The sequence below is a fragment of the Trichomycterus rosablanca genome, chromosome 18 (assembly GCF_030014385.1).
Source record: "Trichomycterus rosablanca isolate fTriRos1 chromosome 18, fTriRos1.hap1, whole genome shotgun sequence".
Classification (NCBI taxonomy): Eukaryota; Metazoa; Chordata; class Actinopteri; order Siluriformes; family Trichomycteridae; genus Trichomycterus; species Trichomycterus rosablanca.
In genome coordinates this window covers 2,419,305-2,563,483 of record NC_086005.1, presented here as the reverse complement: position 1 = coordinate 2,563,483, position 144,179 = coordinate 2,419,305, and the positions used below count along the sequence as shown (strand labels likewise).

The 144,179-nt window shown below is 43.6% G+C and overlaps 6 protein-coding genes across 14 annotated transcripts in view; all 6 read right to left on the bottom strand.

The window, feature by feature from the left end:
* Window positions 1-4,987, bottom strand: part of rnf208 (ring finger protein 208) — a 17,187-nt gene extending 12,200 nt beyond the window's left edge. Inside the window, exon 1 of one of the 2 annotated variants that reach the window (XM_063014110.1) lies at window positions 4,516-4,987. The gene's annotated coding sequence lies outside the window, so the exon portion shown is untranslated. The remainder of the gene's footprint in view (window positions 1-4,515) is intronic. The other variant, XM_063014111.1, reaches the window with a different exon arrangement.
* A 5,422-nt stretch (window positions 4,988-10,409) lies between these two features.
* On the bottom strand, window positions 10,410-27,780 carry slc5a1 (solute carrier family 5 member 1). Its single transcript, XM_063014814.1, has 13 exons — window positions 27,683-27,780; window positions 26,324-26,383; window positions 23,715-23,819; window positions 22,115-22,220; window positions 19,101-19,181; window positions 18,127-18,338; window positions 16,802-16,937; window positions 16,135-16,242; window positions 14,671-14,821; window positions 13,771-13,939; window positions 12,417-12,632; window positions 11,073-11,178; window positions 10,410-10,884 (listed from the first exon to the last, which is right to left on the bottom strand). The coding sequence occupies exons 2-13, from the start codon at window positions 26,372-26,374 to the stop codon at window positions 10,670-10,672; spliced, it is 1,656 nt and encodes a 551-aa protein (XP_062870884.1). The 5' UTR covers window positions 26,375-26,383; window positions 27,683-27,780; the 3' UTR covers window positions 10,410-10,669.
* A 14,406-nt stretch (window positions 27,781-42,186) lies between these two features.
* Window positions 42,187-47,943, bottom strand: ywhah (tyrosine 3-monooxygenase/tryptophan 5-monooxygenase activation protein, eta polypeptide). Its single transcript, XM_063013981.1, has 2 exons — window positions 47,714-47,943; window positions 42,187-43,279 (listed from the first exon to the last, which is right to left on the bottom strand). The coding sequence occupies exons 1-2, from the start codon at window positions 47,798-47,800 to the stop codon at window positions 42,623-42,625; spliced, it is 744 nt and encodes a 247-aa protein (XP_062870051.1). The 5' UTR covers window positions 47,801-47,943; the 3' UTR covers window positions 42,187-42,622.
* Window positions 47,944-52,654: 4,711 nt separating this feature from the next.
* On the bottom strand, window positions 52,655-86,397 carry depdc5 (DEP domain containing 5, GATOR1 subcomplex subunit). 7 transcript variants are annotated; one of them, XM_063013974.1, is made up of 43 exons: window positions 86,255-86,397; window positions 85,200-85,323; window positions 84,734-84,821; window positions 83,674-83,720; window positions 83,118-83,203; window positions 82,933-83,016; window positions 81,791-81,840; window positions 81,632-81,701; window positions 81,478-81,556; window positions 80,270-80,331; window positions 79,759-79,828; window positions 79,604-79,676; window positions 78,693-78,796; window positions 78,528-78,602; window positions 78,295-78,429; window positions 76,933-76,994; window positions 75,989-76,059; window positions 75,835-75,904; window positions 75,283-75,319; window positions 75,067-75,187; window positions 72,409-72,635; window positions 71,837-72,037; window positions 71,558-71,693; window positions 71,235-71,326; window positions 68,039-68,092; window positions 65,800-65,983; window positions 65,327-65,487; window positions 65,026-65,146; window positions 64,044-64,211; window positions 63,554-63,779; window positions 63,228-63,361; window positions 62,376-62,493; window positions 61,098-61,160; window positions 60,264-60,391; window positions 59,284-59,352; window positions 59,005-59,137; window positions 58,159-58,264; window positions 57,825-58,064; window positions 56,649-56,818; window positions 55,648-55,819; window positions 54,842-54,902; window positions 54,666-54,748; window positions 52,655-53,316 (listed from the first exon to the last, which is right to left on the bottom strand). In XM_063013974.1, the coding sequence occupies exons 2-43, from the start codon at window positions 85,264-85,266 to the stop codon at window positions 53,018-53,020; spliced, it is 4,797 nt and encodes a 1,598-aa protein (XP_062870044.1). In that variant the 5' UTR covers window positions 85,267-85,323; window positions 86,255-86,397; the 3' UTR covers window positions 52,655-53,017. The 7 variants fall into 7 exon arrangements, 6 of the variants coding, with proteins under 6 accessions (XP_062870044.1, XP_062870046.1, XP_062870047.1 ...); XM_063013976.1 differs by having other exon boundaries at window positions 65,800-65,956; XM_063013977.1 differs by lacking the exon at window positions 61,098-61,160.
* A 1,679-nt stretch (window positions 86,398-88,076) lies between these two features.
* rab36 (RAB36, member RAS oncogene family) lies at window positions 88,077-96,341 on the bottom strand. 2 transcript variants are annotated; one of them, XM_063014149.1, is made up of 11 exons: window positions 96,254-96,341; window positions 95,159-95,305; window positions 94,918-95,009; window positions 93,614-93,688; window positions 93,383-93,484; window positions 93,204-93,268; window positions 93,063-93,114; window positions 91,858-91,939; window positions 91,669-91,759; window positions 91,196-91,312; window positions 88,077-88,940 (listed from the first exon to the last, which is right to left on the bottom strand). In XM_063014149.1, exons 2-11 carry the CDS (start codon window positions 95,264-95,266, stop codon window positions 88,888-88,890), a joined length of 837 nt encoding a protein of 278 aa, XP_062870219.1. In that variant the 5' UTR covers window positions 95,267-95,305; window positions 96,254-96,341; the 3' UTR covers window positions 88,077-88,887. The 2 variants fall into 2 exon arrangements, with proteins under 2 accessions (XP_062870219.1, XP_062870220.1); XM_063014150.1 differs by having other exon boundaries at window positions 95,213-95,305.
* Window positions 96,342-101,112: 4,771 nt separating this feature from the next.
* Window positions 101,113-143,356, bottom strand: gnaz (guanine nucleotide binding protein (G protein), alpha z polypeptide). Its single transcript, XM_063014804.1, has 3 exons — window positions 143,184-143,356; window positions 114,491-115,734; window positions 101,113-101,460 (listed from the first exon to the last, which is right to left on the bottom strand). Exons 2-3 carry the CDS (start codon window positions 115,211-115,213, stop codon window positions 101,116-101,118), a joined length of 1,068 nt encoding a protein of 355 aa, XP_062870874.1. The 5' UTR covers window positions 115,214-115,734; window positions 143,184-143,356; the 3' UTR covers window positions 101,113-101,115.
* Between the last annotated feature and the right edge of the window lie 823 nt (window positions 143,357-144,179).

Genomic DNA, 144,179 nt, shown 5'->3' with positions numbered 1-144,179 from the left:
CCAGGATGGAGCAATGGTAAGAGACAATGAATGAATGAAGGTACATATCAGACAGGTGTACCTAATAAAATGCTCGGTCTGTGTATACACGTTTTACTCGCACTTCTCTCGCGCTCTTTATATCAAACCACGTTACGCTAATAACCCACCACACTGATTACCCCGCGCGTCCAGGCGCTCATTACGCTAGCAAAGCAACCCATTAGCCCTGACGCTAATTACTGTGCGGAGAACAATAAAGCAGCCGAGATGCTGCGCTGGTCTGTACGTTCATCAGCGCGTGAGGTGTGGAGGCCGTTCAGTCACCGTGTGTGTGTGTGTGTGTGTGTGTTGCATGCAGGGAGGGGGGATGCGCCAGCAGCAGTGCAGGTTATGCAATCAGAGCAGCACTAAGCTAAGATGCATGAACGTCTGTCCAGAACATCGTATCGAATACCAAAAGTATCTGGACGCCTGACCGTGAGCTTGCTGGACGCCTCATTTCAAAAATAAATGCTGTTAAAATAAAGAAAACAAGAGCCGCTCTTCTGAGAGGGCTTCTCACAAAATTTTGGAGCATGTCTGTGGGAATTTGTGCCCGTTCAAGAGAGCATTTGAAAGGCTGGAGCTCAGTTGATGTTCCGGTTCGTTCCAGAGCTGCTCAGTAGAGCAGAGGTCAGGAAGTTTCTTTATGTCTTTATAGAGCTTGTTTTGTGCACAGAGGTACAGTAGAACAGGTCCTTCCCTAAGCTGTTGCTACAAAGTTAGAAGCATAAAGTTTCCTTTATATAACTGATTTATTACACCTATTAGCGACTGTTGTAACTGTAACACATGAATTCAATTATATGAAGGGGCGTCCCAATACTTTTGTTCATGTCATGTATGAACACTGAAGCTCCGTCTGCTCGTTTGGAGTCTAATTCCACACCTAAATCTCTCCCATGATGCATTGCAAAAACATCTGTTGTTGAAAGCAGTGGTCCCCAACCACCGATCTGTGTGTCATTTATTATTGGGCTGCACAGGAAGAATAAATAATTAGAGTTACGTAAGTTACAGAGTAACTGGACTTTAGGAACACACTTTGGGTGTTATTGTCTCCTATCACCACTAGGTGGGAGCATCTCGCTGCAGTGAACATCCCACTGATTTCCATCATTGGTGAGCAGTATCGTTATGCACTTTGTGTTTTCTATTATGCTCGCCGGTAAGTGAAATTATATCTTATTTGAAACCGGTCTGTGGTGCAAAAAAGGTTGGGGACGCTGGACTAAAGTGCTGCATGAAGTGAGAGGAAACAAATTTTCATTTAGAACGCTAGTCCACTAATACTGAGATCTAAGGATCAAGGGTTCGATTGCTACCCGGTCGGGCGTCTGCATGGACGTGATTGATTGTCTAACGTCTGAGAGTGAGGGCTGAAACAGCCCGGCCATTAGGAGGTGAACTCGTCAGTGCGCTCTCAGTGCTGGTCCCAAGCCCGGATATTATAAGGAGGGTCTTGTCAGGAAGGGCATCCAGAGTAAAAACTGTGCCAAGTCTGGTATTCGAACCCAAATCCACTGTAGCGACGCCTAAATATGAGCAGTCGGAATGAAAAACTTACAGATATGAACGAAATGTATTTAGATTAAATAAGAAAATGATTCAGTTCGTTTATGATATAAGTAAAATTCTAAATGTGACATCCAGTGATGAGATCTTAAGCTCTAGAGTTCGAATCTCAGCTCTGCTATCAGCCAGACGGGCGCCTATTCAAACACACGACTGGCTGTGTCTGTAGGAGGAGGGACGACGGCTAAAACAGGGTTCCTTGACTCTGGTGCAAGTGCGGCCTCTAATGACTGGATGGCAGTGTGGCTCTCCACATGAGATACTGCGCTCTGTGTGACCCCGCCCCTGACAGGTGAAAAGAAGCGGCATGTGTTCACACATCATCGTCACCTGTGGGTGTTTGGTTGCCACGATTTAACTGACGCCAAGCAAAAAAAGGCTCGTATCTACAGAACAAATAGAACAAAACAATCTGATAATGAATCAGACGCGTTCCTGCTAAAAATGAAATCCTGGAGGTAAATCGCTCGTCTGTAAATCTCATCCCTGTGTAGTCCATCACTGACTGTACAGTCAACATGACAGTGAGTCACGCTTCAGATCTGATTTCAGGTTGGAGCTGCTGACTGGTGGATCGGTGGCTCTCCACATGAGATACTGTGCTCTGGGAGACCTCGCCCCTGACAGGTGAAAAGAAGCGATCGTGTGTAGGGATGAGCTCTGATTGGTCAGGACTGAACTGGGTGCCAAAGAAGAGGAATAGAAATTTGGCTGCAGACAAACATCAAATACATCCAGATAAAAATGTTCTTGTGTAAAATGCACCTGTTTTTATCATAAAAGACGAAACTATCGGTACAAACGATTTCACACGATGAGTAGCAGGTCATGGTGAAGAAGTTTTTAAAAAAATATCACAAATAAAGTTATTTCACCACATCCAAATAACAAAAGAGTCACATCGACACCTCAAACATCCGTGCAGGGACAATTCTTTCAATAATCCGCAAGTGGAAAGCTCACAGCACCACACGTCGTCCCCGGACAGGTGCAGCACCTGAGTGCTTCAAGATTAATGCTTAAAATGTGAAAAAAGCCAGCAGTGACCTAAAAACAGTTTCAGGATGACTGGAAAGCAGCAGGAACAACAGTTACACACTCAAAAAAAAAAAAGCAACACAGGTCACTTCATCTCTCGTGAAACTATTTTGCTAACACCTAAACCCAGAGATGATAAAACTGCTCAGATGAAACCAAAGTAAAACTCTCTGATACTAATTCAGCTAGAAGACAGAATTACTGTGAAGTATAGCGGTGGGAGCATCACGATATGGAGCCGCTTCTCTCACAGCATTTGTTCTCTTATTTTTTTGCTTGGTGTCAGTTCAATCGTGGCAACCAAACACCCACAGACGACGATGACGCTGCCGGTGTGAACGCAGGGCGATGAGTGATCAGCGATTCAGGCGACTAGAGGTGAAAAATTGCTGGTCAGGGTCACTGTGGGTCAGGTGATAAGCAGGAAACACCCTGGACAGGTCGCCAGTCCATCACAGGGCACACACACACACTTTGGGTCATTGTTAGGAGCTTCATTTGGCCTGACTGTATGTTGCTGTCACCTCACAGCAAGAAGGTCCTGGGTTTGATTCCCAGGTGGAGTGGTCTGGGTCCTTTCTGTGTGGAGTTTGCATGTTCTCCCCGCATCTGTGTTGGTTTCCTTCCTCACGTGTAGTCAGAACAACTGGAGCTACTGAAATTGCAGTAAGTGTGTGTGTTGTTGAGTCTGTGTGTGTTTGTTTATTGTGTGTGTGTTTGTTGTGTGTGTGTTTGTTGAGCGTGTGTGTGTTTGTTGTTAAGAGTGTGTGTTTGTTGTTGTGTGTGTGTATTTGTTGTGTCTATGTGTGTGTATTTGTTGTGAGTATGTGTGTGTTTGTTGTGTATGTGTGTGTGTTTGTTGTTAAGAGTGTGTGTGTGTGCTTGTTGTTGTGTATGTATTTGTTGTGTCTATGTGTGTGTGTTTATTGTGTCTATGTGTGTGTGTGTGTTTATTGTGTCTATGTGTGTGTGTGTATTTGTTGTGTCTATGTGTGTGTGTATTTGTTGTGTCTATGTGTGTGTGTGTGTATTTGTTGTGAGTATGTGTGTGTTTGTTGTGTATGTGTGTGTGTTTGTTGTGTCTATGTGTGTGTGTGCATTTGTTGTGTCTATGTGTGTGTGTATTTGTTGTGTATGTGTGTGTGTTTATTGTGTCTATGTGTGTGTGTGTATTTGTTGTGTCTATGTGTGTGTGTATTTGTTGTGTCTATGTGTGTGTGTGTGTATTTGTTGTGAGTATGTATGTGTTTGTTGTGTATGTGTGTGTGTTTGTTGTTAAGAGTGTGTGTGTTTGTTGTGTCTATGTTTGTGTGTTTATTGTGTCTATGTGTGTGTGTTTATTGTGTCTATGTGTGTGTGTGTGTGTGTGTTTGTTGTGTCTGTGTGTGTGTGTGTTTGTTGTGTCTGTGTGTGTGTATTTGCTGTGAGTATGTGTGTGTGTGTGTGTGTGTGTGTGTGTTTGTTGTGTGTGTGCCCTGTGATGGACTGGCGACCTGTCCGAGGTGTTTCCCACGTTTTAACTAGGGAATCTGACCCACTGAGACCCTGATCAGGATAAATCTGTGATAAAACAGACAATGAATGAATGAATGAATGTTGCTACATGAACACACACACACACACACACACACACACATGCAGCCTCACAGCTTTACAGTTATCATCCACGTCGAGTACACAACAAACCTATCGGAACATGAACACACACACACACCTTATTCTGTCCGTCAGGTCTGCGGAACACTTACGCACATAGAATTACAGTGCACATGAAGGTAGCATAACAGCCACAGTTTCCTAAAATAAAAGGTTAACAGAATGAAACACACACACACACACACACACACACACACACACACACACACACACTCACGTACACACCTGTGTGTGTGTGCCCAGTTGCTGTGGCATCCACTTTGGCACCGATGATGCTGATGACACAGACGATGATGATGTTAACGACGATGCAGATGATGGGAACGATGATGACGCCGCCAGCCTCCCATCCACCCCAGATCAAGATAAGATCGTACCTAAAGCACGCTGGTCCAGGTACCCGGGCGCTGATGGAGGGATGCTGCGGAGGACGGACGGATCCCCGCCGAGGGTTCGGGAGGGGAGGTGGAGGGATGATGGAGGAGACTGCGTCACAGCCTGACACATGGACTGATGATGGAGGAGGTTCTCCTGCTCTCCTCCGTCCTGAATCTTCTCCTGCTTCAAGATCGTCCGCTGACCATCCGCTTAGCCATTCCTCCGACGGTCAGCTCTCTCACTCGCTCTCTCACTCGCTCTCTCACTCGCTCTCTCTCTCTCTTCTTCGTCCGCTCTCTCTTAACGCTGCAGTCTTATGGCTGGCATCCACTCCCGATCGCGCTCTCTCTTTTTTCACCCTCCTTCGATGCCCACCCTTCCTTTTTCTGCTCGGCTCAGCTCTCTCGCCCCTTCCTCCCTTTTAGTCTGACTCAGCCTCTCTCGCTCTCTCTCTTTCACTCTCTCTTGCTCTCTCACCCACCCCTGTGCTCTCTCTCTCACTCTCTCTCTCTCTCTTTTGCTCTTTTTTCTACCTCTCTCTCTCTTTCTCTCGCACCTTCTCTCTTGCTCTCTCACTCTCTCTCACACACTCTCTCTCTCTCTCTTTGCAGTCTCTGCTGCAGTGCCTTTGCAGACCGAATCACGTTTTTCTCATGGCTACCGAGGAACGTCAGCCAATCACGGCTCAGCGTCTCCACCCCTTCTCATTGACAGGCACACACACACACACACAGGCTTTACATTGCTGCCATTCATTCTGAAATGCTGAAGTAGCTGCACACACACACACACACACACACACACACACACAGGTACAGTATCCCATACATCAACTGCATTTACATTTTCAGCATTTAGCAGACGCTTATATCCAAAGCAACTCACAGTACTGTGACAGTATAAGCAATTGAGGGTTAAGGGCCTTGCTCAAGGGCCCAGCAGTGGCAATCTGACAGTGGTGGGGCTTGAACCAATGACCTTTTGATTACTAGTCTAGTACCTTAACCACTAGGTTAAGCATGTCCAGGTCAAGCCTTACAGTGTAATGTTCTTCATTTATTTATCCACTTCTACTAGCCGCTTCATCTTGGTCAGGGTCACAATAGGTCCAGTACCAAGAACGGCGCAGCCATGCCAAGCTCTGCCAGTCCTGTAATCTGACACCTACACACACACACACACCTACACAGATGTTACATAGACACCTATACACACACACGTTATATAGACACCTACACACACACACACAGATGTTATATAGACACCTACACACACACACACACACACACACACACACACACACACACAGAGATGTTATATAGACACCTACACACACACACACACACACACAGATGTTATATAGACACCTATACACACACGTTATATAGACACCTACACACACACACAGATGTTATATAGACACCTATACACACACACACACACACACACACACACACACAGATGTTATATAGACACCTATACACACACGTTATATAGACACCTACAGACACACACACACAGATGTTATATAGACACCTACAGACACACACACACACAGATGTTATATAGACACCTACACACACACACACACACACAGATGTTATATAGACACCTATACACACACGTTATATAGACACCTACACACACACACACAGATGTTATATAGACACCTACACACACACAGATGTTATAGACACCTACACACACACACACACACACACAGATGTTATATAGACACCTACACACACACACACACACACAGATGTTATATAGACACCTATAAACACACGTTATATAGACACCTACACACACACACACACACAGATGTTATATAGACACCTACACACACACACACACAGATGTTATATAGACACCTACACACACACACACAGACAGATGTTATATAGACACCTACACACACACACACACACACACACAGATGTTATATAGACACCTATACACACACGTTATATAGACACCTACACACACACACAGATGTTATATAGACACCTACACACACACACAGATGTTATATAGACACCTACACACACACACAGATGTTATATAGACACCTACACACACACACAGATGTTATATAGACACCTATACACACACACACGTTATATAGACACCTACACACACACACACACACAGATGTTATATAAACACCTACACACACACACACACACAGATGTTATATAGACACCTATACACACACACACACACACACACACGTTATATAGACACCTACACACACACACACAGATATGTTATATAGACACCTACACACACACACACACACAGATGTTATATAGACACCTATACACACACACACACAGATGTTATATAGACACCTATACACACACACACGTTACATAGACACCTACACACACACAAATGTTATATAGACACCTATACACACACACACGTTATATAGACACCTACACACACACACAGATATGTTATATAGACACCTACACACACACACACACACAGATGTTATATAGATACCTATACACACACACACGTTATATAGACACCTACACACACACACACGTTATATAGACACCTACACACACACACACACAGATATGTTATATAGACACCTACACACACACAGATGTTATATAGATACCTATACACACACACACGTTATATAGACACCTACACACACGTTATATAGACACCTACACACACACACAGATATGTTATATAGACACCTACACACACAGATGTTATATAGATACCTATACACACACACACGTTATATAGACACCTACACACACACGTTATATAGACACCTACACACACACACACACACACACAGATGTTATATAGACACCTATACACACACACACACACACACACGTTATATAGACACCTACACACACACACACAGATATGTTATATAGACACCTACACACACACACACACAGATGTTATATAGATACCTATACACACACGCACGTTATATAGACACCTACACACACACACGTTATATAGACACCTACACACACACACACACACACGTTATATAGACACCTACACACACACACAGATGTTATATAGACACCTATACACACACACATGTTATATAGACACCTATACACACACACACACACAGATGTTATATAGACACCTATACACACACACACGTTACATAGACACCTACACACACACAAATGTTATATAGACACCTATACACACACACACGTTATATAGACACCTACACACACACACAGATATGTTATATAGACACCTACACACACACACACACACACACACAGATGTTATATAGATACCTATACACACACACACGTTATATAGACACCTACACACACACACACGTTATATAGACACCTACACACACACACACACACAGATATGTTATATAGACACCTACACACACACAAATGTTATATAGACACCTATACACACACACAGGTGTTATATAGACACCTATACACACACACACGTTATATAGACACCTACACACACAGATGTTATATAGACACCCATACACACACACGTTATATAGACACCTACACACACACACACACACAGATGTTATATAGACACCTACACACACACACAGATGTTATATAGACACCTATACACACACACATGTTATATAGACACCTATACACACACACACACACAGATGTTATATAGACACCTATACACACACACACATGTTACATAGACACCTACACACACACAAATGTTATATAGACACCTATACACACACACACAGATGTTATATAGACACCTATACACACACACGTTATATAGACACCTACACACACACACACACACAGATGTTATATAGATACCTATACACACACACATGTTATATAGACACCTACACACACACACAGATGTTATATAGACACCTATACACACACACACGTTACATAGACACCTACACACACACACGTTATATAGACACCTACACACACACAGATGTTATATAAACAACTACACACACACACACACACACGTTTTACAGACACAGAGGTTATATAGACACTCACACATAACCACACACATACCCCCCCTCCACACACACACATAAATTCACACAGAGGTTATATAGACAAACATACACCCACACACACACACTCAATCACTCACTCACACACTCACACACCCCTACACACACAGAGGTTATATAGACACCCATAGGCAGAGTGGTAGAAAGAGTGTAAATTACACAGTGACACCTGGGGGTCAACTTTATATATTAGCTAATTACTAATGTTTTTACTCACACACACACACACACACACACACACACACACACACACACACAGTTCTGTCATCAATGAGCCATTAAACACATTCACAGTAATGTATACACACACCAATATATACACGCATAGAGGTTATACAGACACCTACACATAGACATACACATACCCCCCCCCCCCCCCCCCCACACACACACACACACACAGCACACACTGTAAAACCTACTGAAGAGCGGCAGAGTATGAATGGCCGTCTGTTTGTGTCTGAGGGTGTGTGTGTCTGTGTTTCTCTTCATTCATTCGCATTAATACAAATAAAAATCATTAATTTATCATTTAATCACACAAAAAAAACGTGTGTTGTGTAGAACATAAAGTCCAAAAGAGATACACTAAACTAGCAAAAGTATTGGGACGCCCCTTTTAATGATTATTGATTTATTTATTAGGATTATAACGTCATGTTTTACACGTTAGTTACATTCATGACAGGAACGGTAGTTACTGCTTAAGATCAAGTTTAATATCAAACACAGTCATGAACAATTTAGTGTCTCCAGTTCACCTCACTTGCACGTTGTCGGACTGTGGGAGGAAACCGGAGCTCCCGGAGTAAACCCACAAAGACACGGGGAGAACATGCAAACTCCACACAGAAAAGACCTGGACTGCCCCACCTGGGGATCGAACCCAGGATCTTCTTGCTGTGAGGCAACAGTAATATATAGTTTATATAGTATATACAGTATACTGATCAGCCATAACATTAAAACCACTGCAGTGACACTAACATGGTGGTGGTGTGTTAGTGTGTGTTGTGCTGGTATGAGTGGATCAGACACAGCAGCGCTGCTGGAGTTTTTAAATACCGTGTCCACTCACTGTCCACTCTATTAGACACTCCTACCTAGTCGGTCCACCTTGTAGATGTAAAGTCAGAGACGATCGTTCATCTATTGCTGCTGTTTGAGTCGCTCATCTTCTAGACCTTCATCAGTGGTCACAGGACGCTGCCCACGGGGCGCTGTTGGCTGGATGTATTTGGTTGGTGGACGATTCTCAGTCCAGCAGTGACAGTGAGGTGTTTAAAAACTCCAGCAGCGCTGCTGTGTCTGATCCACTCATACCAGCACAACACACACTAACACACCACCACCATGTCAGTGTCACTGCAGTGCTGAGAATGATCCACCACCTAAATAATACCTGGTCTGTGGGGGTCCTGTGGGGGTCCTGACCATTGAAGAACAGGGTGAAAGGGGGCTCACAAAGCATGCAGAGAAACAGATGGACTACAGTCAGTAATTGTAGAACTACAAAGTGCTTCTATATGGTAAGTGGAGCTGATAAAATGGATAGTGAGTGTAGAAACAAGGTATACAGTGCATGTGTAATTTGGAAACATTAAGGATACTTTAAAAATGTTTATTTTACTTTTATTTTATTTAATTACTGATAATTTAAGTTATTAAAAGTTATAAAACGTGCTAAATTAAATACATTCTGCTTAAACCATGCAGCTCAGACTGGAAATACACAATAATTTATTTAAATAATATTATTTTCATTATTTACTTGGTTTAAACTTGCAGTTCTTGCTCGGTTATTAAAAACAATTCAAGTGCTGGATGGGGAAAAAAAATATTCACGTCCTTTATACTTCCGACAGTGTAAAAATAATCCCTCATCCGTATCCACCGTAAAGAGTTCCGATACGTCCCTGCGTCCACCTGAGAGACGGCGCGGCGTCCTCATCCGAAGAAGCCGTGGAAGAAGACGCAGACGCACAGGAGGACGATGGCGTTGGCGTTCACCACGTTTCTCCAGAGCGGCCTCTCCGTCGTGTCGGTCAGCTGTTTCTGCAGCTCGGCCTGCTCCTCCTTGGTAAGCTGTGGAGCTTTTTTCTGCTCGAACCCACAGAACCAGTTGTAGGCTTTTTTCCAGCAGCTGGGATCCGACTCGGGTTCTGGAATTACAGATACGTTGTAAATAATGATCCACACAGTGGGGAACAAAACCAGAACCAGAACCAGAACTGCTGATTTAATAATGTTCAAGTGTGCAAGGTTCAACACACACACACACACACACACACACACAGTGTTACATAATACCTGCCCATGTATTATCAATAAATTCTCCTGACTGTCTCACCATCTACATCCAGAGTGTCGTCGTTCTGCTCCTCGGTCCATTCATCAGCGTCCAGGTCAACCCTTTCCTCCTTACTGTTCCTCAAACTCCAGCACAGCCTGTACAACTGCACACACACACACACACACATAAACATGTTACACACACACTCACACACCCTCGGCTTGCTCTATGGGGGTTTTTTGTCTGTTGGTCCTGGATTCTGTAAAGTTGCTTCGAGACGAAGTCCCTTGTAAAAAGCGCTATACAAATAAATTTGACTTGACTTGACACACACACACACTCCAGTGTTGTTTAGGCTGCATGCTTTGGGTCATTGTTGAACTGTGTTGAACAGTGAACAGTTGCCCTATTCTGTGTTTGTTTCTGTAATTGGCTGCATTTATTCGTCCCTGAATTCCCTGCTGCTGAGAAGCACCCCTATAGAATGATGCTGCCACCACCATGTTTCACAGTGAACGTTTTCGACCATACGGTACATATTGTTGTTATTTATATCTTTTCTACCTATAAATCCTTTCATTTATGTCCATTTATGTCTCCTCAGACATAGGAGACAGATTTTTTTTTCAAAAAAAGCTCTTCACTCCTTTATTACGAGTGATTAAGTGTAAATTGGTGGTAAAAAAAAAGGCAATTCTAACCATTCAACATGATAAAGTGTGCAAGATGCAGAGGGGTGTGAATAATTTCTGAATTCACTCCGTGGGTCTGTGTGAAAACCTACTGGGCTGCCTTGCTGCCTAATGCCTACCTGATCAGCTGCCTCAGTAGAGAGGATTCTAATAAGACATGGAGCTCATGAGGCAGATTATTTAGACGCTCTACTGAGACGGCAATTATGTCATCGCAGTTTTAGCTTACTAAGCTAACACAGTTAGCCTCAGGCCGTTCAAACCCGCTAGCACGCCGGCTAACGTCTCCCTCCGTGTACCGAAAATGCTCAAACTGTCCCTGACGCCCCAATTTACAAATAAACGACACTCGTATAATTACACCTTTATACAGATTAAACATCAATGAAAATGTATTTACATTTAAAAAGAACTCTGTTGGTTGCTCCACGTTATATTTGTCTGCCATGTTTGTAGTTTTTTGTAAGAAAGGTCGTGCCGCACTGAATGCTGGGATTGCCCTCAGCGCTGAAGAGGCGTCGGACGCTCCCTCGTCATTCAGTCAGACCATCACTCAGAATTAATGCGCCTCCGTAGGAGCATTTTAAGGGATCTAAGAATTTAGACACGCCCTCTTCTCGGCAGTGTATGATGATGTAAAATGCGTCTATATAAAGAGATCAGTAGGTTATTTTTTTTCAGACAGACCCCGTGGTGGTAAGAATCTTACGTGCTTGTCGTCGATGGGTTTGGTGGCGAGCGAGATGACCAGCACCAGCACACAGGAGATGGCGAACAGGATGAGGCCGAAGTAGAGGTAGTGCACGCCGCAGATGATGGTCGGGCAGTCGCTGGGATTGGCGCAGCTTCCCGTCCCGTATCCGAACTCGGCCAGCATCCTGGCCAGTCCGATCGCCAGTCCGATCAACATGCCGTAAAACGCGCCCTGAGAGAGGAGGAGAACAAAGATCCACTGTTTATTAAAGCTATACACATTATATTATACATACAAATATGATTCATTTTACAAGACTGCGGAAGGGCCTGGGTTCGATTCCCTGGCTGGGCGATCAGGGTTCTTTCTGTGTGGAGTTTGCATGTTCTCCTTGTGTCTGGGTTTCCTCCCACAGTCCAAAGATATGCAGTCAGGTTAGATTACATTTACATTTTTGGCATATATCAGACTTACAGTACTGTGACTGATACAATCTAAGCAATTGAGGGTTAAGGGCCTTGCTCAAGGGCCCAACAGTGGCAACCTGGCAGTGGTGGGATTTAAACAAGCAACCTTTTGGTTACTAGTCCGGTACCTTAACCACTAAGCTACAACTGCGGTGTTATTGGAGGTGGCTCAGTGGCCAGGTGGTCCGAGTCCTTTCTGTGTGGAGTTGGCATGTTCTCCCTGTGTGCTCCAGTTTTCTTCCCACAGTCAAGTTAGAGTACATTTACATTGTTTGGCATTTAGCAGACTTACAGTACTGTGACAGTATACTGTCTAAGCAATTGAGGGTTAAGGGCCTTGCTCAAGGGCCCAACAGTGACAACCTGGCAGTGGTGGGACTTGAGCCAGCAACCTTATGATTACTAGTCCAGTAACTTGTTATTGGAGGTGGCTCAGTGGGTAGCGCCGTCTCCTTACAGCAAGAAGATCATGGGTTCGATTCCCTGGCCAGGCGGTCCGGGTCCTTTCTGTGTGGAGTTTGCATGTTCTCCCTGTGTCTGGGTTTCCTCCGGGTGCTCCGGTTTCCTCCCACATTCCCATCAAGTCCAAAGACATTTACGTTTTTGTCATTTAGCAGACACTGTTATCCAAAGCAACTAACAGTATGGTGACAGTATACTGTACATTGTCTAAGCTATTAAGGGTTAAGGGCCTTGCTCAAGGGCCCAACAGTGGCAACCTGGCAGTGGTGGGACTTAAACCAGCGACCTTTGGATTGCTAGTCCTTTAACTTCTGGGCTACAACTGCCAACTGCTTATTTAGAGCTACTAGTAGTTTCTGTAATCTTGTATAAAGCAATAATTAGAAGGGGTGTACCACTACTTTTCCCCCGTATATCTGTAGGATACTTTTGGAACTGACCGGTTCGTTGACCCTCTTGCAGAAGATGGCGAGGGTGAAGACGGCAGCGATGGGCGGAGCGAGGTAGCTCGTTATGGACTGGATGTAGTCGAAGAGCTGGCCGCTCTGAGCCGTCTGGATGATGGGAATCCACGCGATGCTGATACCGATCAGGACCAGAATGAAGAGCCTGCAGCACACACACACACACACACACACACACACACACACACACACAGCATATATACAGTTAACAACACAGGCACACAGACACGTACCACCACTTTATTTTGGTCAGGGTTGCAGTGCATCCATTTCCCCACAGACACAGCTAATCATGACTGGCCGATAGCACCTCTGCAGATTCGAACCCTGGATCCTAGTGGGCTTCTAGCGAGCACCAAACTGTCATTCATTATTCTGGTCAAGGTCAAGGTGGGTCTGCCACAACACACACACTTTCTAGTAGCTCCACTTAACCTGAGTGCATGCACCTGAAGGAAATCCATGCAGACACAGGGAGAACATGCTAACTCCACACAGAAAGGACTCAGGGAATCGAACCCAGGACCAACATGCTGCCCACTGCACCGTCGTGCCACCCTACACTTATATAATAAACACAGTTTAGCAGACGCTCGTATTCAAAACGACTTGTAAAATGACAGTATAAGAAATTGAGTGTTGAATTGGTGACACCTGGTGGTGGTGGGGCTTAAACCAACAACCTCCTGACCACTAGTCCAGTACTTTAACCAGTGAGCTGCCACAGTCCCACTCAAACGGTTACTTTTACATTTACATCTGCACAGATGCTTTCATTAATATCCTCTTACATCTGTGACTTAATACAACACGATACAAGTAAATGAAGGTTAAGGGCCATCCTCAGGGGCCCAATAGTGGTGTGGGTTTCAGTACCTGCCAGCGATCATGAGCTCTTTCTCTGAAGCTCTGTGCCGGACCTTGGCGTAGATGTCCATGGTGAAGAGCGTGCTGGAGCTGTTGAAGATAGAGGTGAGCGAACTCATCAGGGACGCCAACATGACCGACAGCATCAGACCTCTGAGACCTACACACACACACACACACACACACACACACACACAGTCAAACACACACACACACACACACACACACACACACAGTCAAACACACACACACACAAACACACACACACACACACACACACAGTCAAACACACACACACACACACACACAGTCAAACACACACACACACACACACACACACACAAGCACACATACACACACATACACACACAGTCAAACACACACACACACACACACAAGCACACATACACACACACACACAAACACACACACACACACACACACACACACATATACACACACACAGTCAAACACACACACACACACACACACACACAGTCAAACACACACACACAAATTAACATACGAATCTGACATTGTCTATCTGTCTGTCTATCTATTGATCTATCTTTCTGTCTGTCTGTCTGTCTGTCTGACTGTCTGCCTGTCTACCTCTCAATCTATCTATCTGTCTTCTCTGTCTGTCCGTCCGTCTATCTATCTATCTGTCTAGTTATCTGTCCAACTGTCTGTCTGTCTGTCTGTCTGTCTAGCTAGCTAGCTGTCTGTCTATCCATCTATCTGTCTGTATATCTGTCTGTCTGTCTATTTATTTAATATATTTGTGTGTCTGTCTATCTATCTATCTATCTATCTATCTATCTGTCTGTCTATCTATCTATCTATCTATCTATCTATCTATCTATCTGTCTGTCTGTCTGCCTGTCTGTCTGTCTGTCTGTCTGTCTGTCTGTCTGTCTGTCTGTCTGTCTGTCTATCTATCTATCTATCTATCTATCTATCTATCCTTCTGTCTTACTATTTATCTGTCTGTCTGTCTGTCCATCTGTCTGTCTGTCTATCTGTCTATTTATCTGTCTGTCTATTTATCTATCTGTCTGCCTGTCTTTCTATATATTTATCTATCTATATGTCTGTCTGTCTATTTATTTATCTGTCTGTTTGTCTGTCTATCTATCTATCTATCTATCTATCTATCTATCTATCTATCTATCTATCTATCTATCTATCTATCTATCTTTCTGTCTTTCAATTTATCTTATCTGTCTTTCTATCCGTCTATCTGTCTGTCTGTCTATGTGTATGTCTGTCTGTCTATCTATATATTTATCTGTCTGTCAGTCTGTCTATTTATTATTAGTTGCATTAAAACCTCGTCCTGTAATGCAGATGAACATTAATAACGATGATTTAATGAAATCTCACACCTCTCAGTGTGTGAGTGAGTGTGTGTGTGTGTGTGTGTGTGTGTGTGTGTGTGTGTGTGTGTGTGTGTGATGTACACATTCTCACCATCAGGCATGAGATCTACCACCAGTTTGGGGTAGGCGATGTTTGTGCAGCCCACTTCAGTATCGCAGTACTCCTTACACAGCTCCGGTACCACACACGCCACCTCGTCTGTGAGGAAATAAAAATAATCACACGTGTGAACCAGAGACACAGGAAACACGGAGACGTCCATCACGAACGGTCATGAACGGTCAGTTCCAAAATTATGAGTAACTTGGGTAAGTATGGCTGAAAAAATTTCCTGCTGATTAATTAGCTTCATTTCACAAAGAAAATATGAAATAAACTACACATAATGTCAAATAAAATGTAAGAGTTATTAAAAAGAAACCCCCAGTCCCAAGTGCTAAATAGAAAGGGAATGTGGGAAGTATAAATATAGCCAAACAGTGGCCCAGCTCACCCCTCACTAAAACTGGAGAGAAAGGTCATGAACTTGACTCTTCCCTGCATTTAATGACTCAATCTAATAGGACAGAGCACCAGCTACTCCACCATTCAACTGACAGGCAAGAGAGATACAAAGAGATACAAAATTGTCCACGACTGTGTTTGATATTAAACTTGAACTGATGAATCTTGGGTAATGAGTAACTACCGTTCCTGTCATTAATGTAACCAAAGTGTAAAACATGACGTTAAAATCCTAATAAATAAATAAACTAACCTGGGTAGAGAACCCTGCTGATCATGCCCGGGAACACCATGAGGAACATGGGCAGAAGCTTCAGGTAACCACACAGAATACAACCGGCCTTAACGTGAGACATGTTCTTAGCCGAGAGACAGCGCTGGACAATCACCTGCAAACCACAAACACAGAAACGTAAACAATACATCAATATATACACTGATCAGCCATAACATTAAAACCACCTCCTTGTTTCCACACTCACTGTCCATTCTATCAGCTCCACCTACCATATAGAAGCACTTTGTAGTTCTACAATTACTGACTGTAGTCCATCTGTTTCTCTGCATGCTTTGTTACCCCCTTCAATGGTCAGGACCCCCACAGAGCAGGTATTATTTAGGTGGTGGATGATTCTCAGCACTGCAGTGACACTGACATGGTGGTGGTGTGTTAGTGTGTGTTGTGCTGGTATGAGTGGATCAGACACAGCAGCGCTGCTGGAGTTTTTAAACACCTCACTGTCACTGCTGGACTGAGTGACCAACCAAAAATACCCAGCCAACAGCGCCCCATGGGTGGACCAACTGTGACCACTGATGAAGATCAAACAGCAGCAATAGATGAGCCCAACTACAAGGTGGACCAACTAGGTAGGAGTGTCTAATAGAGTGGACAGTGAGTGGACACGGTGTTTAAAAACTCCAGCAGCGCTGCTGTGTCTGATCCACTCATACCAGCACAACACACACTAACACACCACCACCATGTCAGTGTCACTGCAGTGCTGAGAATGATCCACCACCTAAATAATACCTGCTCTGTGGTGGTCCTGTGGGGGTCCTGACCATTGAAGAACAGGGTGAAAGAGGGCTAACACAGCATGAAGAGAAACAGATGGACTACAGTCAGTAATTGTAGAACTACAATGGACAGTGAGTTTTAATGTTATGCCTGATCGGTGTATATGGTCAAAAGTATTTGGAGCTTGTCGGACGTCACATTTCCAAAACAAATGTTATTAAAAAAGAGTGATCTTTCAGCTAGAATAACTGCCGCTCCTCTGAGAAGACTGTGGGAATTTGTGCTCATTCAGTCAACAGAGCATTCAAAAGAGCAGTCAGGAAAGCCTGGCTTGATGTTCCAGTTCATTCCAGAGCTGTTGAGCATCCAGAGCATCAAAATGTGCGATGTGTAATCTGACTACCAATCAGAGAGGACGAAGGCTAACATGTGCTTCCTTCCAGACCCCAGTTTTTTCTGCAGGTTATAGATCACTGGAAGTGCTAACTGCCCTCTCATATGGTGTGTGTGTGTGTGTGTGTGTGTGTGTGTGTGTGTGTGTGTGTGTGTTAGAGTACCTGATCTGTACACCAGTACCAGGCCGCCTGGATGGTGAGGCCAAAGATGAGTCCGGGCCACGGCATGTCTCCACTGATAGGATCTCTGAAGATGTGGAAGGAGTCGGGGCGAGGGGTGTAACACTCCGAACTGATGTTCACCCCTGTGTTAGACGGGATGGCGTTCATATAAAGTTCCTGCAGGTTATCGTAACCTCCCACCTTATCAAACGCTGCAGAGAGAGACACACACAGAGAGAGAGAGAGAGAGAGAGAGAGAGAGAGAGAGAGAGAGAGAGAGAGAGAGAGAGAGAGAGACAGAAAGGTGAGGTTATTAGTTTATAACCTGTAAAACACACATGTGATAGATGTGATTGTTATAATTATTATAGATAGACACAGACAGACAGCCAGCCAGACAGACAGACAGCCAGCTAGATAGACAGACAGACAGATTATTTAATTATGGGGTAATAAGACTGGATGATGGGTGATGAATGGATGGATGGATGATGGATGGATGATGAATGGATGGATGGATGGATGATGGGTGATGAATGGATGGATGGATGATGGATGGACGATGAATGGATGGATGATGGATGGATGATGGATGGATGATGGGTGATGGATGGATGGATGGATGATGGGTGATGGATGGATGGATGATGGATGGATGATGGATGGATGATGAATGGATGGATGATGGATGGATGATGGATGAATGGATGGATGGATGATGGATGGATGGATGATGGATGGATGATGGATGGATGGATGATGGATGGATGATGGCTGGATGATGAATGGATGGATGATGGATGGATGATGGATGATGGATGAATGGATGGATGGATGATGGATGGATGGATGGATGATGGATGGATGGATGATGAATGGATGATAAATGGATGGATGATGAATGGATGGATGTATGGATGAGCAGAACAGAAGAGAATGGGAGATAGAAGGTGAGATGTGAAGTGTTTTCTCACCAAATCCCATCAGTATAAATGATCCCACGACCATGATGATGGTCTGCAGAGTGTCTGTGTAAATAACTGCAGCGAGACCCCCTGCACCAAAACACACATTCATACAACATACATCAGACTTACATCTCTAAATTATATCACTTTATTCTCTCTCTGTTATCTCTACATCCTCTCACTGTTATCTCTACATCCTCTCACTGTTATCTCTACATCCTCTCACTGTTATCTCTACATCCTCTATCTCTACATCCTCTCACTGTTATCTCTACATCCTCTCACTGTTATCTCTACATCCTCTCACTGTTATCTCTACATCCTCTCACTGTTATCTCTACATCCTCTCACTGTTATCTCTACATCCTCTATCTCTACATCCTCTCACTGTTATCTCTACATCCTCTCACTGTTATCTCTACATCCTCTCACTGTTATCTCTACATCCTCTCACTGTTATCTCTACATCCTCTATCTCTACATCCTCTCACTGTTATCTCTACATCCTCTCACTGTTATCTCTACATCCTCTCACTGTTATCTCTACATCCTCTATCTCTACATCCTCTCACTGTTATCTCTACATCCTCTCACTGTTATCTCTACATCCTCTCACTGTTATCTCTACATCCTCTCACTGTTATCTCTACATCCTCTCACTGTTATCTCTACATCCTCTATCTCTACATCCTCTCACTGTTATCTCTACATCCTCTATCTCTACATCCTCTCACTGTTATCTCTACATCCTCTCACTGTTATCTCTACATCCTCTCACTGTTATCTCTACATCCTCTATCTCTACATCCTCTCACTGTTATCTCTACATCCTCTCACTGTTATCTCTACATCCTCTCACTGTTATCTCTACATCCTCTCACTGTTATCTCTACATCCTCTCACTGTTATCTCTACATCCTCTATCTCTACATCCTCTCACTGTTATCTCTACATCCTCTATCTCTACATCCTCTCACTGTTATCTCTACATCCTCTCACTGTTATCTCTACATCCTCTCACTGTTATCTCTACATCCTCTCACTGTTATCTCTACATCCTCTATCTCTACATCCTCTCACTGTTATCTCTACATCCTCTCACTGTTATCTCTACATCCTCTCACTGTTATCTCTACATCCTCTCACTGTTATCTCTACATCCTCTCACTGTTATCTCTACATCCTCTATCTCTACATCCTCTCACTGTTATCTCTACATCCTCTCACTGTTATCTCTACATCCTCTCACTGTTATCTCTACATCCTCTATCTCTACATCCTCTCACTGTTATCTCTACATCCTCTCACTGTTATCTCTACATCCTCTCACTGTTATCTCTACATCCTCTATCTCTACATCCTCTCACTGTTATCTCTACATCCTCTCACTGTTATCTCTACATCCTCTCACTGTTATCTCTACATCCTCTATCTCTACATCCTCTCACTGTTATCTCTACATCCTCTCACTGTTATCTCTACATCCTCTCACTGTTATCTCTACATCCTCTCACTGTTATCTCTACATCCTCTCACTGTTATCTCTACATCCTCTCACTGTTATCTCTACATCCTCTCACTGTTATCTCTACATCCTCTATCTCTACATCCTCTCACTGTTATCTCTACATCCTCTCACTGTTATCTCTACATCCTCTCACTGTTATCTCTACATCCTCTATCTCTACATCCTCTCACTGTTATCTCTACATCCTCTCACTGTTATCTCTACATCCTCTCACTGTTATCTCTACATCCTCTATCTCTACATCCTCTCACTGTTATCTCTACATCCTCTCACTGTTATCTCTACATCCTCTCACTGTTATCTCTACATCCTCTCACTGTTATCTCTACATCCTCTCACTGTTATCTCTACATCCTCTATCTCTACATCCTCTCACTGTTATCTCTACATCCTCTATCTCTACATCCTCTCACTGTTATCTCTACATCCTCTCACTGTTATCTCTACATCCTCTCACTGTTATCTCTACATCCTCTATCTCTACATCCTCTCACTGTTATCTCTACATCCTCTCACTGTTATCTCTACATCCTCTCACTGTTATCTCTACATCCTCTCACTGTTATCTCTACATCCTCTCACTGTTATCTCTACATCCTCTATCTCTACATCCTCTCACTGTTATCTCTACATCCTCTATCTCTACATCCTCTCACTGTTATCTCTACATCCTCTCACTGTTATCTCTACATCCTCTCACTGTTATCTCTACATCCTCTCACTGTTATCTCTACATCCTCTCACTGTTATCTCTACATCCTCTCACTGTTATCTCTACATCCTCTATCTCTACATCCTCTCACTGTTATCTCTATATCCTCTATCTCTACATCCTCTCACTGTTATCTCTATATCCTCTATCTCTACATCCTCTCACTGTTATCTCTACATCCTCTATCTCTACATCCTCTCACTGTTATCTCTACATCCTCTCACTGTTATCTCTACATCCTCTCACTGTTATCTCTACATCCTCTCACTGTTATCTCTACATCCTCTCACTGTTATCTCTACATCCTCTCACTGTTATCTCTACATCCTCTCACTGTTATCTCTACATCCTCTCACTTTTATCTCTCTATTTTCTCACTTTCATCTTTTTATTATTTTGGGTGTTTTGGCTCTAATCATGAAGCCGAAACACCCACTGTAAAGCAGGAGTCTGACTGGTGGCAGAGTTTGGAACTGAGTGGATCTTCAGATTGCTGGAGCTTATCAGATCATGTGAGCAGTTAGCTCTGATGTTTGAGATATGACGCACCCACAGCCCACGCTGTCCTCACAGTCGCTCGTCTTCTAGAGAAAACATGTGAATAACAGAGGCCGGACTTTACTCTCGCCTCGCTCTGCACTTCACTCAGCAGATAAGTGTCCATTAACAATGCACGTGATCTCAAAGTCTCCTGAGGACACGCCTAACGCAGCTAACCTAGCGTGCTAGCCGCTCAGCCCCCCCGATGACCTGATATTTTATGAATGTGGAGTATTTTACCTGTAACCGTGTACAGCGCCGTGATCAGCAACAACATCACCACCGCCAGGTAGATGTTCATTTTCAGAGCCTGGTTAATGAAGATGGCTCCGGAGAACATGTCCGCCTGGTGTGGACAGAAACACACAGACAGATTTATCAGAGTTTATCAGAAAGATATCGCTCTTACAGATGACTGGAAATGCTTTAATGCTTTAATGCTTTGATGGTTTTAATGGTTTTAATGGTTTCCTTCTTTCCACTTTTCCTTGAATCCAATTTTGGCACTTTGTACATTTACATTTTCAGTATTTAGAAGCCTTTATCCAAAACAACAGACAGACAGACAGACAGACAGATAGACAGACAGACTCATAGCTAGTTTAGATAGTTAGATAGTTTAGATATTTAGTTTAGTTAGTTAGTTTAGATAGTTAGTTCGAGATTATTTGTCATTTGTACAAATGTTAGCAGCAACTGTATATTAAAATATGTGTTAAGAGGCTCGAGAACTCAAAGATACAACATAAAGATAGACAGACAGACAGACAGACATATGAATAGATATATAAATATCTATCTCTATAGATAGAAAGATAGACAGACAGACAGACAGATAGATAGACAGATGTTTAGATAGATAGATAGATAGATAGATGGATGGATGGATGGATGGATGGATGGATGGATGGATGGATGGATGGATGGATAGATAGATAGATAGATAGATAGATAGATAGATAGATAGATAGACAGACAGACAGACAGACAGATGTTTAGATATATAGATAGATAGATAGATAGATAGATAGATAGATAGACAGACAGACAGACAGACAGACAGACAGACAGACAGACAGACAGACAGATGTTTAGATATATAGATAGATAGATAGATAGATAGATAGATAGATAGATAGATAGATAGATAGATAGACAGACAGACAGACAGACAGACAGACAGACAGACAGACAGACAGATGTTTAGATAGATAGATAGATAGATAGATAGATAGATAGATAGATAGATAGACAGACAGACAGACAGACAGACAGACAGACAGACAGACAGACAGAAAGACAGACAGACAGATGTTTAGATAGATAGATAGATAGATAGATAGATAGATAGATAGATAGATAGATAGATAGATAGATAGATAGACAGACAGACAGACAGATGTTTAGATATATAGATAGATAGATAGATAGATAGATAGATAGATAGATAGATAGATAGATAGATAGATAGATAGATAGATAGATAGACAGTGGACATACAGTATATCAGTGCACTCTTAAAGCAGGTCCCAAACCCGAATAAATAGGAGGGTCAAGTCAGGAAAAGCATCCAAACTGATCCAAATTAAATATGCAGGTGAATTATTCGCTGTGGCGCCCCCTAATGGGAGCATCTAAAAGGAATCATCATCATCAGTTGTGTGGCTTTTGTTGTAGGTTAAATGTAATTGTGCGTGCAGTCATGGGAACTGCTTATGAACACAAGGCTAACTCTGAAGGGCATGGTCACGCTCATTCACATCGGGGGGAAAAGAGGACGTACGGTCACCCTAGTTTAACTCTGTGCATCACTGATCTCCAGTGGACGGAGGCGACTCACCGAAATCTTGGTGAAGATGTAGAGGAGCAGCGAGAGCACGGAGAGGTAGATCCTGATCCTCTGACCACCAAAACGTTTCTTCAGATACTCGGGCATGGTGACCACCTGCACACAGTCAGATAACAGGAAGTGAGATAAGAGATAAGTGCTCAGAATATCCGGGGTTATCAGAAGCACTGACCTCCAGAACATCTCCACCTTATCAGTGTTTTTACTTACGGCCTGATTGGAGAAGCGGCTCAGACAAAAACACATTTACGTTACATTAACCGAATGTAATCAGATCATAAACGCCTGGTGTATTCTTTTACCATGTTTACGACCAAAAGTATGTGGACGCCTGACCTTGAGATCGTTAAACCAGTGGCGATTTCTCTAAGACTGCAAGGGAAGCTCAGCTTCCCCTAAAATGTCAAAAATTAAATGGTAAAATATGTACAGTTGTGTTAACATTTCATTGACTACAAATGCGTTAGAACACGTTCATCTGGAAGACGAGTTCGTTCAGAATCAGCTACTTATCACAAATCATCTGACTCGACTTTGTTAACTCCCGTAGCGTCGATGCATTTACCCGCAGAAGCTGAGCGTCTATTCACTTCTATGGGACTGCATGGAACGGTTTTCTTCATTGCATCGAAACTCGCCGGTCATTGGATAAATGCCACGATTTTGTCCCGCCCCCGGATGCTGAGCGTCTCTGGGGGTGAATGGAGCTGTGGGCGGGTCTGGACGCTGAGCTTCTGCAAGATTATTGGAGGATCAGTAGAAAGGCTGAATCCCGTTTTGATTGACAGCTATTTTGAGATCTACACCATCACTTAATCACTGGGAGCTTCGGTCCCATCGCGGATTTTGCGAGTGAAGTCGAAAGACAAACTGCTGTAACCCATTTCTTGTTATTTGCTTGGTGAAATTACTCGACCATTTCCATTGTTCATTGTGTAAATAAAACACACTCATAGTATTTGTTTCAGGACACTCACTGGTCAAGTCCCTGGAAAAGACGCCTACTTGGTACGATAGGATCACAGGCCATTTTCTTGAAAAGGAACGGAGGGCAGAATTTATGTATAAATAAATTGACAAATTTTATGATGTAAGCCGACAATGAGCTTCCCCTCTTTGAAAGACCAGCAGCCGCCACTGCGTTAAACATATTAGTCCTGTGCAAAAGACTCATTGATAGTAAAGCTGGTAGAACACAGGTAAACACGCTGACGTTTTTGAATATACTGCAGGCATCAAATTTTAATTAGTTCACATTTACAAAATACAACAAGGTCTTTCTTCTTTTGTTTGGTAAATAAAAATTAAAAATATGAACAAAAATCACAGATCACACTTGTTTTTATTTCTTAAATATTACAATTTGTTTTTGGGATGTAGAAGTAACATGCTTCTTTTTACTGCAGACCAGTTCCTCTTTATAAAATCTATCCTGAGGTTACGAGTCTCTCTGATAGACTTGCACAGAATTTACGAATTTACGTCATGAGTCTGGCTAGGCTGGTAGCTACCAAACGTTGTATGCCTTTTTACCCCCCCCCCCCCCCCCCCCTTAACCACTAGGCTACAACCGCCGTACATCTTTTGCTTCTCTGTAATTTATTTGATTCTACTTTTTCCTCTTTTATTTATCCATTTTCTCCCGATTAATCTTCCGCTGCTGTATTTGGCAGACACATGCTCCCTCCGACGCCTGCACAGTCCACCAACCCCTTCTAATTTGCCTACAATCCATTTGGTGGATTGGTGTGTGAGGCCGGTCTCACGCATGGAGAGTCATCCCCGTTCCTTTTGTACAGAATCCTCGGGCTGCTAACCAGGATGTCAAAGACCCCGCCCACTGTTTTAGTCTTGTCTTTTCTCACCCAGCAGAGTAGTGGCCGAATTTGTCTGCTGCACTGTTTGCACTGCCAATTGTGCCCACTAGGGGGCGCCCAGCCCAGCCGGCGCAGCGGTTAAGTACGCTAGCACACCAGAGCTGGGTTTTCGAATACATCGTATCGAATCTCAGCTCTGCCATCTGACTGGGCTGGGCGGCCACATGAACAACGATTGGCTGTTGTTCATAGGGTCAGGGACAAGCTGGATCATGGGTCCTCATAACTGGTGCAATTACGACCTCTGCTGGCTGATTGATGACGCCTGCATAATGATGATCAGGGTGTGGCTCTCCGTGCACAGAGCTGATCGGTATATATGAACTCGAGTCGTGCAACTTAAAAATGCAGTCTGTACTAAGCATGTGTCGGAGGGGGCGTGTGTCAGATGAGAAGCGTCCTCGGTCAGCGGTGGAGGGTTGAATCAGTGGAGGATGAAATCAGGGGAATTGGATATGATTAGATTAGGGGAGAAAATTGGGGGGGGGGGGGGGGTAATTAAATGTAATTTATTTTAAACATTCTGTACAAAACTGCAACTTATTATTAATGAAACTAACAAAGGTGAGGAATCACCTTTAGAGTGGAATTAATTGCTCAGCCATGCAAGCACCTGTACACTTACCTCATTCATGGACAAGCAAAACAAAAACCATCTGCAGAGGAGAAGCTTCATATCATTCATGCAACCTTAACAGAGTAAACACTAAAGCGAGTCCGTACCCCGGCCTTGATGTAGATAGGAACGAAGATCCATCCCAGAATGAGCACCATAACAAGAGCCTGAAAGAGGAGAAGAGAAGAACGATCCATTCAACATTTTATTCATCTACATTTTTAAAAAACACTGTTATGATTGTAATAGATGTGTGTGGGCGGCACGGAGAGGAGGGTCCTGGGTCCTAGCTTGGCGGTCAGGGTTTCTTCCGGGTGCTCCGGTTTCCTTTTACAGTCCAAATACATTCAGTCAGATCAGAGATCAGAGAGCTTGTTCTATAATCCAGCTACATCTGCAATGATGCGTCTTGTTCTTCTGCCTTTTCTGATTCCTTCTTCTAAATCTGGCAGTTCTCTTTAAAGTTTATACTTTAGAACTAATAAAATATATCATCTAAGTGGTTTATATGATCTAATATTTAATCTAAGGGGTTAAAACGTGGTTCATGCTTAATTAGACATAAATCTGAGAAGTACCTGAAGAGAAAACTTTTATAATAGGACAAATGGCATTTTTAGGATCTTAATATTTGGAATATTTGCTGTAGGGAGCAGTAAGTAGTGATAGGTCAAGGTCAAAGTGCTCCATCCTTTGTCATTGGTTTGCCACTGGCTGTGGAGCCGGAAGCACTTTTGATTAAATGACTAATAAATAAACCTTAATCAAGACAAAATGGGCGTTCTGGGGGTGCAGTGGTAAACTATGCAAGCCCACTACCACTGGGATCCAGGGACCGAATCCTTAGAAGTGCTAACAGCCAGTGAGGAAGGACGCCATGGATTGGCGTCCTGTCCGGAGTGTGTTGCTGCATTGTGCCCGGACTCACAGCGACTCTGACCAGGATAACACGACGATGATGAGGAGGAGGAGGAGGATGAAGAGCCCATGTAAGACTCATCATCAGATCCGGTGATTGTTTTGCATTGTTGTAGAACAGTCAACTGTATGTTGTATGAGACCGGCCAGGTGCACCCTATGGTGCAAACGTGTCCTAATGGTGTTCCCATAATTCAGAATATTAATTTACATTTTCGGCATTTAGCAGACGATTTTATCCGAAACGACTAACAGTACTGTGACAGTGTACAGTCTGAGGAATTGAGGGTCAAGGGCCCAACAGTGGGGCTTGAACAACTGACCTTTTGATTACTAGTCCAGTACCTTAACCGCTAGGCTACAACTGTCCTTAATAATGTCCTAATACTGCACATATTGCTGAAAATATTCAAGTGTGTATTATTCAAGAAATGAAATCATTATTTATGCTAATGCGCTGGTTCTACTGTTTATTACTCGTTTTCTTATTATTATATCCTTCTGGCTCTCTGTCATTATTGACCCAAATATTTGACATTTGCACTCACATTCCACTCAAATCCTCCGATGGCGATTCCGGCTGCAGCTCCAGTTCCTGCCAGGCCCACGAAATGCCCACTGCCAATGTTACTGGCGAACAGAGAGGCTCCGATCTGAGGGAGGAATACAGTCAGTGATCAGAGGAGCGGCTCACGTCATAAATCCGTCCATCGTTTTATAGCTTAGAGGTTTTAATTGGGTCATGAAGTCATAAAAACATCTAATTTAATGAGTAGACGGGTCCGGTCACCTCACCGTGAGCTTTATTATTCACCTGAGGACTGAGTTGATTTGTTTTGCTGTATCGAATAAATGTGCATGATTAAAGTCTAATAAAAATCTAAATTAAATCTACACCACAGTACAAACACACTGTACCATTATGGGCCAATAAAAGATCTGATTTTATTTTACATTTTTATGGGACACACATAAGCAAACTGAAAACTATGACTTATTTCCTTTTTGAAGTTAATTAATTAGAAAATACACTGACATTAATCATAATATCATAATCAGATCAGTTTAATGAGTTAAAATAATAATTAATATTATTTATTTTTATTTTTATACTTATTTGTTATCCAATAATGTTTACCATGTTTACATTTTACACTTACAACTGACAGTACTGTGACTGATACAATCTAAGCAATTGAGGGTTCAGGGCCTCGCTCAAGGGCCCAGCAGTGTCAACCTGGTAGTGGTTGGGCTTGAACCAGCAAGATTCCGATTACTAGTTCATTACTTTAAACATTAGGCTTAAACTAGGACGGTGGTAGCTCAGTGGTTAAGATACTGGACTAGTTATCAGAAGGTTACTGGTTCAAGCCCCACCACTGCCAGGTTGACACTGTTGGGCCCTTGAGCAAGGCCCTTAACCCTCATTTGCTTAGATTGTATCAGTCATAACTGTAAGTTACTTTGGATAAAAAACAGCTGCTAAATGCAGAAAATGTAAAATGTAAACATGGATGAATTCTTGATATTTCAAAATTATTGGATGGAAAGGACAAATAAGTGATAATAAGTAAATATGAATTAATTATAAGTAATTGTTAATTATTGTTAATCATAAGGATAGAGTAAGGAACACTTACGGGCCACCACACCATGCTGCGACCTGCCAAGAAGAATCCACCAACAGTGGAGCGGTTGGTTCTCACCATCGCCTACAGACACACAAGATACATCAGCTCATCTACAAACTCCATTTCATCTCATTATTTTCCCTTTCTGCCCATTTTAGACACTGCGCTGTGTGTACCGCACCAGTGATGGATAACAATGATCTGATCTTCACCTCCTAAGATGTAAAGTGCCTGACCAGGACTTTTAAATCCTATTAAATTTGAGTTAAGACAACAAAGCCTTGCACAGAAAAGAACAATCAAACCCAGGTCTCAGGATCCATGTTGCTAAGTGGCAACCCACCTTATCAGTTCAAAATGCACGTTTATTACAGTGGTTTTTAGACTCCTTGCTATTTTTTTTAGCATCAATCAACATTTACTCACCCAGAATGATGAAATAAACTCATTTTTAGTGTTTAAAAATCAAAAACTGAAATTATACTTCACAAAAGTATTCAGACCCCTTGCTGTGGCAAATCAAATTGGGGTCAGATTCATCCGGTTTGCTTTAATTATAGACAGACAAAGAGACAGACATAGAATTATAGACAGACAGACAGATAACCAGACAGAGAGACAGGTATACAGACAGACAGACAAATGGACATATATATATATATCTGTCTATCACTCTGCATATATATATATATATATTAGGGCTGTCGAAGTTAACGCGATAATAACGCATTAACGCGATTTCAATTTAACGCGATTAAAAAAAATAGTGCCGTTAACGCAAATTCTAGTTCATGTTGAGACTTGACTGGTAGAACAAACGTTTTAATGTCGGACTTGCCACCGTTTTTCATTTGCGGTTTGTTATCATAATGTAACCGAGCGTTGTAGGGATGCACTTTCTTAATAAAGAAATAAATACACGCTATATTCACAAGTTGTCGGGAGCAGAACACTTTTTTTTAACTTATTCTGTTACGGTACCAAATACCGGAAAGCTGAGTCAAGCACGTTAGTCCATGAACTATGGAAGCCCAAAAGGGTCAAAACACACTCACTTCGTGTAGAAACGTCCATCAAACCATTGTCACAATACAACCACAGAAAAGTCTGTTACAATAACTACGCCTTATCCCACCTAAAGCACCGCTGATCTACAATGTTTGCTGATGGAGAAATTTTAACCTACAATCTGACATTTATACGAAGTCGAGGGTCTCTGCTGGATAGTATTACTGCCTAGTATGTGAGTGAATAAAACTCCCTTACAGTTTTCTCTTGTCCCAGCAGTTTTTAACATCAGTACATTTAGCATAAAATGTGTTCACCATTTTAATTGTAACATTTCACTTAAAAAACCTTGTTTTCTATAACATTTACACAGATTTTTTTTAAATGCGATTAATCGCGATTAACTATATGAAATTCTGAGATTAATCGCGAATATATATATATAGAGAGAGAGAGAGAGAGAGAGAGAGCGAGTGATAGACAGATAAACAGACAGATAGATAAACAGACAGACAGATAAATGGGTGGGTAGACAGATAGACATACAGACAGATTGACAGACAGACAGACATAGAATTATAAACAGACAGACAGATAGGAAGGTAGATAGACAAATAGAAAGATAGATAGACAGACAGGAAGGTAGATAGACAGACAGACAGTTAGACAGATAGACAGAGAGACATACAGACAGATAGAAAGAGAGACAAATAAGTGAATAGACAGACAGAAAAACAGACAAACATACAGACAGATAGATGATAGATAGATAAACAGATAAATAGACAGACACAGATAGAAAGACAGACAGACATACATACATATAGATAAATAGACAGACAGGCAGACAGATAGACAGACAGACAGACAGACCGATCATTTTATTGATCTCATTGGGAAATTTGTGTGTTACAAAAGCGCAGTAGAGAAACGACATGAGGAAAAATAACCTAACATAATAATAAAGATATATATCTATTTATACTGTATATTACAGTATAGAATATACAGAACATATTTCAAATGTGTCTAGAACTAGAAACTGGAGTCCACCTACTGCAATATCAGATCATTGGACATTGTTGGAAAAGTACAAACCAGAGTCTATAAAACCCATAATGACGTCCCGAGTTTGGCAGCATGTAACGTAGCATCATATTATGTACGTGCTTCTCAGTGGAGGGTCAGAGGGTAAGAATTAAGGGATGGATGAATAAATGCAGCCAAATACAGGAACTCCACAGTGGACGCCAACTTAGACTGGGGCAATATGACAATGACCAAAAGCATACAGCCTAAACAACACCTGAGTGGCCTAATCAGCTCTAACGGCTGCCAAAGGAGATTCAACAAAGAATAAATAAAGGCTCAAAATACTGTTGTGAATAAGAGTGTTTGATTTGTGGCTGATTAAATGTGACTGATGATTAAACTGCGATTCCATCCATTTAAAATCAAACCATCAGCACAAAGTGTAAAAATCAAGGCGTCTAAATACTTACTTTGAATTAACTGTAAGTAATAAATAATTGATGACGACTTTAAACGGCTGATAACGACTGCGAACCATAAAAGTAAAGACTGATGAGATTAAAGACCGGATAAATGTTCCGATTATTTCAGCCCGGTGCTGATTGTGTTCTGGGGAGTTGTAGTACTGGAGCAGATTTATGACACTCGTTCTGCCCTTGGAACCGCCGGCCCTGCTCAGTCTGAAGGTTTTAACATTTTATTACACCTGATAAATCTTTATAATCTTTAGAATCGACTGTAAGTTCGTCGTGTTGAAGAAACACTTGGACACTTTGATCTCTGGTTCATCGTGCTGTGTTTGTTTAGCTGCACTGTTAGCATTTGTAGTTCTATGCAGAGCCACTACAGTCCCGGAGGCTTGTTTTTTAATCTTTTTTTCCCTGATTTAGTCATATCCAATTACCTCCATTGCTGCAGACCTCTACACTTATCGAGTAGCACCGTAACGGTGTGCAGTTGCCAACCGCTTCTTTTTACCAGCATGAAGTGGGTTAACACAGGGATCAGTATCACTGTAGTATACTGTATTTAGAGTCACGCACTGATCTCCGTTATCCCCCGTCTCTATGCAGCGCCTCGACCAGCCAGCAGAGGTCACAATTGCTGCTCAGTGTGTTTTGTTGAATGTGGACGCCCCCTAATTATTGAGTTCAGGCATTTCAGTCTCATAGTTAAATTAAGTATGTAATAACTTGCACATTGCAACAATAATCAGCATTTTCTGTTTTATTTCCCCCACAATCACTCCAGTGGTTCCCTGTGAACGGACTACACTGGGGAATTCGGACATTTTAAGTGAGATTCAAACCGTAGGGCGTGAAGTCGTTCAGTTGGAAGGAATTTCAGACTGCGTAAGGAGTCGTAAGTAACAGTTCATTACTAATTTACCAGAATCATGGGGGGGGGGGGGGACTAATCCCATCCCTTCCCCCACATTAACCAATCACTGGCCAATAGCATCGCCGAGATTCGAACCCTGGATCTCAGCAGTAGTGAGCCACCGTGCTGCACCAACCAAGCACCCGAGAAGCGGGACTTATTGTGTTGTTTACACTTGTTATCGCAGTATTACCATGTAATTACCCGCTAATTACCTCCATTATAAGGATTTTATTTATTGCTATTAATACACTGTTTTAATTTATAAATAAAACATCGGCTATCACTGTGTTCTGCTGCTCATGATGGGAAGCTGCTTTACGTAATTTGCACTATGTTCTAAATATTATTCAAATTCATGTTTTAAACAAAGGTGTCTACTGTTTCTGGAAACATCACGATTATAATTTTTTACATTTTAATACAAACAAATAATCTGTGATTTGAACAATGAAAATATTTATCAATATTTATTAAAAAATTTGGAGGGGAGGGCAAGTTTTAGGACAGCACCAATCAATCCCCCACACACAGGTAGATGATGGAAATGCTGAAATGCTGGAACTTGAATGTTTTATTTTACTGTAATTACTGTAACCGGCCCAACTTTTTCCGAGGCATCAAATTCTGAAGTTGTTTTTATTTACAAAAAGTCATTTGTTTGTACTGTTGCTAGTTAAATACAGTTTTAATAGAATAGCAGGTTCTTATTTGGCTAGCAGTTGACATTCTAATTCTTCCTAAAGGTATTTCATGGGTTGAGATCAGGGCTCTGTGCCTCTAATGCCCGGTTCACACTACACCATTTTTGCCCTGATTTTCACTCGCTGACTGGTCGCCGCTAGATGCCGCTCGGAGGTAACTCGGCATTCGCTTGGGGATCGAAACTCGGCTCTCAGTCGCTGCGTGTGAACCATTCGACGACTCGATCCGAGCGGCTCGCCAAGCTCTTGCAGACTCGAGAAAAATATCTAGCATGTTAAATATCTGGATCAGTCGGCCGATCCTGACGCCAGATACTGGGCGAGGGGAACCCGGGGGAGGAGTGTAAAACGTGGGACAGGGGCATAGTATAGTTTCTATCAGAATACATCAACACACACTCACACACACACACGTTATACAGTATTTCTGACCTGATCGTTCTCAACAAACCATAACACCCACGCTGCATTGCAAAAAATATTTATTAACCTCCAACTCACTACAGAACAGAACAGACGCCCCCTGCTGGTCGTGTTGCCAAATCCACTCAGATTCATTTATTTTTCCTCTTTGCTTTTATGCTGCACATCAGCACACAAACAGCTTTGAGCTCTCGCTTGTGGTATCATTAAACCCCTCGTCACTTCTCACGTGTGTTTTCGTGACAAAACGTAGTTCAGGAGACCAGATAAACTCGCCTGCGATTCCTCCCGGTGTTAGGTGGTGTAGTGTGTGACCCCCTTATTACTGATCAGTCATGTAGTGTGAAAACCACACGACTTAAAAGACTCCCGAGTGAAAGAGATCCAGCCGTGTAGTCTGAACTTGGCATAAGCCAAACAAACACACAAAAAGCTTTGACCTGAACTGTTGCCAAACAAAGAAACAAATACTTAATTTATATTAACATTATATTAATTTTAAGCCACAATTAGCAATAGGTGACTCTGAAATACCTGAACACATATTTGTCCACATATTTTATATGATAAAACGAAGGTTTCTTGTTACCAAAACCTGAACGCTACAAGGATTCACTTCACTTCCGAATGTGTTTTGTTCTCCACTGTGTTGAAATATTTTGCTTTACGTGGACTAGAAGTATGTGGACGTCCCCTAATTATTACGTGTTCATTTCAGTCTCATAGTTGTTTTAAATGAATCATATAAAATAAAATATGTAAAGTATGTTTCTTTTGTGGATAGGGTTAAATCCTCTATTATAACACAAACACAGGCTTCTCAAAACAGCAGGACGAGCTTCACATCCTGCAGCGTCAAAAATAATCATTTATTTATTTGTAATTAGGCTGTTTTTAAATTTGATTCTTTGATTCTGGCCTTTTTATTTTGTTTTTCTTTTATTTAAATGATTTTGTTTTTGCTTGTTCTTCTGTGTAAAGCAATTGGAACTACTGCTTTATTAAAAATGCAACATAAATTATTATTATTATCAAACTTTATAAGTTTTATTATCAAAAGTAAATAACAATAACTGATAACAGTATTCTAAATATTAAATTGTTATTTATCCTTTTATTTTATTATTATTATTGTATTTGTGCCTTTTTTCTTTTCTTCTTCTTCTTATTTATTATAATCCAATTTCACTCACTAAACCAACGCTGGTTTATAAAGGCTCTTACCCATATTCCAACAGCCAGGACAACCACAAAGTAAATAACAATATTGTTTTATATTCTTTAATTTTATTCTTTTATTCCTTTAGTAATTGTATTTGTGCCTTTTTCTGTGCTGTAAATCACTTGGAACTGCTGCTTTATTAAAGATGTTATATAAATAAAGATTATTGTTGTTGTTATTATAATTATAATCAAATTTCACTCACTAAACGTAGGCTGGTTTATAAATTGTGCTTACCCATATTCCAACAGCCAGGACAACCACAAAGTAAATAACGATAACGGAAATATCCGCCGGGTTGTTGATGGCGATGTAGGTGTCGTTCTTGGGGGCGCTGCGGCTCATGGAGAAGCTGAAATATTCCCAGGTCATGATGGCTGAGCGGCGTGAGCGTCGGGTCGGGTCGCTCTCCTCACACTGACACCCAGCTGCTGGTACACGGGTTTAAATCCAGCCTGACGGATTCACCTGAGCGTGAGCATGCGTACACGCCTCACCTGAGAGGTGCGTCCACACACCATAATCAGAGAGAGAGAGAGAGAGAGAGAGCACACGACGGGTGACACGCGGGGTTAATTATAAAAGATTGACGGTTCCTCGGAGCTCTCGGAACTCAGGTGAACCGACGTGACGGTTAATGTTTAACTCAGAAGAAAGAACTTCTAGTAAATGATATGGTTGACACTCCTGGGATGGTGAGCTGGACTGTCGGTAACTGACGTCCTGATACTGAAGGTTCATCAGAATCAGGAGATAAAGAGAAACTCAGAGAGAAAAAGCCACCATGTATGCGCCTTTGTAATATAATCCAAGCATGCAAGGCTTAAGGGCCTCGTTTAAGGGCCCAACGATGGCTGTAATGTGGCTTGAACCAATAATGTTCTGATTACAAGTCCAGAACCTTGATTGATCGCTTTGTTCAGCGCTCGGCTTGAGCGGTGCAGTAAAACATGATCAAAGTGTGAATATGAGACGAGTCTGCATTAGTGTGGAATAAGCGTCAGATCCAGGGTTACAGCTCCACATGTATCTGTGTTTATCTGGATTTTCCTCCCTGTTTCACTTTTAAACTTGTGTTACAGCTCCAGCTTCTGAGAAATGGTGAGAATCAGAATCAGCTTCTCCCAGAGTCTAAAAATAAAGCTTAACGTGGTTTAATGTAACTAATGAAATTCCTCACTCGCTGTTTTACTACAATAAGTCACGTTAAGTTTTGTGCACCGCCGCCACACTTCATAGGAAATAACGGCACAGCAGCACAAACAGCAGCGGTTTTGTCACTTTTCATGTGAATGCGCCGGTGCTGAAGGGAATACGGTATTCCAAGATCCAGCATCTCCACCATTAAGAAGCGTCAGGAAACAATAAAGAATTAAAGCTAAAGTGCAGCTTTTATTGTATTTCAGTGTGTTTATGTTATATTTGTGTTATTTTCAGTGTATAAGTGTCAAAAACAACCTCATTATTTTACATGAGACTAAAATATCTGCAGCTCCACGGGACCAGGAACGTACTGTTAGTTTGTTTATTGGGATTTTAACGCCAGGTTTTACACTTTTTTTTTACATTCATGACAGAAACGGTAGTTACTCATTACACACAAGGTTCATCAGTTCACAAAGTTATATCAAACACAGTCGTGGACAATTTAGTGTCTCCGATTCACCTCACTTGCACGTCTTTGGACTGTGGGAGGAAACCCACGCAGACACGGGGAGAACATGCAAACTCCACACAGAAAGGACCCGGACCGCCCCACCTGTGAATCAAACCCGGGACCTTCTTGCTGTGAGGCGACAGTGCTACCCACTAAGCCACCGTGCCGCCCCCACGGACGCATTAACAGGTTTCCCAGGGCAAACATCCTTATGGGAAAAAATACCTTGAAACTCAACGTCTTTAAAACTCAACGCCACTCCCAGAACCAACTGACGTCGAGTATCAAGGTACCGCTGTATTAGAAAACATACATCTGTGCCAACTGTTATGGGTCTCCTAAAAATATGATGACGTTTTTGGGGTAAAAAGTATACACTATATGGACACCTGACCATGAGCTTGTTGGAGATCACATTTCAAAAGCAGACGTGATCTTTTCAGCTAGCTGCAGTCTTGAACTTTTTGTTCTATGTTGCACCCTGGTCCTGGTCCTGGAGGAACGTTGTTTCGTTTCAAAATGTACTTGTATAGAGCTGAAATGCCAATAAAGCCTCTCTTGACTCTAGAACAACAGCCGCCCTTCTGAGGAGGCTTCTCACCAGACTTTGAATCATGTCTGTGGGAACTTGTGCCTGTTCTGTCGAAATGTGTATATCTGGGCACTGATGAAGTTCCAGTTCATTCCAAAGCTGATCAGCCGAGTCTGGAGTTTCTTTACGCTGAACTTTACTTCATGTCTTTATAAAGCACAGTGCTGCTGGAACAGGACAGGACCTTCCCTAAACTCAAAGCATATCATATATATTCCTTTCTATAATTGATTTATTACACCTGCTGGTAATCGTTATGGCTGATACACATGAACTCAGTCATTAGAAGGAATGTCTCTGGAACTGTTAGCAGTAGATAGATGGTGATGCTGATTGGATGCATTTGGATCAATAAATCAATAAATATCTGAGTTTATGCAAGTGGAACAAGTCGCCACGTGAGGTGAATTTGTGTCTGATCACAGAATTCAGTCCTGATAATGAAGCATCATAACTGAACTTTAACTCCTTCAACAATCTACACTTAAAAAACCCAACCTGGTGCCAGGAATCAACATCCATACATCCATATAGGGCAGTGGTAGCTCGGGGGTTACGAGACTGGACTAGTAATCATAAGGATGCTGGTTCAAGCCCCACCATTTCCAAGTTGCCACTGTTGGGTCCTTGAGCAAGGCCCTTAACCCTCAATTGCTCAAATTGTATTGTCATGATTGTTAGTCGTTTTGGGTAAATGTATCCAATAAATGCAGCAAATGAAAACGTTATGTAAGATGGTGTGGCTGAAGTTCTGCTCTGTCCCTGTTCTGTCCACTTTCTTAGTTCTGCTCTGTCCCAGTTATGTCCACTTTCTTAGTTCTGCTCTGTCCCAGTTATGTCCACTTTCTTAGTTCTGCTCTGTCCCTGTTCTGTCCACTTTCTTAGTTCTGCTCTGTCCCAGTTATGTCCACTTTCTTAGTTCTGCTCTGTCCCAGTTATGTCCACTTTCTTAGTTCTGCTCTGTCCCAGTTATGTCCACTTTCTTAGTTCTGCTCTGTCCCAGTTATGTCCACTTTCTTAGTTCTGCTCTGTCCCAGTTCTGTCCACTTTCTTAGTTCTGCTCTGTCCCAGTTATGTCCACTTTCTCAGTTCTGCTCTGTCCCCGTTCTGTCCACTTTCTTAGTTCTGCTCTGTCCCAGTTATGTCCACTTTCTCAGTTCTGCTCTGTCCCAGTTATGTCCACTTTCTTAGTTCTGCTCTGTCCCCGTTCTGTCCACTTTCTTAGTTCTGCTCTGTCCCAGTTATGTCCACTTTCTTAGTTCTGCTCTGTCCCCGTTCTGTCCACTTTCTTAGTTCTGCTCTGTCCCTGTTCTGTCCACTTTCTTAGTTCTGCTCTGTCCCAGTTATGTCCACTTTCTTAGTTCTGCTCTGTCCCCGTTCTGTCCACTTTCTTAGTTCTGCTCTGTCCCAGTTATGTCCACTTTCTTAGTTCTGCTCTGTCCCCGTTCTGTCCACTTTCTTAGTTCTGCTCTGTCCCCGTTCTGTCCACTTTCTCAGTTCTGCTCTGTCCCAGTTATGTCCACTTTCTTAGTTCTGCTCTGTCCCCGTTCTGTCCACTTTCTTAGTTCTGCTCTGTCCCAGTTATGTCCACTTTCTTAGTTCTGCTCTGTCCCCGTTCTGTCCACTTTCTTAGTTCTGCTCTGTCCCCGTTCTGTCCACTTTCTTAGTTCTGCTCTGTCCCAGTTATGTCCACTTTCTTAGTTCTGCTCTGTCCCCGTTCTGTCCACTTTCTTAGTTCTGCTCTGTCCCTGTTCTGTCCACTTTCTTAGTTCTGCTCTGTCCCAGTTATGTCCACTTTCTTAGTTCTGCTCTGTCCCTGTTCTGTCCACTTTCTCAGTTCTGCTCTGTCCCAGTTATGTCCACTTTCTTAGTTCTGCTCTGTCCCAGTTATGTCCACTTTCTTAGTTCTGCTCTGTCCCAGTTATGTCCACTTTCTTAGTTCTGCTCTGTCCCCGTTCTGTCCACTTTCTTAGTTCTGCTCTGTCCCAGTTATGTCCACTTTCTTAGTTCTGCTCTGTCCCAGTTATGTCCACTTTCTTAGTTCTGCTCTGTCCCCGTTCTGTCCACTTTCTTAGTTCTGCTCTGTCCCCGTTCTGTCCACTTTCTTAGTTCTGCTCTGTCCCAGTTATGTCCACTTTCTTAGTTCTGCTCTGTCCCAGTTCTGTCCACTTTCTTAGTTCTGCTCTGTCCCCGTTCTGTCCACTTTCTTAGTTCTGCTCTGTCCCCGTTCTGTCCACTTTCTTAGTTCTGCTCTGTCCCAGTTATGTCCACTTTCTTAGTTCTGCTCTGTCCCAGTTATGTCCACTTTCTTAGTTCTGCTCTGTCCCTGTTCTGTCCACTTTCTTAGTTCTGCTCTGTCCCAGTTATGTCCACTTTCTTAGTTCTGCTCTGTCCCAGTTATGTCCACTTTCTCAGTTCTGCTCTGTCCCAGTTATGTCCACTTTCTTAGTTCTGCTCTGTCCCAGTTATGTCCACTTTCTTAGTTCTGCTCTGTCCCAGTTCTGTCCACTTTCTCAGTTCTGCTCTGTCCCAGTTCTGTCCACTTTCTTAGTTCTGCTCTGTCCCCGTTCTGTCCACTTTCTTAGTTCTGCTCTGTCCCTGTTATGTCCACTTTCTTAGTTCTGCTCTGTCCCAGTTATGTCCACTTTCTCAGTTCTGCTCTGTCCCAGTTATGTCCACTTTCTTAGTTCTGCTCTGTCCCAGTTCTGTCCACTTTCTTAGTTCTGCTCTGTCCCTGTTCTGTCCACTTTCTCAGTTCTGCTCTGTCCCAGTTATGTCCACTTTCTCAGTTCTGCTCTGTCCCCGTTCTGTCCACTTTCTTAGTTCTGCTCTGTCCCCGTTCTGTCCACTTTCTTAGTTCTGCTCTGTCCCAGTTATGTCCACTTTCTTAGTTCTGCTCTGTCCCAGTTATGTCCACTTTCTTAGTTCTGCTCTGTCCCTGTTATGTCCACTTTCTCAGTTCTGCTCTGTCCCAGTTGTCCACTTTCTTAGTTCTGCTCTGTCCCAGTTATGTCCACTTTCTCAGTTCTGCTCTGTCCCCGTTCTGTCCACTTTCTTAGTTCTGCTCTGTCCCCGTTCTGTCCACTTTCTTAGTTCTGCTCTGTCCCCGTTCTGTCCACTTTCTCAGTTCTGCTCTGTCCCAGTTGTCCACTTTCTCAGTTCTGCTCTGTCCCAGTTATGTCCCCGTTCTGTCCACTTTCTTAGTTCTGCTCTGTCCCCGTTCTGTCCACTTTCTCAGTTCTGCTCTGTCCCAGTTATGTCCACTTTCTTAGTTCTGCTCTGTCCCAGTTATGTCCACTTTCTCAGTTCTGCTCTGTCCCAGTTATGTCCACTTTCTTAGTTCTGCTCTGTCCACTTTCATAGTTCTGTTCTGTCCACTTTCATAGTTCTGTTCTGTCCACATTCTTGATTCTGCTCTGTCCCTGTTCTGTCCACTTTCATAGTTCTGCTCTACGGAAAGCCGTAGCCTAGTGGTTAAGGTACTGGACTAGTAACCAGAAGGTCGCTGGTTCAAGCCCCACTACCGCCAGGTTGCTACTGTTGGGCCCTTGAGCAAGGCCCTTAACCCTCAATTGCACAGACTGTATACTGTAACTGTAATGAAAGTCGCTTTAGATAAGGGCATCTGCTAAATGCTGAAAATGTAAATGCTCTGTCCCTGTTTTGTCTACTTTCCTAGTTCTTCTCTGTCCCTGTTCTGTTCTTTTATTTGCTCTTATCATCTCTTCATATTATCGTCCCATATTAGGCCCTTTTTTACAAATGCTTTTCTAACCAAATGGTCACAAATTCTCAAAGAGACACTCAGGAATCTTGTGGAAAACATTTCTGGAAGACTGAATGTAGTTACAGATGTATAATAACGTTCATGGTTCAGATCTGGAAGCCCATGATGCTCACAGTCGGAGTTTCGGTGTGAGAACGAGTGAAGAACTAGGAAACGTTTAACTGAAATAACTAACCTGAGGTCGATAATGAAGCGCCGCAAATTCAGAGAGACGCGCGGTGGTAATGAGTGTCTAACGGCCTTCCATCACACACACACACACACACACACACCATAGCTAACACACTTACACACACACACCCCCACCATACACTATAGCTAACACACCTACACACACACTTATGCAGACCTACACACACCATACACGATTCATAAACATAACACGTACACACACCATACACGATTCATACAGGTAACACACACACACACCATACACACACACAGCAGGTATAGATCAGTTAAAGGTGGGACGACCGCACCTGGACCCAACACACTCCATCCCATAATTCACAGCGCCCTCTGTTGATGAGGCATCCTTGTGTCCAATAAAAACTCGTACAATGCGAGCCGATTCCCCCAGTAGCACGAAAAATCTAAGAAGCCAGAATGAAACCAGTACATGATCCTGACCAGGACACCTCAGTAAACATGGCTATGGTATCGAGACATAAAGGGGGCAAGTCGAGGACGGATTTTTTATGACACTTAGGGTCTGTCTGTAAACCTACTGAGCTGCCTCGCTGCCTCCCAGCTGCCTCGGTAGAGAGGATTCTAAAAATACACGGAACTCATAACGCAGATTATTTAGACGCTCTACTTAGACAGAGACTACCCTGATTACGTCACTGCAGTTTTAGCTCACTAAGCTAACACAGTTAGCCTCGGGCTGTCCAAACCGACGGGCCGAGGTGCCACAACCCGCCAGCACGCCGGCTAACGTCTCCCTCCGTGTACCGAAAACGCTTAAACTGCCCCCGACGAGCCTGGATTTACAATTAAACGAATTAATACAAATTAAACATCAACGAGAATTTATTTACATGTGAACGGAACTCCGTTGGTTGCTGCGCATTATCTTCGGCCGCCACGTTTGTCGTTTTTCGTGAGGAAAGTCGTGCCGCACCGAATGCTGGGATTGCCCTCGGTGCTGAGGAGGCGTCGGACGCTCCATCGTCATTCGGTCAGACCATCACTCAGAATTAAGGCGCCTCTATAAGAATCTAGGAATTTAGACACGCCCTCTTCCCGGGAGTGTAGGACGATGTAAAATGCGTCGGTTTAGAGAGATCACTGGATTTTCAAACGGAACCTATTGCCAACTACCATGTTTTTCCTCTGCTGTTCTCCTATTGGTGGATTTTAGACCAGCGTCCCCCAGTGGTGGTCAGTTTGAGCGATTCATACAGGATCTTTTCGTGGGCTGTGATTGGTCGTTTAGGTTGATGTGCTCCAGGACCGCCTGACCTTCACTTACCAGCAGAGAAGATGCGTTCTGATGAGCGTTCCAGTGGCGACAGCATCACCACCATCGTCCCGCGGCGTAACCGAGCTGCTGCGTGAAGTTCAGAATCAGACGAACACACAGGTGAAAACATGAAAATAAAAAAAGTGCATAATTTAATTGTAACACATTTATTAATACACCAGTTTAAATTATTTCGTCTCCACTTACATAAATACGCGATAAACAGATTCCGGCTTCGTTACGTGACCGCTAGGAGTCGCTCTGACGCTCGTTTATTCGAATTGACATGATTCTAGTCTGCGTCGTACTCAAATCGCCCAGCACCGCGACTGCTAAATCATCTTCGGATAGAACTACCGCATCCCAAATCCTCCCCCCACCCACACACAATACTTTTGGGGCGAAAGCGGGGCGCATTATAACCTTTTACTCTGAACGACCGACACTCTCGCAACACGCGTGAATGGAAACGGCACCACACGGACAGAAGAGAAGAAAGACGGAGTAGTTTAGAGGACGCGACGATCTATTCGGCTAGCTACGGCGCTCGTACGGGAGGGGGGGTGGGCGGGGGGAAGGGGGGCGTCTCAGTTATTAGCGTCCCCTCCTTCACTGTCCTGCTGGTCGCTGGTCCACAGGGTCAGGTTGTCCCTGAGCAGCTGCATGATGAGCGTGGAGTCCTTGTAGGAGTCCTCGTTCAGATTGTCCAGGTGCCCGATGGCCTCGTCGAAGGCCTCCTTGGCCAGCTGGCACGCCTGCTCGGGCGCGTTCTGGATCTCGTAGTAGAAGACGGAGAAGTTGAGCGCCAGGCCCAGGCGGATGGGGTGCGTGGGCGCCATGCTCTTGGCTATCTCGAAGGCCTCCTTGTACGAGGCCTCGGAGGCGGCGACGGCGGCCGTGCGCCTGTCGCCCGCGCCCACCTCGGCCAGGTAGCGCTGGTAGTCGCCCTTCATCTTCAGGTAGAAGACCTTGCTCTCCAGCTGGCTCTCGTCGCAGCTCTTGATGAGGTAGGCGTCGAGCAGCGCCAGCACGTCCTGGCACACGCCCTCCAGCTCCTTCTCGATGGTCTCGCGGTACGCCCGCACCAGCTCCAGCTTCTTCTCGCCGCCGTCCGCCGCCGCCGTCTTCTGCTCGATGCTGGAGGTGACGCGCCACGAGGAGCGCCGCGCGCCCACCACGTTCTTGTACGCCACCGACAGCAGGTTACGGTCCTCGTTGGACAGCGGCTCGTTCAGCTCGGTCACCTGGAGAAATTTTAAAAGACACGGTCAAAAGTATGTGGACACCTGATCACTGGCTTTGTCGTACTTTCTGTCTGCCTGCTTCTCCATTTCTCCACATTATAACATCTAACAGTGGCATAGTAATATTTATTTATTATGTATGAATGTCGGTACGTACAAACCCCATTTCCGAAAAAGTTGGGACGTCTTGTGAAATGCAATAAAAACAAGAATCTGTGATTTGTTAAGTCACAAAGAAAAGATTTCCAATGTTTTACTGATACAATACAAACAAATTCAGAATCTGCTGCATGCAACACACTCATAAAAGTTGGGACGGGGGCGTGTTCCCCCTGTGTTCCATCAGCGTTCCTATTAACGAGACTTCTGAATGCTTTGGGAACACTTGCAGACCCTTCAGCTTCTCCACAATCCGTCGTTGTCTGCTTCCATACATTTTCAATAGGAGACAGATTTGGACTGCAGGCAGGCCAGTCAAGCACACGCACTCTGTGTCTACGAAGTCCTGGAGCGCCCTGGGAAGCTCATTAGGGCGCCATGAAACACCAGGACATTTTAAATCCGTTTTAACGTAGTCAATTTGTCTTCCGCTGTTGAGGATCCCCGATTGCAGTCGAGGAGGGTACATTGCTGCTCACGCCTCCTCGGACACGTGCACAGTCCTTCTTTTCACCCGTGCATTCTGCACAGGCGCCTGTCTATCTGCCAATCGGTGTCCTTACACAGCGTTTGAAGACCCCACCCGCATAGTAGGTGGCCAATTAGTGCAGGCACTGCCAATTATGCCCAGCAGACCATAGGCAACACCGAGTTTCCAACCGAGGAGTTCAGAATCTCGGCGCTGGTGTGCTAGTGGAATATCCCGCCGTCTTTCGACTGAATGGGCACAAATTCCTACAGACATGCTTCAAAGCCTTCTCTAGAAGAAGAAGAAGAAGAAGAATGCCTTTATTTTTGATATATACATATACACATGTACAGTACAATGAAATTCTTTCTTCGCATACCCCTGGGGTCAGAGCTCAGGGTCAGCAATCATACGACACCCCTGGAGCAGAAAGGGTTAAGGGCCTTGCTCAAGAGCCCAAGGGTGGCCCAAGAGTTGGGATTCGAACTCTCAATCTTTCAGTTGATAGCCCGAAGCCCTACCCACTAGGCTACCACAGTCCCTTCATATAAAGGTCACTCTGCTGTAGAAGCATCTGGTTTTGAAATAAAGTGTCCAACAAGCTCACGGTCAGGTCAGGTGTCCAAATACTTTTGGCCATGTAGTATAAATGTGTATGACTCTAATTTGATATGTAATATAATAAAGTGCATGTAAAGTGACCTTATGTATAAGGAAGGCGCTATATAAATAAACCATTATTATTATTATGACGTAGGTAGGTAGAAAGTAATAGTTTTATGTTTGTTGGTATGATATTAGGACATTTAATGTCTCATATGAAAACAAGCTGAGAGATTTTTCTCGGTTTTGCTCTCAATAGAAGCTTTTTAGTGAGAATAAATAGAATAGAAGAAACTACAGTACCTATAAATATCTCCTTCTGTTCATTAGAATAAATAATAATAATAATAAACACAGAAGGTAAAAGCACACCGAGACGTGATCAGATCTCCAGCGTGCTCATCACTCCTCTCCAGTGGTCTGATTTGCTCCTCAGCATCCGGTCTGATCCGTCTGACCTTGCATCCAATGTCACGGAGAAGCTGCATGCTCGGCGTGGTAAAAAAAACACACGGTACGGTACGGTACACCGGTGCGGTCGTCTCATCACGTCATACAGGATTAAAAGCTGCGTATTTTTTACCTCTTAAGCTGCACGTGACCTTAGAAAGCGGCAAAATAATTAATTCGAAGCATAAACGCTAATCGAGGTGGAAATGTGTTTTAAAATAAAGGAACCGAGGTGTTTAAAATGACCGGTACTACCGGTCAGCATCAGGTATGGTGACCCTGTGGTGTTCATGAGCTTCACAAAGACACCTTCTGCTGAGACAAAGGCCGGGTTGCCAGATTGTGCACCAATTTGCTTTCTGTTGAGATTTTATTATTTATTTTAAGAATGCAGAATTAAACATTGATTGTTGTTTTTTTTTCTTATTTTTAAACATGATTAACTGTAATAATGCTCACATTATGAATTATGAATATGGACATCCAGTGACGGTAGTTCTGTATCTCTAATTCACCTCACTTGCACGTCTTTGGACTGCCGGAGGAAACCCACGCGGACACGGGGAGAACATGCAAACTCCACACAGAAAGGACGGGAATCCAACTGTGCCGCTGTGGTATAGAGTTGAAGGTACTGAAAAAGTGGTCAGAAGGTCACTGGGGCCACTGTTGGACTCCTGAGCAAGGCCCTTAAAAAGTCAGTTGTGTGCATTGTTTTTGGATGAGCGTCTGCCAAATGGCATTAATGTAAACGTAAATAAATATCACAATAAGCACTTGCTTATTGCAAACGTCCCAATTGACCAACATGAGATTTAGTTTCTCCGTTTAAATCAACTGGTTGCATGTAGTACTTGCATTTAATTTAGTCATTAATGTATTTCAGTTCTGTTTTAAACACTGATTTAATGATAATCTGGGGAAATTTCAGAACAGCCAATCCACCTAGCGGCGCCACAGATACCTCACAATCGCCTAAATGTGATTATTTCCGCTCAGATATATTCGTAATCACTACGACTACGCAAGCGCTTAATATGTGCCGTTAATTCAAATATAAAGGCAGTTAAACCATCAATCAGTCCCATTTGTACTGGGGACACTTGCTGTATCTTGTCAGAGTAACGTAAACGTCTTTAATATGTTTCTACGGCTGCGCGAGCTCCGACACGTTTGTTAAACTGCTCGTCATGACAGACTGAGATAAACACACTCAATCCATGAGTGTAGAAAAATCACACATTTATGTAAACTGCCTGACTGGCTGATAGCACTGCTGGGGATTCAAACCCTGGATCCCAGCGGGAGAGAGCTGGTGCACCAGAGCACCTTGATGTTTTGTAATAGTCGTATTATATTAAAATTATATTTATATAATAGTGTACGTCCAGCGGTCTAGCCCACCATGACGAGATCTGAACCCGGATTCGCTTTGCAATAGATCGCCGTCCTGTCCAGGGTATTCCCGCCCTGCGCCCAGTGTTCCCTGATGAGACCGGACCCACCCCGACCCTGACCAGGATAAAAGCGGTCGATTGAAATGAAATGTTTCTTGTTTTGGACGGGCGAAACAATGAAAGACCGAATCCACAATCCAAAACATATAGTTGTATTTCTATTCATTTATTCGTGTTTAGTAAACGCTTCATCCCGATCAGGGTCACGGTGGGTCCATATTGAGGCGAAACCGAGAACGTCATCCTATTCAGTCGCTCACGGTCACCAGACCAATCCCTTTAAGCTTTTGAAATGTGGATAGAAAACAGAGTAACTGGAGAAAACACAAGTAGACACTGAAAGAACATGCAAAACTCCTCACAGAGACTGGAGGACTCCAAAGCTGTGCAGCACCCACACTACAAATAACATTAACATGCATGTATGTTTAATTACCCATCTAACGGAGTGGGTGCTGCACTGCAACACGGCTCCTGTGTCCTGGGTTCAATCCTTACTTCTGGCCACTGTCTGAGAGGAGTTTCGCATGTTCTCCCTGTGTCTCTGTATGTTTTCTCCTGGACTGGCTCTGTTCAGCTGATCCTGGATGTAAGCGGACAATGACAGCTCAGTGGTTAAGGTACCGGGACTAGTAATCAGAATGTTGCTGGTTCAAGCCCCACCACTGGCCAAGTTGCCATTGTTGGGCCCCCGAGCAAGGCCCTTAACCCTCAATTGCTCACAGTTGTGTTCAGTCATGATTGTAAGTCAGTTTGGATAAAAGTGTCAAATATGAGTAAGCAAATGGATCAATGTGTGTTGCACCAGGATGTCTTGCACCCAGCTTTTTGGGGTGGCACTGGACCCACCACAATCCTGACCAGGATAATGCATTTGGAAAAAATGAAAAAAAGTAACATTAATGTTTACTGAAAGCAAAACAATAGTCGTTATCAGTTATATATCAAATATATATATTTATACATCGATATCTAAATAGATACGTATTATTTCTGCATTTTTAACTCAAACACATTTTATTGAGAATTTAGACGCCTTTATTTAGTAAAAAATCTCAAATAAAAATAGAGATTTTATGAAAAATAAGAAATATTGAGGTTGTTGGAATCCAAGCGCAAAATCGTCCAATCTGGCAACCCAGAACAAAGGCAGCATCAGGGCGAGCAATGCAGCACCGCATTCCGTTATCACACAGGAGGTTTAAATGCAGGATAAAATCCAGATAAACACTTTATACTCAAATTAACATGTTATAAATATTAAAAGTACATTTTAGCGCGTTAATGTTCACTCACCAGTTTCATGGCGGCGGCCATGTCATCGTAGCGCTCCGCCTGTTCGGCGAGCCGAGCCCTCTGGATGAGCTGCTCCCGGTCTGCCATGCTCTCTGTCCGGTTCTAACACAACCTGAGATGTTTCAGATCGTGTAAAAGCGTTTATTTGAAACAGAACCTGCTTATTTTAGCTCGGTTTTCCTCTCGGTCTCGGTCTGCGGACACACTGAGGCGCAGCTGTCAATCCAACCGAAACTCTGCTCAGAGGGGGCGGGGCTGCACGCGCGCTATTTAAAGGAGTGACGTCACTTTCTATAAATAGCACGCTCGCGGTGCAACGGTGCGCGTGCGCAGTTGGACATCGGAGCGATCGACGCCGCTACTGCTCTAGCGCATATGCGGATGCTGAGTGCGCATGCGTAGTAGTGAGTACGCATATATCCGAACAATCAATGCAACGATTTACTGCAGAACATGCAATATATGACCAAAAGTATGTGGACACCTGACCATCAGCTTGTTTGGCATAGTAACAATCACACTCTAGGGCAGATGGAACACCTTGGTCTGTCAAATATACAATTACAAGTGTAGAACAGCATAGAATGCCTTTATTCGTCATATATACATATAGACGTGTACAGTACTCTGTATGAAACTCTTTCTTTGCATATTCCAGCTCGTTTTTGAAAGAAGACGGGGTCAGCCATTGTACGGCACCCTTGTCGCTGAAAGGGTCGCTGCTCAAGGGCCCAACAGTGTCTGCATGGCAGAGCTGGGATTCAAACTCTCAACCTTTCAGTTGATAGCCCAAATAGGGTTGACAACTTTCAGAACTGGAAATAAGGAACACCCTGGGCTGGCAGGTTGGCAGAAGGGGGGGGGGGGGGGTATGGGGGGGGTGAGTAGGATGGCGGGTGTTTAGGGTTGCACCTATAAAAAATATAACGGGTCTTACACCGTCATAGGAACATTATTAAAATGTTTTATTTAGGCTGCTTAACATTTACTATTTTCATTCTTTATAATAATAAATCATAACCATATTTTAGGCAAAAACAACATGCATAAAGAACATCATGTACCATCTTTTTCTCAATAGTGCAAACAACATTTTTACATAATCCATATTCAGAGTCAGAGAGTCAGAGTCAGAGAGGTTTTATTGTCATTTCAGCTACATACAAGTACATATTGAAACGAAACAGCGTTCCTCTAGGATCACGGTGTAACACGGTACAAAAAGTGCAAGACAATACAAAACACTGTAAATACAACAATAAATACAAAAAATCCTATAATAAATAACTACAAAAGATATTCTTAATTATCCCTAATATAAACAAGTAATTAGAAGACAGGACTAAAGACAAGTGTTAGTACATGATGGTGAATAGATGGTACAATGATTCATGAGGTAGTGACATGTTGTACATTAGCAGCGTAAAAATTGGCAATGCCGATAAGGTGCCTAAAAAGTAAATAAGGTGCAAAAATACAAGTAAGGTGCAGAAATTACTTGTGCAGTTCCAGGAGGTGTGCAAAAAATGCAAGTAACATAGTCAATACAGTTCAGTGTGTGGCAGCAGAAAATTGAAATTGTTACAGTACTGAGTTTAGAAGTCTGATTGCCTGAGGGATAAAACTGTTACACAGTCTGGTTGTGTTGGTCCGGATGCTGCGGTATCGTCTCCCAGACGGGAGCAGAGTAAAAAGTCCATGTGATGGATGGGTTGGATCGTCTACAATGCTGAGAGCTTTGCGGATGCAGCGGGTGTTAAAAATGTCCGTGAGAGATGGAAGAGCGACCCCGATGATCTTTTCAGCTGTCCTCACTACTCGCTGGAGAGTCCTGCGGTCCGACGCAGTACAATTTCCGAACCAGACAGTGATGCAGCCGCTCAGGATGCTCTCGATTGTTCCTCTGTAGAACGTGGTGAGAATGGGGGGTGGCAGATGAGCTTTCCTCAGTCTTCTCAAAAAGTAGAGACGCTGCTGGGCTTTCTTGCTGATGGAACTGGTGTTGAGGGTCCAGGTGAGATTCTCCTCCAGATGAACACCGAGAAATTTGGTGCTCTTGACGATCTCAACAGATGAGCCGTCGATGTGCAGTGGGGAGTGGTCCCTTAGTGTCTTTCTAAAGTCAATGACCATCTCTTTGGTTTTATCCACGTTCAGAGACAGGTTGTTGACTTGGCACCAGTTCGTTAGATGTTGTATCTCCTCTCTGTACGCTGACTCATCGTTGTTGCTGATGAGTCCCACCACAGTTGTGTCGTCTGCAAACTTAACGATGGAATTCGAGCTGTGCATTGCTGTACAGTCGTGCGTAAGCAGAGTAAACAGCGGTGGACTGAGCACACAGCCTTGGGGAGCGCCGGTGCTCAGTGTGGTGGTGCTGGAGGTGTTCTTACCGATCCGGACGGACTGAGGTCTCTCAGTCAAGAAATCCAGGATCCAGTTGCAGAGAGAGGTGTTCAGGCCCAGCGTGCTCAGCTTTCCAATTAGATGCTGAGGAATGATGGTGTTGAATGCTGAGCTAAAGTCTATGAACAGCATCCTGACGTAAGTGTTCTTTCTGTCCAGGTGTGTAGAAGCCAGGTGAAGTGTAGTGGATATGGCGTCGTCCGTTGAGCGGTTAACACACTGCAGCCCTGGTTCTGGACTGCGTTGCTTAGGGGGGCAGTGAGAAAATGCCCACCCCAGCGCCCCCATAGCACCGGCCCTGCTTGTGTTACTTTAATTTCTAAGCCGGATTCGAACCTAGGGCGGAAAAACATGAGCGATGCGCTCTGCCCACTGCGCTACTCAAACAGCGGTATATTGAACAGGTTGTTATGCTGATATGCCTGCGCACACATGGCATTACTAAGACTAAAAGTGCAAATTATTTAAAATAATAACCAAAGGTTTTCTAATTACCACGGTTTCCTTCTGTTTCATACACATCGGCCTGTCTCAGTCTAATCTGCAGCATTTCTCTCCCATTGATAAAAATACGGAACAAATCAGGTCAATACGGAACGCGACGTTTAGTTTCCAAATGAGGAACGATTCCGTATTTTACGGGACGGTTGGCAACCCTAAGCCCAAAGCACTACCCACTAGGCTACCACTGTCCCATTGGTACAGTACAATTAAAAGCGTTATCCACATATCCCAGCTTGTTCAAAATGCTCAAAACGCAGGGTCATCCATTATACGATGCCCCTGGAGCCGTGGGGATTGAGGGCCCAACAGTGGCAACACTGATTCAAGAGCCAGGATTCAAGCGCACAACCTTCCCATTTACATCCCAAAGCTCCACCACGAAGCTATCACTGCCAAATCCCGTTCCAAAACTATGCCCGTTAATATCTGTCTGGCTTCCTTTTGCTACCCGCACACCCTCCACTCTCCTGGGAATGCTTCTCCTAATATTCTGGACTGCGTCTATGGGCATTTGAGCCAATTTGTTAGATCAGGCAATGATTGGCACACAGTGGAAAGCACTTAATGTTTTTAATACAGCATAACTGATTACATACACGTCTTAGCAAGAGATGTGGCTGAAACTAAATTAAATAATATGTCTATACATTTATAACCGTATAGCGATACTGGTTAAGTTATCAGAAATAAGTCACAATATTTATTATTGCAGGAGCTGATAAGCAATTCGGCTGATATTGGTGTTTAGAACAACTTGCCTTTAAATGCTAACACAACCCCACTGGATTGTGGAGACAGAGATCCACTTCACAGCCTGGATTCCAGAACATCCTGAAAGATTCAGTTACACTATATTGCCGAAAGTATTCACTCACCCATCCAAATCATTACATTCAGGTGTTCCAATCACTTCCATGGCCACAGGTGTATAAAACCGAGCACCTCGGCATGCAGACTGCTTCTACAGACATTAGTGAGAGAACAGGTCGCTCTCAGGAGCTCATTGAATTCCAGCGTGGTACCGTGATGCCACCTGTGCAACAAGTCCAGAAATGAAATTTCCTCACTACTAAATATTCCACAGTCGACTGTCAGTGCTATAATAACAAAGTGAAAGCGATTGGGAACGACAGCAACTCAGCCATGAAGTGTTTCCACGTAAAATGACAGGGCGGGTCAGCGGATGCTGAGGAACATAGTGCGCAGAGGTCACCAACTTTTTGCAGAGTCGATCACTACAGACCTCCAAACTTCATGTGGCCTTCAGATTAGCTGAAGAACAGTGTGTAGAGCTTCATGGAACGGGTTTCCATGGTCGAGCAGCTGCATCCAAGCCTCACATCACCAACCGCAATGCAAAGCGTCGGATGCAGTGGTGTAAAGCACGCCGCCACTGGACTCTAGAGCAGTTCTCTGGAGTGACGAATCACGCTTCTCCGTCTGGCGATCCGATGGACGAGTCTGGGTTCGGCGGTTGCCAGGAGAACGGTACCTGTCTGACTGCATTGTGCCGAGTGTAAAGTGTGGTGGAGGGGGGGATTATGGTGTGGGGGTGTTTTTCAGGAGTCGGGCTCGGCCCCTTAGTTCCAGTGAAAGGAACTCTTAATGCTTCAGCACACCAAGAGATTTTGGACAATTTCATGCTCCCGACTTTGTGGGAACAGTTTCGGGATCGCCCCTTTCTGCATGACTGTGCATGACTGACCTCAACCCGATAGAACACCTTTGGGATGAATTAGAGCGAAGACTGCGAGCCAGGCCTCGAAGAATGGTCACAAATTCCCATAAACACACTCCTAAACCTTGTGGAAAGCCTTCCCAGAAGAGTTGAAGCTGTTACAGCTGCAAAGGGTGGCGACATCATATGGATTAAGGCGCTATGGATTAAGAATGGGAGTCACTCAGGTTCATATGAGTGTGAAGGCAGACGAGCGAATACTTTTGGCGATAGTGTATGTTTAAAAGCCAGAAGAATGCCCTCCATAGCATAACAGAAGTGGAGACCATGTGCATGAATGAGAGAGAGGCATATGCAGTTATTTATTTATTTATTTTATTTATACAGCTTGTTTTGGCACTGTGTGAAAGCACCAATCAGAATTCACCTGCTAATCACTGCCAATTCTTGCATGTTTGATCTGATTCAGTGTTGTTTACTCTTTCTGTGGAGTAAAACCTGCACAGTGCACCAGTTCATAGTAGAATTTATTTCACCTACAGACACTGCAGGTACAGTCAGATCAACACACAGCAGCTCAGAGTTGAACCCGGGATCCTGGAGCTGTAAGGCATGAACACTACTTACTGTACCACTGTGCCACTGTACCATGTATACAGTGGGTTCTAGTGAACAGTTCTACAGCGCTGAACAGCCCTGACGGCACAGCGTCTGCCTCAGGGGGCGCTAGAGTTCATTCTCTCCACACAGCTCTCCCAGAAGGCCACCAGTCGGTTGCCCTTGTTGCCGCAGAAGTCGGTGAAGTCGCGCAGGAGTCGCTCGGCTAGTCTCTCATCGCCCAGCACGCCGGTGCGCCACGCTTTGGTCAGCATGGCGTTGTAGGCCCAGTAGTAGCCCACGCGCTCCTCGGAGCCGAACAGACTCTGGCTGGCCGAGGAGGCCGAATTGCGGCGGCGCCGCTGCTGACCGCTGTTGTACTTCCTCTTAGAGAACGGTAACTGCATGAATATCGTACCTGGATACACAGAGCAAATACATGAGAGAGAGAAAAACACTCACTCACTGTCTTAACCGCTGATCCAATCAGGGTCACGGGGGGTGCTGGAGCCTATCCCAGCTTTTCAATGGGCGCAAGGCACACAGTAACACCCTGGACGGGGCGCCAGTCCATCACAGGGCACACACACACACACACACACACACCCATTCACCTATAGGGCAATTCAGTGTCTCCAATTAACCTGACTGCATGTTTTTGTACTGTGGGAGGAGGAAACCCACACACACTGGGAGAACATGCAAACTCAGAAAGAAAAAAAAACAGAAAGGACCTGGACCGCTCCACCTGGGACCTTCTAGCTGTGAGGCGAGCCACATTGTGCCCATTCAATTAAAATATGTCAGCATTTATATGGCTGTGCACTGATGTTAATCAAGGAAGCGTCAGTCGATGTTCCGGTTCATCCCAGAGCAGTTCGATGGGGGTCGGGGCTCTGTGCAAGACACTGGAGTTATACACTGATCAGCCATAACATTAAAACCACCTCCTTGTTTCTACACTCACTGTCCATGTTATCAGCTCCACTTACCATATAGGAGCACTTTGTAGTTCTACAATTACTGACTGTAGACTGTTTCTCTGCATGCTTTGTTATTCTTCTTTCATGCTGTTCTTCAATGGTCAGGACCCCCACAGGACCACCACAGAGCAGGTATTATTTAGGTGGTGGATCATTCTCAGCACTGCAGTGACACTGACATGGTGGTGGTGTGTTAGTGTGTGTTGTGCTGGTATGAGTGGATCAGACACAGCAGCGCTGCTGGAGTTTTTAAACATCTCACTTGTCACTGCTGGACTGAGAATAGTCCACCAACCAAAAATATCCAGCCGACAGCGCCCCGTGGGCAGCGTCCTGTGACCACTGATGAAGGTCTAGAAGATGAACGATCGTCTCTGACTTTACATCTACAAGGTGGACCAACTAGGTACGAGCGTCTAATAGAGTGGACAGTGAGTGGACACGGTGTTTAAAAACTCCAGCAGCGCTGCTGTGTCTGATCCACTCACACCAGCACAACACACACTAACACACCACCACCATGTCAGTGTCACTGCAGTGCTGAGAATCATCCAGCACCTAAATAATACCTGCTCTGTGGTGGTCCTGTGGGGGTCCTGACCATTGAAGAACAGGGTGATGGACTACAGTCAGTAATTGTAGAACTACAAAGTGCTTCTATATGGTAAGTGGAGCTGATAAAATGGACAGTGAGTGTAGAAACAAGGAGGTGGTTTTAATGTTATGGCTGATCGGTGTATATTATAAATATATATATATTATCGTTTGGGTTTTTTCGGTGTACCTGTGACGTGGATGTACTGAGGCTTGTTCTCAGCAGGGAAGTTGAAGGTTGATGTAGAAAACTTATCCTGCACAAATCCAAACCTGAAAAAGGTAAAAGAACGTTACTACTGGGGTACAGCAGATTCCTAAACATATAATAATGTTGGTGGGGGGGGGGGGGGTAAGTGAGGGTACCTGTACAGAATCGCCTCCTGGAAGAGCTGCATCCGGTCCCAGTACGTCTCGGGTTCAAACCCTGGCGGAAACACACAGCATGGTCTGAGACTACACTCACTGGCCAGTTTATTAGGAACAGCCAGCTTCTATATACTTCTATATACACGTACCATATAGATGCAAATTGCCGGCAGACAATTACTGACTGTACTGTACTGTACTGACCCCACAGGGCCCAACACTGACCAGGCTAATTTGGGTGACAAACCATTCTCACTAAACAGATTATTTATTAATTAATTTATTCAATGTCTGTTTTACCACCGCTTTATCCTGGTCAGGGTCGCAGTGGGTCTGATCCATTGGGTAAAAGGTAGGAAAACACCCCGGACAGGTCGACAGTCCATCACAGTACACAAACACATACACAATTTCCAGTAGGTCCAATTAACCTGATTGCACGTCTTTGGACTGTGGGAGAAAACCCACGCAGACCTAGGGAGAACGTGCAAACTTTACACAGAAAGGCCGGGGAATCGATTTAACAACACTGGTCATGGGACAGTGTTAGCCTAGTGGGTAGAGCAACCCTGCCATGCAGCCACTGTTAACCCTCTCAGCTCCAGGGGCGCCGTACAATGTATATCTATATACCGTATGACAAATAAAGGCATTCTATGACAGACATAGACATAGCCAATCATGTCTGTGTAGACGCCCGGTTGGCTAATAGCTCCCAAAGTTTCAGCAGAGATGGGCATTGAAGTGTAACATGCCTGTGCCACCCGAGCACCCTACAGCATGATGCTAAAAAGAATACTCACCATCAAACAGGTTGTCGCTGCCGTCTCTGAGCAGGTACTGGATGTTCAGCGGGATGAAGAGCTGAGCGCGCAGCGGGTCGCCGTACAGGCACGAGGGCAGAGCGAACGGTACCTCCAGCACGGGCACCAACAGGAATCCACATGATGCCGCCTTCCTGTGCCAGCCTTGCACCTGCGGGTTTACAGGAACACATTTTATAGGGAGCTATGGCTGTGTACACAATCACAAAGGCATTCTGGAACGATTCAGAAACCATAACGCCACTATTTCCCAATTTAGTCATTTCCAATTCCCCACTGTGAATCTGCGTCTGATAAAGGAGAGATGGATCACCACAATGGGTTCACAAACTGAGCTGTACTGTGTACAAATAGCCACATTAAGGTCCATGTGACCCCCACCCCACCCCCCCCCCCCCACAAACTCATGCAGGCACCCAGACCAGTCCTGGAAATCTGGAAGGGGGAACCCTGTCTGACCTTCCCTCCCTTAATCAGTTTATTATGAATCTGTGGCTGCTTGCACAACCCCACTCTGATCAAGGAGAGCTGGATCACCACAATCTGTCCAATGTGCAGCCGCTTCTTTTCCCCTGCCAGTCTTGGGTTCACAAACTGTATTGTGTACAAATAGCCACATTACGGTCCATGTGACCAACCCCACCCCTCCAAACTCGTGCAGGCACCCAGACCAGTCCTGGGGATCTTATATCGCAATGGGAACAGACCCCGTCCGACTTTACCTCCCTCAAACATGGCCCGGGCAGGTCGGTGGCTCTGCTTCACCACCTGAGCACCATTTATTTCCTTTGGAATATTAATTGGATGATTAATAATGAGATTTGATCAAAAGCTCCGGCACTAAGCAACAATTCCATTACAAAATGAGCCAAACGTGACGCTTCTATAATGTTATTATTTTTAAATGACAAGATTGTTTATAAATGCTTGTTTTTTTTTATCTCTGTCTCATGGATTTCTATGTTCAGACCATCACCGACCATCTCGAACAGCACCGCCGCCGTCACGGCCATCCAGTGCAGCTTGATCTCGAAGGCGGCGTTGGGTGAAAAGTTGCCGTGGTAATAACAGCTGCACCATTCGGTGCGATCGCTGCGGTTGTTAATGTCCACGTCCAGCGTGACCGTCTTCTGCTCGGGTACCGTAGCGCCTGCAAAACAAGAGAGAGAAACAAACGCGTCCGAAAAAAAATGACGTTACAGTGGCCATTTAGAACAGCCAGTGTACATTACATGGTCAAAAGTGAGTGGACAGATGACCATGAGCTTGTAGGACATCCTGGACATTTTGTACCAGAGCTTTACATACAACATGTGGACAAAAGTATTGGGACACACCTTTCAATTTTGGAATTTATGAATTTCAAGCACAACAATTGCAAACAGGCATAATAAATCAATCATATAAAGTAAATTATAGGCAATTTAGGGAAGGCCCTTTTCTGACCTCAGCCCCACTCAACAGCTCCTATTTATTAATGCATTTTCTTCCTTTTTCTCCCTATTTAGCGTAGTCAATTCATCTTCCGCTGCTGTGGATCCCTGATTGCGTTGGAGGAGGGTATATTGCTGCTCACGTGCCCTCCGACGTGTGCGCAGTCCTAGCAGACCCCTTCTTCATGCGCCTCTATCCGCTAACCAGGGTCCTTGCACAGCGTTTGAAGACCCCACCCACACAGTCCAGTCATTCCACCCAGCAGACACAGTGGCAGAGACTGCAGCCAATTTTGCCCACTAGATGGCGCCCAGCCGACCGGTAACCGAGCCGAGATTCGAACCAGGGTGTTCAGAATCTCGGCGCTGGTGTGCTAGCAGAATATCTGGTGCGTTATTCTGGTGTGTCCAATACGGCATTTTGTGTACACTGCCTGGTCTTAGTGGTTTTTGGGGTAGGTCGGCATTTTTTCTGCAATAATGGGTTTCGCTTTGTATAATTTATTATTCTGGCGTGTGTTCCATTCGTTTTGCTATTTGTCCTTGATATATGAGTTTATTACAGGTTTGGGATCTGGTACTTTGGATTTGGAATCATCTGTAGGGTGATTACATCATAAATAAATGTATATAGCAGATGGTTGTACCTAATAAAGTGCTTGATAAGTGTAGACTTGAGTAACACCCCCAACACCCCCCAGAGTGTAGAGTAACAATGCGTACCTAGCAAAGCAGCAGCCTGGCTGCGCCCCCCGAAGCTGCGGCTGAACGAGCTGTGCCGGCTGGCGTACGAGGCGGGTCGGCTGGGCAGCCACGGCAGCAGGAAGGTGGGCAGATCGCAGGAGCGCCGCTCCTCCAGCGTGAACGCCACCTCGAACCACTTCCTCTGGAAGAGCGTGAAATCCTCCAGGGCCGCTGAGAAGGTACTGGCGCCACCTGCTGGTAGTGCAGAAGGTCCAGGACCTGCAGAATCGAGTGAGCGTCAGTGAAGCTAGGATAAACACAGAGGTGGTGGTGTACTGCGCCACCCGGTGGATGCCATGCGGCTCTGACTTACCTCTCTCTGTGTCCTTGTCCACGATCCTGTAGAAGTAGAAGCCGTAGACGAAGGTGCGCATGGCCTCACCGGAGGCGTGAGCTATCAGACCGTCATCCAGCATTTTCTACAGGATCACACACACACACACACACACACCGATGTGTTAGTTAAACTGCCTTTTTGTGTAAAGATTGCATAGAAAGACACACACAGACATATTAGTAAAACACACACAGATGTGTTAGTAAAATACACATTTACCAAAGACACATACAGATGTGTTAGTACAAAACACACACACACATACAGATGTGTTAGTACAAAACACACACACACATACAGATGTGTTAGTACAAAACACACACACATACAGATGTGTTAGTACAAAACACACACACAGACATAATAGTAAAGTAAACACACACACGGATGTTTTAGTACAAAACACACACACAGATGTTTTAGTACAAAACACACACACAGATGTTTTAGTACAAAACACACACAGATGTTTTAGTACAAAACACACACGCACACACACATACAGATGTGTTATTACAAAACACACACACATATTAGCACAAAACACACATTCATCAAACACACACACACACAGATGTTAGTACAAAACACACGTGTACACACACACACACACACACACACACACACACACACACATTAGTACACACATTTACCAAAGACACACACATACAGATGTGTGTGTGACGGACTGGCAACATATCTGGGGTGTCTCCTGCCTTTCGCCCGATGAATCTGACCCACCGCAACCCTGACCAGGATAAAGCGGTGCTAAAAAACAGACCATGAATGCACTGGAACGCATTTTGGAACACCATCACATACCTGCATGATCTCCACGGCGATGCCCTGCGCGGCCACGTTTTCCACCGTGTTCACCAGCCAGTGAACCACCTCAGCGCTGATGAAGCAGTTCGGCGGCAGACCCTTCTGCTCGGGTAGCAGCTGCACCCCCGTCCTGTACAAACAACAACAATAGAAAAGGAATAATTCTGAATAATTTTAGGGCGTGTCCGCATACTTTTGGCCATGTAGTGTGGAACTGGAAGTACACTTTTCTCCCTTATGTCATGTGCTGGTTGTTTGGTGTGTATAGGTTCTTACGTGGGGTGTTTGATGGCCTCCAGGATCTCCAGCAGGGTGGAGGAGGACGACAGGCCGCCCTGCTGAGCCCTGAGAGAGAGAAATGACCGGACAGTCACAATGAATAGGAGACGCTGCACATTCTCAGTGGACAACAGGATACCTCATTTTATAATAGCAGAGGTTTAAACTTGTCTAATTCTTCCTTCAGCAGACATAGAGAGGTGCCACTTGCCTGTAGTTCTACAATTACTGACTGTAGTCCATCCATTTCACACTGTTCTTCAATGGTCAGGACCCCCACAGGACCACCACAGAGCAGGTATTATTTAGGTGGTGGATGATTCTCAGCACTGCAGTGACACTGACATGGTAGTGGTGTGTTAGTGTGTGTTGTGCTGGTATGAGTGGATCAGACACAGCAGTGCTGCTGGAGGTTTTAAATACCATGTCCACTCACTGTCCACTCTATTAGACACTCCTACCTAGTCGGTCCACCTTGTAGATGTAAAGTCAGAGACGATCGCTTATCTATTGCTGCTGTTTGAGTCGGTCATCTTCTAGACCTTCATCAGTGGTCACAAGACGCTGCCCACGGGGCGCTGTTGGCTGGATATTTTTGGTTGGTGGACTATTCTCAGTCCAGCAGTGACAGTGAGGTGTTTAAAAACTCCAGCAGCGCTGCTGTGTCTGATCCACTCATACCAGCACAACACACACTAACACACCACCACCATGTCAGTATCACTGCTGTGCTGAGAATGATCCACCAACTAAATAATACCTGCTCTGTGGTGGTCCTGTGGGGGTCCTGACCATTGAAGAACAGCATGAAAGGGAGCTAACAAAGCATGCAGAGAAACAGATGGACTACAGTCAGTAATTGTAGAACTACAAAGTGCTTCTATATGGTAAGTGGAGCTGATAAAATGGACAGTGAGTGTAGAAACAAGGAGGTGGTTTTAATGTTCTGGCTGATCAGTGTATATACTGTATGTTACCCTGATTCAGCTCCGCTGGCAGCCTCTCCGGTAGCGGCGCCGCTCATCATCCTCTCGTTCGATTGGCTTCCTACTTTGTCCGTTAATCCGGAATCGGCAGGATTGGCACCATGTGGCTCAGCTGGCATCTTCGGGAACCAATCAGAGAGTTAGCTACGGCTTCACAGCGCCAGGGTTCGAATCTTAACGACGGACACGACTGAGTCTGATTTCATGCAAAGAAACTCACGATGACTTCTACACATGCATGGAAACGGAATGCTCCAAAAAAGTACATGAGGGGGAAACGGGGGTGCAATTCGGGTCCGTTTGAAAACCTACTGCCTCCCTGAGGGGAGAGCTAGGTTTTCAGACAGACCATGCATAGCTAAAAGTATGTGGACACCCTACTTAAGTAGTGTGTTGTGGCATAGATGATACGCTTCTGGAAACTTTGAGGCGACAATCTGAGGAGGAACCGTCCTGTTCCAGCATTAAGGTGTGGTCCTTAAACACGTGGCCAGGTGTCCACATACTTTTGGCTATACAGTGTATACTAAATAACAAAAATAAAAGTTGTTTGAATACTCGTTTTGCCACACCATGCATGTCCTAAACGTACACATTCTGAATTGAATCGTTATCTTTAATACTAGGAACAATTAAATATAAAAAAAAATTCAACATTTCTAAGCCTCAGCAAGTTTTGGGGGAAAGAAATAAGGGATGCAAAACCAGATTAAAACCAGATCAGACAGCGGCGTGTTAGGACTAAAGGGAAACAAAAGATGGCATGTGAAAGGAATCGTGCTTCTACAGGGCAGACCGAAGGAGGGACGGGGGGGAGATACTGACCTGAGAGTGAGACAAGAAGGAGGAGCGAGGGCTACGAATAAAATCCAACATGAACGCAGCGTCCTGTCAGCATTCAGGGAATAGAAACACCAAACAGAGAGAGAGAGAGTAAGAGAGAGAGAGAGAGAGAGAGAGAGAGAGAGAGAGAGAAGAACCCAGGAGGATGATTTGCTTGTGAATGCTGAGACTGAGACCCGCACAGCTTTCGTTAAGACCTTCTGTGTTCCACAATCACACCGCGACCGTCCGAACGTCAATAAAACCTACGACGTTCCTCGTGTTCTGACCGTGGTCACTCAGTCAGGACGTGTTTTAACATAGTCCGTTCATCCCGCCCTAGCAGGCAATTGAATAATATTGAGTGCACGGGTCAAAAAGTGTTCCGCTAAGGGCTGCGTGTGGGTCGGAGCAGCAATATACCCATTTCAACTGCAATCAGGGACCCCCAGCAGACTGCACTAGCGTGCTATCCCTGCACCACCCGAGCACCAAAGTAAACCGTGAACTGTAAATAATCAATAGATAAAACAAATAAATAAACTCTAAATCAAGACGGAAGCAGTCAGGTGGATCTAAGCAGGTTGAAGACAGTGCAGGTCTGTGTCCTTTAGGATCGTAGATAAAAGTTATTAGAGGAGAATAAGAGGTGTTTACAAAGAAAAAACCATCACAGACACTTAAATTATTCAGAAAACGAAAGACACGAGTCGGGACCCGAGCACCGAACACGAGACATGCTGTTTGTATTACGCTGAACTGATTGAGCTAGTAAACGATCAAAATATTGATTTGGAAAAACAATTATCAGCCCTACAAACAAAGAAAAAGAAATTACGAGCTTTGTACTCGGATCAGTTACACTACATGATCAAAAATATGTGGACACCACTCTTAATTTACTATGTTTAGATGTATTAAATAACACATGTGCTTTCAACTTGAACCCTTTGGTGTCAAGGTGATCCAGTGACCTGCAGCGAGCCCTGACCTCAACCCCACTAAGCAGCTCTGGAATGAAGCAGAACACCAACATCAGCGCCCAGTCATACAGATTGACACGGGCACAAATTCCCACAGACGTACCTCCAAGTCTTGTGAGAAGCTTACTCAGAAGAGCGGCTGTTGTTCACATAGACGTCACCCTGTTTTAATACCTTTAGTTTTTGAAATGGGACGTCCAACAAGCTCATGATCGGGTGTCCAAATACTTTTGGTCATACCAATTAATGACAAAATATGAAAAGAAAATCAAAATCTTGATGTTTGAGGCGTTCTCACCTTTCTGGGGCTGTCTACATAGGTAGTTGCCATGGCAATGGAGGCAACAGCATCACTGATGGGCGCGGTCGCTTTTGTCGCTGCGTGCTGAACTCCAGCCTGGTGCTCCTCGAGAGTCCTGCCGAATAAGAGGAAAAATGTGGTTTTAAAGTGCTTATAATATAATATAATTAACAAAATAAAAATCTATATAATTAATAAAATAAAAAAATAAAAAATAAAAAAATATATATATAATAAAATATAATAAAACAAAATAAAAATACAATATAATATAACAATATAATATAATACAATATAATATAAATATAATATAATAAATATAAATAAATATAATATAATATAATATAATAATAAATATAATTATAATATAATAATAAATATAATTATATAATAAAATATAACTAATACAATATAATATAATAAATATAATATAATAAATATAATATAATATAATTAAAATAATATAATATAATAAAAATAATATAATTAATATAATATAATATAATTAATATAATATAATAAATATAATATAATAAATATAATATAATATAATATAATATAATATAATATAATATAATATAATATATAAAATAAAATAATACAATAAAAAGATGCTAGGGTGGCACAGCTATGGTTCCAGGGTAGCAACACCCAGAGGTGAGGGTGGGGGTATTGAATGAGGTCCCGCAATGGATTGGCGTCCTGTCGAATCTGATCGTGTGCTAGCCTGCAGCCCTCTTTAGCCGCTGAGATGTTATTCAACCAGCAGGGGTCACCAGAGTGCAAAAAGAACTGAGCATATCCAAACAGGAACACGGCAAAGACAACTAGGAACTGAGTGGGACGTACTTTTGGGTCTGATCCAGTTCCAGCAGAGTGGAGAGAGCTGAAGCACCCTTTTTGCCCAGTGGAGGCGCTATAGGCTCAGGGTTGTAGGGGGACAGGGGAGCAGGGACCTGGAGACCCTTAATTGCAGCTCCTTTCTGTAAAAAATAATCACAGTAGTAACATTAATAACAAAGCGACTAACAGTACTGTGACATAATACAGTCTAAGCAATTGAGGGTTAAGGGCCTGGCAGTGGTGGGGTTGCTGGTTCAAGTTGCCACCATTGGGCCCCTGAGCAACGCTCGAATGCTGGCACCGTATTCCATCACATTCGCCCGCTAACTCACCCGGACGATCCGATCGGATCGATGCCGCCGGCGGATTCTGTTCAGCCCCTCCAGGAAGCGGATGAAGCCGTCAAGCAGGGCCCAGTCCCCGGGCCCCGACCCCGAAATCACACCGGGTCCCTCTCCATACACGTCCCAGTGGCCCTCGCCGTCCGCCACCCGCCTGGCGCCACCGGCTGGAAGCAACAGGAAGCGGGTACGCCAGAACTTCAGCGAGTCGATCAGGCTGCGGAGTCGGACAGGTAATATTTAGTGTAATTTGATCTTGTCTTTATAATTTGGGCTATTTTTTATTTTATAACCAAAATTTAGATTTTACGCTGTATAATAATTTAATGTATAATTTTTATAATCATTTTTGTAAAAAATGTTTACAAAATGACCCGAATCGATCAATTTAACTTGGTGGTAAAAGATCCACTGCCCGTCAACCCTCCGTTCATTTACACAATCAAATCTGACTCAGATTTCAGTCTGAATGTTCGAGCACCTGAAGTCCTCGGATCCGGCCGAGCAGATGTACTGATCCAGGTAGTTCCACTTATACTCCTCCAGCCGCTCGTGGCTAAACTCCACCCAGCACGGCACGAAATGGCTGTCTGGGTGAGGTGGGCAGAGGCTGTAGCTGTACTGGATCTGCGTCGATTCGTACGGATACCTACCACACACACACACAGGCATACAGTCAGATTTTCTATGGTGTCTAAGTGTGTGTGTGTGTGTGTGTGTGTGTGTGTGTGTGTGTGATATCCACACCTTTGTTTAGCTGAGAAACTTTAATTACTTTTAATGTGTTTTTTTTTATTTCACTTCATTTTTACCACTGCTTTATCCTGGTCAGGGTCGTGGTGGGTCCGGTTTCCTTGCAAACACAGGACCCTAGGGCAGGAATACATCCCGGACAGCACACCAATCAATCGTCCTTTCTCCTTAGATGCTTTGGTTATATCTGAGTAACTAATAACTTTATAGTGTTCCATTCTCAGCGGTGCTATCGGCCAGCCAGGTGTCTACACAGTCATGATTGGTGGGTGGCCGAAGCCCTGCGATAAATTAAAGCCCTGACCAAGGGATTCCTGCCTTGCGACCAGTTTTTCCTGGTTCAGATTAGTTCTAGCCTAGCAATTAAGGTATTGGACGAGTAATCAGAAGGTTGTCGGTTCAAGACCCATTACTGCAAGGCCCTTAATCCTTAATCGCTTAGATTGTGTAGTGTCACAGTTGTAAGTCGCTTTGGATAAAAGCCTGGAGCTAATTTAAGTGTGAATGGTAAAACCGGACCTGCTGCAATCTTGACCAGGATAAAGTGGTTGATGAAAACAAAATGAATAAATATTTAAACATTTTGAAAATATTCTATTTCTGGACTTTTTCTCTCAATCTAGTCATTTGTAACAGATGAACAGAAGCGCTGTAGTTCAGTTGTGAGTCTGTCATGTGGAATCATTTATGAGTAAAAGTCTGACACTCACTTGGGTAGGTAGCGAGTAACTGTGATGATCTTATCTTTCAGGCAGACTTTGTGGAAGGTTCGACCCATACTGAGCCAGTACTGACTCTCCTCTTCCTCCGCCTTCCTCCGAGACAACAGTCCTGAGAAAGAGACACACAGACAAAAGTAAATAATCAATCAACGAATCTAAATATCAAACAGTTCTGATTGGATCTACATAATGTGACCAGCTTCACCATCAAGCACTGAATAAAAACAAGACGAAAACAAATGAAACGACTGATGTAGAGATGTTGTAGAGTGAGGTGCGTTCCGTTTACCGCGGGAATAAAGCGGGCTGCTGCTGAGGGGCGGGGCCACAGCGGGCGGAGCCTTCCTGGTGTTGGGCTGAACGATGATCTGGTAGCCCTGCATCAGCCTCTGACAGATAAACTCCTCGAACACGCGTGGTGCACTGATCACCGGAGCTTCATCATCACGCCTGGAACCAACACGAATAAACAACAGCCAATCAGAACGCAAGTAACTCCAGTGTCCTGCACTGAGCCCTGACCTCAGCCCCACTCAGCAGCTCTGGAATGAACCGGAACATCCACTGAGAATGGAATGGAAGTGTGTTGCTATGTGGTTGCTATGGAGTTCCAGGTAGTTGATAGGGTGTTGCTCAGTGCACGCTGTGGTATCCCTGGTAGTTGCTATGGTGGCCTGCTAAACGAGTGGGTGCTGCACACCAAAATGGGCCTCGGGAACCTGGGATCAATGCTAAAGTGTGTGTGTGTGTGTGTGTGTGTACCGCTCCAGGTCAGTGTGAGGCAGCAGGTCGTAGCAGCCCTCTGTGTAGTCGTTCTGCAGGGTCTGACGTTCGGGGAAGTAATCGGTGGTGAGCGGGAGGCACGCCGGCGTGGTCAGAGACTTCCAGTCCACGCCCACCGTACAACAGAACGCCGGCACTGTTGGTGGGGGAGAGAGCTGCAGAGCTTCATGGGCACACACACACACACACATACACACGCACACACACGAACGCGCACATACACACACACCACCCCAAGCAGAGCATGTACAAAATTCCCACATTCACACGTAGCGCCAAATGGGAGGGTAGGTAAAATTGGGAACGGGAGAATGAGAAGAGAGGGAGGCAGGGAACAGAAAATACGTCCACGCAGACACAGACAACATAAAAAAGACAAAAAGAAGAATAAAAGAAAAATAAAAAACAAGGAGGAGAAAGAGAGGGAGAGAGGGGAGAGAGGGAGAAGAGGACGAGAGTTACTGTTATTCTCTTCATTGTGGTGATGATGCAGCAGTTTGTGATGCTAGTCGAGAACGTGCTTAATTAATCATGCACTGTGAGATTAGAGTAAAATCTGTGAATTAACCACAAAAACAGGGTGGATCATATAAACAGGTACCGTATTTTCCAGACTATAAGTTGAGCCAAAGTATAGAGCGGTCATATAGAACGCAAATGCCATTTTTAGTGCTCGATCTTCAATCTTTATGTTGCTTTGCAGCATGGAGCTATTTCTAACATCATACAACTGCCGAAAAAGGTTGCTAAATGTTTTTATTATTATCGGTAGTACTAGAAAAGTCAATTTCCAAAATAAAAAATATACATATATACAGCCATTGCATATTCGGGCCATTTGCAGCCCCTTACCAATTTTTAAACGGCTCGCAAGGTATTTTAGAAATTAAATTAAAGTTGTTACGACTCTGGGTGGCGCTATCACATAAAACAAATCTAAAACTCTCCTCGTCGGGGGGAAAGAAGACGGGGAGAGTTTTAGATTTGTTTTATGCGATAGCGCCACCCAAGTTCAAACAGTTCAAGCAGTTTTTTAAAAACTTGCTTAATAGCAGATATATGCGCAAGTCACGGCACCTCCGTAAGTAAAAACAACTTCTCGTTTAGCCTTATAGTCTGGAAATTACGGGAAACTCCACAAATATACTAAAACACGTGAAATATACCGAGATTTACAGCGATAAACAGGCGAGCCCGAAACCATCCATGCAGAACATGCGTGTAATTACAGTAAACAATCTGATAGCACCAGGTAGCATCGTGATTAAAATTCCATGAATGTAAGATAAATAGATATTTGGAAGATAAAAGAGTTTTAAAACCAGAGTTTAATAAATAAATAAATAAATAATGCTCAAAATGTAAACAGAAGAGCCCAACAGGAGGGTACAGGGGGAAACAGAAGAACAGTTACTAAATAAAACAAGTGGAGGTGTCCCAAACACTATCATATGACTGGTTAGTGTTCTTACTAGATGTCTTCATAGTGATTTGTTTATATTTACACAATTTAAAGCAATACTGCAGTGTACTATATACTTATCATTTTGTTAAGCAATTGCTGTGGTATCACAGGTGGTTGCCAGGGTGTTGCTAGATGGTTGCAACAGTATTACTGTATTAGTGGAACAGTTTTATTCTCAAAAATACATAAACAATTATAATTGTTATTTAAATGTATATAAATTCTAATAAGAACACTTCTCATGAACACAAGAGTTTAGGACACAGAGATCATCAGAGGCTGACATTTACTCATCAGTCATTCACCCCCAAAACTGCAAAAAACCACCTGAAGTTCCTGAAAAGATCCTGAAGTTCCTTAAAGAAGCAAAACATCTAAAACCTTCTGAGCAGAAACAAAGAAATGTAGCTCCTCATAAACACCAAAATCAAAAGAGACCGTCGGCGATCACAGGTGAGAGGAAAAGCCAATAATCCACCACCGGAGCAGATCACACCTGATTTATACTAATATACTGTACATTAATAAATGAACATGTGAGGAGAAACTATTTAATCACTCATAATGAAGTATACTCATATATTCATTCCTACTGAATAATACAGTATATTTACATCCAACAGATTCATTCTTACAATAAAACAAACTATATTTATATCCAATATGGCAAAAAACAACAAAACTGTATAATTAGGAGGGGTGTCCACATATAGTGTGTGTTCATGAATGGCTGTGTGGGAGATTTGGACTCACTTGGATCTGGACTGCTGGAGTACTCATTAAAAGAGGCACTGTTGCCAGGTGTACCTGCAAAAACATCAGTATGGTAAACACCTCACACGTTTACAATGACTGTGTGTGTGTGTGTGTGTGTGTGTGTGTGTGTGTGTGTGTGGAAAAGGCATATGAATTCCTGATATGACATGAATGAATTCCTGTAGATGTGATGTGCCTGTACCTGTAGATGACCAGTAGATGTAGATATGATGTGCCTGTAGATGTAGATATGATGTACCTGTACCTGTAGATATGATGTACCTGTAGATGTAGATATGATGTACCTGTACCTGTAGATATGATGTACCTGTAGATGTAGATATGATGTACCTGTAGATGTGATGTGCCTGTAGATGTAGATATGATGTACCTGTAGATGTGATGTGATGTACCTGTACCTGTAGATATGATGTACCTGTACCTGTAGATATGATGTACCTGTAGATGTGATGTGCCTGTAGATGTGATGTGATGTACCTGTACCTGTAGATATGATGTACCTGTACCTGTAGATGTAGATATGATGTACCTGTAGATGTAGATATGATGTACCTGTAGATGTAGATATGATGTACCTGTACCTGTAGATGTAGATATGATGTACCTGTAGATATGATGTACCTGTAGATATGATGTGCCTGTAGATGTATATGTGATGTACCTGTAGTTGTAGATGTGATGTACCTGTACCTGTAGATATGATGTACCTGTACCTGTAGATGTAGATATGATGTACCTGTAGATGTAGATATGATGTACCTGTACCTGTAGATGTAGATATGATGTACCTGTAGATGTGATGTGCCTGTAGATGTATATGTGATGTACCTGTACCTGTAGATGTGATGTGCCTGTAGATGTGATGTAGATGTGATGTACCTGTAGATGTAGATATGATGTACCTGTAGATGTGATGTGCCTGTAGATGTATATGTGATGTACCTGTACCTGTAGATGTGATGTGCCTGTAGATGTGATGTATATGTGATGTACCTGTACATGTAGATATGATGTACCTGTAGATGTGATGTACCTGTAGCTGTGATGTGCCTGTAGCTGTGATGTGCCTGTAGATGTATATGTGATGCACCTATACCTGTAGATATGATGTACCTGTAGATGTACTGTGCCTGTAGATGTAGATATGATGTACCTGTAGATGTGATGTACCTGTAGATGTAGATATGATGTACCTGTAGATGCACCTGTAGATGTGATATACCAGTAGATGTACCTGTAGATGCATATGTGATGCACCTGTACACGTGGATGTAGATGAGATGTACCTGTCCATGTAGCTGTACCTATAGATGTACCTGTAGAAATAGATGTGTTTGTACCTTTAAATGTGATGTACCTGTAGATGTACCTGTAGATGCATATGTGATGTACCTGTAGATGTGGATGTAGACGTGATGTACCTGTAGATGTAGATGTGATGTACCTGTAGATGTAGATATGATGTACCTGTAGATGTACTGTGCCTGTAGATGTAGATATGATGTACCTGTAGATGTGATGTGCCTGTAGATGTATATGTGATGCACCTATACCTGTAGATATGATGTACCTGTAGATGTACTGTGCCTGTAGATGTAGATATGATGTACCTGTAGATGTGATGTACCTGTAGATGTAGATATGATGTACCTGTAGATGTACTGTGCCTGTAGATGTAGATATGATGTACCTGTAGATGTGATGTACCTGTAGATGTAGATATGATGTACCTGTAGATGTGATGTACCTGTAGATGTAGATATGATGTACCTGTAGATGTGATGTACCTGTAGATGTAGATATTATGTACCTGTAGATGTACCTGTAGATGTAGATATGATGTACCTGTAGATGCACCTGTAGATGTGATATACCAGTAGATGTACCTGTAGATGCATATGTGATGCACCTGTACACGTGGATGTAGATGAGATGTACCTGTCCATGTAGCTGTACCTATAGATGTACCTGTAGATATAGATGTGTTTGTACCTTTAAATGTGATGTACCTGTAGATGTACCTGTAGATGCATATGTGATGTACCTGTAGATGTGGATGTAGACGTGATGTACCTGTAGATGTAGATGTGATGTACCTGTAGATGTAGATGTGATGTACCTGTAGATGTAGATATGATGTACCTGTAGATGTACTGTGCCTGTAGATGTAGATATGATGTACCTGTAGATGTGATGTGCCTGTAGATGTATATGTGATGCACCTATACCTGTAGATATGATGTACCTGTAGATGTACTGTGCCTGTAGATGTAGATATGATGTACCTGTAGATGTGATGTACCTGTAGATGTAGATATTATGTACCTGTAGATGTAGATATGATGTACCTGTAGATGCACCTGTAGATGTGATATACCAGTAGATGTACCTGTAGATGCATATGTGATGCACCTGTACACGTGGATGTAGATGAGATGTACCTGTCCATGTAGCTGTACCTATAGATGTACCTGTAGATATAGATGTGTTTGTACCTTTAAATGTGATGTACCTGTAGATGTACCTGTAGATGCATATGTGATGTACCTGTAGATGTGGATGTAGATGTGATGTACCTGTAGATGTAGATGTGAAGTACCTGTAGATGTAGATGTGATGTACCTGTAGATGTAAATATGATGTACCTGTAGATATGATGTACCTGTAGATGTAGATATGATGTACCTGTAGATGTAGATATGATGTACCTGTAGATATGATGTACCTGTAGATGTAGATATGATGTACCTGTAGATATGATGTACCTGTAGATGTAGATATGATGTACCTGTAGATGTAGATATGATGTACCTGTAGATGTGATGTACCTGTAGATGTAGATATTATGTACCTGTAGATGTGATGTACCTGTAGATGTAGATATGATGTACCTGTAGATGCACCTGTAGATGTGATATACCAGTAGATGTACCTGTAGATGCATATGTGATGTACCTGTAGATGCATATGTGATGCACCTGTACACGTGGATGTAGATGAGATGTACCTGTCCATGTAGCTGTACCTATAGATGTACCTGTAGATATAGATGTGTTTGTACCTTTAAATGTGATGTACCTGTAGATGTACCTGTAGATGCATATGTGATGTACCTGTAGATGTGGATGTAGACGTGATGTACCTGTAGATGTACCTGCAGATGTAAATGTACCTGTGCTACTGCTGCTGGCTGGACTGCCAGACAGTTCATCGTGTCCCCCAGTGATGAACAATCCATTCTCTGCTGTCTGATAAACCATTCGCCTACAAAACACACACAAGCTTTAAACCTTTAATTTATTTATTTATTTATTTACTCATAAAGCTAAAATACAAAATCCACAAACTTTGGCGCTATCACAGCAGTCAACGATTCTCTTCTCAAACTTTCAGTCTCACCACCTTGTGTGTGCTTATTATTAAGCTTTACGAAATGTCCCAACTTTTCTGGAAATGACACTCATACATCTAAACCCAAACCTGAGCCCGTCTGACCTGCCCATGGCCTCGTGATAGGCCAGTTCCAGCAGCTCGGCCGAGGTGTAAACCGGCTCCCGCTGCTCGCTGCCCTGCAGCTCGGCCATGTTCTGCCTCGTCTGATGGTGGATCTGGATCGCCTCTCCGGACGGACCTGAAAGAAACCGACCAATTAATGAAGCCCTACAGATATGTATAAAAATAACTCATTACCATGACGGGTACCCCTAGATGTACACATACACATGTGCACAGTGAGTGTGTGTGTGTGTGTGTGTGTGTGTGTGGTGCACCCACCGACGGGGAAAGTGTGCATCCAGCGGCGGCGGTTGGACGTGAGCTTCATGGGCATGCGTGACGGCGCGAAAGGGTTGATGAGGGCTCTCTGAGGCGTGTATCCGCCCGGACGGATGTGCAGAGTGGACTCGGCGCTGCCCACAGTGAAGCGGCCCGGGGCGCTCGAGTCTCTCTGAGACTCCACCAGTTTCTCCAGCAGCTCTGATACACACACACACACACACACACACACACACACACACACACACACATATAACTGATGATCAATCTCAAGCCTTATCCTGCAGCTACAGTACATGATTCGGCCTGCATAGAATACCCTGGTCAGGGTCATGGTGAGCCCACTTCCACCAGAATGCAGGGCAAGGCAGGGTGCCAGTCCATCACAGGAAGCCTGCCGGTTGATAGCACCACTGAGATTCAAACCCATAATGCACTGCTGCATGACCAAAGTGCCTCATCAGTCATTATGACATGAATTTTTGTTGCCAGATCCATTGTTTTCCCTCTCAAAGGCACATAAACAGGAAATGAACTTGTACACGAACGCCCTATTGCCCAGCGTGGAGTACCTCTGGTGCAGCTGGTGTAGCCGAGCGAGCTGCTGACTTCGTACTGGGGTGGGTGGCGAGGGATCAGCAGGATGTTTGAGATGTGGCTCAGGCTGTCGTCGGACGCCAGGCTGCGCTGCTCCTCGGCGGCGGCTAGAGGGCGGAGAGGAGGAGAGCAGCCGCTGATTCCGCTGGCCTCGACCGAGCTCCAGCTCTTCCTGTTGTTCGCTTCTCTGTCTCTGCCTGACCTGAGGGGAAAATAATTCCGTTACATACATACAGTATATATATATATATAAACATAAAATTCCCCTTTCTACATATATACAAATATAAAATTTCATTTACTACAGATATACAAATATAAAATTTTATTTAATACGTGTATACAAATATTAAATTCTATTTTCTACATATATATATATATATATATACAGTGTATCACAAAAGTGAGTACACCCCTCACATTTCTGCAAATATTTCATTATATCTTTTCATGGGACAACACTATAGACATGAAACTTGGATATAACTTAGAGTAGTCAGTGTACAGCTTGTATAGCAGTGTAGATTTACTGTCTTCTGAAAATAACTCAACACACAGCCATTAATGTCTAAATAGCTGGCAACATAAGTGAGTACACCCCACAGTGTACATGTCCAAATTGTGCCCAAATGTGTCGTTGTCCCTCCCTGGTGTCATGTGTCAAGGTCCCAGGTGTAAATGGGGAGCAGGGATGTTAAATTTGGTGTTTTGGGTACAATTCTCTCATACTGGCCACTGGATATTCAACATGGCACCTCATGGCAAAGAACTCTCTGAGGATGTGAGAAATAGAATTGTTGCTCTCCACAAAGATGGCCTGGGCTATAAGAAGATTGCTAACACCCTGAAACTGAGCTACAGCATGGTGGCCAAGGTCATACAGCGGTTTTCCAGGACAGGTTCCACTCGGAACAGGCTTCGCCAGGGTCGACCAAAGAAGTTGAGTCCACGTGTTCGGCGTCATATCCAGAGGTTGGCTTTAAAAAATAGACACATGAGTGCTGCCAGCATTGCTGCAGAGGTTGAAGACGTGGGAGGTCAGCCTGTCAGTGCTCAGACCATACGCCGCACACTGCATCAACTCGGTCTGCATGGTCGTCATCCCAGAAGGAAGCTGACGCACAAGAAAGCCCACAAACAGTTTGCTGAAGACAAGCAGTCCAAGAACATGGATTACTGGAATGCCCTGTGGTCTGACGAGACCAAGATAAACTTGTTTGGCTCAGATGGTGTCCAGCATGTGTGGCGGCGCCCTGGTGAGAAGTACCAAGACAACTGTATCTTGCCTACAGTCAAGCATGGTGGTGGTAGCATCATGGTCTTGGGCTGCATGAGTGTTGCTGGCACTGGGGAGCTGCAGTTCATTGAGGGAAACATGAATTCCAACATGTACTGTGACATTCTGAAACAGAGCATGATCCCCTCCCTTCGAAAACTGGGCCTCATGGCAGTTTTCCAACAGGATAACGACCCCAAGCACAACCTCCAAGATGACAACTGCCTTGCTGAGGAAGCTGAAGGTAAAGGTGATGGACTAAACCCAATTGAGCACCTGTGGCGCATCCTCAAGTGGAAGGTGGAGGAGTTCAAGGTGTCTAACATCCACCAGCTCCGTGATGTCATCATGGAGGAGTGGAAGAGGATTCCAGTAGCAACCTGTGCAGCTCTGGTGAATTCCATGCCCGGGAGGGTTAAGGCAGTGCTGGATAATAATGGTGGTCACACAAAATATTGACACTTTGGGCACAATTTGGACATGTTCACTGTGGGGTGTACTCACTTATGTTGCCAGCTATTTAGACATTAATGGCTGTGTGTTGAGTTATTTTCAGAAGACAGTAAATCTACACTGCTATACAAGTTGTACACTGACTACTCTAAGTTATATCCAAGTTTTATTTCTATAGTGTTGTCCCATGAAAAGATATAATAAAATATTTGCAGAAATGTGAGGGGTGTACTCACTTTTGTGATACACTGTATATAAAATTATATTTATTACACACACACACACACACACACACACACATATATATATATATACTGTATGTATATAAATGTAAAATTCTATTTTCTATATATAAATATAAAATTCTATTTTCTGTATATATATATATATATATATAATTCTATTTTCTACACATATATAAATATTTAATTTTATTTTTTACATATATACAAATATAAAATTCCATTTTATAAATACATATATATACATGTATATAAATATAAAATTCCCTTTTCTACATATATTCTACATTTCTATACTTCTACATATATTCTACATTTTTTACATATATACAAATATAATTTCTACTTTCTACATGTTTTTAAATATAAAATTCCATTTTAGTGCACAAAATTATTCTTGTGACGTCTGGGGGCTTGACTTTCACGCACATTCACAAGTGGTTTCCAGCTTCGCTCTATATAGACAGAGATTTCTCCAGATTCAAAGAATCTTACACTATTAAGTACGGTAGATGGTAAAACGCATAAATTATTTGCAATCTTGCATGAAAAAAAGTTCTTTTTCCAGTTCTCATTTTTTGAATGACAATTCTCCTAAAGTTCACAGAATTTCTAAGTGCGTCTCTATTAATTATAAGTGTGTTTCATTTCTTCATTCCTACCTGAAGTTGCTGCTTCTCTGGGCTCTGGCAGGTCCAGGAAGTCTGAAGACCTGAGCATCATGGGCATCGTAGTCCACCTGGATGGGGAGGCTGTTTTCCGAGTCCTTGGGAGCCCCGAGAGCTGAAGGAAACAAATCAAATTGAAGGGATGATGACCAATTTATCTGACGTGTTATAAATCCAGTAAAGAAAAACAATGGAATTGAATAAACTTACAGTGCTCTCTGTTGTTCTTGAATCTCTCAGCCTGAAGCTTAAAACAGAATAAAAATACAGACTTTTATGTATTTAGTCCTGTAAAAAACACCAAGATCAAGTCTGCCCATATCTAATAACGAGACAGTTTGGAGGTTCTCAATGGTAAACAGTAAAAAAAAAAAAAAAAAAAAGTATATTTTGCTTCCTTATAACTGGCAGCATAACGTTCAGGTGGCACAGGGGTAAAATACACTAGCACACCAGGGCTGACATCTTAAACTCATAAATGTGGTAGCTCTGCTACAGGCAGGCCGGGCGCCTATACGGACAACGATCGGCTCGTCAGAGGGTGGGAGGGCTGTAGAAATTCTTTATAACTGCTGCAGTTATGACCTCTGCTGGCTGATCGATGGTGCTGCACAGAGACGGGGGATAATGGGGATTGGTGTGTGACTCTCCGTGCATGATACGGATCTCCATATGAACCCGCCTGGTGCAGATAGGTACTGAAGACATTGGACACGACTAAATTTATGTTACTGCTCTATCCAGATCTGAGCGATCACTTACCTTCTGACCAGCGAGTTTGATTCTGGGAGTGAAGGAGCTGCACAAGCTTTGACTCTTCGACGTGTAGAAGCTGTAAAATTCCTCACAACGTTAATGCTACAGCTTAAGCACAGACGGTAATTGGTCACGTTAACTGAATTGCGTGAACTCTTACCTGTGGTTGATCCAGTGGGGCAGATTGTAGTCGTCCAGCCTGGAGTCACCAGGTACTGTTCTGTTATGTAACTGAGGAGAGAGAATTGTCATTAGTCTCTTCGGGTGAGCATTTGCACATCTTTCACACATCTGTTGTCGACCATGACTTCGTTTGAACGCCCAGTTCTGTGTATATGGGCACATGGAAGCAAATTTAAAGCCCAGATGCACTCTGGAGTCGAAATCCAGAGAGATCTGCCTTAAAAAGATGGGTCTAAAGGCACTTAGGTGGCACAGCAGTCTAATACGCAAGTCCACCACAGAGTTTACTCTTATTACCACCTCAAACCCTGCAAGGTGCTGCCTGGTTAAAGCGACTGGACGAGAGGTCAAAAATAGATGTGGGACAGTACGACTCTCTGTAACAATGGAGGTGGTTGATAGTCTGTGGCTCTCCTTGGCCAGCGTGGGGGTGGTGAACCCTAGAAGAATCGCAGATGAGAAGAAAAAAATAAGCGTTCGCGCTTTGAGAACCATGTCGAGGCCTTAAACAGAGTAACGCGAATGGCTGAACTTGTTATACGGACAAAAGTATTGGGACAGCGCTTTTGCAGCAACAGTTTAAGGAAGGCCCTTCCTGTTCCAGTGTACAAAGTGAGTTCTATGGAGACATGACATAATGCTCGGTTTAAAGAAACTCCAGTGTCCCGCACAGCTTTTGTCTTCCTTCTGGTAAATATTTCCTTGCACGTTAAAAATAGCATGGACAGAAATGTTAAACCTAGCCCGGGTTCGAACGCCACATGAGCTCAATCCTTCAGCAGTGCCTCCCTCTCCAAAATACAAACTAGAGCAGATATTTTGTCTTTCACATTTTAATAAGTTTGACTAATATTCAGGGTTTTTATGGGAGAAGGGGGCTGAGCAGATGTCTGGATGTGTGTATAGTGTTTAGATCCAAACCTTAAAGAGTGGGACGGCATGAAGCGGCTGCTCACCCATACACACCAGATCCACACCGATACCTGTAGAGCAAAAACACACCACACAGTATCACACACAGCATCTGAAGAAGTGCATATAAAACACCACCAGGGCAGCGGTTAAGCGGTTAAAGTACTGGAAATGAAATCAGAAGGTTGCCTGTTCAAACCCCACCAGGCCTCCTGAGCAAGGTCATCAACACTCAAATTGCTTTAATTGTATTCAGTCATAATTGTAAGTCGCTTTGCCATAAGCGTACACAAAAATAGATGTTTATACTAACACATAACACGCAACACACAAGCTGGAGGGTGTTATCGTGTTATAGATCAGCTGCATTACTAACAAACATCAATAAATATTAACTTATGTGAAGAGAGTTCAGACACTATGTAGTTTAAATGTACTGGTGAACAGGGTTGCCAGATCTCTCAAGAAAAACCTTTTTCAGTCTGGACATTCCACTAATGGAATTTTATATTTATTAATATTTTAACGTCATGTTTTACACACTTTGGTTACATTCATGACATGACAGGTAGCTTCTGGTTTAAGTTATAATATCAAACACAGTCAATTTTGTTTCTCCAATTCCCCTCACTTGAACATATTAGTCCTGTGGGAGGAAACCGGAGCTCCCGGAGGAAACCCACACAGACGCGGAGAGAAAGTGCAAACTCCAAACAGAAAGGTCCACCCGGGAATCAAACCCAGGACCTTCTTGTTGCTGTGAGGCAACAGTGCTACCCACCGTGCCGCCCCTGCTTGTATAGTAACCTGAGATAAGATTGCTATTTAGCGTGTAAAAGGGGGCATGTGATGTTTGAAACAGTGTTTATTAAACTCTCGTCGCTAAACTTAAGTTGACGTTAATGTCTACAGTCGCTGTGAAATTGAAATTCCGAACGCTGAACTAGTTCTACGTTCCTGCCATGTTCTCGACGCTGATTAACATTTATAAATCATTATGACTTGTTGAAATGAATCTCTGTGATATCAACGAATTCTGAATTTTGATTAGACATCAGATAACCCTTGTTATCAGTTAAAAGACTCAAAAATACAAAGTTTGCATCATTAAACGTTACGATTCGATGCAGTTTGGTATTTTGTAGTTTGAGATGCAGCTTGCAATCTTTAACGGTCATGTGCTGGTGAATTCGGGTGTGTATTATTAACAAATATTAATAAATATTCACTCATGTAATGACAGTTCAGACACTACTTGAACCACACTGGTAAACCGGGTTGCCAGATCTCCTGAGAAAACCCTTTTTCAGTCTGGACATTCCACTGATAGAATTAATGAGCAGGTGTAAACTTAGCATAGCGACGGCCTACCATTGTCGATCATGCGCTGCTTGGTGAGGATCATGAGGAGCCGGTCCACCTCAAACACCCCAACTCCCGGTGTTATCACCACCGACATCTGACCGGTGCGGTCAAAGTTGCGGTTGATGTAGTGTTTATCAAAGACTGTAACAGAAACCAAGCTGAGAACGAACACTGACGAGCGAAACCACCACAAAAATTAAACGTTTTATTGTTTTATTCTATTTCTTCACTGGACAAACCATTAAACGACAGGTTGATAGCTTCGAGGTAATTTCCCTGCGCGGCGGTCGAGTTCTGTCCACACGGGAAACCGTCTGCCGACCACAAAGCATCAACATCGAATAAACAAACTGGAATGCTTTACATTTAAGCTAAAACAATATTTACGGCTGTATTTGTTGTACCTGCTCCTTTGAGGCGCACCAGAACTGGGTACTGGATGAAGAGCTTCTTAATGGTGACCAGCAGAGACATCCACTCATCTCTCCTCTCGTTCTGCGCCACCACTCTGTACCACAGAACAGAACATTGCTATTTTATTTCTGCATTTTCTCCTTTCTTCTCCTAATTCAGCGTAGCCTTCTGCTTGTCTTCCGCTGTCGGAGACTCCGCTATGAGGCCAGTATTTGCGTGCAGAGAGTCACGCACTGATCTCCGGGCTCCTCCACTTCCTGTACAGGCACCTCGGGCTCCTAACCAGGGTTTTTGAACAGCATAAAAGACCCCACACATTTTTAGTCCGGTCTTTCCCCACCCAGCAGACTATAATGGCCAATTTTGTCTGCTGCAGGCACTGCCAATTATGCCTGCTAGTGGGCTGCCCTGCCGACTGGTAGCAGGGCGCACAAGTTTTCTACATTTCTTAGACGTTTCTTACAACTTTTAATTACAATAAGAGAACTGACCATAATGAAGCATGAAGGTCAATTCAAGAATGACCAGAAAGCAGATCTTTCATGAATGAAAAGTAACTGGAACCTGACAACAGCAGTTCAACACTGTTTGCAGTCAAGCAAGCTTCACATCGCTGTGTGCCAACAGGTTGGAGTGCAAGAGGGAAACCCCTAGTTCCCGAGATGCACAATAACCAGTGGATACTTTAAAGCAGGCACTTTTTTCTTGCTCTGCAGCCTTCCAACCTATGATGATATAAAGCTCACTTGACTGTGGACAGTGTTCCAGCAGGATTTTTCACAACTGTTCACGTTGTGATCGTTTGGATTTGATGAACACGTCTCTTAGTTTAGGATGCATTGGAAAGAGCACTGCTGGGGTACAGAATGGAGCTGATGTGGTTTTGTATGTTCTCTCTGACCTGTAAAAGTCCTCGTAGAAGCGTCCCTCGTGATCCTGCCTGATCACTCCTCTCTGGCTCTCAGGAAACTCATCTGCGGAGGAAAAGTGAATAAAGATCATGTCATCTACCTGTAGCTGTACCACATCATCTACCTGTAAGAATCTAAAGCTCACCGAGCGTTTTGGCAGCGTAGAAGGTGCGTGAGAACAACACCACCGTGACCTCATGGCTGCAGTGTTTCTCCTGAAATGAGAAATAAAAAATCAGCTCCATAAACACACACTGAACTTCTATTGTTTGTTTTTTTCTGTTTATTTTTATCATCCATTATCCATCCATATTATCCTGGTCAGGGTTGCCAGTTCATCACAGGGCTTCGGTCTCCGCCCTGCCACAAACGTAGCCAATCATGTCTGTGTAGACGCCCTGCCAACCGATAACACCGCGAAGAGCAAACTGAGAAGTGCACCTCCCACTGGCTCCAAGTCGGACACTAGCCAATCATGTCCAGGCAGACAGCCAACCAGCTGCTGAGATTCGAACTCTGGATTCCCAGATCTCAACATTAGTGGCCCTCACTGAGTCGTAATACTTAATGAATTCAGAATGATCTGCTTACAAAGAAAAAGCAACAAAAGGAACGTTATTTAATCTGTGGTTTAAGAATAAGAGACAGACACAGACCTTCCACTTGGCGAACAGGTCCGAGAGGAAACCGTTCACTGCCTTTTCAAAGTAGAGGTCACCTACAAACAACCACACACAGGACATGAACAGACAGATCAGTAACACTATTAGGGCGCATTCACATGAGAAACGTTTTGCTTTGTTCAGCGCTCGGCTTGATCGGTGCAGTAAAACGTCATCTAAGTGTGAATCTGAGCTGAATCTGCATTAGTGTGGAATAAGCATCAGATCCAGTCTAAAAGCTCCACATTTTCTGCATTACAGCTCGAGCTTCTAAGAAATCGTGAGAATCAGCTTCCCCCAGAGTCTAAAACGCTTATCGTTAAAAAAATAAAGCTTAATGTGACTTATTGTATTAAAAGGAGACAGGAGCACTAAAGTTCTCTTCATTATTACTGCTCATAAGTTCCTCCACTAATCACATTCCTCACTCGCTGTTTTACTACAATAAGTCACGTTAAGTTTTGTTAAGCTTTTACCGCCTCATATTAAACAGTTCGTCTTATTGGAGGAGCTTTGGTGAAATGAAATGGCAAACTGGGTCAAGTTTAATCAGGTGAACTTAGAGCACCGCCACACTTAATAGGAAACAACGGCACAGTCGGTGCAAAAGCGGTTTTGTCGCTTCTCATGTGAACGCGCCCTTAGAGTGATTTCATCAATAGCAGTTTGGTACACAGTGGTATCCTTGTTGAACCCCACTGCCCTATATAGAATATGAACAATATAAGTACAATATATATACTGTATAGAAGTGATATGTTATAGAAGTACAAAATGTATATATAAAATATAAACCATAGAACTACAAACTATTTAATAATAGAATATACATTTTAGAACTACCAAACCATAGAAGTTCCTTGATATGGTTCATGGTGATATTCAGTGACCAGTTTTTATTGGATCCAAGGATGCTTCACCAACGGCGGGAGCTGTACAGCGCACAACAGAAGTAAACAGCAGTAACAAGCGGGTGTAGATTACCTGTGAGCATTTGTACTGCTGTTACGTCCAAAAAACAGGCCCAGATCAACGAATGTCAACTATTCTTTGTTTCCAGTTGGAAACTAACATTCCAGGTTTGGAGCCTCTTTATTTTCAGTGTCACTGAGCTGAAAGGTTCAAAATTAGGTCCTGAAACTGGAACGGAACCCGTTCCACGTTGGTGGCACCATCTAATGATCTGTACTAAAGACACTTACCATAGATATCAAAGTCCCACATTTCACAGCTCATCTGAATGAAGATGTAGACCATCGCTGAACTGGATCTGAACACCACCTGCCGACAGAGCAAACTCATCACACCTGAACCGCCTCACGTACAGTATAATCCACATAAAGATCAGAGTCTCACCCGCGTGTCCTCGCTGATGTAGCCACACGTGACCTTCTCACCCTTCACCCAGAGCTCACTCACCTGAGCCCTGCAAGTGAAAGGAGACAGAAAGACACACACATTAGCGGTTATCAGAAGGCTGTGTGTTCAGAACCCAGTACGAGTACAGTGAGTTACCTGATTCCGGCAAATTCCACTTTCTGGGTAACATACGCGCATGTGCTGACCTACAGAGGACGAGAACATTAGCAAGATGCCAAACAAAACATCTAGGCAGATCCAGATCCGTGATTATCAGTGGTTATCCCCCGTCTCTGTGCTTTTTCTCCGATCCCCACCCCCCGATTTTCTCCCCTAATCTAGTCGTATCCAATTACTTCAGAGAGCGTTTGTACGTACTGTATGTTGTAATAATCTGCGAGAGATTATGAGTGTGCGCGAAGGGCTAGATGGGGTTCAGTAATGAATCATTAAAGAGGAATCATGAAGGGCGCTCAGGGTAAAACACGCTAGCACAGTGGTCCCCAACCACGGGCCGCGGACCAGTACCAGTCCGTAGGCTGTTTATAACCGGGCCGCACAAAAAGAATAAATAATTAGAGAAGTTAGGTTATTGTCTCATGTCACCCCTAGGTGGGAGCAGCATCTTGTTGCAGCGAAAAAAGCTCATGTTACACCGTTTGTGAGCAATATTATTAAATCCTCCCTCCGCCGCCAGTCCGTGAAATTTTATCTTATATGAAACCGGTCCGTGGTGCAAAAAAGGTTGGGGACCGCTGCTGTAGCACACCAGAGCGGACATCTCGAACTCGTCGGTTCGAATCTCAGCTCTGCTACCGGCAGGCTGGGCGACCTACAAGAACAACAATTGGCTCGTTCGCTACGGCCTCTGCTGGCTGATTGACGCCGTCTGAACGGAGACAGGGAATAATGGGATCGGGGCTGATCCGCATATGAACTCGTACAGGTGATTGATGCGGTCGGCGTGTCCGTTAATCGCGGCTCTCCTCAGTCGCGAGCGGAGGTTAGTATCAGTAGAGAGGACACGTAATGCAATCAGGTCACTGGATACGACAAGATTGGGAGGAAAATTAGGGACAAAATGCAAAAAATGTAATAATAAAAAAGAGGAATCATTTATGAGTGAATCATCAGTGAATCACTTGGATGTTAATCAGACTACAGAAGGAGTCACGTCGTATGTAACGACTCTTTACACCCCGTAAAGTGCCATTAAAGAAAGTCCTTGATTATTTCCAAATAAGAATAAATTATATAGAATAATGATGAAATAGTGGTGAAGAACAGTCGTGACTCACCAGACTCTTTTTGAGTCTCCACATGTCACCCCGGCCGATGTACTGATCCTTAAAGGTCAGGTCCACAAGATCCAGAGTCACGTCCTAACACACAGACACGAGTCCAGTTTAAAAAAAGGTCTCATGTTAATCCAGTGAAAACACATAAGCAGATCAAAAGTAGTTAAAAGTAAAGATTCCAGCACCTTGGGATCGACGATGTTTATGATGACGTCCTGATAGGCTCGGAGCTTGAAGGCCTGAGCGACAGTCTGATCCACGCTGATCGTCTCTAAAAGAGGACATAAAGTCAGGATTAGCCTGAAACATCTAGCGTGGAGGTGCTACATGACCAAAAGCATTTGGACACCTGGCTGTTCCGGTTCATTCCAGAGCTGCTGAGTGGGGCTGTGGTCCCATGCCAGAAAAAAGAAAGGCTACATGGTGTATTGTGTTGATGACTGTGCAACAGCGCCACCTGCTTCAGTCTGGCATGTTTCTCGGTGTGTGTTATGACCCTATGTAGGAATCGACCTCTTTCTGGTGAAAAGAAGAACCTGGTGGCTGGTGGCCAGAATGGGACAAATTTGAGGATGTGTCCACAACTTTTTTTTGGCCATAGCTACCAAAAATATGTGGACACGGGTCTGTTTTTGTGGTGACGTGTTCTGGAAAATGTCGACATTTATTCGCAGAACCGTTCAACTTCCAAACGAGAGGACAGAAAGGGTGTGAAGTCACGTGTGTGTGGTGTTGCTTTACCTTTTTGTAAATCGTCTTTCAGACTTTTCACCTGCAGAAGTAAAGGACTGCAAACAGAGCACAGAAATCAGAGATACTCGTCAGTACTGGGCGCAAAATTGTGCTTTATTTATGTTTAAACATTCGTGAAAACATGGCGGCACACAGGCTTCTCCAGTCGTCACACATACACTGTATGGCCAAAAGTATCTGGACACCTGACCATGAACTTAATGGAATAAAAGTATTACAATAGAGTGACAACTATGTGATCTTTTCAACATTAACAACAGTCGCTCTTTTGAGAAGATTCTCAGAAGACTTTGGAGTATGTCTGTGGGAGTTTGTGCCCATACAGTCAGAAAAGTCTTAGTTAGGGTCTCAGTTCATTCCAAATCTGTTCAGAGGCCACTGGAGTTTCTTTAATCGAGCTTTTCTTTGTGTTTTTATAGAGCTTGCTTTGTGGAACAGGGAAGGGAACAGGGACCTTCCCTAAACTGTTGCTGCAAATTATATATTAGTATATTTTTCTTCATATCACTGATTTATTACACATGTTAGCAACTGCTGTGGCTGAATTATGTGAATTCAATCATTTAAAAAGGTGTCCCAATACTTTTGTTCATGGTAGTGTTTTGGTGTACAGGGGCGGCACGGTGGCTAAGTGGGTAGCACTGTCGCCTCACAGCATGAAGGTCCTGGGTTCGATCCCCAGGTGGGGCGGTCCGGGTCCTTTCTGTGTGGAGTTTGCATGTTCTCCCCGTGTCTGCGTGGGTTTACTCCGGATGTTCCGTTAATTGGGGACATTAAATTGTCCATGACTGTGTTTGATGTAACCTTGTGAACTGATGAACTTTGTGTAATGAGTGGCTACTGTTCCTGTCATGAGTGTGACCAAGGGTGTAGAACATGACGTTAAAATCCTAATAAATAAACAAACAAACACAACACTGTACAGCCCAGTCTCCCAACCTTGGACCCCGAAAGTCTGTGGAGACTCTATGTGGAGTCACAGAGGAGTCAAAGTCAAAGTTGCAAAGCGTTTCAGAGTGTTGTGATGGGGTCATAAAACTTGTCTCACCTGTACTCATCGTTTGGGTGTGCGATCTCCACAATGTCCCCCAGTTTCACCTGAGGAAACACCTTCGGGTTCATCATCAGCTCATCATCTGAGGGAGACGAAATTGTAAACTAGAAGCTGCATCGGGACAAATTTTGCTTTTAAAGGTGGTTTTATTTACTTCTTGATTTTAGCTTCCTTTCATGCACATGTATTTTTATCTTTGCACTGTAGTACAAAGATAATACCGTATATACTGTGTATACCGAAACAACACCTCCATATGTACCCAGGTCCTGTTGTTGTTGTGATTATGCAGGTACTTGTTTGTATAATGTGAATTTTTATAGTGTGTACTATTACTTATTAAACTATGTAACTTGCTGCTGAGGCCTACCTGAGATCTACTACTTTGTGTACATGTGTACATGTGCACAGATGAAAGATCAAAACTGGAATACCCTTCGACTTGCCACTGCACACTCACCACTTCCTCCAAAGCCCTTCTTATGGACCACCAGTTTGTAGCTCTTGGTCTTGGTTGTGACCGTCATGTCTGCTGCAGTTCACACTAAAATCAGGCTTCGACTCTGACTGCAGTCTGCACTGATCTACAAACACAGTTCATACACACAACGTCATTAACACACTGCATTAACACGTAATCGTGTGGCTGAGTGAGTGGTTTTATCAGAGGAAATCTTTGATGGTTTGTCATCTAAAACACTTCTAAAACTTCCAGCTATGTTGATTTTTCAGGTATTTATACAGGTAACAAACATCTGCACATTTTAATGCAAAAATACTGTTTATTTTCTGAATTTAACATATTTATTAAAAAAAAAAAGCCATATGTTCAGAGTTTTTGCACATTTAATATTGTGTTTTATTTTTCTCAATATAATACATTCTGCAAACAGAACTGTGCATGCAAATCTGCAGAAATGCATTACCTGCGGAGGGTGTGTTTATTTCATTTTATTACATACAGTATATATTTTTACTGTAAAATTTTACAAAGGCTGTTCAAACTTTTGCACAAAACTGTATATTATATTACTTAATAGTATATTATAATACGTTACAATGTATTATATTGCATTAAGTTATACAGTAACTTATTATATTATATATTATAGTATATTACATCATTATATTAACAAAATACAGAAGAGAAATAAGGCATAAAAACAAAAAGTTAATCGTTAATACTAAATATATATGTATAATATGTATAAAACTGCCAGCTAAAATGTTATAACTGTGACAGGCTTAGTCATAAATATAAAATATGAATATAAAACTATAATTAATGTAAATAAATCATAAAAACGCTAAGAAAACAAGTTGCAGAGCAAAAACACAATGACTGAGTTCCAAATTGCTCTCTACACACTCCATAGTCTACTACATAGGCTACATACTCTCTTCATGTTACCCGTATGTAGTGCACTTGTGCAGTCTGTACAGAGTGATTTGTACTTCAGCCTGACAGAGCTCGCACAGTTCTAACTGCAAAAAATCTAAAATCTAATCACTTACTGATGACTCTCACCGAGCTGCGCGGCCTCGCTGTGTGGTGAATCACATCTCACATGTTTATAAAGGTGTGAAAGGTTCAGTTATAATCAGATATAAGATATTACAGTGTTATAAACTCAGACTTCCCATAATAACAACTGTCTCATTCTTCTGACTGCGGTAAATACTCGGCGGTAAATGCGCACGCTCGCCATCTAGCGGCCGGCGGCAGGACAGACCGCAGCGGTGACGCCACTCCACATGTCTGTTCAGTACATTTATCCATTTACATGTTCAGTACTGTGACAGTACACAGTCTAAGCAATTGAGGTTTAAGGGCCTTGCTTAAGGGCCCAACAGTAGCAATCTGGCAGTGTTGGGGCTTAAACCAGCGACCTTTCGATTACTAGTCCAGCACCTTAACCTAGGCTACAACTGCCCTGCAAAGCTGTCCAAACAAAGCTTAACACACTGACCTAGAAACACCAAACTTGACCAATCCCTTATAAGATATCTATCTATCTATCTATCTATCTATCTATCTATCTATCTATCTATCTATCTTATAAGGGAAAACGTTTTGGTCCGTATTGACATCACTGAACCCCATAGTTGAGGCAGCTGAACATTCCAGCTGTTAATCACATGTTTAAGGTTACTCTATTAGATTCAGATCTGATGACTGGAGAGGCAATTGAAGTCAATTAAACGTATTATTATCATGTTCATGGAACCACTTATGGAACTTTTGAGATGCTCTGTGTATACTTTCTATGATCATGAATAAATTATATACTTCTATAAAATTTGATTTATATCAGTTCTTTTATATATCAATATATAACAGTGCCTGTTATACACCTATCAGCCATAACATTAAAACCACCTCCTTATTTCTACTCTCACTGTCCATTTTATCAGCTCCACTTACCATATAGAAGCACTTTGTAGTTCTACAATTACTGACTGTAGTCCGTCTGTTTCTTTGCATGCTTTGTTAGCCCCCTTTCACCCTGTTCTTCAATGGTCAGGACCCCCACAGGACCACCACAGAGCATGTATTATTTAGGTGGTGGATCATTCTCAGCACTGCAGTGACACTGACATGGTGGTGGTGTGTTAGTGTGTATTGTGCTGGTATGAGTGGATCAGACACAGCAGCGCTGCTGGAGTTTTTAAACACCGTGTCCACTTACTGTCCACTCTATTAGACACTCCTACCTAGTCGGTCCACCTTGTAGATGTAAAGTCAGAGACGATCGCTCATCTATTGCTGCTGTTTGAGTCGGTCATCTTCTAGATCTTCATCAGTGGTCACAGGACGCTGCCCACAGGGCGCTGTTGTCTGGATATTTTTGGTTGGTGGACTACTCTCAGTCCAGCAGTGACAGTGAGGTGTTTAAAAACTCCAGCAGCGCTGCTGTGTCTGATCCACTCATACCAGCACAACACACACTAACACACCACCACCATGTCAGTGTCACTGCAGTGCTGAGAATGATCCACCACCTAAATAATACCTGCTCTGTGGTGGTCCTGACCATTGAAGAACAGCATGAAAGGGGGCTAACAAAGCATGCAGAAAAACAGTCTACAGTCAGTAATTGTAGAACTACAAAGTGCTTCTATATGGTAAGTGGAGCTGATAACATGGACAGTGAGAGTAGAAACAAGGAGGTGGTTTTAATGTTATGGCTGATCGGTGTATAACAATCTTTAATTATTCTGTCTCATCCCAATTTAATAAATAAAAACAACATGCAGGCTGCACCAGAAAAAGTCCTTGTGTGCAAAATAATAAGACTGTATTTAAAAAATATAACGACAACCGACTCACACAAAGTTTAAAAAATACTGAATTTTATTAGTTTTATTAGTTTTCTATTCAGAAGTTTTGACCTATTTCATAATCATCATTGGTCAGAACAGTCGAATCTTCTGACCTTCAGTAAAATAAAATCCAGGCTGCAGATGATTCAGAACCGCCGTGTTCTTTACGCTGGAGCACGGAGGGTCAGTGAGCTGTTCACCATCCTTTACCAGAACCTTCCACACCCATCCCATAATATTTCTATATAATATAGGCAGTTAAACAAAGCACAATACTGAGCACATAAAATACCATGATAACATCTGGATGTTTCTGAATACAGCAGCTGCTGATCTTAAACACACTGACTCAAGAGCACCGGGGGCTTGATGTACAAACTTAAAGAGTGGAGCGTCTCTGTGCCTCTGAATTTCATCTACCAATTTAATGAACTAAAGCTGTAGCTCATCGTACATGTGTAAATAAATGTGTTAATTAAACAAACACATTATTCCAGGATCATACAGAGCTACTGCTGTAAATGGCATCCAGGGGGAACTGATAAAAGGAGATAAGAGTGTGCAGCTCTTTTGACATGAACTTTTGCACTTTTTGCTCGCAAGTTTGGAAATGTATAAGAAACAGGGACGCAATTTTCATCTTAGCCCTTGCATGGCGCATTAACCAGGCGCATAACCAAATAAATAACATCTCAGACCAAAATTTGCCCTAAAACGAGGACCAAAAGTTTAGTACATCCAGCCCTCAGGTGTCTGTGAGGAAACACTTCGTTATATAAGGTCGTTTTTCCAGATTTCTGCTCCGTTCCTGTTTTGATGTTGGATCAGCAGCACGACTTCTCTTTCTCCTGAGCCTCTGTCTGGACTCTTTCAACTTCTGTAAATATAAACACCACGTCACAATACTAGTAAAGAGTAAATATTCAAACAATACGACACTTCATATATATATACAGTGTATCACAAAAGTGAGTACACCCCTCACATTTCTGCAAATATTTTATTATATCTTTTCATGGGACGACACTATAGACATGAAACTTGGATATAATTTAGAGTAGTCAGTGTACAGCTTGTATAGCAGTGTAGATTTACTGTCTTCTGAAAATAACTCAACACACAGCCATTAATGTCTAAATAGCTGGCAACATAAGTGAGTACACCCCACAGTGAACATGTCCAAATTGTGCCCAAAGTGTCAATATTTTGTGTGACCACCATTATTATCACTGCCTTAACCCTCCTGGGCATGGAATTCACCAGAGCTGCACAGGTTGCTACTGGAATCCTCTTCCACTCCTCCATGATGACATCACGGAGCTGGTGGATGTTAAACACCTTGAACTCCTCCACCTTCCACTTGAGGATGCGCCACAGGTGCTCAATTGGGTTTAGTCCATCACCTTTACCTTCAGCTTCCTCAGCAAGGCAGTTGTCATCTTGGAGGTTGTGTTTGGGGTCGTTATCCTGTTGGAAAACTGCCATGAGGCCCAGTTTTCGAAGGGAGGGGATCATGCTCTGTTTCAGAATGTCACAGTACATGTTGGAATTCATGTTTCCCTCAATGAACCGCAGCTCCCCAGGGCCAGCAACACTCATGCAGCCCAAGACCATGATGCTACCACCACCATGCTTGACTGTAGGCAAGATACAGTTGTCTTGGTACTTCTCACCAGGGCGCCGCCACACATGCTGGACACCATCTGAGCCAAACAAGTTTATCTTGGTCTCGTCAGACCACAGGGCATTCCAGTAATCCATGTTCTTGGACTGCTTGTCTTCAGCAAACTGTTTGCTGGCTTTCTTGTGCGTCAGCTTCCTTCTGGGATGACGACCATGCAGACCAAGTTGATGCAGTGTGCGGCGTATGGTCTGAGCACTGACAGGCTGACCTCCCACGTCTTCAACCTCTGCAGCAATGCTGGCAGCACTCATGTGTCTATTTTTTAAAGCCAACCTCTGGATATGACGCCGAACACGTGGACTCAACTTCTTTGGTCGACCCTGGCGAAGCCTGTTCCGAGTGGAACCTGTCCTGGAAAACCGCTGTATGACCTTGGCCACCATGCTGTAGCTCAGTTTCAGGGTGTTAGCAATCTTCTTATAGCCCAGGCCATCTTTGTGGAGAGCAACAATTCTATTTCTCACATCCTCAGAGAGTTCTTTGCCATGAGGTGCCATGTTGAATATCCAGTGGCCAGTATGAGAGAATTGTACCCAAAACACCAAATTTAACAGCCCTGCTCCCCATTTACACCTGGGACCTTGACACATGACACCAGGGAGGGACAACGAAACATTTGGGCACAATTTGGACATGTTCACTGTGGGGTGTACTCACTTATGTTGCAGCTATTTAGACATTAATGGCTGTGTGTTGAGTTATTTTCAGAAGACAGTAAATCTACACTGCTATACAAGCTGTACACTGACTACTCTAAGTTATATCCAAGTTTCATGTCTATAGTGTTGTCCCATGAAAAGATATAATGAAATATTTGCAGAAATGTGAGGGGTGTACTCACTTTTGTGATACACTGTATATATATATACAGTATACGTATATATATATATATTTTTTTTTAATGCATTTTCTCCCTTTTGTTGCGTCCAATTGCCCGATTGCATCATGCTTCCTGTCCACCAATGTCGATCCCCGCTCTGATTGAGGAGAGCGGAGCTAACCCATGCCCCCTCCGACACGTGGACAGCAGCCGTGTGACGAGTGCGGTGCGGCTTAGCACTGTGTACGGAGAGACACACCCTGACAGCACTCTTTTCTCATCTCTGTGCAGGCGCCATCAATCAGCCAGCAGAGGTCGTAATTGCATCAGTTATGAGAGAGGGAGACCCTATCTGGCTTAATGCCCCACCCCTATATGATTAACAGGCCAATCATTGTTCATGTGGCTGCTCAGCCCAGCCGGCAGGCAGAGCTGAGAGTTGATACGATGTATTCCAGATCCCAGCTCTGGTTCCAGCGTGTGTTTTTACTGCTGCGCCACCTGAGCGGCCAATACGACACATTTTAGTGTCAGTAGAAGTATACAGACACTAGGTGGCAGTAAAGCCTTTAAAAATGACTTTTATTCAACGTGACCATTCAAGCAATCAGAAGATAAAGAGTCTTACTGAGAACGTCTGCGTTTCCTATCCGTGCGGCGCTGTAGCCGAGCTCACCGTCCTTCAGGATGGAGTCCTCAAACGCCAGCGATGCCACACGGAAGAAGAACTGCTGCACGTTTTCACCTAGCGCACACGCCCAGAGATCAAAGTTAACGACGAGCAGGAACGGTAGCTACTCGTTACACAAGATTCATCAGTTTAATGTTAAACACAGTCATGGACAATTTAATATCTCCAATTCACCTCACTTGCATGTTTTTGGACTGTAGGAGGAAACCGGAGTTCCCGAAGGAAACCCCACACGGACACGGGGAGAACATGCAAACTCCACACAGAAAGAACACGGACCGCTCTACCTGGGAATCGAACCCAGGACCTTCTAGGCGACAGTGCTACCCACCGAGCCACCGTCCCGCCCTAGTTACACTCATTTGGTTAAAAGCTCTTTAGAAGGTCATGAGATCCGTAGCTGTGTGTACCTGTTTTGGAGGAGACGGACCAGAATTCGGCGTTCATCTCAGATGCCATCTTCACCGCGTCCCTCTCTGTGCGCTGTCGCTCCTCCTGAGACTGTAATCATCGAGCGTTACACTGATATAATCATCATTATATTCATATATTATTATATTCACACACCGAGAGGAACAGATCAGATCAGGGTTTCTCACCAGCAGGTCTCTTTTAGTGCCGACCAGAAATATGAAGCAGGAGTTTGGCTCGTTCTCCATCAGAGCCTCGTTCAGCCACTGCCTGTTGGAAAACACCACTCCCATTATTCTCAGCACACTTTATCAGATAAAGTACCCGAAAACTCAGCGGTAAGTGGCACAGAGTTGAATCTCCAGCGGTGCTGCACTATATGGACAAACATATTGAGACACGCCTTCTAATTACAGCAACAACCGTTACTAACAAGTGTAATTAATCAATTATATATGGGAAAGTGTATGCTTTCAACAGTTGAGGGAAGGCCCTTTGCTGTTCCAGCATGACTGTGCCCCTGTGCACAAAGCAAGATCTATAAGAACATGAAGAAAAGCTCAGTTTGACGTAATAAGTCCTGACCCAAACCCCACTCAACAGCTCTGGGATGAACTGGAACGTCATACAAATGCTGGGCACAAATTCCCACAGACACACTTTAAAGTCTGGTGAGAAGCCTTCTCAGAGGATATTCCGGTGGACACTAATTGGCCACCGTGTCTGCTAGGGCGGGATGACCGGACTATGTGAGTGGGGTCTTCATACGCTGTTCAAGGACCCTGCTTAGCAGAGCGAGGCACGGACGTAAAGAAGGGGTCGGAGGGCACGTGAGCAGCAATATACCCTCCTCGAATGCAATCAGGGATCCACAACACTCACTCACTGTCTTAACCGCTTATCCAATTAGGGTCGCGGGGGGTGCTGGAGCCTATCCCAGCTTTTCAATGGGCGCAAGGCACACAGTATTGAGAAATAAGGTAAGAAAATACATAAATAAATAGAAAAAATTGCATTTGTTTTTCAAACAAGGTCATGGTCAGGTGTCCAAATACTTTTGGTCATATAGTGTACTGCACCAGGACCCACAGCAACCCTGACCAGGACAAAGCTGTAGTTAAACAGACGATGACTGAATGAATAAATGATTTTATTCATCTATTAGCACCTATAAATGTGTCTGAAACCTGACCTCAGTCATTAGAAGGGGTGTCCACATACTTTTGGTCATATAGTGTACTGCACCAGGACCCACAACAACCCTGACCAGGACAAAGCAGTGGTTAAACACATGATGACTGAATGAATGAATGAACCTATAAATGTGTCTGAAACATGAACCCAGTCATTAGAAGGGGTGTCCACATACTTTTGGCAGTGTGATGATTCTCACCTCGTGTGCTCCAGCGTCTGAATATCAGCCATGTCGAACACTGTGACGATCACTATTAAAAATAAATAATAAAAACACAGGAGCGATGAGAATCTCTGGTGTAGGTGGATAAAGTTTGTGGACGTGAGATGAATCTCGTACCCTGAGCTCCTCTGTAATAAGCTGATGCGATGCATTTAAACTTCTCCTGACCGGCGGTGTCCCAACTACAGGAGAAATAACAGTAAACAAAGCTGATTCTAAACGCCGGACTCGTAATATTTATTTATTTATGAATATTTACTGGATGGATGAAGATGATGATGAAGTGAAACACTCACATCTGAAGAGAGAACGGAAACCCGGAGATGTCAAACCTCTCGATTTCAAAGTCGACCCCGATGGTGGCCTTGTAGTCCCGATCGAAGGCGTCTTTACAGAACCTAAAGAACCGAGAACGTCACCGACACGCCACACATACACAGCATGGTCAAAAGCATTTGGACGCCTGACCATGAGCAACTTTTTAAGTATGTCTGTGGGAATTTGTGCTCATGTTCATGTGTCTGTACCTGTTGATTAAACACGTCTTGCCCACATTAAGGTCCCCGACCACCACTGCCTTCGACATCTTTAATCTGTCCAGTCTGAAACAGTGGAGAAAAATAAGTCATTTTAAAGAACGTCACATTTTCCAGGTCAGGGTCGCAGTGGGTGCAGCTTCCCCTAGAATCAGTGGGTACAGTGCAGTAACACACACCTGACATGACAGAGACAGATGGACAGATAGATAGATAGACAGACAGAAAGACAGACAGACAGACAGACAGACAGACAGATAGATAAATAGATAGATAAATAGACAGATGGATAGATAGATAGATGATAGACAGACAGACAGACAGACAGACAGATAGACAGACAGACAGACAGACAGACAGATAGACAGGCAAACAGACAGACAGACAGATAGACAGACAGATAGACAGGCGAATAGACAGACAGATGGATAGACAGGCGGACAGACAGACAGATAGACAGGCGAAAAGACAGACAGATAGACAGACAGGCAGACAGGCAGACAGATAGATAGACAGGCGGACAGACAGACAGACAGATAGACAGACAGATGATAGACAGGCAAATAGATAGATAGACAGACAGACAGATAGATAAACAGACACAGATAAACAGACAGACAAATAAACAGACAGACAGACAGATAAATAAACAGACAGACATAGATAGATAAACAGACGTACAGATAGATAAACAGACAGACAGACAGACAGACAGACAGACAGATAGATCTGTCTGTCTATCTATCTATCTATCTATCTATCTATCTATCTATCTATCTATCTATCTATCTATCTATCTATCTATCTATTTATCGTCTGTCTGTCTGTCTGTCTGTCTATCATCTATCTATCTATCTATCTATCTATCTATCTATCTATCTATCTATCTATCTATCATCTATCTATCTATCTATCTATCTATCTATCTATCTATTTATCGTCTGTCTGTCTGTCTGTCTGTCTGTCTGTCTGTCTATCTATCTATCTATCTATCTATCTATCTATCTATCTATCTATCTATCTATCTATCTATCTATCTATCTATCTATCTATCTATCTATCTATCTATCTATCTATCTATCTATCTATCTATCTATCTATCTATCTATCTATCTATCATGTGTTTATGTACAAGCCTGACTGGCCGATAGCACCACTGAGGATTTACCACTGTACCACTGTGCCACCCTTTACAGGAAGTGACCCACACAGAACATACTGTTTCCTGTGAAGCAGCATCCAGCAGAATAAACACACAATCAGTTAAATCAACACAGTGAACGTGAGACTCTCACCCCTGCTGTCTGGCAGCTCGGTCTTTAAAAGCCAGTTTAGCTCTGGTGCTCCAGTCGTCCTTCATCTGCAGACACGCCTGTGGGTCATAACACTGCAACACACCAAACACACCAAACAGTCTCAACGTTTACCTCCATTCCTTTATCATTTACTGTCAGTACATGTGCACACACATACAACTGCTCACAATGCTAAAACAACCTGTATGAATCATTAGTTTAGGTATGAAATGTTATTTACATGTGTGCACGCAGACGGGTGCACTGGAGCAGACTGGTAATTCTGACTGGGTACCTTGGGGAAAGTGTAAATGATCCTGTTCTTGCTGATGTGTGGATTAAACTGCATTGTGCTGTCTCACAGGAACCAGAGCAGATCAACGTTCACCTGCAGGAGAAACCAACAGAATGAAGGATTTGTACATACATACAGTATATATACGTATATATATATATATATATATATATATATACTGTATATATACACTGATCAGCCATAACATTAAAACCACCTCCTTGTTTCTACACTCACTGTCCATTTTATCAGCTCCACATACCATATACAGTTACTGACTGTAGTCCATCTGTTTCTCTGCATGCTTTGTTAGCCCCCTTTCACCCTGTTCTTCAATGGTCAGGACCCCCACAGGACCACCACAGAGCAGGTATTATTTAGGTGGTGGATCATTCTCAGCACTGCAGTGACACTGACATGGTGGTGGTGTGTTAGTGTGTGTTGTGCTGGTATGAGTGGATCAGACACAGCAGCGCTGCTGGAGTTTTTAAACACCTCACTGTCACTGCTGGACTGAGAATCATCCACCAACCAAAAATATCCAGCCAACAGCGCCCCGTGGGCAGCGTCCTGTGACCACTGATGAAGGTCTAGAAGATGAGCGACTCAAACAGCAGCAATAGATGAGCGATCGTCTCTGACTTTACATCTACAAGGTGGACCGACTTGTAGGAGTGTCTAATAGAGTGGACAGTGAGTGGACACGGTGTTTAAAAACTCCAGCAGCGCTGCTGTGTCTGATCCACTCATACCAGCACAACACACACTAACACACCACCACCATGTCAGTGTCACTGCAGTGCTGAGAATCATCCAGCACCTAAATAATACCTGCTCTGTGGTGGTCCTGACCATTGAAGAACAGGGTGAAAGCAGGTTAACAGTCAGTAATTGTAGAACTACAAAGTGCTATATGGTATGTGGAGCTGATAAAATGGACATTAGCATCCATTATCGTCTTAAAACTGCACATTTCATCAAACAAATCACCTTAAATTGCACATTTGTAACATTATAAGACTAGAAACATCTTCTACTCACCAATACTGCAATTAATTTTGTTTATTTTAATGACTTTTCTGTAATAATCGCGGCTTTGATCCACATCCGTCCTCTAACTGCGCCGCTGTGCATCAGATACTACCTACATCTCCATAGCAACAACAGTCACGTGATGAACGACGAGCCCTAGACCTTGCACTGTAGTGGGGAGCTATGGAGATAGTGGCTGTGTTTACAATTAACAGTTACTCCCTAGTCCCTACGCCCTACAAAGTGCACTACAACGAGTTCCAGGTTGCTATTTGGACTTCGTAATACGCTAAACACTGCTAAATGGCCAAAATACTTTAGTTTTGTGCACTGTCTGTTCTATATAAGGATTTAACGATTAATCTATTAACCCATAACATTCTAGGAAGCCACTGTTTGATTAAAAATGTTGGTTAATAATGTAAAATTGATTTCTGAAAGGTGACTGCGGCGCTGGAGATTCTGAGAGAAAAATCTGGTGCCCAAATGAGTTCAGGACTAGTTTTAGTCTTGATATTTATATTCATATTTCTGTTCTACATTCCACATGCTGCCTAAAACCACACAACATGTACATTTATTTATTTTTTTGGGTCAGTTAGTTTTAAGTTAAACACTTGGCCATCATTAACGGAGAATCCTTCAGTTTACCAGCAGATGGCGCTGCTGCGTTAGGATCAACAGAGTGGAGTTTTTACCACTGCTTTATTCTGGTCAGGATCGCAGTGGGTCATTGGGCATTGGCAGGAAACACCCCGAATAGGTTGCCAGTCCATCACAGGGCACACACACACACACACACACACACACACACACACACACAGAGAGAGAGAGAACAAAATTTAGCAGCTCCACTGGACCTGACTGTATGTCTTTGGATCAGAGCATCCTGAGGAAACCCATTTGGATATGGGGAGAACCTGCAAACTACACACAGAAAGCACCCTGACTGGCAACAGTCATCAAATTTCAAATTGATAAAAAGATCATTTAGGTTCGAACCATTCTTAAATATCGTCTTCAGATATTTCCAGCCAACGCCGCAAATGTACTTGATGCCATTTCTTTAAAGTCACAGTAAATCAGTTTGTACAATATTTGCTGATCATATTAAGTTTGCACACACAAGCTTTTAGCTTTTACTAAATGAAGAGATGATTGGCCATGAAAGCTGAACTTTAGCTAGTTTTTGGCAGGGTTTTTCCCCTCCTCATGGTGTTGTTTATCACTACTCATGACAGTCACAAGGCCCTGCACCAGCGAGAGCAGCTCGGTCTGGCTACCATCCTGATTATTTTTTTGTCATGGCCAACATTTGCCTTTTATTTTCCTCCTTTTTTTCCTTGTTTCTCTCAGACCCCCTTGTGTTTAACATTTTTTTTGGATCCCCTTGACACAGATGATGATATTATTCTTACATTTACAGCTAGGATGTGTTGTGATCAGCATCAACACCTTTGTTGATGAATATGTTGATGATATGAACCTTTAATAGTCTGTTGCACTTTTGTGGTGGGCAAATGTTCCAGTTCATCCCAAAGCTGTTTAGTGGGGCTGAGGTGCAGGACTCTGGAGTTTCTTTAGACTAAGATTTTCTTCATGTCTTTATAAACCTGCAGAGGTAATGCAGAGACAGGAAAGGTCCTTCCCTTATGATTTCCTTTATGTAATTGATTTATTACACCTGTTACAAAGTGTCAAGGAGTGTCCCAATACTATTGTCCTTTTATTCGTTCAAAGGATGTATAGTATATATAGTATATAGTGTAATAAACCTCACCACCCATCTGACATGCAGAAAACAAGAGGCTCAGGAAGACGTTTGCATAATTTATTATTTATTATCATCATTATTGATTGTTGTTCTTTTATCGTTTGTTTTAAATATCCGTTGGTTTCTGTTTAGTGGACATCGTGTAAAGTCAAGCCTGAAGCCCTTAGCGCAGGATGGTCGCACATGATCAGAGCTGAAGAGGAGGATGAGCAGGAGGAGGAGGAGATGAAGAAGGCGAGGAAGAAAGTGGGCGTGGTCTTCATTTTTCTGCTTCTTTCGACCACACCTTAAAATGCAGGTGATTATTATTATTATATTTTTTTTATCACAAAGATGCACCTCACACACTATTCACACACCGTACTGAGAACAACGTCCACTCGAAATGACCAAGAAAAGAAAGAAAGAAAGAAAAGGGTTCGTTTGCTCACATGAAGGTTTCTCGTTTGGTTTCGGTACAAATTTCCTACAATATTTTTTGCTTGTTGCGTCACCAGCGTATCGTTGAATGATAATCGTGTAGCTCACTGGATGTGAATGGTTTACAGTCCTGTTCAGGTGTCCACAGTGTTCTGACTGACTGTATATATCTGTATATATATACTGTACATGTTACGGAATATACTGGTGAAATCGGAAATAAAAGTAAACAATCCAAACAATCATTTATCAAAATTACAAAGTAATAAAATCATGCATATTTGAACAGTTTCCGCTGTTTCTTGTTTGTTTACTTGCAGGAAAAACCAACCAGGTCTCGGACGCATCTGTTTTTTTTTTTTTATTATTATTATTTACATTCATATATTGGCACTATTTATTTTTAATTACGTCTCTTTTAGAAAGTGGAATGATCTTCATTAATCACCTCATCAATTTAGTGGAACACTGGGAAAATCAGACAAAAAACAAGCAAACACACAAACAAACAAAATGACAAACGCACTCATGTTGGCAGTTTTCATTTCAGAAGGGAACGAAGTGGCGCTGCTCTTAAAAATGCAAAAAAATATAATTCGACCTTTTTAAGACTTGTGTTAATCACCCAGATTAGCGCAGCGTTACTCAACCCAGAACAGCCGGAATTAAAACCAAAAGACCCGAATATTCAGGACTGTAATGCAGAGTTCACACTACACAACTTTCCAAGTCGTCAGACCGCTATACAGTTCACACTACACGACTGGATCTCTTGTAATCGGGAGTCTTTCAAGTCGGAGTGTATTTCACACTACACTGATCGGTGATAGGGGGTCACACACTACACCATCTATCACCAACTGAAATCGCAGGCGAGCTTCTCTGGTCTCCCAAACTACATTCTGTCACGAAAACAAACACGAGAAGTGACGAGGGGTTTAATGATACCGCGTCCAAAAATGCACGTCAACAAGTAGCGAGCGATCAAAGTTTGTGTGCTGATGTGCAGCGTAAGATCAAGGAGTAAAAATAAATGAATCTGAGTGGATTTGGAAACGCGACCAGCAGTCTGTTCTGTAGTGAGTTGGAGGTTAAGTGAGTGGGGCCAGTGATAGCTCAGTGGTTAAGGTACTGGACTAGTAAACAGAAGGTTCCCGGTTCAAGCCCGCCACCACCAAGTTGCCACTGTTGGGTCCCTGAGCAAGACCCTCAATTGCTCATTGTGTAAGTCGCTTTGGATAAAAGCGTCTGCTAAATGCTGAAAATGTAAAGGTTAATAAATATTTTTTGCAATGCAGCGTGGGTGTTTTGTAGAGAACGATAAGGTCAGAAATACTGTAAAACTTGTGTGTGTGCTGATGTATTCTGATATAAACTATATTACACCCCTGTCCCACCTGTTTACACTCCTCCCCTGCGTTTCCCCTCACACCGTATCTTGCGTTCTCATTGGCTGTTTAACATAGCACTCACTGCCAGTCGGCCGACTCATATCCAGATATCTGACATGCTAGAAATCTCACTTCGGTCGCCGAGCGCTCGGTGACTGCTCAGTGAGCCGCTGGGATCGAGTTGTTGAGTAGTTCACACACAGCGATTGAGAGCCAAGTTTCGATCGCCCAGCAAATGCCGAGTTGCTCCCGAGCCGGCAAATCTAGCGCCGACCAGTCAACGAGCGAAAATCAGGGCAAAAATGGTGTAGTGTGAACCAGGCATAAGGAGCTCCGGCTGAATCTTAGAAGCCTGGTAGGTAAAGAAGGAAGTTGGCAGAAGGAACAGATCATCTTCAGAAGTGTTTCCGTCTAAAATTTAACAATTCGTGACCTTAGAAGTACAAGATTCTGTCTGATTTCAAGCCATTGAAGCATTTAGCTTTTAGCTTGTAGCTAAAAGAGCTAAAAGCTAAAAGACGTGGTTTATTTTACAGCTCAGCGAGTCCGTCCGCTTCAAGCTCGCTTTTGAACTTTTGAAACAACCATTTATGGTCTGTTTTACCCTCGCTTTATCCTGGTCAGGGTTGCAGTGGGTCTGATTCATAGGGCGAAGGGCAGGAAACACACACACACACACTCACACACACACACCTAGGTGGACTTTAGTGTCTCCAATTAACCTGACTGCACGTTTTTGTTCTGTGGAAGGAAACTGGAGCACCCGGAGGAAACCCACACAGACACGGGGCAGTTGTAGCCTAGTGGTTAAGGTACAGGACTAGTAATCAAAAGATCGCTGATTCAAGCCCCACCACTGCCAGGTTGCCACTGTTGGGCCCTTGAGCAAGGCCCTTAACCCTCTAATATCACACGCCACCAAATGATGAAGTCTGTGTGGTTTACTGGTTTTGGATGGAGACAGAACCAGGTTTAGACAGAACCCTGTGATTCTAAGATCACAAATGGATTCCAGATCTTTAGTAAGTAAACAGTGAGAAACATAAAGGTGTGAACATTTACATACGTAGAAATGCAGTGCAAACACATGAATACCAAGGTCATACCAAGGTCATACCAAGGTCACAAGATCCTCCCCAACCATTAACACTTTACTGTTAATAACTGGAGCGAGGTGGCAGCATGGACACCAAACCCCCCTCATCACGGGTCCGGCTGCGAGAATCAAACCTAGGAGGCCGGATAGTTCCGTAGCGTTCCCCGCCCACCCGCCACCTCCCCGCGTCCTAGCACAGCCCGATGTACTTCAGATTGTTCTGGATAATCACGTCCGTCACGGCGTCGAACACAAACTGGATGTTGCTGGTGTCGGTGGCGCAGGTGAAGTGCGAGTAGATCTCCTTGGTCTCCTTGTTGCGGTTCAGGTCCTCGAACTGGCGCTGCACGTACACGGCCGCCTCCTCGTAGGTGTTCTGGCCCTTGTAGTCGGCGAAGCAGACGGTCAGCGGGATGCGCTTGATCTTCTCGGCCAGCAGGTCCTTCTTGTTGAGGAAGAGGATGAGCGAGGTGTTGGTGAACCAGTTGTTGTTGCAAATGGAGTCGAAGAGGCGCAAACTCTCAGCCATGCGACTCTGCGGGAGAGAAAGAAACTGTCAGACTCCGGCTATTAATAATCATTCTGATTCTCATGGATCCAATAAAAATTCTGATTCCTTTCAGACTCATCAGACTCGTTCCTGCAGAGCTGCAGGGTTCCACTCTTCCTCCTTAAAAGCAGCTCGAACCCGTCAGTCTGATTATCGTCTTAGATCTGTAATCAGGGTTTGATGGGTTTTAATCTGGGTCTCATTGCTGAAATCTTGATCATGATTAATGATCCGGGTATCATGACTCATTAATCTAGATCTGATCAACAGCAACACACGTGACTGACTGTTGTTACTCATAAATATTGTTCTGATTATTTAAGGGTCTTGGTCTGGGTATCAGTACTTAAAATCTTGGTCTGGATCTTAATACTGCAATTTTCTCCTAAGATTCTGGGTATTATTACCTATAGATGCGGTCTGATTATCTTTGTAAATACATTGTATATTTACTCATTATTACTCTGAATCATAATGTAGGGATTAACATAACATCTGTAACACACCCAGATGTGTTCCTGTGGTGATTCTAGATCAGTTTAGCTATTATGATTACTATTATTATATTATTATATGATTATTATTATAGTGTTTATTATCATTATTATTATTATTATTATAGTGTTGTTTATTATTATTAATATTATTATTATTATTATAGTGTTTTATTATTATTATAGTGTTTTATTATTATGGGCGGCACCGTGGCCCGGTGGGTAGCACTGTCGCCTCACAGCAAGGAGGTCCTGGGTTCGATCCCCAGGCGGGGCGGTACGAGTCCTTTCTGTGTGGAGTTTGCATGTTCTCCTCGTGTCTGTGTGGGTTTCCTTCCACAGTCCAAAAACATGAAGTCAGGTGAACTGGAGATACAGATGAATGGGTGTGTGTATGTGTGTATGTTTGTGTGTGTGTGTGTGTATGTGTGTGTGTGTGTGTGTGTGTCTACCCTGCGATGGACTGGCGCCCCGTCCAGAATGTTACTGTGTGCCTTGCGCCCATTGAAAAGCTGGGATAGGCTCCAGCAGCCCCCCGCAACCATAATTATATAAGCAGTTAAGAAAGTGAGTGAGTGTTTGTTTTATTATTATTATTATTATTATTATTATTATTATTATAGTGTTTTATTATTATTATATTATTATTATTATAGTTTAATTATTCTCGTCCTTCTTCTTATTATTATTACTATTATTCTTGTTATTATTATCTTTATCATATATTTTTTTATAAAAACGGTTTAGACTTTAATAAACATTTGTGGGCACGTGGTTGGCAGCAGCATCGTGTGACTGGGGGAGGAACCTGAGAGGAAAACCGAGTGACTGTTTGAAAGGTTAAACTGAAGCTCACGGCACTCGGAGCAAATCACAAGATCTGCAGCTCCAGGAGAGGAACAGGAAAATAAGTGTAAGTGTTACAGAGAGAGAGAAAGATATTCAAAGTATGGGGTTGGAGACGATCAGATCTGTGTGTCAGATCTAAGAGGGGAAGGACTGAATGGGGTCTGTTCTTATTGCTGCCTCAACAGCGACACCTACTGTCTGGCCAGCACACCAGCATGAGCACTGGAGGAACACGATGGGTATAGCGTAACTGTCCATACGGGGTGCGGCTTTCAAGGAGACTCCATCACTGACTGGTGGCGACTTTATTCATATCAAAGGAGGCGGGTGTTTATCAGCCATCATTCATTCATTCATTGTCTGTTTTATCACCGCTTTATCCTGGTCAAGGCTGCTGTGGGTCAGATTAATCAGGTAATTAATTGATGAGCTCAGAATGTAGATGTGTGTGTGTGTGTGTGTGTGTTTGTGTATTGATGTGTCTGAGCTGGTTAAAAACTTTCCAGATGCGCCCCCTTCCCCCTCAGAGAGGGCGGCTTCATTCCCCAAAAGCAAATCCCAGTCATCTAGAGGACTTGTTAGGGACCCTACCCAGCAACAGGGGGTGTCTCTAACCTCCGAAAAGTCACAATAGCACAAATACAATATGGAAGGAGGGGGGAAGGGGTACGCAGCATGATTTTCCCCCATCAGGAAGCTTTCTGTCCCCCAGCGGCGCTTCACACACATTCATTCAGGCGTTAATTAGTCCTCAGAAATAACGAGGAGCTGTGACAGCATGCGAGCGCTTTGTTTGCAATCAGAAACAATAACCGGTGTGAGACGAAGAACAGACGGTGGAAAAAACGCCGCGGTCCGAGGCCCCGCGTAAACAATCCGCTCTGTTTAAACAGCGAACAGGAGACGCGGCGAGTGTTCCGCGTTCCCTGATTATTAGCGACGCACTCTGTGTTCCTTCATTCACGCTCACATTCTTGTATGATCTGTGTTTCTGTAATAAGACTTAATTATGTCAAACACTGTGGAATATGTGGGCAGCGCAGGGAAGGGTATGGGTTCGATTACCAGGGTCCATTCTGTGTGGAGTTTGCCTGTTCTCCCTGTGTTCTTGTGGGTTTCCTCCGGGTGCTCCGGTTTCCTCCCACAGTACAGAAAAATGCTGTTCATTGGAGCTTCTAGAAATTGCCCAAAGTGTGTGTGTGTGTGTCCTGTAATGAACTGGCGACCTGTCCGGGGTGTTTCCTACTTTTTGTCCAACGAATCAGACCCACCTCGGCCGTCAGCAGAATAAAACGGTGGTAAAACAGACAATGAATGAATGAATTTATGTGTCCACAGTCGAGCAAGCTTTGCCTGTTTCAAAATGCACTGCTGTCGCCTCCGCCTTTGTAAACTGAACAGCACCCAGTCTGTTGGAAAGGCTTCTCACGAGATTTTGTGTCAATATCATTTGAACAGCGTTTGTAATATCAGGCACTGAGGTTGGACGAGAAGGCCTGGCTCTGTCAGCATTCTAATTCATCCTAAAAGTATCCATTGGGGTTGAGGTCAGAGCTCTGTACAATCTAGCTGATTTCCTTCAAACCACGTTATAAAATAAATATAAAATAAATGCTATGACTTTGTGCATATTATATTAATTAGAGATTAGTTATATATTATTTATATATAAAATAAAATTTATTCATATAAAATTATATAAAATCATTAATTATACATAAAATTAATAATCTGACTGTGTGTACTATATTAATTAATTATTAATTATGTATTATTTATATATAAAATACATGCTATGTGCATATTATATTAATTAAATAAAAAAATGTATATAACAGGAAATATATATAAAATAAATGATATGACTGTGCATATTATAATTATTAAATATATATAAAATAAAATGTATTCATATACAATTATCTAAAGTAATTTTAATTAATTAATTAATTATGAAATATATATCAAATAACATTTATTTATATAAAATTATATAAAATTATTAGTTATATAAAAAATAAATGATATGCCTTTGTGCATATAATAATAATTAATTAATCATTATATATTAATTATATATAAAATAAATAATATGACTGTGCATAGTATATTAATTAAAGATGAGTTTTATATTAATTACATAAAAAAGTATTCATATACAATATATAAAATAATTAATTATACGTATACATACGTCATATCATTTATTATATATATTTATATGATATGACTGTGCATATAATATTGGTTAATTAATAATTATATATTTTTATATATAAAATAAAATATATTTATATAAAATTATATACAATTATTAATTATATATAGAATAAATTATATGTCTGTGCATATTGCTGTATATTAATTAATGATTAATTATATATTTATTATATATAGAACTAATGACATGACTGCATATTAACTTAATTAACTATTAATTATATGTAAAATAAAAGTTATTTATATAAAATTATATAAAATCATTAATTATATATAAAATAAATGATACCCCTCTGTCCACTTTAATTAACCTGGATTTGTGCACAGAGGCATATCGTTTATTTTTTATATAATTATTAATTAATTAATATAATAAAATATAATAAAAATGTCTACATATGTGTGAAGTTTAACAGTATCTCTCTCTCTCTCGCTCTCGCTCTGCTACATAGTTCTGAGTTCATTTCTACATCATGAAGCAGTTGGTGTTTATGAAAACGTCGTGTTCAGCTGATTACGTTCTGACATCCCTCACGGTCACCTTAAAAGGAGAGAGAGCCACAGGCGGTATGTCAGACCTGCAAACACTGCCAAAAGTATGTGGACACCTGGCCGTGATCCTGGACACCCAATAACAAAACCATAAACATTATTATGGGGTCTGTGTGTAAACCTAGTGATCTCTGTACATAGACGCATTTACATCATCCTACGCTTTGAAGTATGTGTGTGGGAATTTGTACCCATTTGTGCCCTTTAAAAATGACAGCGTTTGTATGGCTGGGCACGGATCTCACTGTGTTCATGTGGGTTTCCTCCGGGTACTCCGGTTTCCTCCCACAAGTCCAAAGACATGCAGTCAGGCTAAATGAAGCTACTAGAAATTGTCCTTAAGTGTGTGTGTGTGTGTGTGTGTGTGTGTGTGTGTGTGTGTCCTGTGATGAACTGGCGCCCTGTTTCCTACTTTTCGCTCAATAAATTAGACCCACCGTGACCCTGACCAGGATAAAGCGGTGATAAAACTGACAATAAATAAATAAATGTAAGAATGAATTGAACAGCATCCAGTCTACTGGAAAGACTAACATAATCAAAAGAGCATTTGTAATACCCAGAGAAAATTGGTAATGAATTATATATAAAATAAATGATATGCCTCCGTGGATATTATAATAATTAATTATTATTTATAAAAAATGTATTTAGTATATAAAATTTATTTTTATAAAAAATTTAATTATATATAAAATAAATGATATGACTGTGCATATTATAATAACTAATTATTAATTATATATTAGTTATATATAAAAGATTATTTATATAAAATTATATAAAATCATGAATTATATGGTTTGTATGGCTGGGCACTGATCTCACTGTGTCGGTGCTTAAATACTGAAAGCTTCGGCGACAGATCAGCAAATGCTACAGCTAGCGTAACGAATGCAGCTTTGCCCTGAGCTACCGTACGTCTTGAACTTCAGCTGCCGATCGTCAGGTAAATCGAGGAGAAAATCGAGGCTGACGGGGTACATCACATAAGCTTCATTAGCACAGAGTTTTGAAGGTCGGTCGACCCCAGATCGAGGCACGGATGAGCCCCGGCAGCTGCCGTTTAATAGGTGAGGAAAAGAAAAGCCGCTTTGTGGTCGCCGGTTCTTCCGTGACCGAGCCGAGAGCCGACCGAGGCCTCCTGAGGTGCCAGCGTGCTTTTCCTCCCGTGACCCACCACAGCCGGTCGGGTTGCGCAATGCAGCTCCCCTCCACGCTGGGACACGCCCACTGCCCGCCTGCCAGTCGCCAGTCTCCTCTTCACCGCTCGGCCCTCCGTAACGCCGCGTCGTCAACAGCCCGGGATTAGGAGCGTTGCGCTGCCCTGATGCCTGTTGCTAAGGAACGGTTGCCATGACGACCCTCTCCTCTTTTATTTATTTATTTATTTATTTAAAGAGAGGGATTGGTCAGCAAAAAGAAGACCGAAGCAATAAACATCATCACCAGACAGATAATTCAACACAACAAGAGAAAATCCGTCGTCCAACACAAATTATGTGTGTAAATGCTGAAAACTATGAATGGTGGACCCACCACCACCCTGAAGCACTGGGTACAAGACAGGGATACACCCTGGCAGTCCTATCCAGAAACTAACACTGCCACCTACTCTGAATTTATATTCATATTTTATTATTATTTATCTAAGTGCTTTTTAAAGTACGCTAGCAGTGGTAAAGTACTGTAGTCCACTAGGTTTAAACCTCAGTGGTGCTTTGGACATGATTGTCAAGTGTTCGAGAGGAAGAAGGTGCACTTGTAAGTGCAGGTCCCAAACCCAAACAGAAATAGGTGACTGATCGGAAGAGCATCCGGAGTGTGTTAGTGTGTGTTGTGCTGGTATGAGTGGATCAGACACAGCAGCGCTGCTGGAGGTTTTAAATACCGTGTCCACTCACTGTCCACTCTATTAGACACTCCTACCTAGTTGGTCCACCTTGTAGATGTAAAGTCAGAGACGATCGCTCATCTATTGCTGCTGTTTGAGTCGGTCATCTTCTAGACCTTCATCAGTGGTCACAGGACGCTGCCCACGGGGCGCTGTTGGCTGGATATTTTTGGTTGGTGGATGATTCTCAGTCCAGCAGTGACAGTGAGGTGTTTAAAAACTCCAGCAGCGCTGCTGTGTCTGATCCACTCATACCAGCACAACACACACTAACACACCACCACCATGTCAGTGTCACTGCAGTGCTGAGAATGATCCACCACCTAAATAATACCTGCTCTGTGGTGGTCCTGAGGGGGTCCTGACCATTGAAGAACAGCATGAAAGGGGGCTAACAAAGCATGTAGAGAAAGAGATGGACTACAGTCAGTAATTGTAGAACTACAAAGTGCTTCTATATGGTAAGTGGAGCTGATAAAATGGACAGTGAGTGTAGAAACAAGGAGGTGGTTTTAATGTTATGGCTGATCAGTGTTTACTTTATGATCACGCGTGTAGAGAAGTAAACACACACCCAACATGGCCAGCACAGCACACTACAGCACAGAAAAGTCTCTTACACTAGCAATCCTACGGCAATTCAGTTAGCAATCGGTGAGTCAAAACGTCCAAGATGTCAAAACATGAATGAGAATTTTGGTATTTGAGACAGAACTTGAAACCTCGCACCGTCGCTGGATGTTCTGGGTTTACATTCAACCAATAAGGGAGCTGTGCTGTGTATCGTAGCTTCTATTAATTCTATCGTTTAATTTATGAGTGTCATTTAATGACTGCCATGAAATGTGGCACCTTTAGTAAGACCCTACGTAACCGTTTTTTAATGCAGCCCTGCTCTGGTCGATGTGTGACCACTTATTCGTACATGTAGAGAATTACATGAGCTTTATGCAACGGCCAGCGGGAAGGAGACAAACGTTGGCAGGACACGTTGGCAGGAAATTGGTTCTGCGTCAGCCACTTAGCCAGGAGATTTGCTGATGTCATCAACACTTTTTATCTGCCAAGCGTGTTATATCGTTTCAAATGGACATGGAGAAAATCTGCAAAAGGAATAGAATAGGGGGTCATTTCTGATTAGAGCGCCCTCATGGCACAGGCACCTGCAGGGAGTGCCAGGTGATCTACCCCTTAAAACTGTAACATGCTGGCACAGCTGGTAGAGTGGGTGCCTCGAGGCTACACGAGTCCTTTGGACCTCGGTTTAATGGTTTAATGGTTATCTCTATTCACTGTCTGTCTGAGTTTTGCATGTTCTTGGTTTCCTCCCACCTTCCCACGGCCCACATGGACTCACTTTGACCCTGACCAGAATAATACAGTTAATACAATTAATTAATTAATTAATGCTTTGGGCAGGTCTAAAAAACCTGAGCTGTTAAGTTCATGTGAACCAAATTGCAAAGCCAGGAGTCAAAAAGAGTCGATTCCTCTATTATTGCATCAAGAATAGGGAGTCGACTCAGAATCAGATTTAGAATCGACTCCCTAATTCATTACAGCTCCTCAGAAAAACTGGGACCATTATATCTCTGTGTGTCGCTCTTGTTTACTTACTTTGTGTCCTTGTACAGATGCTGTTCAGTGTATGCATGAACGCACTAAATGGTCAAAAGTATCTGGACACCCGAGTAGGAGCTCGTTGGACATCACATTTCAAATCTGTGGGCATTAGTGTGTACTTGCTGTCTTCTTTTCCTGCTTTAACAGCCTCTACATATCTGGCAAGGCTATTTAAAAAATATTGTAGTGTGTCTGTGGGAATTTGTCCTCATTCCGTTAACAGAGCAAGATAGCCTGGCAAGCAATCAACATTCCAATTCATCCCAAATGTGTTTAAAGTGGTTGAGGTCAAGGTTCTGTGAAGGCCACTGAAAATTCTACCAAACACCAAACTCATCAAACCACGTCTTTACAGTCCTCGCGATCATATAATGCCATTTATATACAAACATAGTTGATTTCTTTGAACCTGGGTGCTTAGGACATACAGGGTCTTAAGTGTAGGAAGCTGGGTCAGAATCTCAGTGGTGCTATCGACCGGTAAGGCGTCTGCCTGGACATAACTGGCCAACGTCTGACATGGGGGGTGGCCAAAAGCCTAGCCATTAGAAGGTGAACCTGTCAGTGCGCTCTCAGTGCCAGTCTTAAGCCCGGATAGAAACAAGAGGGTTACGTCAAGTAGGGCAACCAACAGGGTGCCCCAGGTGGTGCAGCGGTGAGTTTGAATTTGCTCTCCTCGGTCAGGAGTGGAGCTCTGCAGCAGTAGAAGAAGCAAAATGTGATCGGGGAATTGGATATGACTCGATAGGGAGGAAAAATAGGGAGGAAAAAGACCAAAAAAGGGTAACCAACATAAAAACTGACCAGAAAGTAAGCAGACCAGAATACCAGAATACCCTCGACCCCCCACATCAGATCATCTGTGCTCGTATCTTCACCCTGCATCAGCGCACATCTGGATCAGACCGACCTGAATGATTCACGCTGCGTTCTTCTGCGTCTCGCCTCCGGTCATACACACGCGGTCACGAGAACCGGCGACGGAAACCACGAGGGACGGACCCGAGTGAAGGGTCAGAACGATGAGGGTGTGAAAGCACAGAACTCGCTAATATACTGACTGCCGAGTCGCTAATCTAATTCAGAGGCTCAGCGCGGCCCCCGCCTCGGGCCCTCACACGCTCCCGCCCGACTACTCAGGTACTGATGTAGGTCTGAGGATTCAGAATGAGTCAGTTCATGTACAGTACAGAGAGATGGAATAACAGTGCTACAGGTACAGGAACTATACAGGTACAGGAACTATACAGGAACTATACAGGTACAGGAACTGTACAGGTACAGGAACTATACAGGTACAGGAACTATACAGAAACTGTACAGGTACGAGAACTATACAGGTACGAGAACTATACAGGTACAGGAATAGGAACTATACAGGTACAGGAACTGTACAGGTACAGGAACTATACAGGTACAGGAACTATACAGGAACTATACAGGTACAGGAACTGTACAGGAACAGGAACTGTACAGGTACAGGAACTATACAGAAACTGTACAGGTACGAGAACTATACAGGTACGAGAACTATACAGGTACAGGAATAGGAACTATACAGGTACAGGAACTGTACAGGTACAGGAACTATACAGGTACAGGAACTATACAGGTACAGGAACACTGGGTCTGTCTGAAAACCTAGCTCTCTCTGTACACAAATGCATTTTTTTATCATCCCACACTACAGAGAAGAGGGCGTGTCTAAATTCTTAGATTCCTTAAAATGCTCCTACTGAGGCGCCTTAATTCTGAGTGATGATCTGACTGAATAACGGTTATCGGTGTCTAAATAATCTGCCTTATAAGCTCCAGGTCGCATTAGAATCCTCTCTACTGAGGCAGCTGATCTTGAATTAGACTCTCGCCTAAAGACTCATGACTTGACTTAGACTCTTGCCTAAAGACTCCTGAATTAAATTAGACTCAATGAATTAGACTCTCGCCTAAGACTCATGACATAAATTAGACTCTCGCCTAAGACTAAACACATTAAACATCAACAAGAATTTATTTAGATTTAAAAAGAACTTAAAACACCTCGTGCGTGGATTCGTTGTTAAAGAGCGGATGAATCACGTGTGTTATTATTATTTATTATAAGCGATGAAGCGTTTTTAGCTCCTGTGTTCAGATTAGCACCCGTGACTCACACCGAGGACGTCTGAGCCACCGTTTAAACGCCGCGAGACCCGAGACGAGGTGGTGGAGTTCATACAAACCCTGAAGGAAGACCGACAGCTATCCACCATCCCCCTCCCCCCGCAGTCATATCTGAGAACTGATATGTATTTCCCACCATCGTTTCTTTAAACAGATGAGGAGATTAAAAAGTTTTCAGATCAGCAATTTCCCATGATGCTCGAGCTGCTAATTCTCGCAGGTACACCTTAACACCTTCCACTGTGAACTCAATTATCGCTCGTGTACATGAGAGACTCGCGCCGCGCTTATTTTTATCTCCCCTACACTGATTAATATTCCAGCCCAACATCCGTGTTCCTGCTCTACGTCCAGGGACAAAGAACATCAGCAAAAGTATGTGGACACCTGAACATGAGCAATGCCAAAACCGTGGGCGTTAATATAGAGTTTTTTCTGAGAAGAAATCTAGCCCACAGACTTGCAACTTAAGTTAGACTCTAGCCTAAAGACTCGTAACTTGAATTCGATTCTAGACTGAAGACTTGTGAATTGACTTAGACTTGTCACTTAGACTCTTGCCGAAAGACTCATGACTTGACTTAGACTCTATGACTTAGACTCTATGACTTAGACTCTATGACTTAGACTCTAGCCTAAAGACTCGTAACTTGAATTCGATTCTAGACTGAAGACTTGTGAATTGACTTAGACTTGTCACTTAGACTCTCGCCGAAAGACTCATGACTTGACTTAGACTCTATGACTTAGACTCTATGACTTAGACTCTATGACTTAGACTCTAGCCTAAAGACTCGTGACTTGACTTAGACTAACCTAAGACTCGTGACTTGAATTAAACTTTAGTCTAAAGACTCATGACTTAAAATAGACTCCAGCCTAAAGACTCACAACTTGAATTGGATTCTAGATTAAAGACTCATGATTTGAGTTAGACTCTGGCCTAAAGCCTCACAACTTGAGTTAGACTCTAGCCTAAAGCCTCACAACTTGAGTTAGACTCTAGCCTAAAGACTCGTGCCTTGACTTAGACTCTAGCCCAAAGACTTGTGACTTAAATTAGACTCTAGCCTGAGGACTTGTGCCTTGTCTTAGACTCTAGCCTAAAGACTTGTGACTTGACTTAAACTCTATGGGTTGGTTTCACAGACAGGGATTAAGCCTAGTCCTAGACTACACAACATTTTGAATGGAGATTCTCCATTTAAAGCAAAATGTAGTCCTGGACTAGCTTTAATCCCTGTCTGGGAATCCAACCCTATGACTTATACTCTTGCCTAAAGACTTGTGACTTGACTCAAACTCTAGCCTAAAGACTCGTGACTTGAATTAGACTCTAACTTAAAGACTCAAGACTTGTGAACTTCCCAGCCCAAATTTTATCTTAGATTTATTTCTGGAGCTTTAACAGTCGAGTCATTTTTACACAGTCGGTGTCACTACACACAGATCCAGGCGACAATCACAGGTACTTGTGCTTAAAATGTGAGTAAAAAGGGCTGCCGTTCCTTTCTCTGTTTTTTACACCCGCCTCTGTCAGCTGTGCCACCTCCCTGCTTTATTCACGCCCGCCGTGTCCAACTGTGTAAATATCATCCGCCAGTTATTTGCACAAAGCAGGCGTAATATTATCAGCTCTGGTAGGAGACGGGGCCGCGGGCGCAGAATGTCGTGGGCAGGATTGGCACACAGGAAATATGAAGCGAGGAGATAAAGAAGCAGGAGATTTGTGGGTCAGGAGGAGGGTGGATTTACTGAGACGATGACACAGCAGAGCTGAGATAACGCCGGGCTCACGCCGCTTGTTTGCCATCGACACCGCCACTGCCAAAACACACAGATGCGCTCAGATGCCTGTCTGATCTGCTTCAGTGGTTGCACCCAGGTGAGGTTAGCCGACAATCTTTTATATGCAGGGTTGCTAATCTGCACCCTGTGGCTGGCTCACGGTGGCGAAATACATCGTAGTGAAGCCTACGTCTTTATTTTATAGGTATATTATTTCATTTTATCAATACAAGTGGCTTTAAGAAAAACGTTCAAGAGCTCTTGAGTTTGAATCTCAGATGTGCTATCAACCTGGCCAGGCGTCCACCAAGCACAACTGGCTGTGCCAGAGGGAGGACGGCTTACAGGGTCTCATTGCTGCTGCACTTGTGACCCTTGCAGGCAGGTCAGGGTGCTTACACGAGGGTGGAAGGGCATAGCGTGTCTCCAGTTAGTGCATGATGTTATTCCATTAGTAATGCTTTGCTTTTCTCCTGCTTGTATCTGTATAGATTAGATCCTCCAGGTTTCCCCCACAGAATCTGTTAGATGTTCCAGAGGTAAAACATACACACAAGTTTGTGTGGTCTAAACCCTTAGATGGTAAAAAAAAAAAAACTCCACCAGTTACGATCATGCAAGCTTCTTTTATTTACATTATCAAAGTCCACCTTTATTTCTTTATTATTATTGTTATTATTGTTGTTATTATTATTGTTATTATAGTTATTATTATTATTATTATTATTATTATTATTATTATTATTATTATTATTATTACTATTATTATGATTATAATTATTATTGTTTCTATTATTGTTATTATTGTTCTTGTTATTATTTTTACTATTATTATTACTATTATTATTGTTATTATTATTATTGTTATTATTATTATTATTATTATAATTATTACTATTATTATTATTATAATTATTATTGTTTCTATTATTGTTATTATTGTTCTTGTTATTATTTGTACTATTATTATTACTATTATTATTGTTATTATTATTATTATTGTTATTAGTATTATTATTATTGTTATTATTATTATTATTATTATTGTTGTTGATATTATTATTGTTATTATTATTAGTATTATTATTGTTATTATTGTTATTATTATTGTTATTATTATTATTATTATTATTATCATTACTATTATTATTATTATTATTATTGGTATTTTTACTATTATTATTATTATTGGTGTAATTACTATTATTATTATTATTATTATTATTATTATTATTATTATTATTATTGGTATTTTTACTATTATTATTATTATTGTTGTTAATATGTTATTATTATTATCATTATATTTTTTTAATTATAATTATACTTAAGACAGCCCTTTGATCATTGCAGTGTAACATAAAGTCAGTGTAAATATGTCCATGATGTCTCAGTGACTCTAACATTCACCCTGTCACCGTTTTGCTCTTACCGTTTGGTTGTCCTCGTAAAGCTTGAGGTCGTAGCCGCTCAGCTCCACACAGAATATGATGGCGGTCACGCCCTCGAAGCAGTGGATCCACTTCTTCCTTTCTGATCGCTGCCCTCCCACATCCACCATCTTGAAGGTGAGCTCTTTAAAGGTAAACTTGTTCTCCACGATGCCGGTGGTCATGTCACGGGAGCGTAAGATGTCCTCCACGGTGGGGATGTACTCCAGCGCCGAGATCCTGTCCAGGTCGTTCAGGTAGTAGGCGGTGTTGTCCTCCAGGTGATACTCATTAGAGCGCTGGAAACACTCCTGGACTCCGGAATCGGCCCACAGGCGCTTCATCACGCCCAGAAGCTCCGGCGTGATCTCGCCCTTGCTCTCGGCCGGACCGGTCAGGGCGAAGAGCTGCACGGCGTCGTAGGCGCGGTCGGGGTTGTGGAAGTCGATCTTGAGCGTAGCTAAGGCGCGGATGATCCGAGTCAGGGAGTCGATGGCGTTGTACAGGATGAGGGGTTTGTACTCCTTGCAGGCCTCCAGGTTGAAGCCTCCGCTGTGAATGATCTTCATCTGCTTGACGATGGTGCTCTTGCCCGAGTTGCTGGTACCGAGGAGGAGCAGTTTGATCTCGCGCCTCTGCCGCTGGCTCTCGGAGCGAAGGTGCCGGTCGATGCGCCTCGACCGTCGAGCCGCTTCTTTTTCCTCCGAGCTCTGTCGGCAGCCCATGATCACCACACAGTGGGTCCACGACAGCCAGTAGATGAGTGGATGAGGTTCGGGACAGCGCTAGAGATGCAAAAATGGGTGCAGCACCTACTGTAAGACGCCCTAGGACGTTTCACGAAGGATTTAATGAGCCGCTTGCATTGTGTAGGCTCAGAAATCAACTATAAACGAAGAGGGGCTTCCGGTGCTACCAGAACATGGTGGAAAATAATCCCATACGCCGGGGGGTCAAGGTCGCCGACACCCCCCAGAATGCAGTTCCACTAATCCCGTCTGTGTTGAAAGTCAGAGCGCGGATCAAGCGAAGGTCGTTCTATGTCATCGCTCATGTTCCATTTGTTGTCTTTATTCTCTGGGTTTTTCTTTATTCGTTTATTCCTCGGGTCCTTCAGTCGGTCGGTCCTCAAGTCCTCAAATTCTACACACACACACACACACGACAGACTTCTGACCCCCGGATTGATCGACCATTTTCTTCATGCGTAAGCCGATTCTCCTCAGGCAGCCGAAAGCCAAGATTCCTAAAGAGGAAAATAAAAAAACATCAAAATAATGTGTGCTACCCACCGAGCACTTTGTAGTTCTACAATTACTGACTGTAACCAGTATGTTTTCAATGGTTAGGACCCACACAGGACCACCACAGAGCAGGTATTATTTAGGTGGTGGATCATTCTCAGCACTGCTGTGACACTGACATGGTGGTGGTGTGTTAGTGTGTGTTGTGCTGGTATGAGTGGATCAGACACAGCAGCGCTGCTGGAGTTTTTAAACACCTCCCTGTCACTGCTGGACTGAGAATCATCCACCAACCAAAAATATCCAGCCAACAGCGCCCCATGGGCAGCGTCCTGTGACCACTGATGAAGGTCTAGAAGATGACCGACTCAAACAGCAGCAATAGATGAGCGATCGTCTCAGACTTTACATCTACAAGGTGGAGCAACTAGGTAGGAGTGTCTAATAGAGGGAACAGTGAGTGGACACGGTGTTTAAAAACTCCATCAGTGCTGCTGTGTCTGATCCACTCATACCAGCACAACACACACTAACATACCACCACCATGTCAGTGTCACTGCAGTGCTGAGAATGATCCACCACCTAAATAATACCTGCTCTGTGGTGGTCCTGTGGGGGTCCTGACCATTGAGGAACAGGGTGAAAGGGGGCTAACAAAGCATGCAGAGAAACAGATGGACTACAGTCAGTAATTGTAGAACTACAAAGTGCTTCTATATGGTAAGTGGAGCTGATAACATGGACAGTGAGTGTAGAAACAAGGAAGTGGTTTTAATGTTATGGCTGATTGAAGTATACTTTGGTTTGGCTGGCCAGTTTAGGACAGATTTGCCGCTGATCCTGTGAAGAGGGCATGTCTAAATTCTTAGATACCTTTTGAAGCGACCTGTCCGGGGTTCCTACTTTTTGTCCAGTTGCACAAAGCTATTCACCTCTGGGATGAATTGGAATACCTATCAAGGTCAGACCTTCTAGCTTAACATCAGTGCCCATTTTTACAAACGCTTTTTGACTAACTGGGCACAAATTCTCACAGGCACACTTTGAAATCTAGTGGGAAGCCTTCCTAGAAGAGTGGAAGCTGCTGTTGCTTCAATTAATCGCTCTATCCTGGTCAGGGTCACGGCAGGTCCAGTGCCTCGGGAAACACTGGGCGCAGGGCAAGAATGCTCTGGACAGGGCAGCAACCAATAGCACCGGTGGCCAGCGCCACCCGAGCGTCTACTTATATATCAGGGATGTAAAAGTAAAATATATCCCACAGCGCTCGTCACACTTTCATCCGCGGCTCAGCAGCCGTCCTTTATCTTACGCTCACGTGATTTCCGGACGCAGGCGGTCACGTTCCTGTTTACACGCCGAGACGGTGAAGGAAACCGTTCTGAGTATGGCAGGTGCACGGATGAATAAAGGGGAAGCCGGTGTCTGAGGGACGGAGGGGGGTTAATGGGTTCTCTTTGTGACGGGTCAGATGCGATTGGCTGTGGAAGGAATGGAAAATCATGCCGTGACCCAGTTTCCATTCGGAGATCACAATCCGGCAGCACGTTCTCATTCACGCAACTGTTCCGTAGACGCCGAATTCGGACGCGCCGGCGCTAATAATCAAGCCTACGTCGTGTTATAAATAAACAAAACTAAACAAAAAAGTGATGGACTGTGGTGCTGTGTGCATAAATAAATGCTGCCAATTAACTTTATACTTGATAGCCAACTACCAAACACCAAACAGTCAATCAATACACCTTGTTGAGGGGTGTATCACGTGACCCTAAGCTCCATTTCTATTTCTAATGTGTGAGATTCGAGAGCTCTGCTGTTCCTCCAGAAGCTGTGGTAAAAAATTCAACACAACACTTGTGCCATATTCAGTAATCAGGAGACCATTTATTTTAAATCGCAATGCTAACCGTATTCGTAGATGGGCACATCTTGACAAAGGTGCCAAGTATAACGCTATACCTACTGTATTAAGGAACGAACCCGAGAGCAGGAGACTGAAACAAGACAGATTAATACTCTGGCTGATAAGAGTGTGCCTGGGCGGCACGGTGGCTGGGTGGGTAGCACCGTTGGCTCACAGCAAGAAGGTCAAGCAAGAAAACCCAAATGTCACATTATGCAGAGAGAAAATTAAGTCTGTATAGCGATGCGATTTAAAGCCAATATTAATTTATTTTGATGATCACCTTTTATATAATATATAATATATAATTATATTTAATTATATAATAATATTTTATGTATTTATATTTTGCATTTGATTAAATGAGTCTCTGCGTTTTTCAGATACTGAATATTAAAATTGGGCGGCACGGTGGCTCTGTGGGTAGCACTGTCGCCTCACAGCAAGAAGGTCTCGGGTTCGATTCCCAGGCGGGCGGTCCGGGTCCTTTCTGTGTGGAGTTTGCATGTTCTCCCCGTGTCTGTTTGGGTTTCCTGCCACAGTCCTAAGACATGCAGTCAGATTAAATGGAGCTACTGAGTGTGTGTGTGTGTGTGTGTGTGTTTGACCTGTGATGGACTGGCGACCTGTCCGGGGTGTTTCCGGCCTTTTGCCCAGGGAATCAGACCCACTGTGACCCTGACCAGGATAAAGCAGTGGTATAACAGACAACGAATGAACGAATGTGCGTTTTCCTGAAAACGTGGGCTCATCTGACCACGACACACGATTCAAATGTCAGTCGGTCCATCAGAGATGATCTCAGGTCCAGAGAACAGCCAGAACATTTCTTTATACTTTTATCAGTTTAATTACGGCTCAAGAAAACAAACAGATCCCAGATTTATTTGAATGCATTTTTCGGAAATTAAGTCCTACAGGACAATTTGGGGGGTGTTCTGTACCTGGACTGAGTTGAAACAAGCGTGTTGTGTTGTTTTATCGATCCGGGTGAGAAATGTAATGGTTATGAGATCAGATCCCCACCTGTATAAACATCACAGCGTTCTGAATCTGTTCTTCCTCCTAACCAAACATTCATCATCAAATATTCAATCATATCAGTTTATTTATTATCGCTCTCATTATTCACCACGGTAACCATCAGTTTACATTTCTACATCATTCATCTGTAGCGGTAACGTTCAGTCCACGTTTATCTCATCAACACATCAGTGAAAACTTACTGATTGATTAGATTTTGATAGTTGTCCATCCCTCCAGCGGAGGATTCTTACAGTGAGATTAAACATATATGGAGCATTGTATCATGACACGCCCCTCTAGTCCCCGCCCCCTCTCTGTGATACCCCTCTAGTCCCCGCCCCCTCTCTGTGATACCCCTCTAGTCTCTGCCCCTTCTCTGTAATACCCCTGTGTTTGTAACCTCCAGGATGGGTTATTTAGTAAAAATGTAATTGTGGCCATCCTTGTAGCTGACCTTGTAGCTGTCCCTGTATCTGTCCTTATAGCTGACCTTGTGGCTGACCTTGTGGCTATTCTTGTAGCTATCATTGTAGCTATCATTGTAGCTATTCTTGTGGCTGTTCTTGTAGTTACCATTGTGGCTATCCTTGTTGCTATCCTTGTAGCTGTCCATCAGGCCATGTATTTATACCCCTGTATTTGTAACATCCAGGGTGGGCCATTTAGTAAAAATGACTTTGTGGCTGACCTTGTGCCTCTCCTTGTGCCTGACCTTCTAGCTGTCCCTGTATCTTTTCCTGTATGTCTTTGTAGCTGTCCCTGTATCCGTCCTTGTGGCTGACCTTGTGGCTGCCCCTGTAGCTGACCTTGTATCTGTCCTTGTAGCTATCCATGTATCTGTCCCTGCGTCTGTCCCTGTATCTGTCTTTGTAGCTGTCCTTGTATCTGTCCTTGTAGCTGACCTTGTAGCTATCATTGTGGCTGTTCTTGTAGCTGTCCTTTTAGCTGTCCTTGTAGCTGACCTTGTGGCTGCCCCTGTATCTATCCTTGTAGCTATCCCTGTGTCTGTCCCTGTATCTGTCTTTGTAGCTGTCCTTCTGGCTGTCCTTGTGGCTATCCTTGTGGCTATCCTTGTACCTGTCTTTGTAGCTGACCTTGTGGCTGTCCTTGTACCTGTTTTTGTAGCTGACCTTGTCACTGTCCCTGTAGCTGTCTTTGTAGCTGACCTTGTAGCTGTCTTTCAACCCAGATGATCTTCATGTGCTTGTTAGCACTCATTGTATATATACCCCTGTATCTGTAACATCCAGGGTGGGTCATTTTGTAAAAATGTCCTTGTGTCTGACCTTGTGTCTGACCTTGTGTGTGACCTTGTAGCCATCATTGTTTTATGTGCTTGTGTATTATTGTTGTGTTCCTGTTCTGTACTTGTAAATAAACCCCGTCTAGTACGTCCACGCGTGTGTCCCGACGCTCCAGTCCAGCCCAGCGTTTAAATGATTCCCCTGCCAGCGCCTCAGACACTCGTAATCGCTGTTGGGCCAGCAGGTAACCCACCGTGACCCACATTTAAATGTAAATGATTTTTTTGTTCGTGAATTCAGCTGATAAAGTGAAATAAAAGGAAATAATTAGGTGTGACGGTGTTAATAAGACAGCACGTGTTATAAAGAGGATATTAAAAATGTGTTTCACTTCCAGCCTGCAGCTCGGAGCCGCTCTCACACCCATCGCCCCTCCTGATCCGCCATTAATTCTAATTACATTAAAGAATTTAATCAGTTTAATAATGTATGCAATTAAAGAATCCGCTTGATTTAATTAAGCTCGCTGCAGCGCTGGTTTCGGAATCTGAGAGGCTCGAGTGACACGCTGAATCTGATCGGATTAGATCGGTGTGGCACTTTAATACAGGTGCGCCGCGCCCGTAACACGATATTACACCAAACCACCAAAAGTATGTGGACGCCTAATCCTTGTAGCGATCTCTCTACACAGACGCATTTACATCATCCTACACTCCCGAGAAGAGGGCATGTCTAAATTCTCAGATTAACACTATTATTTCTATTCAGGCTTGGGACCTGCACTGACAAGTGCACCTCCTAATGGCTGGGCTGTTTCGGCCAATCATGTCCATGCAGATGCTCGACCGGCCGGTAGCACCACTGAGATTCGAACCCTGCATCTCAGCAAATGCTTTGTAAATGCTGGTCAGTGTTGGGTTGGGTGTGGTGCCACCTAAAACCTTGGGCCAGAGGATGGAATACAGCTTGGACAGGGTGCCAGTTCATGCCAGCCAACACTAATACATGCTAATGCATACTCATAGCAAGCCAGTTCATCAGAGACTGGAAGTTAGGATCAAACCCAAGTCCACAGGACCCACAATGCTGTCCAAACACACCATTTGGCACACTTATAAAGGCTACGTGAGCGCACTGCCACCCTTTAAAGCTGGCACGACACCTCTGTGAAAGAATAAATACTACAAATGTAATTCTGTCCCACCCTGTGTCCGTCCCACCCAGTCCCCCACCGGCTATCATTTCCATTTGAGGGAAACATCGCACATTCTCCTGCCGTCCACCCCCCTGCAGCAGCCCGGCCAAGAGCACGGGCGCAGGCTGGAATACAGCTTGGACAGGGTGCCAGTTCATGCCAGCCAACACTAATACATGCTTATACATACTCATAGCAAGCCAGTTCATCAGTGACTGGACGTAAGGATCAAACCTAGGTCCACAAGACCCACAATGCTGGCCAAACACACCATTTGGCACACTTATAAAGGCTATGTGAGCGCACTGCCACCCTAAAAAGCTGGCACGACACCTCTGTGGAAGATTTAATACTACAAATGTAATTCTGTGTTTTCTGAACGGTTCCCACCCTGCGTCCGTCCCACCCAGTCCCCCACTGGCTATCATTTCCATTTGAGGCAAACATCCACGCCGTCTCCAGATGTCTCCCGGTACCTCGCACACCCTCCTGTCGTCCGCCCCCCTGCGGCAGCCCGGCCAAGAGCACGGGCGCAGGCTGGAATACAGCTTGGACAGGGTGCCAGTTCATGCCAGCCAACACTAATACATGCTTATACATACTCATAGAAAGCCAGTTCATCAGTGACTGGAAGTTAGGATCAAACCTAGGTCCACAGGACCCACATCGCTATGCAACAAACCCTTTAAAGCATTTTCTTTCTGGCCTTAGATACATGCAAGAGCCGGGCACAGGGGTGCAGTGCCACCCTAAAAAGTTGGCATCACACCTCTGTGGAAGATTAAATACTACAAATGTAATTCTGTCTGCATTTTGTGTTTTCTAAACGGTTCCCACCCTGCGTCCGTCCCACCCAGTCTCCCACCGGCTATCATTTCCATTTGAGGCAAACACCCACGCCGTCTCCAGATGTCTCCCGGTACCTCGCACACCCTCCTGCCGTCCGCCCCCCTGCAGCAGCCCGGCCAAAAGCACGGGCGCACCCGAGCACTCCGGGTTCACAGAGAGTTGAGGCCTGCCATCTGCAATGTTTACGGTGCAGCGCTGACGTCAAACCACCATCCCCCGGCTCGGCCTCCTAATAATATTCTGGCAAACCGTCTCCCAGCGAGGGAGGGAGGGAAGATTCCTATCTGGCGTCCGTCACGTTAACGACCCCCCCGCCGCCGCTATCGGCCGCCTCCCTCCATGTGACTCACGGCCTAGAAAGTCAGAAAAGGACAGTCATTGATTAGCCAGCGCAACGGGGCGAGGCGTTATTCCGACTCCTTACTGGATCTGCGCCGAACAATCAGTCCAGATTATTCCTGAATATTCTTACTGTCAACTTAAATAAACCAAACACAAATAATTAACACGGGCATCAACAAGCTCACAGGGTCCAAATATTTTGGAAATATGTAAATATGCTCTCAGATCCATCATGTACACTAATAGAAATACACACATCCACATTCACATGCCCATCAATCGTATTAAATGAGGTCGGACCTCTGTACCTACTTTATATGGACAAAAATTTTGGGACATAGCCCTTTCCTGTTTTAGCATAACTGTGCCCCTGTGCTCAGTTTACAGAAACTCTAGTGTCCTGCACAGAGCCCTGACCTCAACCCCACCCAACAGCTCTGGAATGAACCAGAACATCAGTTGAGGCTTTTCTGACCAGCCAACATTAGTGCCCAGCCATACAAATGCTGTCATATTTTGACCGAATGGGCACAAATTCTCAAAGCGTAGTGAGAAGCCTACTCAGAAGAGCGGCTGTTTTAATCCGCTCCCTGGTCGGGCCGCTCAGGTGGCGCAGCAGTAAAAAACACACCCTGAACACCAGAGCTGGGATCTGGAATACATCGTATCGAGTCTCGGCTCTGCCTGCCGTCTGGGCTGAGCAGCCACATGAACCACGATTGGCCTGTTGTTCAGATAGGGGTGGGACTAAGCCGGATAGGGACTCTCTCATAACTAATGCAATTACGACCTCTACTGGCTGATTGATGGCGCCTGCACAGAGATAGGAAAAGAGTGCTCTCAGGGTGTGTCTCTCCGTACACAGTGCTGATCTGCACTGCACTCGTCAAAGTGTAGATGATAAGATGCATAAGGCCGCTGCCCACGTGTCGGAGGGGGCGTGTGTTAGCTTCGTTCTCCTCAATCAGAGCAGGGATCGGCATTGGTGGAGAGGAAGCGTGACATAATCGGGCAATCGGACGTGTACTGCTACCGGTCGGCTGAGTGCCCCCAAACGGGCATATATGGCCATTAAAAGCGTCTGAAATCGCATACTTCCATACTGAACAGTACGCGAAAGCAGTACACGAGAGCGGTTAGTATGTCCGAATACGTAGTATACATTAAACAGTATGAGGAAAGTACCCGGATTAACTACAGCCTGGGCGGGCATTTTTGAGTATGCAAACAATGCACATTTACGGTCCGATGATCTATCCCATAATCCATCTGGAGCTGCAAAGGCGTTCAAGGCAAAGAAGAAAGATGGCGGGAAGCGGAGTAAGATAAACATTAAATATGTTATGATTTAGTACGACCCTGAATAATGTTTATGAACAGCTTTGTGGAGAACGACAGAACTGATTTTGTCCAATTTTAAAATGGTTATAACTGGTGATGTGACGCCATGCATCACGTGACATTGGTAAGATGGCGGAAACAGTACGTACAAGGTTGCGTGCATACTGAACACTTGCAGACTGAAAGGGCTTACTGCTTTACCGGCCGAGCAGTGCGCACTGCCTCCAATCTAGTACGTACTGTTTAAGTATGCGATTTCGGACGCAGCCAAAGTCTGCAGGGCAGAGTCCGACAAGCTCGTGGTCAGGCGTCCAAATACTTTCGGCCATATAGTGTAGTTGCCACAGCCGATCTGGTCCATATAACACTTGGTACAGTTTTTACCCCAGATGTTCTTCCTGATGCAACCCTCCTATTTCTATCCAAGCTTGGGACCTGCATTTAGAGCGCACTGACAAGTGCACGTCCTAGTGGCCGGGCTGTTTCTGCCACCCTTCCCCTGAGACATAGCCGAGACATATCATGTCCGTTCAGATGCCGTTCGAACCCTGGATGGTGGGCTGGCGTACTTTACCTCTACGCCACCCAAGCGTCCATATTAAGAACCTCATAAGGTGCTAATGTGGTGCGTTTTTATACGATTTTAACACAGCAGTTGTAGCCTAGTGGTAAGGGTACTGGACTAGTAATCGAAAGGTTGCTGGTTCAAGCCCCACTACTGCCAGGTTGCCACTGTTGGACCCTTAACCCTCCATTGCTTAGACTGTATACTGTCACAGTACTGTCGCTTTGAATAAGGGCGTCTGAAAATGACGAGAACAGGACTCTGAAGTATGTCTGTGGGAATTTGTGCCTGAATGTACAGGGGTTGGACAAAATAACTGAAACACCTGTCATTTTAGTGTGGGAGGTTTCATGGCTAAATTGGACCAGTCTGGTGGCCAATCTTCATTAATTGCACATTGCACCAGTAAGAGCAGAGTGTGAAGGTTCAATTAGCAGGGTAAGAGCACAGTTTTGCTCAAAATATTGCAATGCACACAACATTATGGGTGACATACCAGAGTTCAAAAGAGGACAAATTGTTGGTGCACGTCTTGCTGGCGCATCTGTGACCAAGACAGCAAGTCTTTGTGATGTATCAAGAGCCACGGTATCCAGGGTAATGTCAGCATACCACCAAGAAGGACAAACCACATCCAACAGGATTAACTGTGGACGCAAGAGGAAGCTGTCTGAAAGGGATGTTCGGGTGCTAACCCGGATTGTATCCAAAAAACATAAAACCACGGCTGCTCAAATCACGGCAGAATTAAATGTGCACCTCGACTCTCCTGTTTCCACCAGAACTGTCCGTCGGGAGCTCCACAGGGTCGATATACACGGCCGGGCTGCTATAGCCAAACCTTTGGTCACTCGTGCCAATGCCAAACGTCGGTTTCAATGGTGCAAGGAGCGCAAATCTTGGGCTGTGGACAATGTGAAACATGTATTGTTCTCTGATGAGTCCACCTTTACTGTTTTCCCCACATCCGGGAGAGTTACGGTGTGGAGAAGCCCCAAAGAAGCGTACCACCCAGACTGTTGCATGCCCAGAGTGAAGCATGGGGGTGGATCAGTGATGGTTTGGGCTGCCATATCATGGCATTCCCTTGGCCCAATACTTGTGCTAGATGGGCCGTGTATCAGGATGACAATGCACCAATACACACAGCAAGACTGGTGAAAGATTGGTTTGATGAACATGAAAGTGAAGTTGAACATCTCCCATGGCCTGCACAGTCACCAGATCTAAATATTATTGAGCCACTTTGGGGTGTTTTGGAGAAGCGAGTCAGGAAACGTTTTCCTCCACCAGCATCACGTAGTGACCTGGCCACTATCCTGCAAGAAGAATGGCTTAAAATCCCTCTGACCACTGTGCAGGACTTGTATATGTCATTTCCAAGACGAATTGACGCTGTATTGGCCGCAAAAGGAGGCCCTACACCATACTAATATATTATTGTGGTCTAAAACCAGGTGTTTCAGTTATTTTGTCCAACCCCTGTATGTTCCAGTTCAATCCAGAGCTTCTGTGCGGCCGAGCTTTTCTTCATGTCTGTCCGTGCTGGAACTGAACTAAACTGCTTCTGCAAAGTTGGAAGCTCATCATTCCCTTCATTCTGTATAACTGAGTTATTAAACCTGTTAGGAACCATTGTGGCTGAAACACATGGATTAAAAACTAGAGGGCGCGTCCCGATACTTCTGACCGAACGCTGTAGCTCCTGATGACCTTAAATCCGCCTTAAAATGACAGGCGGCGGAAATGCTAATGAGAAACGTCATGGAAGGAGAAGAGCAAACACCATGGAAACAAAAGCAGCCACGTCGTCCCTGCACACCGCCTGAACCCTGCCAGCGCTGAGTTCCCGCTCTGATCCACACAGCCGCACAGGCAGATGCATTGTGGGTATAAAATACGGTATTAACGCCCACATGGTCGTTTCTGTTTGATCCGGCGTGATTACAGGCGCAGTGGTTATTACTTCACTTCTGATTTATATAAATAATGTGGAGAACATGATGAAAGCACTGCTGCTGTACAGCGAGAAGGTTCTAGGTTCGATCCCCAGGTGGGGTGGGCTGGGTCCTTTCTCTGTGGAGTTTGCATGTTCTCCCCGTGTCTGCGTGGGTTTCCTCTGGGAGCTCCGGTTTCCTCCCACAGTACAAAGACACGCAAGTGTGTGTATGTGTGTGTGTGTGTGTGTGTAAGTGTGTGTGTGTGTGTGTGTGTGTTAGCCCTGTGATGGAGTGGCGACCTGTCCGGGGTGTTTCCTACGTTTCGACCAGTGAATTGCATTCTTTCATTTCCCCATTCATTCATTCATCCATCCATTCATTCCTTTCTTCGCCTATTCATTCATTCTTTAGTTCATTCTTTCATTAATTTCTCAATTAATTCCTTCATTTATTTATTTCTTCATTCATTCATTCATCCATTCACTGATGTATTCCTTCAGTTATTCATTCACTTACTGATGTATTTCTTCAGTTATTTCTTTATTCATTCATTCATTTACTGATGTATTCCTTCAGTTATTCATCCATTCACATGTATTTCTTCAGTTATTCATTTGTTCATTCATTTGTTCCTTAATTCATTCATTCATGCATTTATTCATTCATTTTTTCATTCATTCACTCTTTCCTTTATTCATTAATTTCTTCATTCACTGATGTATTCCTTAATTCATTCATTCATTCATTCATTCTTTCCTTTATTCATTTACTCCTTCTTTCATTCCTTCATTTCTTAATTTAATAATTCCATCATTCATTCATTTATTCACTGATGTATTCCTTCATTCATACATTCATTCATTCATTCATTAACTCCTTCCTTTATTCATCAGTTTATTAATGCATTCATTCATTCATTCCGTCATTCTTTAATTTCTTAATTCATTCATTCATTCACTGACTGATTTACCATCGCTTTATCCTATTCAACATGGCGATGGGTTTGATTCACTGAGCAAAAGGTAGGAAACACCCCGGACAGGTCGCCACGACATCATAGGGCAAACACACACACACACACACAAAAACACACACACACACGCGCACACACACACACACACAAACACACACACACACACGCGCACACACACACACACAAGGTAATTAAGTGTCTCCAATTAACCTGACTGCAGAAAGGACCCTCCACCTAGGAATCGAACCCGGGACTTTCTTGCTGTGCCGCCCCTCTGTTATGCCAGAAATGGAAACGAAACATTTTCCAAATGCACCTTTAAAAGGGAGCGGTCATGTCTGGATTTTATTAGAAATTAAAAACACTGTTTGATGGTAGAGGATTAAAGGTATTTATGGACCGATATGGACCCAGGCATGAACGTCTTCACTGCAGTTTTTCGGAGCCCTTTTATAAGGATTTCAGGAATAAATGTTGCCGTCCGATCGTCTCCTGATTATAGAACCAGACGGATGAGATCTTCCTCTTTAAACATGTCAGTGAGCGGAGGCTGATCTGAGATCAGGGTTCATGTCCACATATAAATGGCTGCATTAATATGTAAAAAGGTCTTTGGTTCCTGCTCGGCGGGGGTTTAATTAATCCTGACATTGTAATTAATGATATCGCGGGTTCTGCCAAGCCAGCCACAAGTATGTGGACGCCTCGTTAGTAACAGGTAAGGAAGAGTACAGACTGTTATAGGTACTGAAGGGCGGTGTCAGCAGCTCGTACATGCCAGCAGTGATTAGAACAGGCGACAAGTTCCCATAGTAGCTGTAGAAACTCCACACTTGTGTTTAATATGAGCACAGAGAAGCCTCACAGCACTCCAGTCCCACCCGCACCGACCTAAAGGAACCAGACCTCGAGCAGGTTTAGTACTGTTTAATGAGTACTATGTAATCGGACACACTACCCGCTCTCACGTACTGCTCTCAATTACTGCTCTCGCGTACTGTTTAATGCATACTACGTATTCAGACACACTACCTGCTCTCGCGTATTGCTCTCGCATACTGCTCTCGCGTACTGTTTAATGAGTACTACGTATTCAGACACACTACCTGCTCTCGCGTACTGCTTAATGAGTACTACGTATTCAGACACACTACCCGCTCTCGCATACTGCTGTCGCATACTGCTCTCGCGTACTGTTTAATGAGTACTACGTATTCAGACACACTACCTGCTCTCGCGTACTGCTTAATGAGTACTACGTATTCAGACACACTACCTGCTCTCGCGTACTGCTCTCGCGTACTGTTTAATGAGTACTATATATTCAGACACACTCCCTGCTCTTGCGTACTGCATTCACGTACTGTTTAATGAGTACTACGTATTCAGACACACTACCTGCTCTCGCGTACTTCTCTCGCGTACTGCTTTCCTGTACTGCTTAATAAATACTACGTAATTGGACACACTACCTGCTCTCGCGTACTGCTTTCCTGTACTGTTTAATGAGTACTACGTAATTGGACACACTACCCGCTTTCGCATACTGCTCTCGCGTACTGCTTTCCTGTACTGCTTAATGAATACTATGTAATCGGACACACTCCCTGCTCTCGCGTACTGCTTTCCTGTACTGTTTAATGAGTACTACGTAATTGGACACACTACCCGCTTTCGCATACTGCTCTCACATACTGCTTTCCTGTACTGTTTAATGAGTACTACGTATTCGGACACTTTACCCGCGCTCTCGTACTGTTCAGTATGGAAGTGTGCGATTTCGGATGCAGCCCTTGTCTTTACAGATCTCGCTTTGTGCACAGAGCACAGTCACGCTGGAACAAGAACAGGCCTTCCCCAATCTGTTGCTGCAAAGTTGGAGGAATATCGTTTGTGGCTAAAACCTGAGAACACGGGAGAGTCATGTCTTATCATCCCTGTCAGATCTTCATCTAAATATTTGGACAGACCTCAACGGCATCGAATGTCGAGCCATAAACAATCATATTTGTGCGACATGTCTTGGCCCCGGGGCTCTCAGACCCGGCCCCGCATATCTCAGCGTTCGGGCTGAACAATGACAGTCAGTGTTGAGACGAAAGCGCTCGGCGGATACACACTGAGCTCATTCTCTGTTACGGGGGGTGAAGCCGGGCTCGTTCGGCCCCTGCGGCCCACAGGGGTTTGTGAGCGCTTCGCCCATGCAGTGGGTCACGCTCAGTCACATGGATGCGCCATGACAATAGCATGACTGTGTGTGAGTGAGTGAGTGAGGGAGTAAACATGGGTCACATAGCGGATCAACACCAGCGCTAACAGACCGCGCCTGATAAATAATATAAACTAATATTTGGTCTGTTTTCACCCCAAACTAGCCCTGTTTTAAACGTATATAACGAGGCTTTAACAAGGGCAACAACTGGTTGTGTCTGTAAAGGGGGCGGGACAACGACCAAACAGTGATTCCTCATACCTGCTGCAGTTACGACCTCTGCTGGCTGATCGATGGTCCTGCACAGATACAGCGGATCATATGGGAATAAATGCGTGACTCTCTGTGTGTAATACGGATCTCCATATGAACCCGCCTGGTTCGTACTGCACATGTGTCAGGAGTGGACGGCTGCAGCAGTAGACATGGAATACTATCGGGGAATTGGATATGACTAGATTAAGAGGAAAAATGCATAGGCTCAGGCGCCTAGACAGACAGTGATTGGCTCGTCCGAGGGAGGGCTGCAGTTACGACCTCTGCTGGCTGATCGATGGTGATCAGTGTGTGACTCTCCGTGCACGATACGGATCTCCATATGAACCCGCCTGTGCAGGTGAAAAGAAGCGGTCAGTACTGCACATGTGTCAGTACACTTACAGTACTGTGACAGTATATTGTCTAAGCAAATGAAGGTTAAGGGCCTTGCTTAAGGGCCCAACAGTGGCAAAGTGCTAGTGGTGGGGCTTGAACCAGTGACCTTTCGATTACTTCCGATCATTTGCAGACACTTTTATACAAAGCGACTTACAATTATTACTTAATACAATCTGAGGGTTAAGGCTCAGCACAACAGTCTTAACTTGGTGGTAGGGCTGGAACTGACAACCTTCTGATTACTAGTCCAGCACCTTAACTGCTGAGCCATCACTGCTCTAAAAAAGCTTCCAACTTCGCAGCAACAGTTTAGGGAAGGTCCTGTCCTGTTCCGGCATGACTGTGCTCTATAAAGACATGAAGAGTTCTGACCTCAGCCCCACTCAACAGCTCTGGAATAAACCGGAACGTCAACGTCAGTGTCCAGCCATACAAACGATGGGCACAAATCCCCTCATGTATTCTCCAAAGTCTGGTGAGAAGCCTCCTCAGAAGAGCGGCTGTTGTTCTAGCTGAAAAGATCCCGTCCTACGAGCTCACGATCAGCCGTCCAGATACTTTCAGACGGCGGTATTGTAGTTTGATCTGGACTGTAACAGAAGCGCTCGGGGTTAGTGGGCGGTTTATTTGGGCTGTAACACTTCGCGTGGCGCTCGGCCGGGGGTGCAATTTAATTACTGGCTGCCGCCGGGAGTGAGCGTGACAACGACGGCGGCCCATCTGAGGTAGAAAGAGTGAGCGGACGTGTCATCTCTCACCTAGCGCGTTCGCACGGCGCTTCTGACTATTTATGGTCATCAGTATGCAGTGTGTGTGTGTGTGTGTGTGTGTGTGTGTGTAAATAATCACGAACAAAAGGTATAAATCATATAACAACCATAAATATCACTATATTAAATATTCTCATTCATATGAGGAAAGGAAACGTATTCTTGCAGCACTGTGGTTTAATTTTGACTCACTTCCCTTTTCTTACACTTTATCATCCAACCAGGGGCTGGAACACAGAGACACGATTAGCTGCGTGATTACTGCTGCAGTTACGACCTCTGCTGGCGGATCGATGGCGCTGCACGGGGACGGGGGATAACATCTACAACTGTGCTGAATGAGAAACGATTATACTGTAAGTGAGACTGTTAGAGAAGGGAGGAGAACGTTGGGTTGGAGTCCTGGATGGCTAATAGAGATCGGTACGTGATTCTCCGTGCGCGATACGGATCTCCGTACGAACCCGCCTGGTGCAGGTGAAAAGAAGCGGTCTGTACGGCTCACTAACCACTAGGCTACAACTGCCCCTATTAGACCTGCTGGTTAGAATGATGATGCACCAGATATTAAGCATGCCACACAGTACTAGAATCTGGCAACCTGGAATTAAACACTAGCTTCAGTGCGCTTCGATCACTGTTTGGAGTTTGGCATGTTCTGTTTATCATTTTAAAAACATGCTAGGCAGTCTAAGCAATTGGGAGTTAAGGGCCTTGCTCAAGGGCCCAACAGTGGCAACCTGGCAGTGGTGGGGCTTGAACCAGTGACCTTTTGCTTACTAGCCCAGTACCAGACAGTACTGGTCAGAATGGTGATGCACCAGGTATTAAGCATACCACACAGTACTAGAATCTGGCAACCTGGAATTAAACAATAGCTTCGATCACTGTTTGGAGTTTGGCATGTTCTTCTCATGCCCACATGCGATTTCTGTTTCTTCTATGTTTTAAAAACATGCTAGGCAGTCTAAGCAATTGAGTACCCTGTACCCTGACCGCTAGGCTACACCTGCCCCCTATTAGACCTACTGGTTAGAATGGTGATGCACCAGGTATTAAGCATACAACACAGTACTAGAATCTGGCAACCTGGAATTAAACACTAGCTTTGATCACTGTTTGGAGTTTGGCATGTTCTGTTTTCCGTTTGCTAGGCAGTCTAAGCAATTAAGAGTTAAGGGCCTTGCTCAAGGGCCCAACAGTGGCGACCTGGCAGTGGTGGGGTTTGAACCAGCGACCTTCTGCTTACAAACAGTGGACGAGTAGAGCCGTTATGTGGACCACAGCAACCTCGGCTTGAAACGGAAGACGCTTGGTGAACCCTTGAACCTTCCTCGAGTGCAACTCTTCCTGGTCTACAGTAGTGCAGCTGTAATCATTACCACACCTTCACTCACACCTACGAGCAGTCAGTCCACCTACCGGCATGTTTTAGAGGTAGAAGGAGACCACACGCAGAACATAACTGAAGCCGATAACCGAACCCAGGTCCATGAATCTCAGCAGCTGCGACACTACTACTGTGGAACCGTGAAGCTGTTGAGAAATAGACTGATGTGTTGTGAGTGAACCAGGACACACACACACACACACACACACACACACACACACACACACCCATCATATGACGGCTGCTGCTGACTGAATACAAAGATTCTCTGTGTTCCAGTAACTTTTGTTGTTGTTGTTCTGCACTCTTGTGTAACAGCTAATGAATCTCAGGCAGTTTTACAGGACCAGACGCACCCTATGGCGCAGTATTTGTACTATTGATCTTATACTCCAGAATGCGAATGGCACTTTGCATACCGCTAACAGTTTACAAGATCAGACCGGCAGCGATTTTTTCGTCTGTTGTCGGCCGAATCGCTGATCGCTCGACGCCCTGCGTTCACACTGGCAGCGTTATCGTCGCCTGTGGGCGTTCGGTCGCCACGATTTAACTGACACCAAAAATACAAATCCAGGAGGCGCTCAGGTTGCGCAACAGGATATTCCACTAGCACACCAGCGAAAAAGAAGGCAAATATACCCCCCTCGAATGCAGAGATGGGGAGTCCGAGTTGCACGTAAGTCGCACACACAGCGACTTCAGACTCGTTTCAAATGACTCGGACTTGTGACTCGCAAAAAATGACTTGTGGACAACAAAAGTCAGCAACATTGGTTACATGTGACAATTACATATATGTATATATACAGTGTATCACAAAAGTGAGTACACCTCTCACATTTCTGCAAATATTTCATTATATCTTTTCATGGGACAACACTATAGACATGAAACTTGGATATAACTTAGAGTAGTCAGTGTACAGCTTGTATAGCAGTGTAGATTTACTGTCTTCTGAAAATAACTTAACACACAGCCATTAATGTCTAAATAGCTGGCAACATAAGTGAGTACACCCCACAGTGAACATGTCCAAATTGTGCCCAAATGTGTCGTTGTCCCTCCCTGGTGTCATGTGTCAAGGTCCCAGGTGTAAATGGGGAGCAGGGCTGTTAAATTTGGTGTTTTGGGTACAATTCTCTCATACTGGCCACTGGATATTCAACATGGCACCTCATGGCAAAGAACTCTCTGAGGATGTGAGAAATAGAATTGTTGCTCTCCACAAAGATGGCCTGGGCTATAAGAAGATTGCTAACACCCTGAAACTGAGCTACAGCATGGTGGCCAAGGTCATACAGCGGTTTTCCAGGACAGGTTCCACTCGGAACAGGCTTCGCCAGGGTCGACCAAAGAAGTTGAGTCCACGTGTTCGGCGTCATATCCAGAGGTTGGCTTTAAAAAATAGACACATGAGTGCTGCCAGCATTGCTGCAGAGGTTGAAGACGTGGGAGGTCAGCCTGTCAGTGTTCAGACCATACGCCGCACACTGCATCAACTCGGTCTGCATGGTCGTCATCCCAGAAGGAAGCTGACGCACAAGAAAGCCAGCAAACAGTTTGCTGAAGACAAGCAGTCCAAGAACATGGATTACTGGAATGCCCTGTGGTCTGACGAGACCAAGATAAACTTGTTTGGTTCAGATGGTGTCCAGCATGTGTGGTGGCGCCCTGGTGAGAAGTACCAAGACAACTGTATCTTGCCTACAGTCAAGCATGGTGGTGGTAGCATCATGGTCTTGGGCTGCATGAGTGTTGCTGGCACTGGGGAACTGCAGTTCATTGAGGGAAACATGAATTCCAACATGTACTGTGACATTCTGAAACAGAGCATGATCCCCTCCCTTCGAAAACTGGGCCTCATGGCAGTTTTCCAACAGGATAACGACCCCAAACACAACCTCCAAGATGACAACTGCCTTGCTGAGGAAGCTGAAGGTAAAGGTGATGGACTAAACCCAATTGAGCACCTGTGGCGCATCCTCAAGTGGAAGGTGGAGGAGTTCAAGGTGTCTAACATCCACCAGCTCCGTGATGTCATCATGGAGGAGTGGAAGAGGATTCCAGTAGCAACCTGTGCAGCTCTGGTGAATTCCATGCCCGGGAGGGTTAAGGCAGTGATAATAATGGTGGTCACACAAAATATTGACACTTTGGGCACAATTTGGACATGTTCACTGTGGGGTGTACTCACTTATGTTGCCAGCTATTTAGACATTAATGGCTGTGTGTTGAGTTATTTTCAGAAGACAGTAAATCTACACTGCTATACAAGTTGTACACTGACTACTCTAAGTTATATCCAAGTTTCATGTCTACAGTGTCGTCCCATGAAAAGATATAATCAAATATTTGCAGAAATGTGAGAGGTGTACTCACTTTTGTGATACACTGTATATATATATATGTATATATATACTGTATATGATTCTACATCATTCTGATCGTGTCATTTTTTTTGCTCTCTAATAATAATAATAATAATAACGCTCCAGCTGTCTTAACCCACAACTCACACAATGTGTAAATGTTCCAGCCAGCTTCCAGTGTAGTGATGAAGCGTCGCTCCCTACTTAAAATGGTGGAATACCCTACGTAGTGCACTTCACAGTAACAGATAATGTGAATGGAGCGCTCCTACAGAATTGGCACTAATGATTATAAGAACCGCTTTCTGAACCAATCAGAGCTTCTGATTGTAATTGTTAGTAAGAAATGCTGTTATTTGCATTTATTCAGTTTGCGTCACACAGATGACGTGGTAATGAAACGCTTGATCGGCTTTCTAACGACTTCCTGTTTTACTTCACAACCGGGAAAAGTTTGAGGGTTTTTAATTATAAGCACATTTACAAAATAACGGATTCTGTTCCTAATGGGACACACGGTTATTAATTTAATAGCATCTAGAACAACAGAAGCTAAGGTAAGCAGCGGTTATGATTGTTTTTGCTGTGTTTGGGATTTTGGCCGCTGTGCCGTGATTTATCGAGCGCTTTTGTTTTGCAATGAAAACAAAACGTATCAGTTGAAGCTTTTAACTGGAACCTTCTTGTTACAGAAATTACATTCATTACACAATGAGGAGGAAAGTAAAGACACGAAGTAAAACGGCTAAATACACTCGCTAATCTGTTGTTGTTTTTATCTGAATTTACAGATTATTTGTTTATTTCTACGCTACATTTACAATATATGTTTTGTGTAGATTATATTGACTCGTGACTTGACTTGTGAATTGACCAGTGATAGCTCAGTGGTTAAGGTACTGGACTAGTAAACTGAAGGTTGCCGGTTCGAGCCCCGCCACCACCAAGTTGCCACTGTTGGGTCCCTGAGCAAGGCCCTTAACCCTCAATTGCTCATCGTGTTCTGATCATTGTGTAAGTCGCTTTGGATAAAAGCGTCTGCTAAATGCTGAAAATGTAAAATGTAAATGTAAATGACTCGGACTCGTATTTTGTGAAAGCTCAGCCCAGCCCAGCCGGATGGCAGAGCTGAGATTCTATACGATGTATTGGAAATCCCAGCTCTGGTGTGCTAGTGTGTTTCACCGCAACAACATTAATTAAGAACACTAGAACATTAACAGGATTTTTAAACGTTGCATAAACTGAAACATTAGGAAAACGCAGCATCTGAGGGTCGCTCACTACGGAAATGCTTCTGACCACTAGGGGCGCACTGTATCATTTTTTCCTGCTGACACTGCAACAAAACCACGAGCCTTTCGGTTCACTGTGCCACCCTGGAAGGTAAATCGGCTTCTGTAAATTGTAAGTAAGGAAATGTGTAGGCGTGTCCTGCCCTGTGATGGATTGTTTAGGGTTTGTTCTGGCCTCGGCACTCAGTCTTTCTGTGTAGCTTCTATATCAGAATGAAGGGTCTTCATCAAACCATGTCTTTATGGACCTTGCACTGAATGGGTAAGGACCTTCCCCAAACTGTTTCCAGAGTTGGAAGCATATTACTTATTATGTGCTTGTCAGGGCTGCAGCAGGTCCGGGCGTAAAGCAGGAATACCAAGGTCATGGTGCCAATCCATTACAGGGCTTTGGAAAAACGGCAACCGCCCCCTGTTTAGACATAGCCAATCATGTCTGTGTAGATGCCCGGCCAGCTGGTAGCACCGGATCCAAGCTTGCTAGCATGATAGACACACTTATGCTCAATAATTCAGAGGGGTGTCGACATACTTCTCACCATATATGTATATTTTGATAGTAATAGTGTGTGTGTGTGTGTGTGTGTGTGTGTGTGAACCACGCCCATCTTTGCCAAGAATGCTAACAGCTCTGGAGCTGGACTCTAATGATAAAACCTTAAAGCAAACAAGGGGAAAGATGTGGTTTTATTTTTAATACATATTTAAATCATCCTAATCAGGTCGTATCCCATAATTCCCATAATTCCTCACTGCCTGGACTGTTTTGACACGTTTCTAATCCTTTAGAGCAGGACCGTTGACCACCATTGTGTAGAATCTCCTCACACACCTTCCCTTCAGACCCCTCTGGACTCTCTGGATTCTGTCCAGACTAGCGGTACCGTGTGGAGACCTGCCGCCCCACCCGTCTGTATGACATGACGGGGGCGAGTGTGATTACACGCCGCGACTCCGGAACAAGATGCTTGATTACGACGAACGATTAGTTTCGCTTCGACAGATATTAGCTACGCAGATGCTCCACAGAGGCGGCGGCGGTGGATCCTAAAGCGCTCTGTTCTTTTAGCTGGACTTAAAATTCATTTTAAAATTAATAGTATTTTATTATTATTTCATTTTTGGCATTTAGCAGACGTATCTATCTAAAGCGACTTACAGTAGTGTGACAGTATACTGTCTAAGCATTAAGGGCCTTGCTCAAGGGCCCAACAGTGGCAACCTGGCAGTGGAGGGGCTTGAACCCTTAATCAATTCATCATGGATTCATCAAAATCTACAGGATCTATTTTTTGGTTGTTGTGTGGCACCCACCCGCTCTGCCAGCAGTGCCAACATGATTAATGTTTATTCAGTTTATTCAGTAGTCTAACAGTTTGCAATGCCAACCACCGTCGTTCTTAAAACGCCTCTGTGCACTATACACATCTTCTACAGCTTTACCATCAAATGTTCTCAAATATTAACAAGTTCAATTATTTTTTTCCTTTCGGCACTCGGCACATCGCATGGCACAGACTTGGTACGTCACAACCCTCCTATTTCTATCAGGGCTTGGAACCAGCACTGAGAGCGCACTGACAAGTGCACCTCTCAACGCCTAGGCTGTTTCACCAGCTGATAACACAGAGATTTGAACCCCAGATCCCAGCAGTAATGAGCGCCAATGTTCCCCGCAGTTGGCTCTTCCTGGTTATCTGGTGTCTGGTGTTTGTCCAAAACACGAGCTTCTTTCGAGCCAGAAACGTTTACAGCCGCTCAAACCACGACCTGAAATTAATTAGTGTAAATGTTGACATTTCCTTGTGCGAGAAACCCTCTCATATCCGCCCCTCGTGAAGGCCGTTCATGTAGAAAATGAGTCGGCGTGTGCCGGACGTGTTTGTCGCGCTCTGGATGGCAGAGCTTTAATATCAGACACGGGCACCACCCTTTTTTATCTAATCCACTACCTCTGATGAGTGAACTGCTCTTAGTTCTCATGTATTAGTGTCCCGAAGCCCCGGAGTCCTTAATCCCTCCGGCGATTCAACACAAAGGTCAAGCTGATATTATTCAGTGAAATTTAAAGTGTGTAATTGGGCCGAGGTCGGGGCATAGTCGGCATAACACAGAGGGTTTTTATGTCGGAGTGCAGCGAGAACGAGGATCAGGGTTTGCTGTGCGGAATATTAAACTTACACACGTATACAAAATAAAATCACACTCGTGGGAGTTTTTTTGTTACTGTATATAATTAGTTTTCCGACAGTTATATTCCTGACGATGTGTCCAAGGAGGGCGGGGTGGCTGAAACAGCCGAGCCATTGGCAGGTGCACTTGTCAGTGCGCTCTCAGTGCAGGTCCTAAGCCCGGATAGAAATAGGAGGGTTGCTTTAGGAAGGGCATCCGGGGTAAAAACTGTGCCAAGTCTGGTACATAGAGTTGTGGACATGTGTATATGTACACCGATCAGCCATAACATAAAACCACCTCCTTGTTTTCTCACTGTCCATTTTATCAGCTCCACTAACCATATAGAAGCACTTTGTAGTTCTACAATTACTGACTGTAGTCCATCTGTTTCTCTGCATGCTTTGTTAGCCCCCTTTCATGCTGTTCTTCAATGGTCAGGACCCCCACAGGACCCCCACAGAGCAGGTATTATTTAGGTGGTGGATCATTCTCAGCACTGCAGTGACACTGACATGGTGCTGGTGTGTTAGTGTGTGTTGTGCTGGTATGAATGGATCAGACACAGCAGCGCTGCTGGAGTTTTTAAACACCTCACTGTCACTGCTGGACTGAGAACAGTCCACCAATCAAAAATACCCAGCCAACAGCGGCCCGTGGGCAGCGTCTTGTGACCACTGATGAAGGTCTAGAAGATGACCGACTCAAACAGCAGCAATAGATGAGATGAGCGATCGTCTCTGACTTTACAGCTACAAGGTGGACCGACTAGGTAGGAGTGTCTAATAGAGTGGACAGTGAGTGGACACAGTGTTTAAAAACTCCAGCAGTGCTGCTGTGTCTGATCCACTCATACCAGCACAACACACACTAACACACCACCACCATGTCAGTGTCACTGCAGTGCTGAGAATGATCCACCACCTAAATAATACCTGCTCTGTGGTGGTCCTGTGAGAGTCCTGACCATTGAAGAACAGCATGAAAGGGGGCTAACAAAGCATGCAGAGAAACAGATGGACTACAGTCAGTAATTGTAGAACTACAAAGTGCTTCTATATGGTAAGTGGAGCTGATAAAATGGACAGTGAGTGTAGAAACAAGGAGGTGGTTTTAATGTTATGGCTGGTTGATGTATACATGTAGTCATAGCTCACCAAAATTGCACAACACTGGTTTGAACTGTCTGCACACTGTATCCACTTTAATGTTCCTTTATTTTTTGGTACTGATGTGACCGGGCGGTTTTAAAAAGCATTTCACTGCTAGTTCTACCATGTATGACCTGTATGTGATGTATAAACATTGAACTTTCAACTACGTGGAGCAGATCCGCTGTGGCGACACCTAAATACAAGAGAACGCTCTGTATCTGGACTCACTGCTACCCTGATCAGGATGACATGCTACTGAGGATAAAAGAATAAATAAATAAATAAAATCTGTTATATCTCATTAGCTTCGACACATAAACCATAATAAACATAATTGCTTGTTTTGCGTGAGCTCTGATACGAGGTGGGCAGCAGCTGAGCGTGCCGGGGTGAAAGTGCGGCGCTGATTTACTGAACGTTGCGTGAATTAATGTAAAAATAAATAAATAAATGGACGGGGCTGCATGATTACCAGCAGGACTTCTGTTCAATTACTGAATGAAACCACAGAAAGCTGTGATGATGCTCCGGGGGATCAACACATCCACTTACGCCGGGCTAATGTTACCCGCTCGTCATGTGATTTAGCCGATAATGCAGTCGGAGCGTGAACACTCCCATCTTGTTTTTGCACTTCGGGCGGCATTGCCCGGCTAACCACGCCCTTATAGATATTTCCTATGTACGCTATATGGCTAAAAGTATCTGGAACCTTGAGCATGAGCTTGCGGTATTACAACAAATCGCTCTTCTGAGACTTTGAAGTATGTCTGTGGGAATTTGTGCCCTTTTAGTTAAAAATTCTCAATGTTGGTCAGGTTCCAGTTCATTCCAGAGCTGTTTAGTGGGGCTGAGGTCAGGGATCTGTGCAGAACACTGGAGTTACTTGGTTTTTAAATCAAGCTTTTCTTCATGGCTTTATAGAGCACAATCATACTGGAACAGGACAGGACCTTCCCTAAACTGCTGCTTTGAATTAGAAATGGAAAGAAGTTAAACAAGAATTAGAAACGTAAGGAAATAGAAGTAGAATTAGAAATAGAGAGAAGTAGAAGTAGAATTAGAAATAGAGAGAAGTAGAAGTAGAATTAGAAATAGAAAGAAGTAGAACTGGAATTAGAAATAGAAAGGAGTAGAATTGGAATTAGAAATAAAAAGAAATAGAAGTAGAATTAGAAATAGAAAGAAGTAGAATTAGAATTAGAAATAGAAAGAAGTAGAAGTAGAATTAGAAATAGAGAGAAGTAGAAGTAGAATTAGAAATAGAAAGAAGTAGAACTGGAATTAGAAATAGAAAGGAGTAGAATTGGAATTAGAAATAAAAAGAAATAGAAGTAGAATTAGAAATAGAAAGGAGTAGAATTGGAATTAGAAATAAAAAGAAATAGAAGTAGAATTAGAAATAGAAAGAAGTAGAATTAGAATTAGAAATAGAAAGAAGTAGAAGTAGAAATAGAAGGAAATAGAAGTAGAATTAGAAATAGAAGGAAATAGAAGTAGAATTAGAAATAGAAGGAAATAGAACTAGAATTAGAAATCAAGCTTTTCTTCATGGCTTTACAGGGAACAGTCATGCTGGAACAGAATTTAATCAAAATTGGACTTAATAAAGTATTAATAAATGTTATTATCAATCATTTAGAATATAAATGTTTAATCATTTATTATAAAAGTGTCGTTTTCTTTTTTCACTTTCTCCAGCATTAATAATAAATCTATAATAAACCTGTGATCATTCTGTAAGTTTGTTAGGATTCACTGGACGGGTCGACCTTCTTCTAATGCTCAACGGTGTCGTCCAGTTCCGATGCCTGCGTGTTCATCGGGTGAAGTGGACAGGGGATTGATTGATTGACTTTGAGTCTTGGTTGCCCAAAATCCTGTTGGCGATTCACGACTTGTCCCTCCTATGACCGCTGTCAGTGGGTACTCACAACGACTGCCTATGATGCCCACGCTGCTTCAGAGATACCTTCAGTACTCTGGCTTAGTGCATGATTGCCAGTAGTCATATTCCTACATTATGACCTCTAACAGGTGTATAAAAGTATTTATTTATATAAATTAAATGCTCACATTTATGTAGCAACATGTCTGCATATATCTACTGCAAAGAGTTCTGCCCCCCCCCCCCCCCCCCCCCTCCACAGAACAGTAGAAAAAAGTAGAACTGGAATTAGAATTACAAATAGATAGAACTAGAATTAGAAATAGAAAGAAGTAGAAGTGGAATTAGAAACAGATAAAAGTAGAAGTACAATTAGAAATAGATGGAAGTAGAATTAGAAATAGAAAGAAGTAGAAATAGAAATAGAAATAGAAATAGATAAAAGTGAAGTACAATTAGAAAAAGTAGAAATAGAATTAGAAATAGATGGAAGTAGAATTAGAAATAGAAAGAGGTAGAAGTGGAATTAGAAATAGAAAGAAGTAAAAGTAGAAATAGAAAGAAGTAGAACTGGATTTAGAAATAACAGTAGAACTAGAATTAGAAGGAAGTAGAAGTAGAAATAAAAAGTAGAAGTAGGATTAGAAATAGAAAAAAGTAGAACTGGAATAAGAAAAAGATGGAGGTAGAAGTAATATTAGAAATAGAAAGAAGTAGAACTGAAATTAAAAATAGACAGAAGTAGAAGTAGAATTAGAAACAGAAAGAGATAGAATTAGAAATATAAATAAGTAGAAGTAGAATTAGAATAAAAAACAGAACAAAGTAGAAATTATAAATAGATAGAAGTAGAACTGGAATTAGAAATAAAAAGAAGTAGAAGTAGAAATAGAAAGAGAAAGAAGCACATAGTCCCTGTTGGGCCCCTGAGCAAGGCCCTTAAATCTCGATTGCTCAGAAATTGTGTTCAGTCATGATTGTAAGTCGTTTGGAAAAGAGCGTCTGCTAAATACTGAAAATGTAAAAGTAGAACTAGAATTAGAAATAAAAAAGCACATAGCTCAGTGGTTAAGGTGCTGAACTGGTAATCAAAAGGTCGCTGGTTCAAGCCCCACCACTGCCAGGATTTCACTATCCCTTGAGCAAGGCCCTTAACCCTCAATTGCTTAGACTGTATCGACTGTATACTCTCACACTCAAGAGTAAAAAGCTTTTCCAGATCTGTGGACGATATTAAAGCCGCAAAACTCCACGTTAACGTGCACGGATTCGGAACGCGGCCTCCACGAGGCTCTTATTCAGGCGTCCACATACTTTTGGTCATCCATCGTACCTGTGATACTAGCACGGCTTTACTGCGTCTTCCTAAACCCGCCGGTGATGCTCTGCTGGTGATGCTCTGGTCCCTGGCGTGCAAATATTTGCCATAAGAATTGCACGCCCTTCTCTTTCGCTCTCTCTCTCTTTTCCGAACGCACGGACCTCCGCCCCTCTGTCGTCTCTATTTCCCTAACGCGTCCTCATGCAGGTCCACACACACTCGCACACTCACACACTCGCACACTCGCGCATTTACACACGCCACCGTCGGTAGCTGGTAGACTGTAGGCTGGTCCTCTACCCAGCAACCGGCCCTTTAACAATCCTGGGGGTTTTAGTAACAGGAAAATGTCATTAGCTGGAGGGGGGCGAGGAGGGTGAGCACGCTCGCACGGGTGCACGCTTAAACATTTACGTACGATTATAGATCGACACCGAGTATATACAATATATACCACAAATATAATAAATGCAGAAATTAGGAGAGGACCGACACTAGCATCCTCACTCCCTCTCCAGGATGGTGCATCTCTGACACATTAATATCTGCACCAATATTTTCCAGCGTAAAACAGCAGGACCTAAAGGGAACGGGTTCGATCCTGAGCGAGGGATCGTAGGGAGGGGTGAGGGACTCATCACTCAACATCACCTCCCTCGCCATGGAGGAAAAACAGCATCCTCCTTCCACGGATGCTCGGCCGGCCGAGCTGCGCACCCCGCCGAAACGAAGCTGCGACCCATTTTGCAGGATGCAGGTTGCAAAATAAATAAAGAAAGAAAGAAATAAGGGATGGGAGCGTCTGGTTACGTGTTAAACAAAAAAGCAGCCTCACCGTTTGTTCCATTTAGTATCTGTGAACACGAGGAGGCTTCAGAGCCAGACAGGGAGTGTACGAGGCGTCCTCCGGGCCCCCGACCATCCTCGCATCGGCGTGTCCTCGTCCTCTAGCGCGCTCCCATCCGCGAGACGCTCTCTGGCTCCTCTGTTCCCTTCCTGTTACGCTCGGTGTGCTGTCACTGTTTCCTCTCTGCTTAGCTCCCAGCCAGTTAAAAGACACTGCAGCGATGGGGGAGGAGGGTGTGTGTGTGTGTGCACGCATGTGCAGCTCTGTGTGTGTGTGTGTGTGTGTGTGTGTGTGTGTGTGTGAAAAATAAAGGGCATGCAGGAAAGAAACCCGAGGGAGGAGCCGAACACCGAGAGGCCGGACGAGAAAACGTAAACGTGCGAATGTAAAGCTTGGAAAAAAAAATCTAATATGGTACGGAGAATGCAAATGTGTGTGTGTGTGTGTGTGTGTGTGTGTGTGTGTGTGTGTGCGTGCGTGTGTGTGTTTACAGACGTACAACAGCGGCGGCTCCTCGGTTGTGATTTCATTGATGGCTGAAAGAGCAAATCAGAGAAATAAGAGAGGACGAGAGAGAGAGAGAGAGAGAGAGGCGAATGGAGAATGAACGATGGGATGGGAGTGGGGAGCCGTGTTTCTGTGCCAACTGCTCTTGAATATGAAGTGCCACGTTCTTTCCAGTCGGCGCTTTTCTGCCTGTATAATGCACCGTCCATACGATGCGCCCTGCCTCCGGGATCAGAAGGGAGGAAGAGGAGATGGGTGAGGAGATGAAGGACTGTGGAAAGAGGATGAGGAGAAGAAGGGTCGCAGGAGGGGGCTGGTTCAAGTCTTGCATCTGCTAGACCGCTTGCAATAAGGGGTGGAGTGCAATGCTTCCCCTCCCTGCTTGTCCTGTCTGAATTGTAAGTCGCTTCGAATAAAGGCGGAAAAAATGAGAACGAAAATGGAAGTAATAACGAATGAATTCGCTCTGCAACAGCG

Excerpts from the sequence above, each read along its gene's own strand:
- slc5a1 (XM_063014814.1), bottom strand. The coding sequence starts at position 26,374 with ATGGTGCTCATTCTGGGATGGATCTTCGTTCCTATCTACATCAAGGCC. Across the intron at positions 19,182-22,114 it reads GGCGCTGTACACGGTTACAG|GGGGTCTCGCTGCAGTTATT; the intron begins GTAAAATACTCC and ends GTTTTGGTGCAG. Across the intron at positions 14,822-16,134 it reads GGTAGATCTCATGCCTGATG|GTCTCAGAGGTCTGATGCTG; the intron begins GTGAGAATGTGT and ends GTGTGTGTGTAG.
- ywhah (XM_063013981.1), bottom strand. The coding sequence starts at position 47,800 with ATGGCAGACCGGGAGCAGCTCATCCAGAGGGCTCGGCTCGCCGAACAG. Across the intron at positions 43,280-47,713 it reads TGGCCGCCGCCATGAAACTG|GTGACCGAGCTGAACGAGCC; the intron begins GTGAGTGAACAT and ends AAATTTCTCCAG.
- depdc5 (XM_063013974.1), bottom strand. The coding sequence starts at position 85,266 with ATGACGGTCACAACCAAGACCAAGAGCTACAAACTGGTGGTCCATAAG. Across the intron at positions 81,841-82,932 it reads GGAGACTCAAAAAGAGTCTG|GTCAGCACATGCGCGTATGT; the intron begins GTGAGTCACGAC and ends CGTCCTCTGTAG. Across the intron at positions 58,065-58,158 it reads GGACAAGGACACAGAGAGAG|GTCCTGGACCTTCTGCACTA; the intron begins GTAAGTCAGAGC and ends TCGATTCTGCAG.
- rab36 (XM_063014149.1), bottom strand. The coding sequence starts at position 95,266 with ATGCAGTTTAATCCACACATCAGCAAGAACAGGATCATTTACACTTTC. Across the intron at positions 91,760-91,857 it reads GCACTAAAAGAGACCTGCTG|TCTCAGGAGGAGCGACAGCG; the intron begins GTGAGAAACCCT and ends CGATGATTACAG. Across the intron at positions 88,941-91,195 it reads AGGAAACGCAGACGTTCTCA|AAGTTGAAAGAGTCCAGACA; the intron begins GTAAGACTCTTT and ends TTATATTTACAG.
- gnaz (XM_063014804.1), bottom strand. The coding sequence starts at position 115,213 with ATGGGCTGCCGACAGAGCTCGGAGGAAAAAGAAGCGGCTCGACGGTCG. Across the intron at positions 101,461-114,490 it reads TTTACGAGGACAACCAAACG|AGTCGCATGGCTGAGAGTTT; the intron begins GTAAGAGCAAAA and ends TCTCTCCCGCAG.